The following is a 130,705-nucleotide window of genomic DNA, read 5'->3' on the forward strand; positions in this document are numbered from 1 at the left end:
CTAAATTGTCCCCAGTAGTGGCCGCCCATATACAGAGCCCCCAGTAGCAGGCACCCCCCCCCCCCATAAAGTGCCCCCAGTAGCGACCACCCCTTATTCAAGTGCCCCCCAGTAGTGGCCACCCCCCTATAATGCCCTCAGTAGTGGCCACCCCATAAATTGCCCCCAGTAGCGGCCACCCCCTATTTCAGTGCCCCCCCTACACACACACACACACACAAAAAAAACTTACCTGATCCTCGCTCCTGACGCGACCGCCGCTGTCCGCTCAGTCCCGCCCACTCTTCTCCTGCATGGGAGAGACGTCATGACGTCTCTCCCATCACATGCTGCAGAGGGAGTCGGAAGACGGAGCTCATTAGTGAGCTCCAGCCGGCTCCCTCCGCAGACAACGCAGCAGCTAATGAGTCAGGCATACTCATTAGCTGGCTGCTATTACAAACACACAGCCGCCGCTGGCGGCTGTCTGTTTGTAACCTGTGTAGGGCAGACCGCTCTCACTGCGGTCTGTAACTTGCGGAGCCGAGGGACTTGTCCACCCCTTGGCTACTGGTGGCACTGCCGGGTGGCGCCCCCCCTTTGGTCGGCGCCCCTGGCGAGTGCCATCCTGGCCAATAGGTAGATACGCCCCTGTTGGACAGTACTGCACAGCCGCTTCCCTGCAGCTGTGCAGTACAGTCCATATTGAAGTCAGTCCCACTGTTTGCAAAAGCACAGGTTAGGAGAACTGCTGCGCAACGGAAAAGAGTCAGTCCATCATAGCAACCAATCAGATGTTGTCTTAAATTATATAAATTGGACTAGGAGATTGGTAGCTGAAAGCTAACTAGTTGCTATGGATCTCAGAATTGTTCATGATGTGTACTAGCTTTTATAAATGCTGTTTAAATAGTGTGCAGACCCATTTTACGTTTGCATTCAGTTACTTGGGTTCAGTGCTACAGCAAGGTACTATGGTGTTTTATTATGGACAGTTGAGGTCCAGGACACATTGTCACGGCTGCATATGCATAAGGAAGTCATATGGTTATGCTAGATAGGGTATAGACCCCCACATATGTCCCCTTTGTGGTGACCTTTGGAAGCAGTGGTATATATCCTCTAAGAACACCCCTTCAATACCACTTGCACTTAGCACTGGTACATGCAGCATTGAAGTGACATCGCTCTCTGAGATGTCTCCCGACTGTCACCAGCTTGGGATAGATCTCAAATGTGGGACAGCAGAACTGTCTCTTTAATTGGGATTTTGCCACCTAAACTGGAACAATTGGGATGTATGGACAAAAACATAATACGCTACCATGTTCTTATACCTCCCCACCCCCTAACGCTGGTGTTTCCACATATAGCCTCTTTTCTCCCATTCTCCCCTCCCAATCAAACTTGCAGACGTCACGCCTAGGGGTCGAGGCTGCCCAGCTCTGCAGTAGCACTGCTGGGTGCCATAGCAATCACCCTCCAAGCCACATGAAGGTGCTGTGGGGAAGCAATGGTGGCTCCCCCAGGGCCCCTTGCAAAGGCACAGATCGCACACCCCTAGTTACAGCGCTGCAACTTCAACCCTTTCAGGCAACAAATAATCAATTTAATTTGTTTCAAACATTGTTTTGTTTTTTTTCCACTTCTATAGGGAAGAGTGTCAGGATACAGAAGCAAGAAGAAGTTGGATACACTGGCAAAGCAAACATAGGGCCTAATGCGTAATTGCATAAAAAAGTAGAAAATATGCTGCATTCAGCTTCTTGGGTGTTGTGGTAAGGTCAATTACATCTCTAACCAAAGTGTGCCCATAACAATATCAAGTATGAAATAGGAGTTGGTAGCCAGTGAGGAATAATCAACGTCAACAAGTATGTTGAAAAAGCAATATATTTTACTAAAGATGGTTAAGGGGTCTATGTACTAATAATCGTGGACCAGCCTCGATTATTATGTATCCGTATCGCTGAGGATATTTTCATCTTTAATGAAAATATCCCTGCTATGTAGAAAGGAGAACTCACAGGGACAGCGGTTGCGGTAATTGCTGTCCCTGCTAGTTTTATCCCTGGCATTTAGTAGAAGTCTTTCATAGAAGTGAAAGACTTCCCTGGGGGAAGCTGACACTGCGCACAGCATCCGGAGCCGATAGGGGCTGCGGGGGAGAGATTGAAAGATCACTCTCCTGCACCTGGAGCTCCAATAGGCATACAGTAGTTTACACCATCCTAAGATCATGTAAACTATCGTGGCTAAACTCCGAAAAGCTTCACTTTTTGGAGTTTAGTACATAGGGTTCAGTTCGTAGTCCCCTTTGATAATAATGGGGATTACAATCTGCAGTGCATATTAGCACTCTACCAGAGATTTCTGTGAAATCTCCTGCATTGTGCCATTAGTACATAGGAACAGCACAAAATTATGCAGAAACTGCAGTTCTTGCATAATTTTTTTTGTAAAACTCAGCTTGATACATAGGCCTCAAAATGTATAAAGCATAATATTAAAATGGCAAATGACAATCATGTGGTGCTCCATGAGAATCTGTCCAATGATCAGAAAATGGCACCTGCTGTGGATAACTATTAATAAATCTGTTAAGATAATTAAGGTGGTTGTCAGTTCTTAAACAGTTTGGTAGAGAATGTCACTTTTTCATGTATGCACAGTTCAATCCAAATGATGGGCAATGTCCCGTTATTGGCGTAGCCTGCTGGAACTTTGTGAATGAAGCTGTAGTAAAAGTAAATGTAAACAGTGGTGTCCTGCTTGTCTGCAATGATCTTAAATGTTTGTGCACTTTGGTCGTTTCTAAAACCTCCTTTGTTAATACTGTACCCAGGTTTTTCTTCTTGTGGCTTAGTGATTGGAGCTGGGCTGCAAGAGTGGAATAAGTACATTACTCAGTGTGTAAGTGGGCACAGTGTAATGTCTGTACACACAATGGGGCAAGCAGAGATAATAAAATGCATGGGGCACTGTAATACCACGTGGCAGAGGCAAAACTGGGGTATTATATGTATATAATGTCACTTGGGGTGACATTATATAGATATAATACCCCAGGTCAGTGGGAAGCAGCGGAGGAGTCAGGGCCGGTTCTACGCATACGCATGGTACGCAGCTGAGTAGGGCGCCACATAGTGGAGGGCGCCTCAGCTGCGAGCATGCGGTCTGCAGGCAGACTGTCTGTGACATAGCTGCACTACACAGTGACAAACCCACAGCCATCGGAGCCGGCAGCTGTGTGTTTGTTTTAATTAGCAGCCAATGAGCCATTGGCTGCTGCGCCCACTGCCGGAGCCCACTCATGAGCTCCATCTTCCGGCTCCCGCAGTGGGTAACGGGAGAGACGTCATGACGTCTCTCCCATAATGCAGAGCGGCCCGGGAGGACGGACGAAGGAGCGGATGGCGGCGGCGGGACCAGAAGCCAGTGCGGGGATTCAGGTAAGTGTTTTTCATAATTTGTATTACGTGTGTCTACTGTGGGGGGGCACTACAAGGGGGGACTACTACTATGGGCACAAGGGGGGGGCTACTACTGGGGGGGCACTGCATAGGGGGGAACGTCCACTGGTGGCACTACAAGGGGGGGGGGGGGGGACTACTATTAGGGGCACTACAAGGGGGTGGCTACTACGGGCACTACAAGGGGGGCTATATAAAGGGCAATACTGGGGGTACTGCATAGGGAGGGACAGCAACTGGGCCACTGATTAAATGGCACTGCATAAGGGGTATCACTGTTGGGGGCACAAGGGGCACTGCACAGGGGGGACCATTACTGGGGGCACTGCATAAGGGGACTACTAATGGGAGCACTATATAAGGGGCTTACTACTGGGGACACAAGGCGCACTGCACAGGGGGGACTACTACTGAGGGCACTGCTTGCATGGCTTAGGGGGGGATCACTCCTGGGTGCACTACTGGAGTCCTGCATAAGGGGGACCTCTACTGGGGCACCACTACAGGGGGGACTACTACTGGGGCACAAGGGGTACTGCACAGGGGGGACAATTACTGGAGGCAATGTATAAGAGGCACCACTTGGGGCCTGCATAAGAGGGACCACTACTGGGGAGCAATGCATACTGGGAGTAATGTATAAGGGGCACTACAGGGGGGACTGCATTAAAGTGCATATGGAATGGAAAGGACTGTTCCCAGAGTGACGAGAAAGGGGTATGTGTCATGGTTATGGCTTTTCCATGAGACCACGGCCCCTTAATTTGTTTGGGCAAGTGCAACAATATGCCTAGGGGCGCCAAAAAAAATATACTCGCTTACCAAACAATTTGGGCTAGGGCCGGCCCTGGGAGGAGTAGAGCTGGGAAACTATATATATTGTTGTGTTAAAGGGATTAATGCCTTTTTATACATGTATAATGTCAATGGGGGTAGACCAAAGTATATGTCAGAGGAAGTAGAGCCAAGGTAGTGTGTGTGTGTATAAATATATATTAAGTCTGAGAGCATGTGGCAGATAATGGCCATTTTAACCATATGGGATGGTGTGATGGCATGTGTCAGTGATCTGAGGGACATATGGGGATATCTCTGGGCATTTGGGGGGATTTGATGAGCATTTTAGGGGTATGTAAGATGATCCTGTGTCATGTGGGGTGATCTGAGGGACCTTAAAAGACGCATGGAGAGGTCTTGGTGTATTTTAGAGGCATGAGGTCTGATTGCTATTTAATAGATGAAATGACAATAATAATGGGGCCCAGAAACAATGATATAGGACCCCACATTTTTTAAATAATGGGTCCCTGGGACCCACATAATTTGGGTCTCAGCGCGATCATTATAGGCCATGGTCAGCACTTGCCATAGTGCTGGTGTAAGTTTCAATGCTTCGACCGATGGTGGCATATGAGGATGCACCAATTGGTATTGCAACGTGCACGGATGCTAAAAGTGGGTGTCTCAGTCCTTGCACATTCGGTCAAACACATGTACACAAAGGAGGGAGTTTGTAGCGGCATTTGCTTAAACGCACAAAGGAGGGACCGCCAAAAGTCGCTGCTGTGTCCGCTTTTGTGTGCGACTCAGAATCAGCCCCTTGATTTGAGGAAAAAGTCCAATGTGAGGAAATTGTAACAAAAGTTTTGTTGTGCCGCTTAGAACATATACAGAAATAATATCTATTTAAAAAAAAAAAGTGTTTATTCATTCAAATATGAATTAAACAGAAAGCCACAGGCCTTCAGTTTTGTTAACAAGCCTCAAGGCAAGAGCAGGAAGAGCAATCGTACATCAGAAAGACTTACACAAGATGAGGGAATCCGTGACCAAAAGAAAAAATTACCCACTCAGCCAGGTGCGTCAGGGTGGGTGCCTTGTGGACCTCGAAGAAAAAAAGAGTTATCAAGGCAAGTCTACCATAACTCAAACTTTCTTCTTCGGGGTCCATAGGGATCCACAGCAGTACCCCTAGGATGGGAGACGCTCCTGACCAGAAAGGAGAACTCGTTGCCCAAAGAAAGCATCCTGAAAAGCAAAAGTATCAAAGACATAGTATATAAGAAAAGTGTGGACAGAAGACCACGTGGCTGCCTTACACAACTGTTCAGCAGAGGCACCACGACTAAAAGCCCACGACAGCCCTACAGACTGAGTAGAATGTGCTGTTACCATGTTTGGGACAGGGAGATCAGCCTTTGTGTACACCTGAGATAGTCATGCGTAGCCATCTCGCCATAGTCTGCTTGTTAACTGGCCATCCTCGTTTGTGAAAACCATACCAAACAAAAAGCGCATCTGATTTTCCAACAGAGTTTGTACGGTCCACATAGACACGGAGAGCACAAACTACATCCAGGGAGGCTTCACCTACAGAAAGATCTGGAGCCTGAAAAGCTGGAACTGCAATTTCTTAATTTACATGAAAACGGGACACTACCTTAGGATAGTAACCCTCCCTTGTACGAAGAACAGCTCTATCCTGGTGATAAGAGAACGCTTCCAAATCAGAGACTGCGTGCAGAAGAGACAGCGAGGAGAAAAAGTGACAGAAGACAAATCCCACGGTGCTACCGGTGGGACAAATGAAGGCTGAACTCGCAGAACTCCTTGAAAGAAAATTCTCTGGTGAGAAGCACCCAATTTGGCATCCAAAATGGGTGCCCTTTGTTCAGATGGTCCTTTTTGCAGCTACCACAGGAGGGGGTGACGATCCTCAGGAGTGAGAAGGAACATCTGGGACCTTATTAGAGAATACTGTCTGTGCTACCTGGAGAGAATCAATCTTTGCAGAGGCCTGGAATGGAACAGAGCATAGCCCACCATGTCGAAGGTGGATACCATTTATCCCAGGACCTGCATCGCTAACAGAATGGATACCCTTCACTTGTGTAGCAGCTTGCGTATTCAGAATGATAGGGTCGCGATCTTGTCCTCTGGCAGAAACACTCTTTGTGCCCGCGAATCCAGAAGAGCTCCCAGGTGCACCATCTGCTGTGTTGGGGAAAGCAATGATTTCTTCCAGTTGATGATCCAGCCGTGCTTTTGGAGGCAGGCTATGGTCAGTTGAAGATGGTTTTGTAAAACAATAGGAGTCTGCGCCAATATCAGGTCTTCCAAATATGGTAGTATTCTGACGGCCTGACACCTGATATAGGCAGTCATTACCGCCATTATTTTGGTAAATACCCAGGAAGCCATAGGTAGCCCAAAGGGTAGTGCCTGAAATTGGTAATGTTGCTGAAGGACAGCAAACCGTAAAAATTGTTGGTGGAATGACATGATAGGAACATGCAGATGTGCATCCTGAATGTCCAGAGAAACCACATAATCCCCAGGCTCCATTGCCAAAATAATTGACCAGAGAGTTTGCATACGAAACTTGGGTACATGGATAAACCTGTTGAGGGTTTTTAGATTTAGAATAGGGCAATGAGCCCCATTCGGTTTCTGAACCAAGAATAGATTGTAATAATAACCCCTTCCTTGTTGCGACACAAGAACCGGGATTATTACCCCGCCTGCAGCAGGGAGTGAATGGCTTCCTGAAGGACCAAGGCCTTGACCGCATCTGATGGAGGATCTGTGCAAAAAAAACTTCTGGGGAGGATGCCTCCTGAAAGTGAGAGCATACCTCTGAGAGACCACTTCTTGGACCCAGGCATCTGTTGATGTCTGACGCCAGCAATCCACAAACTAAAGAGGTCGGCCTCCCACCCTGGGATCCCCCAGGAGGTGGCCCGCCCCATCAGACCGAGGATTTATCGTCCGGTTTAGAAGCTGGACGTCTTGCCCGCCCAGACCTTAGTCTGTCGTCTTATTGTCTTGCATAAACTAAATGGCTTAGAGGAAGACTGTTCCCTTGGTCGTCCATGAGGATGGAAGGACTGAAAATAAACCTGCCTAGACTTTATTGTAGCCGTAGATGGCAGACCTGCTGATTTTGAAGCTGCCAGAGTAGCTATTATTTTATCTAACCAAAGAGCCCTGCGTGCCACTATTGAAGCTGCTGATGCCTTAGAAGCTAGAATTCCAGCATCTACTGCAGCTCCTCCCAGATAGCAAGCCGCTTCTCATATATGGGAGATCTACATCATCTGTTCTCTGGTAGCATCTGGAAGAGATTCTAAACAATGCCCCCATACATTCTTCAACAGCTTTGGCTACCCAGGCTCCAGCCATAGCTGGACGAGTAACAGCTCCAGATTATGAAAATATTGCCTTAAGATATGCTTCAATTTTTCGATCTGTGGAATCCTTCAGAGAAGATGCTGACGGAATAGGCAATGTAGCATTTCGGATTAAGTGCGTCACATGAGCATTCACAGTAGGGGGTACCTCCCACTTAGTACATACAGAAGCTAGGAAAGAATACAACAATGTTATTCTTTTATTCACATAAAACTGCTTGTCAGGGTTACCCCATGCATCTTCCATAAGCTCAGTGAGCTGTTCAGATACAGGAAACTCCGTTTTGGCAACCTTCCAGTGGCGTTTAAACACTGGAGCCTTCTTATTAGGAGCTGGTTCATCATCCTGAATATCTAGGATTGATTTAACCACCCTCACCAAAGAAGGAACATCCACTGTGGACGGATGGTCCTCCTCCGCCGAACTAGACCCAGGAGAGGAACCCTACGCATCATCTGATTCCTCTGATGATGCGTATGAATCCATATGCTGAGCAGACTGTTAAAAAGATAACTTGCGCTTAGGCACCTTAGTAGCTACCAGTCGGCTTTTAACATTAGATGGACTAGAATGGCCATAAAAATCCTTTCTGGGAGGATGCATAGGAGGTGCACACATGGCATGCTGTGGACACTCCATCCAAGGAGGCAGTGTGGGAGCAGCCTTACGATCCGCAAACTGCTTCATTACATGGGACAAAGCGGATACCCAATATGGCTCTTGTCCAGGGACAGGTGAAGTGGCTCTTTATAACAGACAACACACAAACCATCCTTTATGTCCTGAGGGGACAAACAGCCCATACAGGCTTTACATGAAACCAGAACAGGGACCTCCACTTCCGGTTTACCTTTATCTTTTGACATTTTCAAAATAAAAGGCAATAAATGCAATGTTATGTGACAGCCTTCACAAAATCTTAATAAATGTGAAGTTCTAAAGAAAAAACCTCTACCCCAAGGGGATGGAGAGAAAAACACAGTGATAGTTATAATTGGCAGACAGAAATAAAAGAGTGTCAATACAGCAGCTAGCAAACAGTCACATAGAACGTATATGTAATATAATTACAATCAACTCTAAATTAACTACACAAAACACCAAGAATGGTAGGACATAGAACACTATATACCTTAACCAAGGGAGAGGTATACAGAGAGACTGACCCAAACCCTCCTGAGACCAACAGCTACAGCAGCGCACTGAGTGGACCGTGAGCATGTCATATACACATGGAGGGTAGGCGGAGCAACCCAGACACGCAAAACCCTTTGTAGTGACGGGGAAGGAGCTGCCGTGGGAGCGCCTACATCAACCAGCCACATCTGCTGCCGATTCCCGGTGTCAGACGATAAGGCCCCGTTGTCGAGTGAGGATGCGGACGCTCAGGGGCCCTGACTGCAGCGGCTTCCGGTGCATCTCCAGAGCCGGAAGCAAGAACTGTCGCGAGGAATTGCCTTGCCTGACATCTCCGTGCGTCCGGTTCCCACCATTGCTGCTCGCATGCTCAGTCGAGACCCGTCGGAATCAACAGCCCTGTTACTGGTGTTGCGGCCCGAAAGAGGAACATGGAGTTGCAGTATATGCCTTTTAATTCAGACGCCTAGTACTGCCAACCCAAAAACATACAAATAAAATAAAACATAAAAATAAAAGCTTAGGACTTCCTGAGCAGTCCTGTTACAAAGGTGCGTCTTAATCCTGCTGCACCAAATGAACAACTGAAGGCCTGTGGCTAGTGGTGGGGTATATATGGAGGAGGACCCAAGGCATTCCGGAAGCTGAAAGCTTTAACTGTTTGGTGCCTGGATCTCTCCAACCACATTATCCCCATAGTATTCCTGTGGATTCCTATGGACCCTGAAGATTCTCCTAACTGCAGATAAAGTTAGAATATTGATAATCCGTTAGCAGTGTCAGAGAGCTAAAAGAAATATATGTCCAGCAAGATAAAACAGCTGTGCCAGCAGTATATGAGCACACATTGTGGTTGGTGTATTAGCACCTCATTCCTTAGTGGTTTTATTCATTATACAGGATCCTCCGGTTTCAGCCTGCTTCTCGAAAAAGCGGTGACGTACGGTGTAATGCATTGAAGATACAGGTGTTTGCTGCTGATTTATGTCTGGGACTTTACTGCTGGTATTGCAATTCAAACAGCATCACAATTCCTGCACGCAGGACTACCGCGTCTATTGGGATCTTCATTGTCGGCGATCATCCAGTGCTCTCACTTACTGTGGCTGCTATTATTGGTACCATTTGCCAGCCTGCAGCAGCTTAGTCCATCTTCGCCGCCAGAACAGTTCTGCGGGTATTCCCCGTGTACAGTTAGTGAGGACCTGAACTCTCTGCTACATCCCATAAGGCTGATACAAGAGGATCCTGTATAGTGAGTAAAACCACTAAGGATGAGGTGCTAATACACCAACCACAATGTGGTTAAAGTCATGAAATAGTATACATATCACCAAGTTAAGGACCTGATTCAGAGACGGACGCAATGGTGATTTTTACGCAGATTGAGCGATTGTTTGCCATTGCACATGCATATAAGCTGCACTGCGCACACGCTGCAATTGTATTGTGATTCTGCATGCACAGAGAACCCATTCGCAAAGTGAGTGACTCAGCGTTTGAGGGAGGTAAAAGGGGGTTGGTCAGAAAAACAGGTGTTTTACAGTTTAAACGCTGTTACCTGGGCGAGCATAAATTAGCCATTACGATTACATACGCAGCATGAGAGCCCTCTGTGTGTGATCAGAGATTGTGTTTGCGACTGGTCAGACCTGTCGCAAACCCAAGATGGCTGCTCGATGTTACCAATATTTACGCAGGTAAGCTACATCATACAGAGATGAGAAGGCAGCGGTGGGAGTCATACTCTTGTTTGCTTGGGAACTATTAGCAGATTTTCGCAGCTGGATTCAGTGTGAAATTGCAGCTGCGATTGCATAAGCGTCTATGGGCCGTATTCAATTAGAGGCGAAAAACCGTAATCGGCGAAAAAGTTTTGCCTATTGCCACTTTTCGCTTGTTCTGAACTTATCTCCAAATTCAATTCCAGGACGATTTCGCCTAAGTGGAAACTCAATGCAATGTAATAGGCGAAAAAGTTTCTCCAAAGAATAGCATGTGAAAAGTAGTGCAAAATCTTTATTTTGGGGTGCAAATATGGGGAAATGACCCAGAACCCTTGTGACAGTCCCCCAAAGGACAAATCTGGCCAAAAACAAAAACCTAACACCCCAAAAAAGTACTTTCATTTTTGGGGTGAAAAAATAAAAAAGGGGGGGGGAGACAAGCATAAAAAATAGCAAAAGAGACTTCTTGGGGATCTGCAAAAATGGGTCAGATGATTTTAGGATTGCAGGTGCATGCCGCAGGTGCGTTTGACGTTTTTTTAAAAGTTCACTTTAGAGACAAAAATATGCTAGCACCCATTTTCAAGTACCCCAAATTTGACTGGAGTACTTGTTTTCACCAAAAATTAGTGCTTTATGCCATTCACCACTTATGCAAAGACGCTAATAAGAAGCAATTTAAACAACTTAGGGCTATTAGTACACATCTACATTGAATCCCTATATTAGTGCAGTTTTTTGGGGGTACAAACTGAATTACCCACTTCTGACAGTACTTTCCACCTGTTACGTGTTTAGGAATTTAATAGAGCAAAAAGCGGAGACGGCAATGAAAAGTTTTGGCCTCTGAAACAGGCGGAAAGTCAGACAGGCAAAAAATGGCACTTTGTCTCTAATTGAATACGGGCCTCTCTCTGAATCAGAACCTAATTATACAATGTTGTAAGAAATTATTTTACATGTTTTTCAAAGAAATACATTTTATGTAAAAAGATTACACAGACAGTGTTTAGATTTGTATTGCAGAGATGCAAACAGCTTTGTAACCTTTTTTGTTTTCTTTCCAGTTAGTGTTTACAGGTGGGTGCAGCAAACTTTTACAGCAACAGCAGATTGCACTTATATACAGTATACTGTGCTACAAAGGGGGGTGCTTTCTTTTGTATAATTCAAGCTAGAATCTTTGTGGAGGAATGGCATGGCTTTTCTTCAGCCACCAGAGAATAGGTGCTAGATTCCATATGGTATTACTGGGACGCAATATGCACTTTAGACAGTAGATGGCAATGTTACTTTAAGAATAATGCTACATGTAATCTTTGAACCATTAAGCTGCCCATCCACTACTAGATGCGGGGACGACAGCACGATTACGACATCATAATCATGCCGTCGTCCCCATAGGGGTGAAGTGCATACACTGAACGTTCAGTGTATGCAAATGAATCATCCCCGAGCATGGCAACCTGACGGCGGTCGTGAGGTTGACCATCATGTTCGGGCGATGATGGATGTTAAAAATGGCCAGCGGGCACGCGCATCGCTGGTCATTTTTAACATTTAACTGCCCGATTTGCAGGCGATTACCAAGCGATTGTGCGATAACAACGGTCGTAGGTTAGGTTAGGGGCTCCCGGGGGGGGACTTAGGGTTAGGCAGTGGGGAGGGGGATTAGGTTTAGGCACACCTAAGGGAGGGGAGGGGGGGGGGGGGAAGAGAGGGTTAGGGGTACTTACCTTTTTTTAGCGGTCGGGATCTTCACCCCTGCCATGCGGCCGGCGGTAAATCAGACCGATCTAAGTCGGTAAGGAAAAAACAAATAGTAAGGAAGCTACAGCAGTAACAGGATAGTGCATAATTCACACAAATTAAATCAACTACAGCCATCACAGGTGTAAACACAATCACCCACAGACTACAGCAAGACATATACACTTAGCCGACTAGGGAAAGACAGTACGATTACAACATCGTAATCGAATCGTCGTTCCCCATCCCCTGCAGTGCCTACACTGAATGATTAGTCATTCAGTGTAGGCACCCTCCATGTTCATCTCTGAACATGGCCAATCTGTCGTTATCGGCATGTTCGGGCGATGATTGATGTCGGAAACGACCAGCGAGAGCTATCGTTCATTAATATCGCCTAGTTGATATGCCCCTTAAGTACCTGAATCCAATAATTGGCTGGTAAGGTAAAACAATACAAGCTCCCTTAAAGCTACTGAGCCTAATCTGAAGCTGACCTCCAGAGTGCCTGCCAAGAAAGGCTGGGGAGGACCCTCCTACAATGCACCCCTGCAAGTGTCCCAAGGCACCCCAGGGTGCCACGGCGCACAGTTTGAGAACCACTGCCATACATTATATATTTTTGTGTTTAGTTATATGAAGGGTTTTCCATCTTCTGACAGCAGTCTTAGAGCACAGCGGCCACCCGTTAGACAAAGTAGATTAAATTGTATTAAATAAGTCTCCCAGCTGGGAACAGAAGGTAGCAGAGCAGGGGATCACATGGCAGTGAAAAGGACCTGTGGGCATGTCATATGACCACTGCACAACACAGGGAGATCAGTGCACATCATTACAGTGAGAGCCAGAGGAGGAAAGTGTGCTGTCCGACACCTCTCTCTCTCTCTCTGCATTGACCAGCAGCAAAATGTGAGATAGGAGGAGGAGTCTGATGGAATATAAGGGGCATGTGGTGGAGACTAATGGTATACATCCATCAGCCATAACACTAAAACCCGACAGGTGAAGTGAATAACATTGATCATCTCATTACAATGGCATATGTCAAAGGGTAGGAAAGTGAACAGTCAGTTCTTCAAGTTGATGTGTTGGAAGCTGGAAAAAATAAGTTATGGTAGACTTACCATTGATAACTCTTTTTCTTTGAAGTCCACAGGGATACCATCGTGACAATGTGGCTGAAGTGATCCGGGCACCAAACAGTTAAGCTTTCAGCACCCAGGATGCCACTGGTCCTCCTCCACATATACCCCGCCCCCGGTCACAGGCATTCAGTTCTGTAAACATGGGTTGCATGCGCTGTCGCCGTGTTTGGGACATTGTGTATACCTGAGAAATAGTCATACGTAACCATCGAGCCAGAGTCTGTTAGCTGCCCGTCCTCGTTTGTGAAAACCATATAGCACAAAAAGTGCATCTAATTTTCTAACAGAGTTTGTACCCTCCACATACATACGGCGAGCATGAACTACATCCAGGGAGGCTTCACCTACAGAAAAGGGCTGAAAACTGAAAAGCTGGAACCACAATCTCTTCACATGAAAACGGGACACCACCTTAGGAAAGTAGCCCTCCCTTATACGCTGGAACAGCTCTATCCTGGTGAAAAATAAAAAATGGGGAGAGACAAGACAGCGATGCCAAATCCGAGACTCTGCGTGCAGAAGAGATAGCGAGGAGAAAAAGTATCTACGCTGTCAACCATTTCAAATCTACAGAATCCAGAGGTTCAAATGGGGGAGCTTGTAGACCTTTGAGAACCAAAGACAAATCCCACAGTGCTACCGGTGGGACAAAGGGTGGCTAAACTCTGAGAACCCCCTGAAAAAGAAACATCTGGCAAATAAGCAATCCTCCTCTTTAACCAGACTGACAGAGCAGAAACCTGCACTCTCAGGGTGGCCAGGCGGAGACCAAGGTCTAACCCAGCCTGGAGAAAGCAAGTACCTGGGAAACCCTAATAACCATAGGGTCATACTATCTGTGGGAACACCATTTACCAAAAGACTGCCAAACTCTATAATAGATACGGGCAGGGGAAGGTTTTTGTGCTATAAGCATCGTTTGAATCAGAGCTGGAGAAACCTTTGGCTCTTAAGATGGAAGATTTAAGAGCCACGCCGTTAAAGACAGACAGGTTAAGTCCGCATGTAAGTAGGGACCCTGTGCTAACAGATCCGGCCATAGAGGAAGAGGAAATGGAATGTCTATGGATATATTCCTTATGTCAGTGAAACAATGACGTCTCGGCCAAGCAGGAGCCACTAGTATTACTGTTCCGCCTTGCTGCTTGAATTTTCTGAGGAGCCTTGGGAGAAGGAAATCGGAGGAAAGATAAGCCAGTTTGAAGTCCCATTTTACTGCCAGTGCGTCCTCTGAGGTGGCTGAGGGGTCTCTGGTCCTGGACCCATACCTGGGGACCTTGTGATTGTGACGTGATGGCATGAGGTCTATGTCTATGTTCACTAAGAGTTGAAAAATCCCCGGGTGGAGAGCCCACTCTCCGGCGTGTATGTCTTGACTACTTAGGAAGTCCGCTTCCCAATTGAGGACTCCCGGGACAAATATTGCAGATAGCCAGAAGATGATGTTCTCTCCAAATCAGAATGTTTGTCACTTCCCTCATGACTCCGCGTGCCTCCATGATGACCGAAATAGGCTACTGTGGTCGCGTTGTCAGACTGGATCCGGACCGGCCTGCCCTGGAGCAGGTCCTGTGCCATGATGAGTGCTTTGTATACAGCTCGAAGTTCCACTATGGTTATGGGCAGATGACTTTCCTGATTTGTCCATTTTCACTGAAAGGTGCAATGACCCTGTCACTACCCCCCATCCATGAAGACTGGCATCCGTGGTGAGAAGCACCCAATTTGGAATCCAGAATGGGTGACCTTTGTCTAGATGATCCTTTTGTAGCCACGAGAGAGTGTGACGAACCTCCGGAGTGAGAAGGATCCTCTGGGACCTTATTAGATGATACTGTCTGTTCCACCTTGGAGACAATCAATCATTGCAGAGGCCTGGAATGAAACTGAGCATACTCCACCATGTTGAAGGTGGATACCATTGACCCCAGGACCTGCATCGCTGATAGAATGGATACCCTTCGATTGCGTAGCATTTTGCGAATTCGCAATGATAGAGCCGCAATCTTGTCCCCAGATGCCATAAAATCCACATGTTCCATTGCCAGAATAATTGAACAAAAGAGTCTCCATACGGAGCTTGGGTACATGGATGAACTTGTTGAGGGTTTTCAGATTTAGAATACCCATTCGGCTTCTGCACCAAAAATAGATTGGAATAAATAACCCCTTCCTTGTTGACTCACAGGAACCGGGATTATCACCCCAGACCTCAGCAGGGAGCAAATGCCCTCCGGGAGGGCCAATGCCTTGATGGAATCTGATGGGAGAGTTGTGCAAACATTTTTTGGGGGAGGACGCCTCCGGAAAATGAGGGCATACTCGAGAGACCACTTCTCAGACCCAGGCATCTGTTTGATGCCAGTAGTCCGCAAACAGAAGTCGGCCCCCCACCCTGGGATCCCCCACAAGGAGGCCCGGCCCCATCAAGCAGAGTGTTTGACATCCGGCTTAGAAGCTGGACATCTGGCCAGCCCGGACCTCCTAGTTTGCTGCTTGGTTATCCTGCAAGAACTAGATGGCCTGGAGGAAGACTGTCCTTTGCTCGTCCCTGAGGACCGAAAAGAAGACTGCCTAGACTTCAACATAGCTGTTGATGGCAGACCTGCAGATTTTGAAGCTGCCAGAGTAGCTATAATCTTATCCACTTCTGCTCCAAAAAATATATGCCCAAAGGCAAGAATTCCAGAGCCTTTGACCCTGTATCTGCTTTCCAGGCCCTTAACCAAAAGGACTGTATAAGCCACAATTGAGGCTGCCGGATGCCTTAGAAGCTAGGACCCCAGTATCTATTGCCACTTCTCCCAAATAGGAAGCTGCTTCACGTATGTAGAAGATATAAGTCAGCTGTTCTCTAGTAGTATTTGGAGTCTCTCCCAATGCCCCTGTCCATTCTTCAACAGCCTTGGCTAGCCAAGCCCCAGCTAGTCAATTAACAGCTCCAGATGATGAACATACTGCTTTAAGACATGTTTTAATTTTGCTGACTGAATAGGCAACGTAGCATTCATGACTAAATGTGTCACATGAACATCCACAGTAGGAGGGATTTCCCACTTGTTACATTCAGAAGCTGGGAAAGGATACAACAATGCTAATCTTTTCGTCACAGGGAACTGTTTATTCCAGGTTACTCCATGCCTCTTCCATAAGCTTTGTGAGCTGCTCAGATTTAGGAAACTTATCTTTTACCACTCTGTTTTGGCAACCTTTCAGAGGTGTTTAAACACTGGAGCCTTCTTTCTAGGAGCTGGTTCATCAGCCTGTATATTTCGGATTGATTTGACCGCCCTCACTAAAGTAGTAACATCCACTGTAGAAGAATGGTCCTCCTCTCCCAAACTAGACCCTGGAGAAGAATCCGGCACATCATCTGATTCCTCGGATGATGCGTCTGAATCTACATGCTGAGCAGACTGATAAAAACATGACGTCAGTTTAGGCACCTTCGTGAATACCGGTCTGTCTGCAACAACCGACAGCCATACTCTGACTTGAGTGGGCATAGACATCCACCCAGGAAGGATGTATAGGTGGGGCAAACATAGCATGCTGTGGGTATGCCATTAAAGGAGGCAGTGTGGGAGTAGTCAAACAATCCACTAGCGGCATCATCACCTGAGACAAGGCCGACACCCAAGATGGCTCCTGTACAGGAGCTGGTAAACTGGACAGGTGGTTCTTTATAACAGACAGCACACAAACCATCCTTTATAAAGTCCTGAGATAACCTTGCCAAACAGTATTTACCTCCCCTAAGCTGCATCAACCGACCAGGTACGCTGGCCTCATGGCAGCAGAAGAGTCTTCTGCCGATCCCCAGCATCAGACGATAAGGACCCGGTGTTCTAGTGAGGGAGCGGACGCTTCAGGCCATCACTACAGCAGCTTCCGGTGCGTCTCCAGGGCCAAAAGCAAGGACTGCTGCGTGCGATTCCCGTAAGCGAGGAGTCAACTTACCCGACATCTCTGTGCTTCTGGTTGCATTCCGGGCCCCAGCATCGCTGCTAGGAAGCTCTGCCGTGAACCGCCGAAATCACCAGACACGTTACTGGTGTTGCGGCCCAGCGAATGTAGACTGAGTCGCTGTTTATGAGTCTTAATACAGACGCTCAGCACTGCTAACTCAAAAACAAAGAAATAAAAGAAAATAAAAGCTTAGGACAGCCTGAGCAGTCCCGTTACAAAGGTGCGTCTGAATCCTGCCACACCAAACGAACAACTGAATGCCTGTGGCTGGGCTATATGTGGAGGACCAGAGGCATCCTGGTAGCCGAAAGCTTAACTGTTTGGTGCCTTGATCACTCCAACCACATTATGCCCATGGTATCCCCGTGGATCCCTATGGACTCTGAAGAAATAGGCAAGTGTAAGGATCCGAGTGACTTTGACAAGGGTCAAATTGTGATGGCTAGATCACTGGGTGAGAGCATCTCCAACATGGCAGGTCTTGTGGTGTGTTCCCGGTATGCCACAGTTAGTACCTACCAAAAGTGATCCAAGGAAGGACAACCGGGTCAAAAGGCGCCTAATACTCATTGATGCCCTGATAGCTGGCCTGTCTGGTCCGAATCTACATAAGAGCTACCATAGCACAAATCGCTGAAAAAGTTAATGCTTGTTAATGATAGAAAGGTGTTAGAACACAAAATACATTGCAGCTTGCAGTGTATAGGCCTGTATAGCCACAAACCAATTAAGAGTGCCCATTCTGATCCCTGACCACCGCCGAAAGCTCCTATAATGGGTATGTGAAAGGCAATACTAGACCATGGGACAATGGAAGGAGGAGGACTTGTCTGATGAATCACGTTCTCTTATACATTATGTGGACAGCTGGGAGCATGTCCGTCATGTACCTGAGGAAGCACTATGGGAAGAAGAGTTGCTTATACTCTACATGAGTAACCATTAAAAATATTTAATCATGAGATGTCATTCATACACTTTGTATTCAAAAATATAGTTTACACTTTTTTTTTCAGTAAGACTAGCAAAACTAGTTGCGTCACGGTGTATATTGCAAAAATACTAAAGTACATACATTTTCTACAATGTGCACCTTATGAATATACTATTCTGTGTGGAGAAAGATTGCCACATTTTGCAGTTATTCAACACCATGTCAGCTCACTTAACACATGTACATTTTATATACAATTATACATAGTCTCTACACTTATGGGAGAGGAAATAAAAAATAAGAGTTATGGTATAACATACCTTTTGTTAACTCTTTCTTCAAGGTCCATGGGGTCCACGGCAAATACGATGGGGTATGTGGTTGGAGTGATCCAGGCACCAAACAGTTAAAACAAGCTCTCAGCTCCCAGGATGCACTGGGTCCTCCCCCATATACACCCCACCCCTGGCTACAGGCAGTCAGTTTGTTATCAAGCCCAAGCAGGAGAAGGCAAAACAAAGATAAAAGGAAAGACTCTTGTACTTCAGGAAATCTCTCTAAGAGGAGGGAATCATAGAAAATAAAAAAGACTACCCAATAACACCAAGTGCATTAGGGTGGGTGTCCTGTGGACCTCGAAGAAAAAGTTAACAAGAAGGTATGTTATACCATAACACTTTTCTTCTTCGTTGTCCATAGCAAATACGTTGGGGGTGTCACAAAGCAGTTCCCTTAAGGGCGGGGACGCTGCTGTGTTTCAGCAGAAAGGAGAATCCTGTGCCCGAAGGAAGCATCCTGAGAGGCAAAATGTGTCAAATGCTCCACGATGAACCGCCCGCAATGGTCCCACAGATTGAGTAGAAAGTGCTGTGACCGTGTTCGGCCCAACAAGATCAGCTTGTGTGTACACTTGAGAAATTGTCATACGCAACCATCTGGCCAAAGTCTGTTTGTTAGCTTACTTCTAATGGAGTTGGTGTGATCTACATAGATACATAATGCACAGACAACATCCAGTGATGCTTCACTAGCCAAAAGGCCTAAAGCTTGCGAAGCCGGAACCACAATTTCTTAATTTCACACGAAACCGGGATACCACCCTAGGGAGATACCCGGCCCTAGTACGAAGAACAGCTCTATCCTGATGAAATATCAACAAAAAGAGAAAAGACAGGGCTGCCAAATCAGGGACCCTACGGGCAGAAGTGATAGCCAGAAGAAAACTGTCTTCGCTCTCAACCACTTTAGGTCTACTGATTTCAGGGGTTCGAATGAAGGAGCCTGCAAAGTCCTGAGAACCAATGTCAAACCCCACGGGCTACCGGAGGGGGACAAAGGGAGGCTGAACCCTCAGAACACCCTGAAAAAATATTCTAACATCAGGCTGAACCAAACTGAAAAGTGCAGAAGCCTGAACTCTAAGGGTGGCCAGACGGAGACCCCAGTCTAAACCAGCCTGACAAAGAAAAAACACTCGAGAAACCCTAACCACCTTAGGGTCACATTTTCTCAGTTCACACCGCTGAAAATACGAGTGCAAAATTTTGTAATAAATGCTGCCAGAGGAAGGTTTCTGTGCATTACAGAATTGGAAAAAACCTTTTCCCTTTAAGACAGAGGTCTCAAGAGACACGCCATCAAAGACAGACGAGGAAGTTCTGGATACAGGCAGGGACCCTGTATTAACAGGTCCGGCCTTCGAGGAAGAGGCCACGGAGTGTCTATGGAGAGACTCTGTAGGTCGGTGAACCAATGGCGTCTGGGCCAAGCAGGGGCTATCACAGTATTACTGTTGCACTCTCCCGCTTGTATTTCCTGATAACCCTTGGAAGGGAAAACGGAAGAAACAAATATGCCAGTCTGAAGTTCCACTCTACTGCCAGAGCATCCACAAACTCAGCTGCAGGATCTCTGGTTCTGAACCCATACCTGGGGACCCTGTGGTTGTGACTCGAGGCCATGAGGTCTACCTCTGGAAGTCCCCATCTGTCCACAAGGCTCTGAAATACCTGTGGATGAAGAGCCCACTCTCTGGCGTGTATATCCTGCTGGCTTAAGAAGTGCGCTTCCAAATTGAGGACTCCGGGTATGAACACAGCTGATCTAACTGGAAAATGACATGTTTGATACCTGGCTCCACGTGCCTCCCTAATGGATGAGGTAGGCTACTGCGGCGGCATTGTTGGATTGTGCCTGGACAGGCCTGCCCCTTTAGTATTTCCTGAGCTTGAACAAGTGCTCTTGAATACTGCCCTTAGTTCCAGGACGTTTATGGACAGACAGCTTTCAGTTGTTGTCTATTTTCCTTGAAACGTGTCGACCTGTCACTGCTCCCCATCCGCGGAGGCTGGCATCATTCGTGAGGAGTACCCAATCTTGATCCAGAATGGGCGACCCTTGTTGAGACGATAAGTCTGCAACCACCATGACAGGGACAGTCGCACTTCTGGCGAGAGACAGATCGTCTGTGCCTTTTTTGGAAACCCAGGCCGTAACAATGGTTGGGCAAAGAACAGCTCCTGATAGAGAAAAGACTGCCTTGAGACAGGCTGCAAGTCTCTTATCAGTGGAACATTTAAAGGCGGATGCATATGGTACTGGAAAGGGATATAAGGCCACAACCTTTCTTGTAATATGGATTTTCCTGTCCGGATAACTCCATACTTCCTCCATAAATTCCGAATAGGTGCTCAGATTTGGGAAATTGAGCTTTCACAACTTTCTGGCATTTGAATACTGTAGCCTTTTATCATTTATGTTTAGCAGAGCTTTGATTGCTCTGATCGTGGAGGGGACATGTGCTGTTGGAAAATGGTTTTCTTCTCCTGAGAGTGACCCGTGTATCACAGTAATCACCAGAAGATGTACCAGAATCTGAGGGCTGGACGGCATGAGACCAACCGCCTTCTGGTTTTTGGCTGCACAGGCCTAGCTGCTTGCAGCGGTTGCTGGAAAGCTGCTGAGGACGCAGCCACATTCGGACCCGAGTGAGCATACATGTCCCTCCAGGACGGATGCATAGGGGGCATAAACATAGTAGGTATCAGGGTCGGCGTAGGAGCTGACAACCTGTCTGCAACCTGCGCCATGATCTGGGAAAAGGCAACCCAAGGAGGCTCCTGTCCCGAAGCTGGTAGATTTGACTGCTGTGGTGACTCCTTAAAACAGTGACCACATAATCCATCTTGTATTAAATCCTGTGAGGACAACCCCGCTTACAGGCCATACATGACACCAGCCCAGGGGCTTCATCCACCTGTCTTTCAGTTTCTTTGGACATAATATCTCTAAACTTATCCAAAGTCTGAGTATCAATGTGACAATCGTTTCACACCCAATATATCCCACACACCTGTCACAGAGGGTTAATGAGGAGAAACAGCAGTGATAGGTTATGACTGACAAGGAAGCATTACACGGCAGATTTCATAAGTCACATGCAATGCACAGATATACAATTTGAGATATATATATATATATACATACATACATACACACACACACACTAAGCTCTCTAGTCAACTACCAAACAGCAGGTAGGATATAGAGCTCTGTATGACCTGATCACCGCAGGGGAGGCATACAGAGACTGACCCGACCTCCTGAGCACACAGCCACCTAGAGCACCCTGGCCGACTCATATAGATGGAGTTTTTTTTCCCTTTCACATATATTTGCAATAAGTTCTTAGTCAACTACGAACAGCGCACAAGGCTAAGTAGGATATCGAGCTCTGTATAACCTGGCCATCCAAGGAGAGGTATACACGGAGATGAACCAAGCCTCCTGAGAAATATTTGCAAGTAACCTACAACAATTGTAGGGTTAATAATGCCAAGTGACCACCTTCATAGAAAAACATACATGTGAAGCACTCTCTAACCCCTTACACCGCAGTTTGGGGGTTAGGAAGAAAAAAGTAAAAACACTTTCAACAGTAGCATAAGTCACATAAAATCCTTGCCTAAACACATCAGTTTGGCAAGATCTACATGCATATATTTGCAAAAAAGGGCATATAATGCAAAATAGTTAAATAGGTACTGAATCACAAGCAACTAAAGTTGGTAGGATTCCAGTGTTATACACCTTCCTAGTAAAAAGGGGCATACTCAGGGATAGACCAACTCCCCCCCCCCCCCCCCCCCCCCCCAGTCGGTACTCAACTGCAGCTGAGCTTTCCTAATTAATTAGGAGAGAGGGGGATGGGTAGCCCAGTTGTCACCAGTATATGTGAATTGCAATTTAGCCCCTACAGCCTGCAGCTGGGGGCCATTGGGGCACTTCCTTTACAAAGGCAACAATGTAATGTGGTCACCTTCACAAATATGTAGCAAGTGTGAAGTACAGTTATAACTGACAGTCTTTCCAGAAAAAACAAAGGCAGCAAAACAATGCATTTAAGCAATATATCTGCCATAGGTTCTTAATCAACTACAAAAAGCACACCAGCTTAGTAGAATATTGAGCTCTGTATAACCTGGCCACCCAAGCAGAGGTATATTGGTCCATAATCTGGGAAAAGGAAACCCCATGGAGTCAATGTCCAGAAGCTGGTAGGTTTGACTGATGTGGTGACTCCTTAACACAGTGACCACCTCATCCATTTTGTAAGAAATCCTCTGGGGATAACCCCGCTTACAGGCCATACATGACACCAGCACAGGCGCTTCAGCCACATGTCTTTCAGATTCTTTGGACAGAACACGGATTTGTACAATTATGCAAAGTTCTGAGTACCCAATGTTTCACACCCAAATTTCCCAGACACCTGTAGTAGAGGGTTATGAGGAGAAACAGCAGTGGTATGTTTAAATAACTGTCAGTTATAACCTAAAAAGGCAGCACCACACAACAGATTTTCATAAGTCACATGCAATGCATAATATATTCCCTTTATATGAGTATATGCATTTTAAGCTCTTAGTCAATTACGAACAGCCTCAGGCCAAGTAGGATATAGAGCTCTGTATACAGGGAGACAGACCCAACCTCCTGAGTGCACAGCTACCAAGAGCACCTGAAAGTGGTCTCTGGCCGACTCATATAGAGGGAGGCTGAGAGGAGCAACCCAGACGCAGGAACCTTGAACTGGGCCGGTGTGAGGGTTGGGGGAGGGGCAGCTGGGGAGAGCGAAGCTCCCCTATGTTGTATGGATCCACCCGGTTCACTGACATGGCCGCCGCCATCTAGTCCCCAGCTGTCAGGAATCCCTCAAGTCCCAGTCTAGCGTGGGAGGCAGTTTACCTGGCTACTTTCACTACAGCGTTTCCCCGGCCATGTGGCTCCAGCATCAGCAGGCACCACCTTACCTGGATCCCCATGCTTCCCAGTTGCAGTCCAGGGCCCTATGCCCCTGCTGAAATCACTGGCTTCACACCAGTGTTGCGGCACCAGCTGGGGTAGATGGAGCAGCGACACGGGAGTCTAACCGGAGGATTAGTTGCTTCAGGTTTCCCCTCAGTCGGCACGCGCCGCTTGCCCAGGAAAGGAAGACAGACAATAAAAAAAACTTCTCGTTTTGGACTGCTCCCGCAGTCCCACTGTCAATAAGGTGCCTTCTCGCACCAAATAGAACAACTGACTGCCTGTAGCCCGGGGCAGGGTATATATGGGGGAGGACCCAGTGCATCCTAGGAGCTGAGAGCTTGTTTAACTGTTTGGTGCCTGGATCACTCCAACCACATACCCCAAATGTATTTGCTATGGACCCCGGAGAAGAAAGACCAAATTAAATAAACTTATAATTGTTCAACCCACTTAAATTACCTGAATGATGCTATTTTTGCACAATTTGGAAGGAATAAAACACAAAATGATAAACATGAGTGATTGGTAATAAATACAAGACCACGATTTCACTCTGAACTTTATTTACAATACTAACATTTAAAAAATAGGTTTGTGTTCTTACAAGTGCACAAAGAATTTGTTTACACAAATGTAAATATATTTACGATCACTTATTTATTCTTATTCTGTTAAGAATGATGCAGAACAAACTAGAAGACACTTCCGGAAGAAGCACAGATTTGCTTACTCTTTAACTGAAATTTAGAGAATAAGTGAAATCTAACAAGGGCCCAGTCAACAAATCCAAAAATGGATGAGCTATCATTATTAACAGCTAATAAAAATTTCCAAATGGGACACAGAAATTTATAGACACTGCTGACATTCCTCAAACTTTCGCTGAAAAGAGTCCATCAGCTCCTGGGTTTTGAATCTAGCCGCAAATTGTTCTATCTTGCCTTCACCATCTAAAAATTATAAAAACAAAATTAAAATGTTTATACTAGTCTATTTAGGCATCCAGTCTCTTTAATAAATACACTTATACACAAATTTTTTGATAGCAAAAAAAATAATCTAGTGTATGTGTGTGAGCATGTGATAGGGAACATAGACTGTAAGCTCCACTGGGGCAGGGACTGATGTGAGTGACTAAATACGCTTTAAAGCACCACGGAATGTGTGCGACTGTGCGATATAAATATCGTAAATCGGACTGAAAGTAAGGAGTTAAAATAATTACCAATTCGAATTATGAACAAGACAAGCAACCCTAAATACATTTCATATTTTGCATGGCTACATCTTAGAACAGTACTGTTAATCATGTTCGGTGTAATGCACCCTAAGTAATACATGGTATATGCTGTGCTACCAACAGATTTTCCTGCAAGGTTTTAAAGCAGTAGTCCATTTTGACAGGCACTTCCCTTATGTCCCTATCTGACAGATGCGATAGTCTATGTGCAGTTATTTCAATGACCATTCATCCTAAAAGGCTGAATACCTGGGATGGATTGAAGTCACCAGTGTGGACAGTTCGGTGTCCCCTGCATGGCTCAACATTTCGAATTGCTTAATAGGGATGTTCCAAATGAGGGGGGAAAGTAACAATTTACACTTTTGTCACCTGACACTTCTGTGAATAGTGTGTTTGTTTAGGGTTGTGTTTATAATGGTCATTAACAAAGCCAACACAACCCACTATACCCTGTCCAGCTTCATTGCATGATAAATACTGCCCTGGCCATGTTCCATACATATCATGTATTCTGCTTTTACACACTGTCTATCCTAACAACTCCGGTTCTTTAACATTTATATTAAAATCTATTAATATACAGCTGTGAAAATATTCATGATCCAAAACAGTTAAAGCAATTGGTACTTACCAGAAAAATCATTTGCTGTCCAAACCAGTGCATTGTTGGCGGTGTTTAACGGTGCCAGTTTCATGTCTTTTGATATAATGTGATTTATACACACTTTCAATATTTGATCCCGTCGCATTAATACACGGTAATATTTCTTTTCTTGATGGAAAAGGATTTTAATCTCCCCTACCCCCCTCTCCTTCCACTGATTGGCGTCTCTGTCCCATCGATACAGTTTTGCCCTTTCCTTAAAAAGAATCTCCTCATCTTCTTCTCCAGACTTAACCTCCACCTGAATAAACCAAATGACAGATGATGTACTGAGGTTAATGGCTGTTCAATAGAGCATACGTGTTGTAAATAGCTGTAACTGAGGATTGTGGTACATGTACTGTAACCCATACATTGCAGATGTTTTTTTTTTTTTTACAAAATAATCTGCAAAATGCAGCATTGCCCCAATTGATTGTGGATGAATGGGCCCAATAACAGTAACAGGGATGTGTTATTGTAAATCTTATGACCGTTACTATTAAAGTGACAAGCATTTCAAGATTGGCAAATCTGGGCTTTGCTGAAAACGATCTCCCAATCACTGAAAAATATCTGTAATGGGAGCAGATTGGTAGATTGGGGAATCTTTAATTTGGGGGAGTCACAGAATGTTAATTTTTTTTTGAGATTGCCGATGTATGGGTCCCTTTACTCTTATAGCAGCTGCTGGTATAACGAAGCGCACCTTTACAGAAAAATATAATCTATTTTAATTAGAAATAATATTAACCCTGCTGTTCTGCTCGGGTCTACTATACTCATGTACTGTTCGGGTCAATATGACCCGTATTATAAAATTACTGTTTTCACTAATATACAATGGATATTCTCTAAACTTTTATTAGAGTAAATAAACATTCAGATGAAGAAAGCAAACAAAAATTACGAGCGAACTGACACCAAAACAGATTTTGTTATGGGTCAAATAGACCTGAACAGTACAGTAGGGTTATTGTACTTGATACAAAAAGGTGAAAAAAATGACATAATCCAAATGTAAACCAATGAACTGTTACTGTATTCATATTTTTCAGAACTTTGATTGCTGAAGTAATGTGTTTTTCGAAACATTTACAGTCACTCACTAGTATAATATTCAAATCATGTCATTTTGACCAGAACAGTACATTAGTACTAACGACAGATAACTTGAAAAAAATATATATATTTTTTTTTGGATAACTATTTGCCAAAAAAATAAAATCCATAAAATATGGAAATCAGAATTACATAAATAACGAACTGAAACCGAAACGAATTTCGTTTTCGGGTCAAATAGACCCGAACAGAACAGCAGGGTTAACTGTAACTGGGGCCTTACCTCTGGCAAGGACACAATAGGCTCGAAGTGCACATCATCGTTGTGAACCAACTCTTCATCACTTTCACCCTCATTTTCTGTTGTCCGGTTCACGGAGCTGAACACAGCTGCCCCTGTGTTTGCCCACTGGAAGTTTGTACCTACAGATGTAATAAAACTATTAGCATTACAGGAAGTCTTCATCCAGCTCTATTCTAGCTTTGTAGTGCTCTTGCTTTACAGAAAACTAAAAACAAAATACATTGCACAATAAAACAGAGAACCTATATTGTTATTACTACCAATGCTATGCACCATTGATTGTTGCTGCAATCAGTGCTACAAGATCTTAAACTGGTTTGTAAACAATTAATGTGCCAGATTTCTTCCAATACATGGAGTAATTCAATAACTTCAAACATTATCAATTCATTACAAGATTAGACATCTTTAAATAAATATAAAATAAAACATTTTACAAAGCATGAAAGAAGTTACTTATTTTTAGTTCAGCCATTACATACTGTTTTGTAATCAGTAACTATTTTAAATTAACAGTTACATTGGGAACCACATTCACAATATTTACATCCTCCCACAATGACAAATTGATGGAGCACTTTACTGTAAAATACATTATCTGCAAAAGCAAGATCTAGATTCTGTCTACAAAGTTCATAACTTACCTTTGGAACCAAAGGCAAATTCCCCATTATTTGACGATAGGTCGGCAAATGTCAGGGCGGAGCCAGTGCTTAAGCCAAAGGAAAAGTTGGTAACTGAAAATTCAGCATACAGAAATATTAATGACAAAACTAAGATGATAATTTCAAATTCATTTAATTGATTATCAGTAATTAGAGGGACACTTCAGACTTGTATATACATTTATAATTTTATGTTTAAACAGGTCTTTAAAGACAACACAGTTTTTACCTTTTATTTGCAATAAGAGTTTATGTTTAAGGTATTGATTGAAAAAAACCAAAAAACAAAACAAGTGTCAGTACAGTTGAAAACTACTGTTGATGTGTCTTCAGCTCACCCCAAGCTCTCATTGGCTTGCCACTGTCCTCTGTATGACAAGCATAATAAGTCTACTAGCATAGCAACCAAAAACACCTTGGTCTATCAAGAAGTACCGTTCTAGTTTGAGACTGTACATCAGTGATTCCAAACCTCGGTCCTCAAGGCACACCAACAGTCCTGGTTTTAGTGATATCCATGATTGTGCACAGATGGTTAATTAGTACCTCAGTTATACAGGTTGAGTCTCCCGTACCCAAATATTCCGAAATACGGAATAATTTTGGCATGACAGATAAAACCTTTGATTTTTGATGGTTCAAGATACACAAATTTTGCCTAAGGCACAAATTATTAAAAATATGGTATAAAATTACCTTCAGGCTGTGTGTATAGGGCAGTGTTGGCTAACCTTGACACTCCAGCTGTTGTGGAACTATATATCCCAGCATGCCCTGCCACAGATTTAGCATGCCCTAATAGCAAAACTGTAGCACTGCATGCTGGGTTATGTAGTTCCATAACAGCTGGAGTGTCAAGGTTAGCAAACACTGGTATAGGGTGTAAATGAAACAAATGTATTTCATGTATGTACACAAACTTTGCTTGAGCCACAAAATTATTGAAAATATTGTATAAAATGAGCTGCAGGCTATGTGTACAAGGTGTATATAACACACAAATGCATTCTGTGTGTATATTGGGGTCCCATTCCCAAGATATTTAATTATGATATGCATTATTCTAAAATACGGAATATTCCGTTATCCAAAATACCCCTGGTCCCGAGCATTTTGGATATGGGAGACTCAACCTGTATTGATTTAAGTCACTTGTGCTCAAGTATGGCTCTCCCCAAAACCTGGACTGTTAGTGTGCCTTGAGGACTGTGATTGGGAACCCCTGCTGTACATAAACAAATAAAAAATAAACCTTAACATGACTAGTTCTAAGACCATATCTACAGACAGCACTTGCTGGGGTCAATATGCTGGTGTTTGAGATATAGTTTCAGGTCTCCACTGAGGAAATATAAGCCACCAAATTGGCTTCCACTCTTCTGAACACAACAAAATTATCTGATCCAAATCAAATAACTATTATCAGACTGTTGAATGTGCTTAACTGGTGGATGCAGTAAGCTACAAGTGTCCCTCAATAGCTAGGTTTGGTGACCAAGTTCCGAGGATTATCATCACACCACCTTCAGAATGTTTGTGCGGAATCTTCTTTGAAACTCTATACATTTTGGCATTGAAAGGATTACCGCCAAGATACTGTTCACCACCAGAATGCCTGCATTAGGATGCTGGAGTTCAGGGTTAACGGATTGATACCAAAGGAGAGATAACCCTACCTTTACAGTGGTCAGGAGAAGTGCAGATTAGGTTTATATGGCAAGTCACATTGATGGGCTACATCGAAAGTGGGAATTTATTAAAAGCAGTCAGTCCTGACTAGAGGTACAGTATAGCAAATCTTCTAATTTAAATATTAGACTCCTGTCACATTCCAAATAAGTTGTACTAAAGTCGGGTCTAGCAGAACTAGGTGAGTTCTGGAGTCTGATAGAATAGACCATAGCCGGAAATACAAATGAAACGTAAACGACAAGCAGCAGGTATGGGTGGGAACAATGCACAGATACATAGACCTAGGAGAAATAAATCCACTAGTGAGTAAAGCCTTGGTGGCAGTGCAGGACATTGATGTGTTTCAAAGCTGCAACAACCAACAAGGGAAGGAAATGAATTGCTGGAACAAATGCCACTGTGGAAGAGGAGTGAACATCGGTATTGCAGAACTTTGTAGATGTATGCAATAACAATCGCATAGACAGAAGCATAGTTACAGTAAGTCCACAATGGGATAGCGGCTCTTGTATAAAGTGCCAGCACTCAAGTTAGCTGAGAGGTTTTCATTTCGCAAGTGTGTTAATATGCAACCGTAAACCAACAGGAAGTTGAGCTCATGGCGGTTGCAGATAGAGACAAATATGTCCTGTTCTTTAAAATTTTGGGGAATATAGAAGGATGAAAAATTATATCTTGATTTATGTTGATTTTACCTTGAGAATAAAACTTAAATTATTAGAACAAGCTTTGGCCATTTGGAATTCCAGAAAGGTTTTATTTTTTTACCAGCAAATGCAGTGGGGGGCACAAGAGTGTACAGTAGTGTAGACTACTAATATTTACAGCCAGAAACATTTTCCATGAGCAATAAACTCCTTTTAGGAATATGACACCTGAGATGCTTGATGCTTGCCAATTTGATTCTTTACTTTCCATGCACTGATAGACCTGATACTTCAGTGGGTATTTTCAGATTTTTTGGGGTGAATCTCTGAAATTCAGCCAAAACCAATCACCATCTATATTTATAAAAGAGGTTTGATCTGTGTATATATTAGAATATGTAACCATACAACCATGTACAACATTAGAAGGTCCCGCATCATAGCTGAGCTAGGTCTAAGATGACAAGAGTTCTAGTCCTAGCAAGGAGACTCCAATGCACACCTGAAACAGACTGAAATGCCTCTGAATAAGGTTCCTCCACTTCAGTAAAGTTCTTAACAGGTCACTGATTCAGGAACACAACGCCTGTTACAACTGCAGCCACATAAATGTGGGAAAGTGCCGATTTAAAACATAATTTTGCAGTTAAACTAGGAACCACGGTCACCAGTTCGCCTTGGCTTCTAAGATCTCCAACCTGGTGACTGGATTTCCAGTACTGAAAGGAAACAGATCCTCAGCAGCCCCAGCGGAGACAGTGGTATTGCAACAGCAGTTAGTGTTCATGTTCACTTCCTTTAGAAGGTTTGTGCCGCATCGCCTCCTGTACTCTGGGGAGAGACAGAGGGGATGAATTTGGATGTCTCTGCCATCTACCTGCTGGCAAGAGCAGAGTGGCATTGCATGCATGTATGTCTTCCACAGCAATACTCATTTCTAGCAGGGTGGTAGAGATAGGTTATTGTGATGGAAGGAGAAAAGAAGGATGTTTGGCAGCTAATGTGGCTTCACCAGAAGGATCCTTACTGCAGAGAATGTTTTGTGTCTGTGCAGTATTACTACAGATGATCTGGGTGGGAAAGTATATGTACATACATTGCCATGGTATTTGAAGAGCTTGATATATGATCAGGAATATATACTGTATACATTTTCCTGTTGTGTCATTGTGTATTCAGTATTGTGGCGCTTCAAATGTGTATTTTTCAAATTTCCTGAAATAGTGGGGAGGCTGCGTTATAGCAGCACAGATTGCGCCGCTATAACTCTTCCATCTTCGCCTCTTTACCGAGGCGAAGCAGGAAGCAAAGCCAATGAGATGTATAAACATCTCATCTGCAGGAGTGGGGGGGGGGGTGAAAACTGCTCCCTCCGGCGATCCCTGTCTGAAGCACACAGTGCATAAACCTAGTGCAGATGCGCTGTCTCTCTTCACGGGCGGCTCTAATGGGTATGAGGGGAATCTTGCAAGCCTCGCAACATCTCACGTGCAGCCCCCGGTACCGGCCCGCTGGTATTAGGGCAACGACAGTTGCAGCTGTCGGAGCGGTCAGTGCCAGTGATTGTTCATACATAGCCCACCACAACGGTGCTGCCATCTTGTAAGCCGTCATTTACCACTGGACCCCTCAATAATACATAAGGGAGAAGTGGTGACAATGCACATAACGTGTGCAGATGCCCCTTCTTCCCCATATTGACAGATAAAACAACTACCCCACAGTTAGATATTACACTGAGAAATAAAGCTATATGGCATATTAGGACTCCTCTCACACCCCTACTGTGTGGCATGCTCTGAATTGGGGGATGTGAATAAAGCCATACATGATATTGCATACAGCTACCTCATACATGTTAAGTGATGGAAAGAATGAATGTGGAAAATAAAAAACTAATAGGTTTTGATAAAACAAAATTAAAATACCTTGGATGTCAGAATCTGGCTTCAGTGCTTCTGTTTTTGATGACAGGTCTACAGGTTCCTGGGAAGAGCTGTCTGGACCTTCTGTTCTTCCAGGGGATGAGTCTGCGGCTACAGCAGTCCCATTTCTTCTTTCTGTCTTCAGAGATTCCTGAACAGATAAAAAATAAAATCCTTCATGTATGACATAAGTGCTAGCAATGCTTCTTAGCACACACTAACAAATCTATACAAACACCTTCTTTGAACATGTCTCATTTATATTTCGACAAAAATTTTTTATATATATATATATATATATATATATATATATATATATATATATATATATATATATAAGTCTAGTAATTACCGATTTTCCAGTCCAAAAGAAATTCTATAAATATGGTAAATATAAAATGTAGAGAGCTTGAAAATAGTAAACTGTTTGTTCTAAAAAATATCTTCTTGGCTTTCATGGCATGCAGACAGAAATTAGAGTTAGCTGCATCTTAGTCCTATGCCCGACCTCTAACTTTTTCTTATTCTAATAAGTACAGTGAGTTCGGAAAGTCCTTCTGCAGTGACTGTGTGCTAAGTGTGTGACAGTCTGTCACACACAGTCACTGCCTGTGGGACTTTCTGCATTCACTGTATGTAGCATCAGCTATTTGTGGATACTGTTGATAAATGACACAGTAACACTGAGGATGACGTCGCACCACAACCAAGCCTGCTTTGGGATCTAATGAAATACCATCTCCATTCAGCTGCTCAGCCAACCGGGCTCAACTTTAATTGCCATTTCAATATCTGTTCAGTTGCCCATCTGCCCGCTGAGCCCAACTGTAATTGCTGCTGCCATCTCTGTTTGGCTGCAGTACCCACTGAGCCCAACTGTCAGCATTCAGGACCTCATGTCAAAGCTGCAGAGGCTGCCTACCATTAACCCCAGCCAGGGGGCGGTAAAGTACACTCCACCTCCTCCACTGGCGCACACAATTTGGATACAGGGTTCCTCCACAATCACTCATTACCTACCCATGGTAATCAGAATACATACGTCTTGTCTACATTCATAGGGCGGAATTCAATTGATTTCGCGGCCCGCATCTCCCGTCTAAAGTGACAGGAGATCGCGGGCCGCTATACAATTGTGCCAGAATTTCACGCTGATCGCGCCCATAGAGGTCAGGTTTAGCCGCGTAAAGCAGCTAAACCCGACCAAAGTGCTGGGCGCGATCGCGAAAAGTGATGTTTGGGCGCCCAAACGTCACTTTTCACACATTTCAGCTCTCATCCCCCAGGGGCTGCGAGCTGAAATGTAGCGCTGGCAGCTGATCGCGCCCGACAGGAGCAAGAATAGAATAGCTCCGTCGGGAGCGATAGGGTCTGGAGAGAATTGAATTCCGCCCTTAATGTCAGCAAGCAGTATGTGGACCTTTGCATCAGGTCACCGAAAGTGTGAAATGCTCTTTAAAGCATTTCACAGAAGCTGTAAGTACAAATGTGACCATGACGATTAATGCTTACAAAGGAGCATTTCACACTTGACGTCCTGGAGCTGCATTCTGGGGTCCACATACGGTTTGCCGCCATTATGTGTGTTGACAAGACCACTACATACCCTTACCCATGCATCTATTCAATTTACTTTCTCCTGCTGACGTTCACTACACATCTGTCCAAATGCCTTCTGTCTTCAGCATCCTTCGTCTTCTTAGCTGCTGAGACAGCTCACTGCTTTATCAAACACAAAGTCCTGCAGCCCAATTGGGGACAAACTGTGCTGCAAGCCAACACGCTCACTGACACATACCGGCTTCTACATCAACAGAGCCGACAGCTTACTGCTTTATCAAGCTTCCTACAAAGCCCTGCTGCTACATCCGAGACCAAAATGTGCTGAAAGCCGGCACACTACCTGGCGCTTACCGAGAGCTTGCTTCTACAACATCAGAGTCCAGCATTGCCGGGTCTAAACTCTATACAGCAGTTGTAGGCGGCGATCTTCACTACAGCGAGTGCAGGTGGAAGACTGCATTTCACAAGACTTGGGTTGAGTCTACCCCCAGAATAATATTCTGCAGTCTTACACTAATCAACAATTACAAGCTCACCCAGGATAATCTACCAAGTGGTATCCAATGCGGTCTTCTGTCCCGTGAGTATTACATTCTAACTTATACACAGAGAATTCTCTAATATATGAATGGAGTAACAAAACTAATTTGCAAACACTGGTATTTGTATACACTTGACTTGAGCAAAAGAATAATAATCAGAATTCATGAATGTATTAGTCGCGCTCATAATTATTTGAATGTATGTCCAACCGTAACTGTTCTTTGACCAATATATTGATGTTTTTATTTATTTGATTTTAGTTTGAGTATTTAATTTTATATGCTTGAGACTTGTAACAAAATCTTTTTGAGTGCGCAGGCATACTATCGTTGCCATCATTCCACAAAACAGATCATGAAAAAAATACTGCACACTACACCCACTTTCTCCTACAGTCCTCCTTGCAAATCGTCCGCAAATCTGGCAGTAAAATGTTAAAAACGACCAGCGATGCATGTGCCTGCTGGTCGTTTTTAACATCTATCATCGCCCGAACATGACAGTCAACCAGACAACCGCCGTGAGGTTGCCATGCTCGGGGATGATTGATCTGCATATACTGAACGTCTGAACGTTCAGCGTATGCACTTCACCCCTAGGGGGACAACGTCACGATTACGATGTTGTAAACGTGCCATCGTCCCCGCATCTAGTAGTGGATGGGCAGCTTAAGTTATGTCCAGTAATCAGATATGAAGCCTCTGCACTCAAACCATCTCACGATAAACCTTCCCCTTTGACACTGGTCCCCCCCAATTTATCTGATCCCTCTAACTCACTGCATGCTCATTTCTATACTAACCTCTTCAAAAAAATATCACATAGGGACTTGGTCAGGAAATGGACTTATGACTGATGCAGTAATGCTAACCACTACACCAACCATATTGCTCTAAACCTCCAACAATGTTAGAAGCTCCACTTTAGCTTCATTACAGTAGGTAAAGATGTGCAGCCGTTTTAAGAGACATAAAAGGACCACTATACTGATATAGGAAGACTAAATAAAAATTAAACAAAAAACAACAACTTAGTGGTCCTAGTAAACAGGTAATTTGTACACACCCACGTATCCTCCTTACCAATAACTGTAATGACCCAGGATGATAGCTTCTTGAGGACCTTGCACTTAAAAGGATGTAGGTTTTTTTTTTTTGGGAGGGCCACTTGTAATATAGTTCAAAAATTCACATTTAGTACAGTGAGAAGTCAGTAAAAGCATTGAAAGGACTAGACTTAGCCTGACGATACACCAGAAGGGTAACATGCATAGAGTTCAAAGTAACATTTTAGAAAAGTCATAATTAAGACTGGAATTAACGGAAGAACTATTACAGAGGTGGACAATTGTTAAACATTTGACATGGAAAATAGGTGGGTAGAAAACAAGATTCGGCAGAGTAAGAGGACAAAAGGTAAGAATAAAAAAACCTTTATTTATAGGTCAGAGACTTAACCATTGTTTTCACATTAACAACATAATCACAGAAAGCAATTTGGTTAGCAAAGAAAATGAAGAGCAGACTTTCCTACCACAAAACAAAAGAAACAATGTTGCTCTTTGTTTTGAGACATACAGGTATGGGATTTACTATCTGAAACGCATAGTTTTCTGTATTCTGGAACACCATGTAAGAAATCCACTACCTATTTACAATACCCGACCCCCCCCCATCATCCCCTCTTTATCAAATTAAACAGAGACCCTCATAGTAACAAAGACAACTAAAGGAAGAAACACTGACGACGTCAGTGTAAAATATAACAATCACTGAAACGCATCAGTAGCTTGATCATCTTCCTGCATTTTGTGTATGTGTCTGTATACGTGGTTGCCAAATAGACAATCCCATACCTGTTAAGCTATGCGCACACAAAGAAGGAGCTATTTAACACTTGGGTTGGTTAGTTAGTAAATCAACGAATGGAAAACGATTCAGACCCTTTTTGATATATGCAAGAAGGGTAACGTTAAGGAGCATAGAATCAAAATCTCAGACTCCTGGGAGAGCGAGGTCATCAGTTCACAATAACCATGGGGAAAATTGTGGCTACACTTTTTTTTTTTAGGACTCCTCCACTGACATAGGACTATTTTTCCACTGACATAGGCCTCCCAAACAAACCCCCATCAAATATATTAAAACTCCTCTGGTCTGTAAGGAGAAAAGTCATTCTACAGAACGTTACTCCAGGAATATTTTACACACTACTCTAGCACAATACTACCTGTACACAACATTTTTCAGATGTTACTGCTCAGTAAAGCTAGCAAGTATCCTGCCATTCATTTACTATAATGTGGCCACTTAGTCTAAATGGTATTAAATGGAAGCAAAGAATGTGGATATTTCACTCACAATGGAAAGTATATCTTCTCTTTCGCAATATAGCAGATCATACACACTTAGATCCCTGTGCAATTTTTTTTTACTATATACAGTATACACATTTTGTTTTAAAATAATTTTCTACTATGGGGTCTGCAGCTTCATAGTGTACTATGAGAAATACCAAGTCTCTCACAGAAACAAATATCTACAACACAACACTGTGGGAGGGCTGTGAGTTACAAATCACAAAGCATGTATTCATTGGACATAAAATGCTAAGTACTTAAGACAATGGCTTATTCATGTCAGCATGCAATAAAGTCACATTCTCAAAGAGGCATTACAGAATGTATGATTTACACTATATTCATGTAAAATAAAGTTATAAATATATAGCAAACATTTACAATACCAAACATACCGATTAGAAAACAATAATACTTCATATTTGCACTTCATCATATGGACATATCAGCGCAGCTCTTATATAGTAGTATTGTAGGATTGTGGAGGTTTTTGGAACTGCAGAGTTCCTATATAGAGCAGCTGCTGTATTATCATAAATGTCTCTAATCAGTAATTAAGCGCCTACTGGGTATTGTTTGTGTTGTTTCCAATTAGAAAACAGCCGATGAACGAAGCAAGACCTTCATGTAGAGCATAAGGCAGTATGAAAACCAAACGACAAACAAGGCAAGTATTTCATGTTCTATCATTTTAGAACGCAATTTAAAATAAAAAAAATAAAAACACATAGTAGCAAAAGCACAACTAGCAATTTAGTGTCAAATGTAAACATTAAATCAAAAAGTTGAGGAAACCACAAGCCATCTCTACAATGAAATGAGGGACTTTCAGTGTGTACCATGTAGATCTGATTTCTATTTTGTACCCACCTTAAACCAATCAGTTTTTTGCACACTTTGGCCAACAGTTTTAAAAGTTCTGAATGGGTTTAACCATGTATTCAACTATAATACCACCACCACATGCTATGTAGGTGCGTACACAGTCATTGCTTTTTTGTACGTTTTTAAATAAAGTTTAAAATGTGCTACAAGTGAGCCATGCTCACTTCTATAGGGAAAGCAAGCAAGTTTAGAATATCTCCTGAGAACTCCTTAAGCATGTTGCACAAAACCAACACACACAACCGTTTCACACGTGAGCGGAAATGCTCTCTGCCCCAAGGTCTGAGATAAGTGCCAAGAAGTGTTGTGCTTACATCTGACTCCACCTTCTTAACTGCAAATTCATAGTCGTCAGTGTTATCTTTATCCTCATCTGTGTCGCTGCTCAGCCCACAGAAAAAAGTTAGTGGCAACTTCAACGTTTCTGCTTTTGCCTTTTCTTCAGGGGTGGGCGTCTTCTCCCAGACAATCACACATTCCTTCTCAGACTCTGTGGCGTTTTGGCTGTGGCCTGAAAAATGCAGATCTGAAGTGAGCCAACAGGATACATATTACCTAGAAGCGAACTGTGCCAACAACCCCCAACTAGCACATGAAGACTTGGTAAAAATACCTTATATTCTAGCTTGATTGCAAGTGTGCTTTATAAGGAGGAATTGATTATGGGCATTTTACCTTTTGATTACAACATTTCTAATTAAATTAAAAGAAAAAAAAAAAAAAGGATGCTAGCTAGTTCACATTATGGGCCATGTTGAATTTGAAGCGAAAAGGGCGTTCTCGCCGATGACGTCATTTTCGCCTATTTTCATTATCCCCATATTCAATTTCAAAGACTTTTCGCCGGTGCGAAGAGTCTTTGAAAAAAAAAAAACGGGGATAACTTTTCACTACTGAAGAGGTGGCGGAAAAAAGTGCAGAATTGGGGTTCAGGGGTGCAGGCTTAAAAGCTAGCCTGCACCCCTGGGAGAGTCCCCTAAAACAGATCTGTGTCAAAAAAAAAAAAAAATCAGGACACCCCAAATAATAAAGTTTAAATTTGGGGTGAAAAAAGAAAATGGAACTAACTAAATTAATTCAGGGGGGGTTCCCAAGTATGCAGGTGTTTTCTTCATTTTAAAAATGCACCTTAGGGACTTAAAAATATGCTTGCACCCATTTTCATGTACCTCAAACTTGATGCACAGCGTTTTTTTTTTGTAAAAAAAAAAAAAAACGCTAAGTGCTCTTCTTCACCCCTTCTCCCCTGTTAGAAAAAAATACCTGCCGAGGCTATTTAAAAAGCATACTAACCTTCCGCAGGTGAAAATGGGGGTACCCGTAGTGATCCCGAAAATTGCAGAATTTTTCCAGATACTTGCCTTTCTGCCGGGTCCTGATTTCGCAGCTTTCAAATTGAATTCAGGGGATAAAACGGGCATGCGCCCGATACTTTATCTCTGTAAAAACTCCAAAGTAGAGCGAAAAGTCCAGCACGGACTTTTCGCTCCAATATTGAAGACCTCCTAAGTGGCACTATCCACAAAAGCTACTTGAATATGCATACTGAGAATCATCACAATGGCCACTCTCCCATCTGGCAATGCTCACTATACAGAAATCCTGTACTCTGAGAATGCACTTAATCCTATACATGGGAGAATTAGTCTGATAAAACTTTGGGAAATGTTTCTGGGCTTCCATTAAACACATAAAAGGTAATTTAGTGAAGAGTTGAGTAAATGTATTTTTCCTTATTTTCCATATATAAAGCACATAAATTTATCAAAAAGAGGCCCCATCTGTCATCCAATATATAATATACTAGTTAAGGAACCAGGCATATGCTGGGTCTCATCAGTCTGTCCCGCGCTGCCAGGTCCAGCTGACAACCCGTCCCATTCCTCAGCTCATACTTACCCAGTTTATGGTAGAGACAGTGTTCTCCTCCATTGGGGCACACACCCTGGCTCCCTTTGTGCATACGTTGGAGACGGGACACACCTTAGAGAATTATTATATAGATACATGCCTAAGTTTAAAGACATGCACTTACACAAACCCTGCTGGTCATTTAGAGTTTAAAGAAAAGCAATTTCTGCTTAATGAAAAACTCAAATGGCAAAAACAGGAAATATATCCTACATCATCTGGCTATACAGAGCTTCCATAAATACAGTCCTAGGACGAAAGGTGGCTTGCCATGCTATCTGTGCTTGACAGAAGGCACCCATTACCCATAACCAAAAGTTTGCTGAACAAGTTCAGGACCAAGAGTCATGTGTACCTGATGCAGAGGTTTGATTTTTCCTTTCATCTTCTTGGTAAAGTTGTCCATTTAACTTCTTGACCGCTGACTCAAAATCCTCATCTACTTAAAACATATTGAGGACATACTTTATATTTACAGTATTGTTTCATCACATAACACAATACATTGTATTTGCACATACAATAGATTCGATTTTTGAAGGGAAAGCATGTTACAAAAATAGTTGTTTTTGCCAATGGTGGCGTTATGGCAAGGTTTCATATATGACTCTTGAACAGTAAATGTATAACTTGCACATAAAGTAAATTTGTTAATTATTTAGGAATATAAACTAAAGCAACTTGCTTAGCACTATGTTACCAGGGCTGTGGTTCCGGTAGGCCTAACAGATTACTTCATGAATGGCAAATGTATATGAATTAGTAATAACAAATTTGCAGCTATTTTATCCTCGTTTTGAACAAAACTTTTCAGAGCAGAAAACACTCATTTTTTTTGTCTTGGTCAACAACACTTTATTGGCTTTCTACTTCTGCCATTTAGCGTTTCTTTTCTGCAAGATAATAGTCAGATAGGGAGATGGATATGGTGATATATATATTGAGCATTAAACAGAATAGATAGGAGATGCAAATGTTACCAGAATTAATACCATTTTGTTATCTACAGTAGAATCCTTTTTCCCTCCCCTTCCAAGCGGTTTCCTTGCAGGTCATTCAACTAAACCTGCACTTCCGGCATCCAGTATAATGTCCCTTGAAACATGCAGAAAGTATTCAAATACATGCACAGCTCGGCAGCACTCCAATGGCGCAGTATATGCACACTGCATGTCAAAGTGAGCATACAGGCTCATGCTTTACTTGCCGTAATAAAGTGTTGGTGGTGGCATGCCACTTACCGATCACTGAGGCTCACCCTTCACTCTGTCCCACTCTTTGGGGAGTGGTGTGCACTATTTCCTACTGCGCATGTCAATCCCAGGAACACTTTGGAGAATTATTATATAGATTTTAAGTCTATTTTAAAGTCAGTCTGTACATTTCTACCGACTCCACAGCCCTGTACATGACACTAGCCATCTTCCTTTTGTGCTCTTAGGGGGCAATTCAATCATTTTTTAAGGCATGCTAATTATTATTATAATTATACACTAAAATAATTATTAGGCACCCAATGTTTCCTTCCAATTGTTTATAGTGCTTGTCGCACGCAATTGGATCGGGTTTAGCTGCATAAAATGGCTAAACTCATCTAAAATCCTGGTTAGGGTACACAAACTAAACACTTTTCACACATTTCTGCTTGTCACCTCAGAAGGAGGCGAGCCGAAAATACCGATTCCGTCAAGCTCACAGCGCTGATAGCCGCAGACGCTAACAACTGAATTGCCCTCTTAGAATTACAATAGAGCAGCCAATAAAAAAAAAAAAAGGCTGAGCTTAGTATCAACTTGCAGGTAAATACTCCTGACTGCTAACCCTTCACATTCCTCTAAAGGAAATACATTAAGTCCAGGTCATTGAACGTGGACATGTTTTTTTTTTCTATACAGTTAAAGCAACAAAGTTACAGATTAGAACATCAGACTAAAAATACCTAAAGCTGAATTTTGTCAAGTAATCTCCTGAAGGGTTTCAAACAGAAAAGCATTTAATGAATGAGCCCAGAGAAGTAGCAATGAGAGCAAACCACTACGATATCCATATAAGGCACTTTTGGGGCTATATATATTAAGGAGTGTTTTGCATTTAACTATTGATCATTTAAATGCAGCAGCCAGAACTGCTAACAATTGGCGGATCTAAAAAGCTGCCACTTAGTAAAAGTACCATTTAGCGTTTAACAAACGTCAAATTCAAGAATTAGTTACCATCAATGTCATTCTCATCGCTGACATAGCCGGGCTTGTTCTTGTAGCAGAAGAAAGTTGTCGGGAGAAGTAGCTGTTCTGCCATTACTCTCTGCTCTGCTGTCGGAGTCAGCTCAAACACGATGACCACATCAGAAGAGCTGTCAGCTTGAAGATCACTACTACTCTTGACTGGAAATGGTAAAAACGAAAAATAGATAATGCTAGAAAAGAGAAGACCTCATGCAGACCAAGCAATGGCATCAACATTTAGTAGAAGGCAGCGGATAGGTTAAACACAGCAGGTAGTATGGTGTTACAGAAAAAACTACAATAGGTGAGGTAACAGATTAGTCTTAAAAGGCGGGATCTGGCACGCTAACGGCTGGAAACAAACTTATGAAATGTGTTGGCAACTAGGTTAAATCAGAAACAATGCAGTTAAAAATAAAAATTTTAAGCATGTCCATAAACATTTTCTATGGTCAATATACTGCTTTAACTATTAAATTATGTACTTCAGATCTGAAATAAATGTCTTTAAAGAGAAAAAAAAAATAGACTTGTGTTATTGGGGTAAGAATGGGAACACTGAAGACAAAAACGTGCAAAATGTTATGGCCAAAATGCCGTAAACAGGTTACAGCAGGTTTCAAAACACTGATGATCTACTCATTTAGTTTAGAATAATAATAATAATAATGAAAAATAATTTTTAAATCCAAAAACCGGAATTCTTATCGACATTAAATAACTATCCTTACTTAAATGTAAGCATATTATTAAATATAGATTACCTCTATAATAGGACACTGTCCTCAAATAATAGTTTCCAATTACATTATCCCTTTCCCAACAAAAACAACTGTAAACTGCACTAAATCAGTTTCACAACCTATGTTAAATAAACCCTCAGAGGGAATAACAGAGACAAGAAGTAGTGCACCTTATTGGCAACAAAGGTTACAAAAAAACAAACATTTACATAGTGATGGAGCCGCCTGTAATAACTTACATCAGATCACACCTGGATAAATGTTTACAATCATTTAGAATCAGTACTGAAAGAAGGAATTTGCAAGGAATATAGTAATGATTAGGTGTGGCTAGGCAAATTGTAGGTATATTCTATATTGCATAACATACTTATACCCCACAATGATTAAAATTGCTGTTCTACACGTGACTCAGCCACAGCGATGAGAATTTAATTTTAAGTAATGTAAAATTCCCAGATACTGTAGTATGATTCCATGAAAAACAAGAAAATGTTACTAAATTTCATGGCATTCTTTACAGATCTACAATTCACATAGCTACTTCAAATGTGCAAACCCCTCTCATAATGAGTGGTGTTTTTTCAATAACTCAACGTGGTTAGCCATAAGACATCTGAACTGTCATGAAATTAGGTAGCATAGCTGGGTTAGACACTAAGGGGGGAGAGTTAGGTCTAGGCACGAAGGGGGGAGGGTTAGGCTACAAGAAGTTAAGGTTGGTATCCCCCGTCGGGATACCAACCATCAGGATGCCGCTGTCGGTTGACAAGAGGCATCCCGACTACCCGCATTGCATACCGATTCCCCCTCAGACTGTTTAGACTAGTATTTTTTAGGTGGTTAATTAGATCTCATCAGTGTAATGAACATGCTACAACTTTTAAACAAGGTGCCGGTGTTGCGTCTTCCTGCTATGTAGATCAAAGGCTGTGATAAGGATTGTTCAATTGGTGGAACCTGCGCCAAAAGGAACTTTTTATAATTGGATTACCAAAATGAAGACTGGGATTGCTTTTCCCCTTTAAGGCAGCAAACACTACCAATTGGCTTATTTAGTCCTCTCAGTGTAAGGGCACATATCTCTCATCAACAAGTGGCACCTGGCATACAATGTAGTGAATTGAAAGGTTTTGGAACATTCATAGATTAAAACATATTCCCTCTTTTCTAGCCTTCATATCACATACCCAGTAGTCATGGGTACAGGGCACATAAGATATGGTGCCAAACTCAATTGATAAAAATATGAGTAAAGAAGCCATTAGAAGTATAGAGGATTTCTATATAATATGCATACCTGAGCAGAATCAGTAAGTTGCATGCTCCTGTTGAAGCAGCTCTGGGTACATCTAGGAATTACACTTGGTAAAACACACCTACTGTATATGGGCGCAAGCAAAAACTAAGCAAGGTTTTACTACTCTAACATCTGAGTGTGTCATTGTGTGTAGTAATCTCATCGCTAATTGAACTGGCAGCTAAGAGTTCTCATTGGCCAGGGAATTGTTTAATGTGTATACTACACCAGGGCCTGACAGTCAGAAAACTGGTCAGTTCTGTAAGTGACATTGGTCCAGTCTGAAAATAAACGTCACCTCAACAATTTGAAGTCCGTGTGATCGATTGAAACAAAGTAATTATTGTGTATGCTCTACATCTGGTGTTATCAAGATTATATTTGTCCGAATTTGTCTAGTCGTTGATAAATCTGTCAGGTGTGTATCTAGCTGTATAAAGTTTACAAAAAGTGGAGTTCTCTGCAATTGGTTTCTTCTGTCAGGGAGCTTAAAAACAAACAAATGTAACAAAGACTGGATTCATTTCAACACAATAATGAACACAATGAACTACGCAAAGTAGCTCTCCATGGTAACAGACATTTACAACAACTGTTCCGTGATGAAGACTGCATTTGCTCAGTTATGCTCTACATTGGAAAATTTTCAGAAACCTATATTAAAGCTTGTGTGCGCCATCTATAACGGGTAAATGAAACCCATTTTTATAAATTTGGGGATTAGTAGTCTTTCTTTTTTTTTTTTTAAAAGGGGATATCCACTTTAGACAATGCCTCTTAAATATATCCAGTTTCATATATATATAATCCCACACAAAATTTGGACAACATTTTAATGCAGGGGTAGCCAATCTCGATCCTGGAGAGCTACTAACAGTTCACGTTTTCCAGACCACCTAGCTGGCGCACAGGTGTATTAATTACTCACTAACACACTTGAAAAGATCCACAGGTGGAGCTAATTATTTCACTTGTGATTCTGTGAGATGATCTGGAAAACATGCACTGTTGGTAGCTCTCGAGGACCAGGGTTAGCTACATCTGCTTTAATGTAATATTTTGGAATGCTGCCCATTTAAAATGTATAGAATGAGCAAACCGATTAATAATGGCACTAATTTGGCAATTTCCTCTTAGAAACCTTTCCAAAATGAGATTCGGGTTTATCTCCAATTAGGAAAGGAATATCATGCCTAGTAGCACTAAAGATGAAAACTCCAGGTCTAGATAGACCTGTGCATTATACATTCTGCATAAAAATTATAATACACCTCTCTATTTTCTTAAGATCAGTAGCTGAGGGGATGGCTGAATGTCCAAAATGCGGTATAATTTTCCGGTAACTCCTATTGGAATGTACAATAGTGCAGATGTTCTCTCCTGTAGTGGTGGAGGGTATTCTTTATATACTGTAGGTATAGATGTCTATCATAAATTATGTCTTTTTGGAGTGTGTCTCTCTCATGTACTAGATAATCCCTCCGTTACAATAAGTGTATATTCTGCATGTTTTGGCCATGGTGTTCATATCCAGAACTTGGATGGCTTCTGAGAATCCTTGCTTTCATAAATGGATGCCATTGGTAAATGACCTGGATTGTCATGAGAGGTTTCCTCACACAAATAGATGATCTGTCTAAATTTTAAAACATTTGAACTCATTGAATATCCGCCCCCCCCCATATGCATTACAGTCCTTGAATGAGGATGGCTCTCTCAGTAGCCATTTGACCTTTGTCCCCACCATCCCAGACATGACTCAGAAGGTTATGGGCATTTAAGCAGTTCTGTACGCTATTATACTGTCTGTTGAACTTATTTTCTGTTCTTGTGTTGAATCTACCATGTCCTTACGCAACTAAGGGGCATATTAAATTAGGTGCGAAAAGTTCCGTACTTTTTGCACGCCAGACTTTGCCGACATAGCTTGTTTCCATGTGAAAAAGTATCGCACTCGTCCCCAATTATCCCCGTATTCAAATAGGAATCGGCGAAAACGAGACCCTGCGAATTCGGACTTGGCGAGAAGTGCTTTCAGGTTTGGGGAAATCCGCCTGACACCCCCCAAAAGATGCAGTGACATTGGGGATCACTATAGATACTCCCGAGTAGGCCTGCTGAAGGTAATTGGGGTACTTAAATGATCTCAATAGCTGCTAATTAGAGTATTTGCACAACTGGTGAATAGCATTATGCATATTTTTGGGGAGAAAATAAGTAGTCCCAGCAAATTTGGGGTACATGAAAATGGGTGCTAGCATATTTTAAAGTAGCAAAAGTGAAGTTTTAAAAATTTTTAAAAAGCCACCTTCCGCAAGCACCTGCAAACTTAAAAGCAACCGGGGCATACTTGGGGACTGCCCTGGAGTCTATTTCGCTAGTTTTTAAGTTTGTCCCACAACTTTGTACTTTCCCCCTTTTTCAAAGTCCTTTTGTTAAGTACTTATTTAATCTTTTTTTTTTTTTTTTACACAGTTTACCTTTGGGGGGAGTGACCCAAGGGTGCAGGGTGGTTCCCGCAAGTTGCACCCCAAAACCCCAATTCTGTACTTTTTTTTTTGACAGCTTTCATAGGCAAATTTTTTTCCCTTATTCCAATGCATTGACTTTCCACACCGGTAAAAAGTATTTTCCGCAGAAACGGGCTTTTAGCACCTAATTGAATATGGCCCTATGTCTCATTTATTGTACCAGTTTACAGTGCTGAGGGGTTCATTATCATTTGTGAGGTTTATTTTTTGTGAAATCAAAAAGATTAAATAAAAAATAAAAATAGTACTGTTCAAATAAATGTAAACTAGATCTGACCTTACAATAACATCACTACCAACAGATCATGCCATTGATTTTATCAGAAAATTATAGGTTGCTTTTAAATAAAAGCCTCTCATTTGTGTATACAGCTAAAATGAAAAAAAACCTCATGTAACAATATAAGTTACTACAGAAGAATGTCTGCAAAAAATTAACTAATGTTAATGATTACACCTTTAATGTAGCATAGTATTTAAGGACATGTCAACTCTGCTATATAATTCAGTCTGCAGATCCCAGCAATGCAGCATGCATGTTAACATTTCCAAATAAGTTTTTCCAGAACAGTTACAGCATACTGGTAGGGATGACTGCTCAATCAATGGTCAGCATTGCACATAGCATCCAAATACCTTCCATTTCAGGGTTTGAAGGCGTTGCATACGTCCAAAAGGCAGCAGGATCAGATTTAAAAAGGCTAAAATTAAATCCTACAAAACAACACAACAAAGAGACAACTGAAGAGGCCTGGAGTCAGTGTTGGAAAAGATTTTGGGAAATAGAATTGTATGTAGGAATACAGATGGAACACAAACTATTTTCATCTCAACTCAATATAATCTTGAAATTCCAATGCAACAAGCTCAGTACCCATACTTTTCTTCTAGATGGGAAAAATTCCATCTCTATACACATACCGAGTAGCTGCCTTACTGCAAATAGCCACAATAATATCACTACACAGAATAGTAACATATTCCTTCCCCTTAAGCTCACATGACTAAGGCTGGCTACGCACCTGGGCCACTTGTCCGACAAACCAGGGTTCTGCAGACAGAGTGGCCAATTGGTAAGCCAAAAAATACTTACCAATCTGCCGCTCGATGAGTCTGTGCTGACATCACAACTGGGCGGGTATTTAAATTTGCCCACCCAGTTGAGAGGTCAGTTACCAGCAGTCCCTGCAACAAGTGTACAGGCAGTCGGCAGGTCACCCATACACACAGCCAGTTTTATATCAGCATCGGCTGTGTTGCAGAGTAATAGGCGATATGCAAGAACTATACTTACAGACATTTTGTCTGTACACACTCACCAATGCACTACAGATATATCGCCATTTAAAGGAACAGGCACTATATCGGTCAGTGTGTACCCAGCATATGCAGATAAGTGCATGTAATTATGTTTACACATGTAACAATGTATTTGTATGCTGGTTACCATGTGATTTTGTTACCATGGGTGAAAATCCATATGCTCCCAAACCATTGATTTGGGCTGAATTAGTTGAAGATTTCCATGTACACACAAACATTTTCTAAAGATTGGGGACTACAATACATAAAGGGCACAAATGTAATTTCTAATAGAGACAAATGTGTTGTCAATCTGATTCCTAACAAGTTGTAACCATAGGGACTCACATGAGATTCTTATATTTATATAACATAAAACAACACAATGTATAGGACTGCTCTGAGGTGTACCTACACTGACACTTAGCCTATTAAAGAGCTATTAGTGGCAACCAGGAAAAGAAAATGAAGGTTTTATAGGAACTTTAAAACCTTAACCTATGATAAAGTCAGTTGAATTAAATGTGCAGGATGGTAATTAGCATGAGTTGAATTAAATTTAGGTTAAAAACGTATGCAACATTAAGATAAAACCAGATTTACAAAATATTTAAAGGAACACTAAGCCTTTTACAACAAAATATATTACATGTAATATTGCATTTTCATTCTAATTCCCTACTTTTTTCTTAAGGGTCTTCCACTATGGGGTCAATTCAATTAGACAAAAGGGGGATGAGTTGCTGTTACAATGGCCCTATGGGGCTGCAAACAAAAATCAGCGAGCTTAGAGGTACTGTAAGTGCAGCATACAGCCGCACATACTCACCTGGTCTTGCTGGGTGAATCTTATTGAATAAGACCTGTGTGTGTTAAATTCCACAATTTGACCACATGCATCAAACATAACTGTATATCGGCGCATTTAAGCTAAGGTCGCAAGATTAGAACGCTGCAAGTTTCTAATGTGTATCTTGTGTGCAGTTAGCTTGCCAGAGATGGAGCATGCTCTCCTGTACAGCCAAACCTGACAGCATGTTCCCATGCTAGCACCATTAACTTGCCCTCAATAGATGCAGCCTCATTGGAGCATCATTTCCTTATGGCAAATGCTTCTCTCTACCAAAGCTAGGAGAAGGAGAGCAGTAGCCATCAGTTGTATGGCAATAAGGAAAAGTAGAGGTGCTGCCCATGGCAAACAATCATTTTCTAGAATTCACTAGATAAACTATAGATCATTCCTGATTGGTTGCTATGAGCAACACCATCACTTTTCCTTTGTAGAAGCATTAGTAAATCTACTACCATGACTTTTAAATAAACCTCTGTCATTTTAACTTTGTGTTTTATTTATACTGTATGGCCCGTCAAAAACCAATAAAATTGGGACAGGAGAATGATAATAAAGGCCCTGAGTTCTGATGAATTTAAACAATTTTCCCTTGGAAAGATCCACAAAACAAGCCCCTGCCAAACTAGTAAATAAAGCAGTTGGATGCCATGCACAGCATACTGCTGTCTAAGTAAAATATATTGGTATGGATGATGTGCGTAAACCACCTCTTTCCTATAAATCTCACCTTGCTTTATGCAGTAGATGCTGACACATGCAAAGCTTCCTTTCTCTTCTCTGTGTGTAAATTGTGTTTTCACTGATAATTTTACATTATGTGTGGATATAAGATTAAGCTCCAGAAACTACAGACTGAACTGCAAGGCTATTAAAAATGAAGGAACCGTTCAATAAAATAAAGCAATTTTAACTGTGTTTCTTTCCAAAATTATTTTGGAGGCAGTGTTCCTTTAACTTGTAAATCCTTACATAAATGTATCCATTAGACGCATAAAAACAAAACATAGCAAGATATTTATACAGGAAGATCTCACCTTTAGCTGCAGTATGCTGTGGTGGCGTGGATGATGCTGTAGATGAGGACGTTACAGTGTCTTGATGCGATTGCTCTTTCAGACTGCTGGGAGATTTAAAGTCTAGTTGTGTTGGGGCAAGTTTTGGGAGCGGTTTCTGGTCTTCTTTATTAGAAGTATTTGAAGCATTGAAGCTGAAACCAAACATTGTCCCGGCTCCTGAAGTGTTCCCAAAGGAGAAGCCTTGTTTCTCTGTGCCAAAGATATTTTTCACTACTTCTGACCCAAACACAAATTTAGGAGGAGACACCACAGCCTTTGAGGCCTTATCTGAGGGACTTGCTGTATCAGAGTCTGCTTCTGAAACAGAGGTTGTAACACCAGATTCATTGGTTCTTTCTTTTGTCGTTTCCTCAAATATGGCCACAGCAGCCTTTCCACAGGGTGATGTTTTTGGAGTCGTGTTGCGTGAAGAAACCCTAGTGAGCAAACAGTCTTTATTTTGCGCAACTTTTGCTTCTTCAAAAGTATCTCTGAAGAGGTCTGCAACTTCCTGAAGTTTAAAACGTACAGCAAAGCATTCTATTCTCCCTTCACCTTCAGCAAAATCACATGCAGTCCATACCCATGCCCTTTCAGCTCCCTTCATGGGCTCTAGATGGGTGTCAGGTGTGATACGGTGATTAGCACAGAGTTTTAACACTTGATCTCTCCTCATCACTACACGAGCAGATTTGAGGTCATAGTTATGCAAGATCTTTAAGTCTCCTATCCCCCTCTCTTTCCATTGATTAGTATCTTTATCAAACCTATATAGCTTTGCTCTGTGGCAGAAGAGTGTCTGCTCATTTTCCTCTCCACTGCTGACTTCAACTAAATCAGGCAAAGGCACCACAGGTTCAAAGTACTGACCGTCCCGCTCTTCCTCCTGTGTCACATCAGACTCCTCATCGGTACCCACAGATGCTCTGCTCTGATTTAATTTGGTTGGAGACTTTGCTGGGCTTGGGCTTGGCTGAAAACTAAAATTAAAACCAGTGGTAGATTCCCCAAATCTAAAGAGATTTCTTTTCTCTGGGCTGCTGTTTAGGGGAGAGGCATAAACAGAGTCATCTAAACTTCTTTCAAGGGCCCCTTCCCTCATGTCATAGGTATCCCACTCATAAGTAGGCTCCGTGCAGTCAGGAGCTATCTTTGTGAGGTCCACAGAGCTACTTATATTTGCATCCTCCTCTCCAGGCTTTGTCTGGTCAGTTAAAAAGGTTTTCAGATCTTTAAGGCCACTTTTCATTTCCTCTGCTTTCTTTATCAAATGAGCAGTTCTTCCAGTATCTACAAGTTTATGTGGAGTCTGCAGCGGTATATCTAAGAGGAGACGCTGGCATTCTTCAAATTTGTTTTTGAATTCCTCCGCTTGTTCAGGAGTTTTAAACTTTGCTGCCAACCGCTCTAGTTTTGCATCCCCATCCGAAAAATCACTAGCCATCCACATCCAGGCACGGTCAGAGCCAGACAAAGGCTTCAGATTCATTGTGGTTGTAATCCAGTGGTTTGCGCACACTTTAAACACCTGTTCCCGTCGCATAAGCATTCTAAGTTTGCCGTTTACTTCATTCTTAAGAATTTTGAGCGTGCCAACACCACGTTCTTTCCACTGGCTGATTTCTGTGTCAAACCGGAATAATTTCACTCTCTGTGAGTAAAGTACCTTCTCATCTTCTTCCCCCGTTACAAGCTCCACTTTGTCAGGGAGCTGTATGATGGGCTCAAAATGGATGTCATCACGATCCTCTGTTCTGTACAGCTCATCCATAACCTCTTGCTCAGCAGCTGTATTTAATCTGTCATCTTTATCATTCCGGGAAACAAATAATTTTTCGCCTGCACGGAAAAAGCCTTTAAAATTAGGGTTTGTTTTACAAAATGCAAAACCTTCTGAAGTTTTGGCAAGTTCGGCAAAAGAAAAACTATTTGATGACTGACCTAGTGTTATCTCACTACTTGGTTTTTGCTGGCTATCTTCAGATTTCACCCCAGGATCAGCTACTACATCCTCCACCTCCTTACTCTCTCCCAATGTACCCTTCGTAATGGTAGAGGTTTCTATACCTTGCTCATCTTTCTTATCCAGTTCTGGAATGCCAAACTTAAAAGAACTAGCATTGAATGACATGGCAGAGCTGAACCCTCCTGACAGCTTGGTTTCTTCACTAGTACTTGGGGCTTTGAAAGAGAAGGGTGCTTTCTCATCAGTTGTGCCAAATTTAATATCTTTTCCAGCAAAATTACACTTAAACCCAGTAGATGGTGGTCCAAAGGGCTCAGAAGAACCTGCTGTAAAACCAAACGTAAAGGCTTGTTTTGTGTCTGTTGATGTTGGGCCACTTTTCACATTTGGATTAGTAGTCTGACAGGCAACACAAGCTATTGCTGTGCTTTCATTTCTAACAAGACACTCGCCGCAATCCCATTGTCCATCCTTCCGTGAAAACATGGTTTCCAAGCTACCATTTTGTGTTTTGTTAAAACTGAAACTAGATGATTGAACGGAAAACCCTTTGACATTGCTTGTTGGTGGTAGTTTGGGGCTTTCACATGATACACAGTTAGAAACATCATCTCCATTCCTTACTAGGCAAGTACTACAATCCCACTGTCCTTCCTTCCTTACAAACAGGCCCATAAAGTCCTTTTTTGTACTGCTCTCAGGAGCAACAAACTTGAAAGACGAAGCAGATGGCACAGTTGTCTGCAAACCGTTAGATTTATTTGGCGCTTGACATGCAGCACATTTTATTGCAGAGGACTCATTCCGTACCAGACAAGTATCACAATCCCACTGTCCCTCTTTTTTCACAAAGGCGGAGCCAAATGTACCTCCCTGTGCATCTGTGGCATTTTTAAAACCAGAGACCGGTTTTGGCATAGCATTGATCTCGTTTGAAGATCGACAGGTAATGCATTGCTTCTCTGCAGCATCATTCACTGTGGAACACTTACTACATATCCACTGTTCCTTGCTCTTTTTAAGGTGATCGCCAGTTGCAGATTTGCTAGTTATAGTGTCCTTACTAAATTTGAAAGCCGATGCGGGCATCTTTTGTGAAATTACCCCAATGTTCATGGGTTTAGTGTCATTTGTAGGAGGGATTTTTCTTGAACTACTATTTAAATTAGGTGTTTGACAACATACACAAGCAGCAGAGGTCTCTGCATTCTTTGCAAGACAGGTCCGACACTGCCATTCTCCTTGCTTCAAACCAAACTGCGAGCCAAAGGAAAGCCCTGGTGTGCTCTTTGTGTCCGTCTTTACTGTATCTTTATCAGGTTTCAGAGGAGCAGCATGGCTCTCTGTAGTTTGCAGCAGTTTTTGTGCCACTTCAAACTTGGTTTTGAAGAGTAAAGCCTCCTCTGCAGTCTTAAAGCGAATGGCAAAACGCTCTGGCTTCGGCATTTCATCAGCGTAGTCACAGGCATGCCAAACATAGGATTTGTCAGATGCAGCAAGTGGTTTTAGCTTCATATCCGTATTTATTAAATGGTTTGCACAAATCTTCAATATTTGCTCTCTCCTCATCAGCAGGCGTATCTTGCCAGAAACACGGTGCTTTAAAATTTTAACATTTCCTAAACCTCTCTCTTTCCACTCTTTAGTGTCTGCATCAAAGCGAAAAAGTTTTGCTCTGTTGCAGAACATCTCTTCCTCATCCTCCTCTCCAGTTTTCACCTCAATCTTTTCTGGTAATGGTACTACCGGCTCAAAATGTGGCCCATCCTCTTCAGCTACAGACTCACAGCTTTGGTTATGCTCTTCTTTTGTCTCTGTAACAAAGGCTGGAGGCACAAATGTTGCCTTTCCAGAGTTTTGGAAATTAAATGCATTGTCACTCTGTCCAAAAATCACATTGTTGTTATCCTGAGCCTGATTTGTGCCTTCACTAAAATTGCTTAAAAAACACTTCTCACCAAATCTGAACATGTTCCTCGAATCAGTGACGCTTTCAAAAGTAGATGATTTTTTCCCTGGCTCATGAGCAGGTTTATCAGATGTCAGCAGTCGTAAGAGACATTCACTACCAGCACTTGGCGTTGCTCCAGTCTGACTAGAAGAAAATGTGAAGTCTCCATCATTTGACTTGAAGTTTGAGTTAAATTTAAAAGTAGATCCTGTGGTAGACTGCAGCGGGGCTGTAAATTGAGAGGATTTTGGTCCTTCACTTTGTTCAACCAAAACAAAGTTATTTTTCCCAAACTCTATCTTTGACTCTTCTGGTCTGGATGGTTGAGCACCTAAAGCAGCTTTAGTAAAATAGCCTGGCTCAGGCAGTGCTGGATTTGCGGTGTTCTGAGGCAATGTGTAGTTATAATATTCATCAGCTTGAGGAGACAAAATATTAGTTGCAGGGGACTCAAAACGCAAAGCAGGTGGACAAATTGCTGTGTTTTGGACTGGTGGCGTATGCATGGCGTACATGTGCGGCTGAGTAGTCATTCTGCTGCTCACTGGGTACACAGGAGTCTGTGGGAGAAACAGAACAGGATCAATTATTCAATGGCAAATCATGTAAACAAGGAAAAAAGAGCTGAATATTTCACAACTTAAAGTGATTAAACTTATTAGGGTATTTTTTACATTGATATTAAAAAAATTAGAGTTATGGTAAACTTTCCTGTTAACTCTCTTTCTTCGAAGTCCATAGGGTCCACAGGGAGACCTTGGAGTGTAGGTGGTGGATCAAGAATCCGGGCACCACGCAGTTACAGCTTTCAGCTCCCAGGATGCACTGGGCACTCCCCCTATACCCTGCCCCCGAGGCACCTCAGTTTGCGACAAACCAAAGGTCGGAGGAGGATAAAAGAGAAGGAAGACTGGTACACACAAAAGAATCACACTCTCATAGAAAAGGAGACAGAAAAACGGTGACCAGAAACATAGCCCATATGAAACCAGGTGCGTCAGGGCGGGTGCTCTGTGTACCCTATGGACTTCGAAGAAAGAGTCAAAAGGTAAGTTCTTACCATAACTAAATTTTCTTCTTCAGGGTTCATAGGCTCCACAGGGAGACCTTGGGGATGTCCCAAAGAAATCCTTGAAGGGTGGGGACGCTCCTGCGCTGAGAGGAGAATCTTGCGCCCAAAGGAAGCATCCTGAGGCGAAAGATATGAAATGCACAGAACCTCAAATGTCTGGACTGAAGACCACATGGCCGCCTCACAAAGCTGAACCATCAAGGCGCCATGGCGAGCTGCCCACGAGGGACCCACAGACCGAGTAGAATGAGCAGTAACAGAAGCCGGAACAGGAAGGCCTGCCTGCGTGTAAGCTTGCCTGTGTAGAAAAACTGGTGGGGAAGCCGTCTGAGAAATGAGTGGGGGTACCCGTGAGAGACCACTTCTCTTCCCCAAGCATCTGTGGTGATTTGACACCAGCACTGGGTGAACTGAAGGAGGGATCCCCCAGAGGGAGGCCCGCCCCGTCAGGCTGAGGGTTTATCCTTGGGTTTTGAAGCAGGGCATCTGGTGTTCCATGGCCTGCTTGGTCCTGGGTTTGGCGGCCCTCGCGGAGGCAGACTGCCTAGGAAAGGAGTGGCCTTTAGGCTTTCCTTGAGGATGGAAAGGACATAAAATATGTAGTCCGAGGCCTTGTAGAAGTAGCTAAAGGCAGAAATGCCGTTATTGATGCTGCCAACGTGGTTACAACCTTGTCAAGGTCTGGACCAAAACAAGATCTCCCCATTATAGGGTAATCCTTCTAGGCCTTTCTTGGAACCCGCATCTGCCTTCCATGAGCGCTGCCACAGAGTACGGCGGGCAGAGACACCCGCGGCCGAAACTCTGAAGGTTAGGAGACCGGCATCCAATGTTGCTTCTCCAATATAGGAAACTGCACCTCGATTGTGAGCAACAAAAGACGTCTGATCCCTAGAAGCTTTGAGGGAAGAGAGTCTTCAAGTGCATCATGCCCAGTTCTCTATAGCTTTAGCCACCCATGCAATAGCCATGGCTGAACGGGCAATTGCCCCTGAAAAAGTATATAGATTTTAGGCAAGCTTCCACCTTCCTATCCGTAGGATCCTTCAAGGAAGTAACTGTAGGCAATATAGCGCTTTTGAATAAACACGTAACATGGGAATCCACCTAAGGGGGTGTTACCCATTTTGCACAATGAGCCACAGGAAAAAGGTAACATGAGGTCAGACGTTTTTGTGGTTGAAACCTCTTCTTACCAGGCGACTGCTGGGCTGCAGCCATGTGTTCAGCTAGTTGATACGATATAGGGAATTCTGCTGAAGCCACTTTGTCGTTTAAACAGAGGGTGCTTGGATTTAGGGGCTGGCTCTTCATCTTCTATTAATAAGATGGATCTGACAGTTCGCACCAAGGTAGGAATATTTTTTGACCGACACTCATTCTCCTCCAAAGGGGAGTCAGGGTTAGAGAGATCAGCATATTCTGCCTCCTCGGAAGACACCTCAGAATCTGAGAATTGCGTAAACTGTGATAACACAGGACGCTTAAAGGGCTAACTGGGTAGGGGCTTCTCACCTTGCAACATGCAAACTCTGCACTGAGTTAGAGAGTACGTCTACCCATGATGGGAGTAACAGGATGTACCTGTATTGCCCGAACCTGTTGTGGCAAGCCCAAAGGGGCATTACGGCCTGCTGCGATAACCCCATAAGGGGAATTACAGCCGGAACTGCTAGGCAGTCCGCAATAGTGGCCAGTACATGAGAAAATGAAGCCATGGGGGGCTCTTATACAGGCGCTGGGTTGTCTGGTGGACCCATCTTGTATCAAATCCTCCTCACTTAAGCCTGCAGCACATATACTGCCATCATGCAAGTTGGGAGCAGATGCCTGCTTGGTACTCTTGCCTTTGCTAGACATAGCTGCAGAGTAATATGGCACACAATATGGCACTGGGTATAATGCAACCACTGAGTATGTAGGATACTAGTTGGAATCCAATATACTGATCCTGTCTTATGCTTGGGAGCTGCAGGAGCACACAGCCCAAATATGGCACAGTGCAACGAACTGTATGTGACAAACCTCACAAACACTTAGTTCTATAGATGTGAGGCACAGGAAAACCCCTGAAGACACCTGTATGTTAGGACAATAGAAAGATAATAAATGGAAAGCTATATGCTGACAGTAGATGAGAGAGAATACGTCACTTACAATGCAGAAATAACCAATAACTGCAAAATGGCACTACAATCAACAACACAGACCCAGTCTGGTAGGCTATAGCTCTCCATATACGTTGACTGCAGGGAGAGAAAATGGTCGCCAGAGACATCAGAGGGGGCGAGGTCGGAGAAGTAGAACAGCTCAGGGAAGCTAGACCTCAGTTGAATGGCGCCCTGAGCTGAGGGGCCGCTTTAACTGGGAAGCTGACCTCCCCTAGCCGATTATTTACCCACAGGGACGCTGGTTCCCGCACCAAATGTACCCTGGTCGTCTAGTGGATCACGGTGGCTGGAGCCTGCGTCCACACGCAGCACCTCCGGTCTGTCCCCTGAGACTGGAGGTATGACTGCTAAAGCGCGGGTCACTGCAAGCGATGACCCCCGCCTTACCTGTCCACCAACGTCTGGCTTGAGGTCTGGGGCCGTCCACGGGGCCGGCTAACAAGGAACCCGGGATACCTGCCAAAATCCCCAGCCTGAACTGGCATTGCGGCGCATGGAGGGGTGACAGAGCGGCAGCGCAGACGTCCTATGGACAGACTGCTGCTGTGTGCTATTAGTAGAAAAAAAGGAAATTAAATCAGAATATAAAAAGCTTTTAGGGCTGCCTGAGCAGACTCCGGACAGGTACCAACGAAGCCGAGATGCCTCTGGCTCAGGGGCAGGGTAAAGGGAGAGTGGCCCAGGGCCCAGTGCATCCTGGAGCTGAAAGCTTTAACTGCGAGGTGCCCGGATTACTAATCCACTACCCAGTGCATCCTAGGAGCTGAAAGCTTTAACTGCGTGGTGCCCAGATTCCTGATCCACCAGCTACACCCCAATGTCTCCCTTTGGAGCCTATGGACCCTGAAGAAGAAAGTGAACAGTTTATGAAGGATAACAAAATTACACAAACAATCCACACAGTTTTGCAATAAACAGTTTTGCCATGTGAAGGAATCATTGACGGATGGGGAGCTCGTGTCTGTGCTAAGAGTTAAGGGGTCCATACACTAGCGGCGGATTGCCGCGATGTTGCAAGCCGGCATCTCAGGATCAGTGAAATCTAACATGTCGGAGTGCACAGATTTGCCGATCACAATGAAAAAATTATTGTGATTTACTAAATCGGTGAAATTTAACATGTATAATTTCCCCGATCCTCTGACGGATCAATGGCCGCTGGTTGGCATTTCCAACAGGCGGATCGAGCAATCCATCGACTAGTGTATGGGGGCTTGAAAGTACTATCACTTTGTCCAGGTGTGTATGAGACTGGAGGCAAATGTTTATTGTTGACCCCTCTGCAATTTACATTTAAACGAGATTCAGATAATTTAATTATTTGCATGTCCCTACAAACAAAATTGGTGTAGATTATATATTCTTTAACAAAAGATAAAACACAGCCAATGAATGGCAAAATTTAAAACTTTCATTCAAGAGGGAGCTGGATTCCAAATTAGGTGGATGTGTTACCAATAAGAGAACAAACGGGCAGGCAGCTGTGGAAAAACTGCTGTTGCCCCCTTAATTAGTGTTAACAGTGGACATATCCTATAGTCTTCTCCAAACATTCTAAAAAATAACATACCTTTGTTGGAGTAACATTGGTCACTGGTCTAAGAAGCTGCTGTGGATTGTATGCCGGTGACTGTGCATAGTAACCAGGATGTGCTGTTGTCGAAACTGAAAACAAAAGAAATACCTTTCAGAAGTATAATTTGGCAAAAAAGCAATATAGTAGTGGAAGGCATTTAACTGCCCTAGTAGTCAGTAGCCATAGTACAGGTTGCGTACTCACATTCTAATAGGGAAATAAGCATTCTAATAGGGAAATAAGAATGATAGTTAGAAATAAAGATACCTTTCAGCTAAGTGAACACATTTGAAATCACATCCACAGGACTACTAATACAGATGTGCTACTTTGTCCATTGGATTGTCTATCACAGACTTGCCACTAGGAAATGTCTCAGACAAAATTTGTTTGACAAAATTTTTTTTAAAAATCAGTTTTACAGTGACACACACTATTAGTCATAAAAATGTGTGCAGAGATTTCACATGTACAGCAAGCAAGGAGATGTGCTATTTTGTGCTGGTTACATATGAGCTTTGCAGTGGTTTAGTTTGGCAAGCTGTAAATTAGACTAAAGTAAATATATTACAGGGGAATTCAATTGTTTTATCATACCCAAAAGGCAATTTACAATTGTTTATGCTAATTGATGCAAGGGTCGCAGGCTCCCATTATTTATCGCTCATGTCACGGGGTTTAGGCACAAAATGGCTAAACCCATGCAATGGGAGCCTAAAAACCCGACTTTTCCTGTATTTCTGCTTGCCACCTCAGGAGGGTGCAAGTACAAATAACGGGCACCCGCAGAACTCGCATCCATTAGCATAAACAACTGAGTAGGTCACTTCAGACAGGAGCTGAGGGCAGCGTGATGCAATTGAACTCCCCCGAAAGAACCTACAAATTCTAGCTATACAATGTAGACTGCATCCTCGAGGCAGACATTTTTAGGTGCAAGTTGCAATTGCGAGTTCGTGTTCTGACTCGATGCTAATGCACTATATCTACATATATCTATATATCTCTCTCTATATATCTCTGTAGATATAAAGCAAGTGTTTTTCATCTAATTAAAGTGTTTCTAGCATTTTGTGGTAATAGAAAATGCTTGTACAGTGATTTTGCAGTGTACAAGTTTAAAAAAAAATGAGTTATGGTAAGAACATACCTTTGTTAACTCTTTCTTCGAAGTCTATAGGGTCCACAGGGAGACCTTGGGGTGTAGGTTGGATCTTTAACACGGGCACCACGTAGTTAAAGCTTTTGATCCCAGGATGCACCGGTCCATCCTTCCTATACCCCGCCCCTGAGCCAGTGGCACCTCAGTTGGTAAGTAGCCAAAGGCCGGCGGAGGATAAAAGAGAAGGAAAACTGGTACACACAAGAATCACACTCTCACAGAAGGAGATGGGAAACCGGTGACCAGAAATATAACCCATATGAAGCCAGGTGCATCAAGGCGGGTGCCCTGTATACCCTATGTACTTTTAAGAAAGAGTTAACAAAGGTAAGTTCTTAGCATAACTCATTTTCTTTTTCAGGGTCCATAGGCTCCACAGGGAGACCTTGGAGATGTCCCAAAGCAGTCCTTTTAAGGGTGGGGACACTCATGCGCTGAGAGGAGAATCCGGCGCCCAAAGGAAAAATCCTGAGACGCTAAGGTATCAAATGCATAGAACCTTTGAAAAAGTCTGAATGGAAGACCACGTGGCCACCTTAAAAAGCTGAACCACCGAGGCACCACGCAAGCTACCCATGAGGGGCCCACAGACCGAGTAGAATTAGCAGTGACAGAAGGAGGAACAGGCAGGCCTGCCTGTGTTTATTGGCTGGCCATCCCTTTTTGTGAAGTCCATAGATCACAAACAAGGAGTCCGATTTCCGAAGGTACAGTCCACAGAAATCCTGAGTGCGCGGACCACATCCAATGAGGCCTCACCAGCAGAGAGGTCTGGTGACTTAAAGGCCGGTACTATAATCTCCTGTTTATATGGAAATGAGAAACCACTTTAGGAATAAACTCAGGGCGAATGTGAAGCAGAACCCTGTCATGGTGAAATATCAGAAAAGGGGGGACGACAGGAGAGCACCCCCAATTCTGACACTCTCCTGGCAGATGCAATAGCCACAAGAAAGTCTTCATTGTGAACCACTTGAGTTCTACAGAATCCAGGGGTTCAAATTGAGGACCCTGGAGTGCACGAAGAACTACTGACAAATCCCACGGAGCCACTGGGGGGACAAAGGGAGGTTGAATCCGGAGGACACCATGGAGGAAGGTGTGGACATCCGGTAGTGGAGCAAGTCTACGCTGAAACCAAATGGATAGAGCAGAGACATGCACTCTCAGTGAAGCAAGGCGAAGTCCAAGGTCCAGTCCAGCTTGAAGGAAGGCCAGGACTCTGGAAATACTAAACACTTGAGGATAGTAGCTTCTGGTACGACGCCATTGGAAATATGTACGCCATACTCTGGTAGATCCGAGCAGAGGCTGGCTTACGCGCTCTGAGCATAGTGCAGACTACAGAGCTAGAAAATCCTTTTGACATCAGGAGGGATGTCTCAAGAACCACGCCATCAAAGACAGACAACTCAGGTCCGGGTAAAGGCAAGGACCTTGAGACAACAGGTCCGGACATTGAGACAGCAGGAGTGTCGTTGGAGAGACTCCGAATATCTGAGTACCATTGACGTCTGGGCCAAGCCCTTATTAAATCCTCCTCACTTAAGCCTGCAGTCCATAACTTGTCTGATAGCAGTATGGGGGCACATGCCTGTTAATACGCCTTTGCTAGACATAGCTTAGTCTTATGCCTGGGTAAGCTGCAGGAGCACACAGCCCAAATATGGCACAGTGCAACAAATGTATGTGACAAAACCTCACAAGTACTTAGTTCTATAAATGTGAGGCACAGAAAAACCCCCGAATACACCTGTATGTTAAGGTAATAGTCCGAGAAAAAAAAAAAAAACACTGGTCCTGACTGATAATTTAATGTACAACTTCCAAGATCATTGCAGCGGTGTAACTTCTTTAATATACCACATATACTCGAGTACAAGCCGAGTTTTTCAGCACATTTTTTGTGCTGAAAAAGCACCCCCTCGGTTTATACTCGAGTGATGCCGGTTCTTCCGCATGGTACGCAGCTGAGTAGCGTACCATGCGGGCCACGGTGCAGACTGTGTCTGTGTCACAACCGCACCGCGTGTTTAGCGCTGACCGGACGGAGTTCAGTCAGCACTACACACTGCCAAACACACAGCCGCCGGAGGCGGCAGCTGTGTGTTTGTTGTAATCAGCAGCCGAAGAGTCTGTCAGACTCTCATCGGCTGCTGCTGCTCCCACTGCGGGAGCCATCTTCCAGCTCCCGCAGTGGGCAATGGGAGAGACGTCATGACGACGTCTCTCCCATAATGCAAAGCGCCCGGAGGAGCGGATAGCAGTGGCGGGACCAGGAGCGGGGTTTCAGGTAAGTTTTTTTTTTTATTAGGACTACTGGGGGCACTACCAGGGGGGATTACTGCTGGGGGCACTACCAGCTGCTGCATTTCCTACCCTAGGCTTATACTCGAGTCAATAAGTTTTCCCAGATTTTTTGGGTAAAATTAGGTACCACGGCTTATATTCGGGTCCACTTATACTCGAGTATATACGGTAGGTCCTATTTACAGTAATGTTCATTACATTAACCAAAACCATTGTCTGACAATACACACCTACAGTACATAGCAGCATGCACCTTAAGTCCCATTATCTGTACATGGTTAACCTACGCAAGTTTAAAACTTAAAACAAATCCTTACGTTTCTATTTTGTTACTAGGTTAGAGTATTATGAGGCCAGTGCTACGCTGCTAGTGAAGGGAGCCAGGAAGTGATTAAGGGCAGTCTGTAAAACAGGATTCAAGTAAATTGCTTCTGCCCCATCTGCTAAAACTATAGTACGTACAGGGGTGTGTGGCATTATGACAACATGTGCCTCTGACATTGAAAAAAGTAAAGCTAAACAAGTTGCAAGTCTAATGCTGGCCACACACTAGACCAACTTTCATCCAACCATCCAACTAGTTGACTGGTTGGAATGAAAATCTGGTAATGTACAGGAGTAAATGATGATCAGCAATTTGCTCCTAAATGCCAGAAAACAGATTAAAATGGCCGTCACACAAGTTTGTTAAATGTTTGATCTAAACAATTTGTTCAAATAACACTTTCTGTCCATTTTCCACTGTTTGGGAGCAAATTGCTGATTGTCATTTGCTTTCATACCTTACCAGATTTTCATTCCAACCAATCGACTAGTTGGCTGGTTGGACAGATAATCTTTAGATGTGTGGCCAGCTTAAGTGAACTGTGGAAGCCAGTCAGAGTTCACTTAACTAGGCCAATGTGTGAACATGAAGCCAAGGTGATGCTGTTCTATTACTCAAAGACAAGCACAGGTGCTACCACTCTCAGTGCACCTCACATGACAACACAGAAGGGAGGAGGATGTGCAACATTTCCAAAGTGTGCACCTCTTCAGCCAGCAGAGCTAGAGACCAGTACTGCCAGGGCAGTAACCAAACCTCTCTCACTTGACCTCACCATGGCTGTCCTGGTATTTAACTAATGGTGCTGCATAAGGGGGTGGCATTGCAATAACCTGTAACCTACACTGGCAGGCACTGCTTTGTTGAGATCTTCTGGGACAATTCTAATCTTGGGAGCTCAATTCCCACCCCACAGATTGACACTGGCTGTAAACAAGGAGAAGCCTACTCTTCAGCAGTGCTGGCTTTACTGATTAGCTCAGGTGTGTGAACGTGAAACAGGAGTGTGAGAGATAAATCATATCAGTGTGGAGCTTTACTGAGAAGGAGAGACAGAGATTGCCACTGACGTGTCCCCTTTTCAGGCCCGGGCAATGAGCTGGACCCAATTTCTTAGCAGGCAATTTTCAGAACTTGGTAGACCACTATATGAGCTGGGTCCAGCACCCCCTAAGCCTCTGTGCCCCATAGCATTGGCACCCCTTGCACCCACAATAGGTATGCCCATGGTTGTGCTTAGGTTAGTGTGGTAACAAGAAAATGGTAATTACAATAGTGCTACAAGTAAAATATAATCTTTAATCCAAAGTAATGGATTTAACCCTGGGTCCATAAAGCTTGAAGATTGCATTTAACATTTAATAAACAGACTGCAATATTCAAAATAGATGCCACTACACATTTTAAAGTAATCGGTCTTAAATAAACAACTTATAAGCAGAATAAAGTCGTACTAGGCAGAGGCATGTAGACACCGTGAATATACTGAGAGGGAGGTATTTTCTACTATAAAAAAAAAAAAAAAAATTCCCAGTCATTACATGACACTTATGCATTTCAAAAGGCCGAGATGACCATTACTATACACGGTGATAGACAGATTCCACACTTAATCAAAACAACTTGTAAACGTAATCATTACATATGTTCATGAAGCCAGCCTCATTAATGGTTGTGGCCAATGACACTAGAACAGTGGTTCCCAAACTTTTCTGAATCACGGCAGCCTAGTGTATCAGCTTTGTTTTCACGGTACCCTTAGGTCTAAAGTGTGCTATTGAGAAATTCAGAAAAAAAGGATTAAGTAAATTATGCTTACCTGTCATCCTTAGGTTCAGTTATGTAGTGATGGACAGGGCTCTACTTTTGTTTGTCCATATATTTTATGTTTTTGACTCTTACATTAACCATAAATAATTTCTTTTGGTGCTGGACCACCAACCTGAGGCACCCCTGCAAGTGTCCTGAGGCACCCCAGGACACTGCACTAGCACTATTAAGTTGAGCGATTGAACTGTAGTTCATAAATAGTTTGCAAAAATGTCTAAAACGACCAGCGATGCGCGTGCCCGCTTGTCGTTTAGACATTTATCATCGATAACGTCAGGTTGAGCATGTTTGCAGATGATTGATGAGCCTGCACTGAACGACTGCTCGTTCAGTGCAGGCTCATCACAGACTGACAAATGACTGCACGATTACAATGTTGTAATCGTGCAGTCGTTTTCATGTCTGCTAATGGATGGGTAAGATCATGGCAAATTGATACATTTCTATATTATAGGAAATAATGAATTAACTTGATGTTACATTTGGTTAACTATCAGAAGTCCAAAATTGTTATATTTTTATAATCATTTTATCAACTTGTCAGCAAGCGCTGCTAATTCCTTAAAATACGCATATAATATGAGATATGGTAAAACCTACCTTTGTTATCTCTATTTCTACGAAGTCCATAGGGTATCCACAGGATACCTTGGGGTATAGGTGATGACATCAGGCATCGGACACCATAGAGTTAAGTTTTCAGCCTCCCAGGATGCACTAGGGTCCCCCTCCTATACTCCACCCCCGAGCCAAGGCATCTCAGTTACGTACCAAGCCATAGGCCGGAGGAGGAGAAGGAAGAGAGAGAAGAAAGATCTGGACACACACAAGAATCACATTCTCACCAGAGGGAGACTGAAAAAAACGGTGACCAGAGTAAAGCCCATCTGCAGCACAGGTGCGACAGGGCAGGAGTCCTGTGGAACCCTATGGACTTCGTAGATTTAGAGATAACAAAGGTAAGTTCTAACCATATCTCATATTTTCTACATCAGGGTCCATAGGGTATCCACAGGATACCTTGGGGATGTCCCAAAGCAGTATCCTTTAAGGGTGGAGACGCTCCTGTGCTGAAAGGAGAATCCGCCGCCCGAAGGAAGCATCCTGAGAGGCAAAGGTGTCACAAAGGTGTGGACAGAGGACCACGTGGCAGCCTTGCAGATCTGGACTGCAGAGGCACCGCGTTGAGCTGCCCACGAAGGCCCCACAGACCTAGTGGAATGAGCCCTCACAAGGATGGAGCCGGAAGTCCTTCATGAAGATAAGCTTCTGAAATTGCCATACGAATCCAACCTACAAAAGTTTGCTTTGAAGCAGGTCAACCCTTTTTACGGAAGCCATAGAGGACAAACAAGGCGTCCGACTTCCTAAACAAAGAAGTGCGGTCAACATAAATCCTTAAGGCCCGCACGACGTCCAAAGTGGCCTCACCCACTGAAAGATCAGGTTAGTTAAAAGCCAGCACAACGATTTCCTCGCAGCACCGCCCTGTTCCTATGAAAAATCAGGAAAGGGGGTCTACAGGAGAGAGCCCCTAAGTCAGAAACACGTCTGGCCGAAGCAATAGCCAAAAGAAATATTGTTTTAGCTGTTAGCCATTTAAGGTCCACTGAGCCCAGTGGTTCAAACGGCGGTCCTTGGAGAGCCCTCAGGACCACAGCTAAATCCCAAGGCGCCACCGGTGGAACAAACGGTGGCTGAATTCGAAGAACACCTTGCATAAAGGTGCGCACATCAGGAATCGCAGCAATCCTACGATGGGACCAGACTGACAGGGCAGACACCTGCACCTTCAGAGAAGCAAGGCGAAGCCCATGGTCTAGCCCCGCCTGTAGGAAAGCTAACACTCTAGACAGACGGACCTCCCGAGGGGCATAACCTCTCAGTCGACACCACTGGAAGAACGTATGCCACACACGATGGTATATCCTTGCAGAAGATGGTTTCCGAGCTCTTGGCATAGTTTGCACCACAGAGCTGGAAAACCCCCTGGACCTGGCGACAGCACCACGAGTGTTCACCAAGGTCATGGCGGCTTACCTGCAGCTGTGGGAAGTCAGCATGTTGCCGAACCTAGACGACCTTCTGTTGGTGGCAGGATCTCCAGAGCTCCTTCTACGCCACTTGGACCTGACGATTACAGTACTGCAACGTCACGGCTGGTTAATAAACTGGCAAAAGTCCACCCTGATCCCGTCTCAGAGGATTCTGCACCTCGGAGCCTTATTGGACTCCAGACAGCAGAGGATCTTTGTGACGGGGGAAAAGATCTCTGCCTTACAGTTGAGGGTGCGCAGTTGTCTGCAGAGTCGCCGAGTGTCCTCTACGGCTTCCGTAAAAAGGGTTGGTCTGCTTAAAAGCAAACTTTGGCAGGTTGGATTCGTATGGCAATTTCAGAAGCTTATCTTCATGAAGGCCTTCCGCTTATGTGGCCGCAACACAGACTCCCCTTGTAACACGTCCGACAAATGCTGTACCGAATTTGTCAGTGAATTAACCCACGCAGGCTCCTGTGAAACGTGGGGAGGGGAAATAGGGAGACTGTGGGGTACCATCAGTTGTCTCGGGAACCCCTGCATGGGTGACGACACCACTGACTGCTGGGAATAATCCTATCTGGGAAAACGCAGGTGGCGGAGCTAACTGGCCCACTAGGGTTGTAAGCACTTTAGCGAAACAAGCCCAGGGAGGTTCCCGTACCGGAGCCGTGACAGTAATTGGCCGCGCCAATAAATAACACTGCCGATATAGCCCCTCCGCGTTACCCTCCCCCTCCGCTATTGGTACATTGCACTTAGTACACATAAGCAGGAGAGGAAATTCACTCTCAGACATGACGGTAAGTATGTGACCCCTCTCACTGATACTCGTTAGTATAGTGGGAGAACCACCCTGCAATCACTGCACCGCAAGGGCTTTAGCAGAGGAAGAGCAGGGACAGTAAAATGGCTGACAGAAAGTGAAAGTACAGGCAGCAGACGCTACCAGAAGTCACATACAATGCAGAAGAAATCAATCCCTGCACTATCAGCGATGTTCCTCAACTACGCAGACAGAGCCTGGTAGGACACAGCGCAGCATACACAGACCTGTTTCAACGGAGGAGAGGTATGCCAGGGGACCCAGACCGCGATGCCACCGTCAGCAGCTCCAGCAGCGTTCACCATACCAAGATGGCCACCGAGGAGCAGAGAGGAGGCCGGCCTGGGGGAGGAGCGCTGCCACAGGGTCAATCGGCAGTGCAGAGAGGGCTGTGTGGAGCGCGGGAGGCGCCGGCTGTGTACAGGGAAGGTGCGCTACCCTGGCATGCAATTAACCCCTGGGACGCCGCAGCGCTTGCCGCTCAACTGCGGCCCGCTGTCCCAGGGAGCTAGTGGAAGCGCAGGTTAGTTACCTGGCTCCACGCTGAAGCCAGTCCCCAGGGAGCCCCCTGCCTGGTGACTGTGGACCATGTGCTCAGGGGGGACCCACCGTGGGACCCCCGCTGCTTACCTGCTGCCCCTTGAATCCAGCCATGATCCGAAACATCTGGGATCACCGCTAGCAGTGACCCCAGATGCTTACCAGCATCCCCGGATCAGTACCAGCGTTCTGGTACCGGCGGGGTGTAGAGGAGACAGCATGGACGTCAGTAGTGACTGTCCATGCTGTACTTCCAAATGTGCAGCCACAGCTGCTTTGAAGAAAACTTCAGGGGCTATCCTTAGCCCCCCTCTAAACAGATGCTCAGACTCCAAGCCGGGCACCAACGAAACTGAGATGCCTTGGCTCGGGGGCGGGGTATAGGAGGGTGACCCTAGTGCATCCTGGGAGGCTGAAAACTTAACTCTATGGTGCCCGATGCCTGACGTCATCACCTATACCCCAAGGTTTCCTGTGGATACCCTATGGACCCTGATGTAGAAATCTAGAGATTCTCAAAATAAAAATATCTTTACACATAAACAGCAAGCATTACCAGCTTAATTGGTCAAAAAAATTAGAATTGCATCCACACCTGTCAGTGGGACATCATAATAGCTCTGGGCTAAATGGTATCCATCTGTAGCGGTATCAGAACTAAATCCTTCAGCAGCCCAACGCTGTGATGTTACATTAGTGGCTGTACCATTCATTCTTAGCTCCTGGACTTCTTTCTGTAAAATTAAAAATTTGAGTGTTACATGCATTCTTTGTCTGCAAAGTATTCAGGATGGCTAGCCTTGTTTAAGATTACTTTATGTAGACAGTATACATTATAATTGTACATTGTACTTCAACAATGAGCCTATGGTGATCAAGTAGGACCAGTGGTCAGTAAAAGCCAGTTCTGTCACATTGAGAGTGTGTGGGGGGATGGAGTAAGCCTGAATGAGATGTGGGATGCATAAAGGCGGTGTTAAGAGTACTTGTTGGATTGAGGGTATGTGTGACACATTTGGGGAGTATCTTGTTGCAAATAAGGGGGGGTGTGGGTCAAAGGCACAAATTTCATAAGCCATGTGTTCCATTAACACGGGTTACACAAAGTAAAAAAAACAACCTTGGCCGTAAACTTTTCCGATTCAATTCGAATATAGCGCTGACTTAATTTGAGTCTCCAATCGGAGTTACCTTGGACTTTAGTTTGCAACTCTTGAGTAGGTGCAAAGTAGATGAAAACCCCTAATTTAAAATAAAAATATTGTTAAGACTTGGTTCAGAGCCTCTTGTACATCTCCGCCTCCCGAACTGTCCGCTTGCCCTGAAAAGTGTGACTTCCGGTGACTGCTCCCAAGCCACGGAGGCTGCAGTCTGGATAGAAGAGCCCAATCCTAGACCAGGAATGAGAGATCTTTGTTGAGGGGAGATAACTGGAGCCACAACGAAAGTGGCGGACCTGTCTGGACAGAGCCATCGTCTGGGATTTGAGATGGAGGGCTGAGCAGTTCCACCTTTGTAGAAGCTCCAATTGCTGCAGCCTGGACAGGAATTGTGCATATTCCACCATGTCGAAGGTGGAGACCAGTTTTTCCAGAACTCGTATACAGACGTGTATCGAGACCTTGCGCTGGTGGAGAAACAGTTTGATGAAGGACAGAAGGGATGTTAGCTTGTTCCTGGGAAGGAAAACCCTTTGCACTCTGGAGTTCAAGAAATTGCCCAAATAGAGCATTTCCTGAGAGAGTCAGGGTGGACTTGCACCAACTGATCCTGTGACTGCAGCAAGTCAAGGATGAGTCAGAGGTGTTCCTGAAGCGTGTCCAGAGACTGGACTAACAGGAGAAGGTCATCTAAGTACGTAATCCTGAACCTGGGAACCCTGAGAAACAGGTTGAGAGTCTTCAGGTTGAGGAAGGGACGAAAGGAACTATCTGGCTTCTGAACAAGGAACAGATTTGGGCAAAAACCTGTCCTCCTCAGGGGAAAAGAAACTGGGACTATCACATCGGAGGGCAAAAGGGTTTTGACGGAGGTCCGGAGGGCAGTTGCCTTGCTGACAGGCCGGTAATGCAGTGGAAAAAACTGAATTGGGTGGCATTCCTGAATGGTCATGGAGTACCCTAGGGATACAATGCCCCTTATCCAGGAAGCTGATGTTTCCAGCCATACATCGGCAAAGCACAGAAGACTGCTGCCCACCCTGGGAGGTCCCAGGTGGGGACCTGCCCCATCATGCCGCCAGTTTATCGCCTGATTTAGGAGCTTGGCAGCGACCTGACAAGGTCTGACTGCTTCTGGGCTTTTGGGGGAGGCACTCTGAACTCTGCTAGTATCCACTATGGAGGGGATCCAAAAACAAAAAAAATATGATTTCCCGAGCCTCAGGTGGGGTATGGAGGAGGAGGAGGAGCCTGTGCTGCTCCCAAAGTAGTTAACTCTTTGGTGCCCAGAATCCTGCTGCTCCACCTATACCCAACAAGTCCCAGTGTCCTCCAGTAGATGATAGAAAGAATTAGACAGGATAACCAACTTCAACACTATTACAACCAAAGAGATTTTCATTTGTCAACAGCAAAAGTCATTAGTGGATAATGAATAGTCAGTCATTACAGACACAAATTGAGCAGGAAATCCTGAAAAGTTGTTATACGTATCTTGACAGAGGAAAGCCATAAGATGAACAGATAAACCTATTAGTTGATTCCTCATACAGAGACCCATCTCCAGAACCAGTTGCATACTCAGCTGGAGCAGAGACACACTGTTCACATTCTATCCCTCAAGAAAAAAAGTAAAAAAAAAAAAAAAAGACAGATCCAGGAGGAGCCAGACAATTTTGGCACTTGATTGGCTCCACTTAACAGTGCAGAGGTGTCCAACATGATTCGGGGAGAGGGAAAGTATATATTTACTCTGTCTTATTCACAACATTGTTACATGAAAGAACCAGTCAAAAACTGCAAACTGAAAAAGCAGAATCATAAACGGAAATAATTTATTGCAGGACGAGTACGCAGAGCAGCAGTAGGTCCTTATGGCAACAGTAACTTGCCTGCTCTAAACACACAGGTGACTCACAAACTAACATGTGTGAATAATAACCACATAAATATGAACTTATCTTTTAATACGCACATACCTTCAAGGCTTCAACTTGTTGAACAAGTTGTTCAATTAACAATTTCTGATCTTCAGCCCAGGGTGGTGGTGTCTTTGATGAAAACTAAGAAAACACAAGAAAAATTAGAAGTTTCTTCACCAACCTACTTCACAATTGGAGTGCTCATGTTAATTCCACTGTTATATTACAGTTTGGCAGTATGGCTGAGATTGCCCAGATCTCTCTCTATTATGCATCGATTTATCAAAGTGTTAGCCTTTCCAAAGGTGAAAACCATGGGATCACTGCAGTTTCACAGGCTAAAGCGTACCTTTGGAGTTTTGCCAGGCGATATAGAGAACTTTGATAGAGAGGGAGTAGAGTGTTTTATAGCAGATGATGACATGAAGGATTGTACATCTCTGACATGTGGGCTATGCTCTTCACAAACTTCACCAAGAGTTTGCCTCACATCATCCAGCATCTCTTCGACAGATTCAACAGGCACAGGCAGCTGCAATTAAACAATAGTTCTGTGATGATGACTAAATGAACCACAGTGTTCTTCATAACATCTTAAAAATACAAAAGGAAAAAAGGAAATATTCATGTTGATCTCATTTGGGGGACACTGCTAACTTTGTATTTGCTCCAACAGTCCATATGGCAAATGGCTATAGCTCCCAATTCCCCATCCTGATACATGTGGTAACAGTGCACAGAGACAGAATGTAGACATCTAGGGGTCAATCCTATTCGGTGCAAATTGCGGGATGCGAGGTGCGATTTTCACTTCGAATTCGCATAGTGAATTAATTTTGCAATCCAATTAGCAACTCGCACAGGTCAGACTGAATTCGCAACTTTCCACTCGCACCTCCCTGAGGGTGAGAGATGGAAAGGAAAATCTTTATTTTAAGGTTAAAATGTGGGACACTGTGCTGAATCACTTGAACATCTCCCCTAATGACCAATTAGGCAATTGGAAGTTTCTAATTAGCTTATTTAGTCCAATAATTACATGTCATTTTTTTCAGGTTAAACAGAAAAAAAAAAAATCCTCAAATTACCCCAAAATCAACTTTTTCGTTAGTTTAGGCACCCCAAAGTTAATTACAATAATTTTTTAGTTGAAAAATTATTGTTTTTATAATTTTTTTTTAATTTTTCAAGGTGCCCTTAAAGTACCCCAAAATCACCCTTTTTCCTACTTTTAATGCATTTTTCGTTTAATTCGTTTGAGATTAAACGAAAAGTTTTTTAGATTTTTCTTGCATAAAAAAAAAAAAAAAAAAAAAAAAAAAAAAGCGCACAAATCAGCCATTTGACACCATTTAAAAACCTACAGTAACTTCCTAATGGCCACAGCCTTCTATACAGTCCTGCTAACGAAATTATCCATTTTGGGGGTTCCAGGATGGTCTCCCCACATTTTCATGCATTTCTCGCAAATCTCATTTGGCAGTCAATTCGTACCCCTCCGCTGCGAGTAGTACGAATAGGCATTTTTTATTGGATTGGAGAATTCTTGGGAGTGCGCTTTGCGGCGATGTGTGCGAGTTTAAAGAAACAAACTCGCTACTTGCAATTTGCACCTAATTGGATCGAGCCCCTAGTTTAAAGATGCCCATACACGGGACGATTTTTTACACGATATGGCCAGTTACGACAGGTTGGACAGACCAATCTTGTGAAAATAGGTATATTTTGTGTGTTCTGCGACCCCGATGCGCGTCCCCGCCGTCTAGTTGGATCGCAGGTCAGATGGTTTTGCAGAGAGATCCCAACCGTTCGTGTACGATGTGACACACTTCTATGCATCTTATCCTATCATCGGAACGATCAATCTTACTCCATTTGACCACATCTTATGAAAAATTTCAAGGGAAGACTTCCAAGGGCAATCGTACAACTCATCTTACCAACTTTGAATCTTACCGTGTATGGGGGCCTTAAGTGTTATCACAAAAGAAAGTGCACTTTGCCTCTTTAGATAATCTGCCTACTGGTAATTCAGACAGCTATATGACAGCAACTCAGGTAAATATTTGAGGTTAAAAAGCAAAATGCCTTTAACAGACTAAAAAATACAGTAAACTAAAACACAAATCATGTTACCTTTTCTGCCATTGAAGGATCTGCTGAGACTTCGCCAAGAATCTTAACCAGATAGGATTTACATTTCTGAATACAGTTTTGAAATTCCTCCTGCTCTTCTGAGGATAGAATATCATTCTCAATATCTTCTCCTTTCTGCCGGTATACCTATGGATAGTTACATACCAATAGTGATGTATTTTAAAACGTATGTATAAATTGAGCTAATGATGTTTTGTGCTGAAGAGAAAACCTTATTTAGCATCTATAAAGCTGGGGTAGATCATCTAATTCTCCCCACCCCAACATTGAGACCTGGCCAGACACATTAGTACAAATCTATAGTAGTAGGCTACAGCATTTTAGTTTACAAAATTACACACTACCAATCATAAGATATGCAGGGGAAGGAGACGACTTACTGTAAGGTGGATTTATACTTTAAATTTAAAAAGGGGCAAAAACTTAGGCAATAACGTACACCACCGAGTACAAAGCGCAAATATAATTACTTATTCACTATACAGGTAATACTATCTTGAACCACCTCTGAGACCTCCTATATCACTCTGTATGGTATCAGCAAGAATCATGCAACTCATGTTTAAAACTTGCTATCATATGTACTTCTTTCATTGGGGGTTTCGTGCTCACTCAATGCAGCAATCACAAAATAAAAAAATTTTGTGCTGGGGAAAATGTTATGTTTTTCTTCCCTGTTATGATGGAAAGAAAGACTTAAACATACATAGGAGAAACACTTGCCTGTTCTAATGACAACATAGTGGTGTCAGCAATGCATTGAAACCTGCATTTCCATTGCTGAATGTGGAAGAAACGCTGCGCGGGGACAAGACCTGCTGGCCAAAACTTGCATGTCTGTGCCTCACAATCTAAGTGTGAATCCCTACAAGTCAAAGAAAACACCCTAAAAAGGCTCTGATCACAAGCAAGTTTCAACATCTCCTACTGTTTGCCTGAAGTGAACATTGATTCTCTGACTTTAGCCAGGCAGTGGGAGAATTAAAAAATACGGTTCAAGGGGTAATAGCGAGTTAAAGTGGAGCACAACTTGTGCAGTATATTTAACAAGTAGTACGTAAATAACCACACACCACAGCAAGACTCCAATAGGAAGCAACACTCTTAATGGCTTCCAGAGCTAGAATGGCATCATCTGTTTTTCCTTCAATGAGATCCATTTTTGCAAATGCAATTCCAGCCTCATCTTCCAAGTCTCTTACTTCAGATAACTAGGGAAAAATAAAAAACACCTGTTAACATGTAACTGTGGGTCATTTAATATTATACCACTCTGTATTACTATATTTGCCCCTTCAACTTTACATGGAAGCCTTTTTTTTTTTTATACTACCTATAATCTACAGCACCAGGTGTATGCAGCTCAGGATCAGTGAGTTACAATCCCAAACTTAAGCTGCTGTAAAACTACACAGCATTTTCTGACAGTTGCTGTTATTGCACACTAAAACTGTGACTGAGCATGCTCAATGGGTACTTCCACTGAGCTCTGGACGTTGCCCACACCTGCTCTAAATCAAGTCACGTAGGATGACAAAAAAATAAAAATAAACTTCTTGCAATAACAAGCAGCAGCCAGCAAAGGCTAAATGGCTGAACTGTAGTGAAAGTTGCTTAGGAGAGGAATAATTCAGCCATGCGCAAAGTTACAGAAAAAGGGAATTTTTGTCCTTACCTCTAAAATCCTTTTCTTGGTCTCCATGGTGATCACGGGAATCACACTAGGTATAGGGTGCTGAGGAGGACCGAGAAGATGAACCGGTAACTATGCAGGAAAACCTTGTCATGGAAGGTGCCCTGTCCCACATGGGAGTCAGAGAAAAGGATTTTACAGGTAAGGACAAAAATCCCCTCCTTTTTTTTGCATCATGGGGGACACTGGTATCACTTTGGGACATCCCAAAGCTGTCCCCTTAAGGGCGGGGGACCCTCCTGTGTTGCGTGAAGAAGCCTACATCCGAAGTGGCGAAGGTGTCAAAAGCATAGAACTTAATAAAAAGGTATGGGCAGAAGACCATGTGGCCACCTTACAAAGCTCTTCAGCAGAGGCACCACATCGAGCTGCCCAAGAATTACTAACAGCTCTGGTGGAATAGCTTGCACTGAAGTCAGTGGAATAAGATACGCTAAAGTGTAGGCCTCGCAGACAGTCAACCAAAGCCAAAAAAAGTTGGTTTGCAAGCTGGTGAGCCCCGCTTATAAAAGTCATACAAAAAGGGAATTGGAACTGCACAAATCCTTCGTTCTGTCAACATAAATATGGTGGGCCCTCATTGCAAAAAATTAGGCCTGTTCCCCCATAGAATCCTATGCACAAAAGGCAGGAACCACAATTTCTTGTTTATGTGAAAAAGAGATACGACCTTAGGAAGGTAACGAAGGCGTGTGCGAAGGACTGCCCGATCCTGATGGAAAATCAGGAAGGGAGAGCGGCAGGTCAAAAATCAAAAACACGGGCCACTGCAATGACTAGGAGGAAAATTGTCTTCCACGTAAGCCACAGAAAGATCTACCGAACCCAAGGGCTCAAAGGGGCATCCTGGAGGGCCCGGAGCACCAAGGATAAGTCACAAGGAGCCATAGGATGAACAAACGGAGGCTGGAGATTTAACACACCCTGGATAAAAAAAATTTGTACATCCGGCGACAACGCCACATTACATTGAAAGAGGACCGAAAGGGATGAAATCTGAACTTGAGTGATGAAAGATGAAGGCCTGTTAGAATGAGGACTTTCGACAAGCGGAGAGAGCGTGGATTAAATCCCAGAGCCGAGCACCAGACAAAGTAAGTCTTCTGGACTATAACTGATGCGAGCAGAGGAAGGTTTCCTGGCGCTAAGCAGGGTCTTTATGAAGGCAGAGGAAAAAACCATAGCTCTTAAGATCGAAGTCTCAAGAGCCAGCCTGTCAAAGCCAGAAGAGTTGGATCTGGGTGGAAGCACGGACGCTGAGACAGAAAGTTGAGTCAGAGAAGAAGCACTCATGGAGTGTTGATGGACAGATCGAGAAAGGCAGCGTACAAAGCTCTGCATAGCCAATCTGGAGCTATGAGAATCGCTGTGCCACCCTACAACTTCTATTTCCAAAGAACCCACGCAATCACGGAAATTGGAAGAAATATGTAAATGAGAGGCAATGACCACCTGACTGTGAAAGCATCCACCAGAAAGGCTCCCAGTCCCCTGGTCTGGGAACAGTACTTTGGCAGCTTGTGGTTGTGACGGGAGGCCATCATCTTGACATCCGGTCGGCCCCAGTGACGTAACAATGTTTGGAAGACCTCAGGATGGAGAGCATGCTCGCCGGCGTGAACGTCCTTGCGGCTGAGAAGATCTACATCCCAATTTTGGACTCCTGGAATGTACAGCACCGACAGAGCCGGAAAGCAACACACTACCCACTGAAAAATCTGTTGCACCTCCTTCGTGACACTCTGACTGCGGGTGCCACCTTGACGGCTTATGTATGTGACCGTGGTAGTGTTGTCAATTGCACCTTGACAGGCTTGTGCAGGAGAAGGAGCCTTGCCTGACAAAGCCTTGTAGACTGCCCAAATCTTCAAGTTATTGATGGCAAGAAGGCTTTCCTGATCCGTCCACCGCCCCTGAAAGGTTTGATTACAAGGCATCGCATCCCAGCCACAAAGACTAGCATCAGTGGTGAAGAGGACCCAGTCCTGAATCCAGAAAGAGCGGCCTTTGTCCAAATGAGAGCGGTGACGTACCTCCTCTGATAGAATTATCCTTGGGAGATCGGAGGTGTAGACGTGACTTGTTCCATCTGGCTAGAATCTCCAACTGCAGAGAGCGGGAGGGAAACAGAGCATATTTCACCATTTCAAAAGTGGAGACTAGAGTGCCCAGGACGTGACGCTCAACAGCTGCTACTGCTATAGGAGGGCCCGAACTTTGGCTTGCAAGGTCAAGAGTTTGTCGAATGGGATAAATATTCTACGAACCAAGGTATTCATTAAGGCACAATCCTCTGCAATTGAGTCAGAGGGTTTCCGGTGATTGCTGAGCCATCCATGAGTTTGGAGAATATTCACAGCAAGACAAAGGTGGCCCTGAACTTCCGGGGTTTGAGCCAGAATAAGCAAGTCGTCCAGACAGGGTAGTATGCAAACTCCCTTGCGTCTGATGCTGCCATGACCTTTGTGAAAACACGAGGAGCTGTTGAAAGCACAATAGGCAAAGTCTGAAATTGGAAATGTTGCTCCCTTACCGCGAACCTGAGAAAGCTTTGTATGTGTAAGTACGTGTGCTGAATGTTAAATTACGCCATGAAGTCTCCTAGTTCCAAGGCAAGAATTACAGAATGTAAAGATTCCATATGGAACCGGAGAACATGGAGACCTGTTCAGCGATTCAGGCTGAGTATGGGACAAAACGATCAATACAACTTCAGGACCAGGAAACTTTTGGCATAAAACCCGGCACCTCTCTGGGACGGAGGATCGGGACCAATCACCTAGGACGCCAGAAGGGAGCTGATGGACATCTGTAGCGCTTCTGCTTTATCCACTGTCAGACCTGTGGAGAAAAATTGGACTGGAGGATATTCCCTGAAAGTGATGGCATAACCCTGGGACACTACTCCTCTTACCCAGGCTTCAGATGTCGTCGCCATCCAGAAATCTGAGAAAAGCAAAGGACGGACTCCCACACTGAGAGCCCCCAGGTGGAGGCCTGCCCAGTCATGCAGCAGGTTTGGCTACTGGCTTGGGAGGGTGGTAGTTTGGGCCAGGCTTACTTACCTCTGGACTTGGAGGTCTTTACAGTTGAACCCTGAGGTCTAGCTAACCTTTGGTCTTATCCTGTGGACGAAAGGAACAAAAATTAGAGGCCCAAGACCTGGCAGCCACAGAAGGAAGGAAATCAGACTTAGATGCTGCAACCGTAGCAAAAATCTTGTTGAGCTCTGGCCCAAACAGCATGTCCCCTGAGAAGGGAAGAGCTTCCAGAGTCTGGAGAACTCATCTGCTCGCCAACTGCGGAGCCAGAGGGCTCTCAGAGATGCTACAGCCGATGCCAATATCTTAGAAGCAAGGATACTTGAGTCAACGGGCAGCCTCACCAAAATAAGTACTGGCCTTTTTGACATTGATAGCAACTCCCTTCTTTGAACCTCCGACAGAAGACCATCCTCCAAGGAATCCACCCAGCATCCCAAGTGCTTGGCAACCCAAGCAGAGACCGGGCCTGGACGGACAATTGTGCCCACATTTGAGTAGATGGGAAGCTAGAAAATTTTCTTAAAATGTAAGGATCCTTGAGGGAGGCTGTATTTGGGATAGGAAGGGTAGAATTTATGACCAAAATGAGCCATGTGTGTATCCACTGGGGGAAGAGATTTCCACTTAACCCTGTAAGCCGCTGGGAGGGGAAAAAAAGTGGAAATGCGTTTAGAAATCAAGAAGCGCTTACAGGGGTGAGCCCAATCCTCTGTTAGGACGTCCTCTGAGAAGAGAAAGGAAACTGACCTGCTTATTTCTTTTGGTGCTTAAATACAAGGGAATTGAACTTAGAAATTTGGTCTGTGTCCTTAATCAAAACTGCAGTTTTCACTGCCTTTATGAGGGCTTCAACATCCACCTGCGGTTAAGTTCTCCTGCATAGAGGAGGTCTCCATATCTGAATTAACATGAACTTTATCCTCCAGGTCTGAGGAAATCGGAGTCCAAGTCATAGTTGGAAGGGGGGTCCTTGTCTAGTATCTGTTGAAAAGAAGCAGACACCTGCACCAGGCCCTGAACAGACTGAGAAATGGTCTGAACCCTCGGCAGTTCGGTGTTAGCTGGCGGAACATTGGTAACTTGATCCACTCCTGTAGCAAAACTAGTAAGGAGTGCAGGTCTAGGGGTTGCAAGCAGATTAACCAGCTGGAAAATTACCTGTGACAGTGTAGTAGCCCATGCCAGCTCCTGGGCGGAAATAGCAGGTGTTGGATCATCAGGCTGAGATCCAGAGAAACATTGGGTACATAAACCATCATTGTGAGGAGAGAGAACTACAGAACAGTTCCTGCAAGTGCGCACACACAGCAGCGCCCCTGTCCCTTGGCACCATAATTGCATGACCCTTGGAAGACATGGCAATGTATTCCAGGTGTCTTCCCACACAAGTTTTTAGTGTGAACAGTTGTGTAATAAGGGGTAGAGCACTAAATGCTAATGCACCACAGATAAAATAATAAGTAGTGCTAAGAATGTCATCACTTGTATAGTGGACACAAAAAAATACATGTGCACCAAGAGTTGTAAGTTCAAACAGAATGTTTACAGAAATATAAATCTAAAGAGCAGAGTACAGAAAATCCCCTGCAAAAAAAGAGTATTAGAAACAGAAAGTAGTCACAAAGTACTCCTACACTTCGCAACAAAGTTGCATACAGAACATTCAATTTAAATAAGAATGGGCAATGCTGCTCAACAACCAAGCCCGAACAGGTGAGGAAGGAGCTTTATATAACCTGACTGCTCAAGTGAGGTAGAAGAGGAGGCAGCCCTGTCTCTCTCTCTCTGAGAAGCTGAAGGCAGGCAATGACATAAAATGGCCGCCCAGCATTGTAGGGAGGTAGGAGAAAGGGAAAGAGAATATACAATGGCGTTTATCCTGCAGGAAGGGACGCGTCAAAGGTTGGAGGAGACGCCAATAGAAAGGGCTACCCTCCCCTGTCTGACAAATCCACCAAGGACATGGCCACCATTAATAGTGCCCAATAGCCAACATTTGCCCTGGTGGTCTAGGGGGGGGGGTGCAGAGATGACCTGTCCACCACTGGTGGTATCAGCTACTGAGTATGCGGCTCCCTGCAAGCAGAGAACCGCCTTACCTGTTCCCAGAGCATCCAGTTGCAGCTTGCCGTCAGTGTGCTGGAGTTGGGCCGGGGTCACTGACCTCTGGCAGCCGACGCAGGGGTTTGGTGGAGCGGCAGTGTGGGCATTCCTGAGACGCTGACTCACTGCCTGCTCAGTAAATAAAAATAAAAGAACAAATTGAGACTGCATAATAGCAGCCCCTTAAAAAATGGTGCCCACTCTGTGGAAACAAAACGAGAACTGGTCCCCTTAAGTGTTGGAGTATAGGGGAGAGGTAGCCTGTGCTGCTGGGTAAAAATGTAACCATTTGGTGTCCAGACTCCTCCTCGGCACACTATATCGAGCGTGATCACTGTCCCCCCATGGGGGAAAGAGAAATCATTAAGGACGTGAAGTTAAGGAACATGGTGCAATTTCTTTAAAAGTTTTAGTGACTTGTGAAGCATTTGGTTTTATTTTTTCATTTAAATGGTTAATTTAGTAGTAAAAAAAAAAATATCTGTACAATAGCAAACACTTATCAAGACTTTGAATTCATTAATTTGGGATTTCACTGGGTCAGATAGGGTTTATTACACTTTACAGAATCAATAGGAAATTAAACAAAAATAAGAAGTTTACAAGGTTGAATATGAATGGTAGCTTCTGCAGGCTGGGGGCAGTGTATAGGGGAGAAGGACCCTGTGCTGCCTGTGAAAATAGTTAACTATTTGGTGGCCAGAACTCCTCTGGCTCCATTATAACCCATGGTTCCAGTGTCCCCCATGGATGACTGAGAAATAATGTTTTTCTTCTAAATCGTGAACAAAATCGCTTATGTCTGTAGGTAAACCTAAAGTAATAGATATCATGACATCTCAATGTGGTTACCTTAATATCTTTGCTATGAAAATGTTTGAATAGAGGATCAACGGGTTCAGGAATGCTCCGCTTTTGCTTGACCAGGTCCAAGAGCGGCAGGACTTTCTTCCAGTAGTGGATGCAGCGGACCATGTAATCCCTTTGGTCATAAAAGGAATTCAGGCTGTTACCCTGAAGTGACAAACAAATGTTAATACATTATGCAAGCCATTAATGACCTTTCAGTTGTATCACAACACACATGAAGATCTACATTAGTTCCAATCTTCAGTGTGCATAGATATCTGCATTACAATTATGGTGTGACCATACACTTACTATATTGAAAAGACTTCTTGCCCAGTGTATGAGAAGGGCAGGTTGCAGACCATGCTTTTCCAAGGCCCGCAGGGTGTTAAGTTCACGTTGGATCACAAGACGAAGCTTTGCTGATGTACCAGGCCTAGAAGTAAAGGGGACACACACAGATTGTCGTACTCAGTTAAGTGTAAAGCAGAGGTTCCCAAACTCAGTCATCAAGGCACCCTAACAGTCCAGGTTTTAAGGAAATCTATGCTTGACCACAGGTGAGTTAATTAGTACCTCAGTTAGTTTGATTTAACCACCCGTACTCAACTGTGGATATCTCTAAAACCTGCCTTGAGAACCACATTTTGGAACCTCTGGTCTAAAACATATTAACACACAGCCTCAGTAGATGGATACAATTGTTACTTACTGAGCTGTCTTATGAATAAGGCTGTAGACTGATTCCCACCATGAACTCTGCTTGTCTGTAAATAGCCGCTTGCAGATTGTCAAAGGTAGGCAACGTGGTCGATGGAGGTCATTTGATGTATTATAATTACCTTGCAGCTGGAGATGACTTGTGTACACAACTGCTAGCAAGAACACCTGTGACAAACAAAGAAAATTGAAAAAGAGGAATATGACCTTGGCCAGATGCATACAGGAATTGGAGTGAGCATTAATATGGCCTATACATTGCAAGATCAAACTCACCAGCAGACAGACAGACCAATTATCGGATGTTGCTATACAAAGTCAAATAATTGGTCTGTTTGATGGTGTGTATATCAACTGTCAGATCCGAGCAGCAATTACTCCATTGGTCGGGCATGCTGGAAGATTTCGCATTCCTGACAGAGCAGCAATTGCTGATCAGCTGCCGACACACTGTGCAATTATCAGCGCGGTCAGCCAATAACTGGCTAATCGGGGAAATAACTGCATAGTATATGGCTGCCTTCAAACATTCATTAACAATCAGCTTGTTCCACTAATGGCATGTTACTGATCACACTATTCATAATGTGGGGTTGGAAATTCATGTAAAAATTTTAACACTTACAATTAACATCTGAAGTTGGGATGTAGTTGGCATCCCGGCGTGCGGGATGCCAACAGTCTTAATGCCGGCACCGAACTCCTGACAGGTCAGGACCCTTGCACCAATATCCTGACCGCCGGCATCCCAAAGTATTGGGGTGTTAGGGGTAGGTAGTGGGGTTAGGCATCAAGGAGGTAGTGTTAGGTTTAGGGTGCGGGGAGGAGGGAGGTTAGGTTTAGGCACCGGGGAGGGAGTGTTCAGTTTAGGCATCGAGGATGGAGGGTTAGGGTAGGGGTTAGAAAAATACTCAACGCTGTTCTCTAGGAGTGTCGGGATTGTGGCTGTCGGGATGTTGCTGTTGGTATTCTAACCAGTGGCATCCCGACAGCCAGGATTTCATACCCAATCCCTGAAGATGACCGCTTTAAAACACATACTACATCACTGTTCCTATGCACCTGTATATGTACATGCATAAGAGGTTAATCCACTATTTCACATTAATAAAAGGAAAAAAGACTGTTCTGGTATGTGATAAAATGCATGAAATAACTTTATAAGGCACTAAATCTATCCACCATGCTCACTCATTTTTCTGCAGAAGCTTGCCACGAGGAGAAGCAAATGGTCCTCAGAAATGAGTGACAGCGTTGATGTAATGTACAGTGTGGATTAGGTGATTCAGACACGGTGATGTTAAGGGAACAGAAAAGCCTGCATAATCAGCTAACTGACTGGTATGAGACCCCATCGGGACACTTAATATAATGAATTAGTTTCAGCTGTATAGTGGAGTGGGGAGAAAATAAGTTTTAAAACCGCTGCATTGGAATGTCGGGTAATATAGGACTTTAGTTTATATTCATGATTACTATGTGAACACGTCAATCTTGGAGCTCAGTATTCCATTGATAAAACATCATTGATCAATATTCACAAAATGCAGCTTTTGTTTAATGATTATTATGATCAATGGGTAGATATTATCTACAAAACAGTCGACTTTTTAAAATCAGTGCTTATAACAAGCATTTAGTGACTTAAATAAATATCTCCAGTGCCTGAAAATACCAATGCTGTATATTATATTGTAAAATTATTTTTATTGTTACAATAAATTATAGTGTGTCAATTGGTGGCTGCATCTATCCAGCGCACTTTTTTTTTCCCTTTTAATGTAAACTTATAACAAGCATTGCAACCCCTGGAAAACCACTAGAGGAGGATGTAGTAGCTACCAAACACCATAAAATGGAATCTCACAGTTCAAATGGATAGAATATTAAGCTAAAGATTGATACTAATTACAAAATATATTAATTACCTTTGAATGCAGATATCAAAGACTAAGTTCACCTGTTCCATAACTTAGTGGATTCACATTATCCAAAATTGATCTGCCACATTTCTTACTTCTATACTACTCTGAATCAATGGCAGAGCTCATGAAACCATGAGCTATTGTGCATGAACACACTTGCGCCACTCCTTTATGCATCTGTGAACCATCAGTTTCCTGCTAATCATGAATAGTCACATGTTCCAACAAACATTTAAATGGAAAAATTGGATTTTGTACTTTCTTGAAATCTTTTTCTCAGACTTGATTGTGAGAGACTGCATAACCATGGGGTACAGAGGGCTCAGACAAGGAGTACTTTAAATCTGCAAGATGCGCTCCTCCTCTATGCAGAGACCAATGTCACTAGACTTCATCAAAGGAAGAGAGAAGTCAATCTTGAATCCAACAGACTGTCCATAACTGAAAACAAGTCTACATCGCCTGTGTGAAGAATACAGTACAGAAAGCAGCATCACGAATGTAGGAAATTGGTGATGCCAGACTACTTGCTCATAAAAAAAAAAAAAAGTTTAAAAATGTTTCCTAATAGAGTTAGGAACAAGACTGGTTCCAGGCTAGACCTAGAGTTCACAAGGAAAAAGATGATCACCGCAGTGGACCTCAGAATGGCAGACCTGACTGACCAGAGGCTAACTAATCTCACAATGTGGTTTGAACTTTTGAGGAGGAAACACAAATGAACAGGGAATACTGTACCACAATCAAAAACAAACATGATCTCAGGTTGAGAACCAGTAGGTAAACGTTCCGATATATTTTGACACCTTGGGGGTTTACTTACTAAACAGAGGATTTTTAAAGTCGCAGATTTTTGCTGCTTTCACTGCTGAATTTAAAATGTCAATAGTAATGGATGCTAAAACAGGCTTGCTTTGAAAACCTGCTGCTCAATAAATATAACCACTGGACTCGTTTTGATTAAAATTAAGACTGGTTCAAGTGGATAGCTTCCACTGATAACCCCAGAGTGTTCAGGGCCCTGAAGTACATCCATGCTGCAATTACCCACCAGGTTCAAGGACAAAATGGAGGACTGGAGAAGAACCCTGCTGCTTTGAACTTTACAGGTACTGGGAAATCTGGTCCTTAAGAACTACGGAATAGATTGCATACCCCAGAGTCTGGTGTGTTGCATGGCCTCAGAGAGAACCAGTTGCAAAAGCAATTGAATAGAAATCCAAACATAATAGGGTGGTCCTAATCCATAAATGCTCAGACCAGATGATGAAACGCCAACAGACAAACACTAAATACCCCCACAGTCTCCTCAGGTGGTTTGCCCTCCAGACACACCAAGGAATGTGAGGCATCCTGACTGGCCACACAGTACATCTGTTTAACAGCAAAGTGGACCTACAAAGGGGGAGGACTGAACTTTCAATATCTGACTCACAAGGAATATAGACTAGCTGACAAACTTAAAAAAAAAAAAAAAGTGTATTTAAAAAAAAAGAAAGAAAAAAAAAGTGCCTCATGTGGGTCTCACGCTGCTAAACAAGACAGCACAGAGGACCCTGAGAGCAGCACAGTTGTCAGTTCTGCCTAGAGCCAGCATCCATAACCATAGTGTCAAAACATGCAGACTCCTCTTAAACGCATGCTACAATTCAGGCTTTCCTGAATTCCAACATACGAGGACAGAACTGACCACTATCTCCAAATCTAGCTGTCCCAAACCAAAGCTAAGATGGTTCAGAGAGGCAGACTAAATATGGATACAACCATTCAGTCATTGCCATCCACTGTCCTCTGTAATAAGAAACAGAATAATATGTGCTCAAGATAGGAGTGCCATATGGAAAGAAACCCTAAAGAGGAGTGTCCTACAAAGCAGTAACTGCACAGAATAAAATAAGGCATGCAAACAGCGGGCAACCTGTAAACTACAAGGACAAAAAAAAAAAAACACACATCCAAGGAAAGAATTAAAGGAATGAACTTTGCAACTTTTTTACGCTAAGCAGCATAGTGTCAGGAACTCCTAACACCACACCTTGCTGTATATTTAGTGTCCTACTCCATCACATGCACAGGTAAATTGGCTGAACCACCATAGGGAAACAAAGAAGAAGCTAGGAATCCTTAGAGAAGTAGTCGCTGTGCTGACAAAGCCAAGCAATGTACCCAGGCTGGAAAGTCCATAGGCAGCACGACAGGACCAGAAAAATCATAGTTATGGTAAACTTATCTTTGTTGACTCTTTTTATTTGAGGTACATAGGATCCACGGAGATGACCATGGGGTGTAGGTGGGCACCAAAAACAGTAAAAAGTTTTAGCTCCCAAGATGCACCGGTCCTCCTCCACGTAGACCCCACCCCCAGCCAAAGGCAGACAGTCTTGTGAACAAGCCGAAGGCAGGAGCAGGAAAGAGAAGAATGAAGAACAGTACACACTAGAAACACTCTCACAGAAGATTAGGGATTCAGTGACCAAGAGGAAAATATCCAATGAAGTCATCTGAATCAAGGTGGGCACCCTGTGGATCCTATGGACCTACCAAAATGCTTATTTTCTTCTTCAGTGTCCATAGGGATCCACAGGGATAACCATGGGGATGTCCTAAAGCAGTTTCCAGCTAAGGGTGGGGACGCTCCTGAGCAGAAAGGAGAATCCACCGCCGAAAATGAAGCATCCTGACAGGAAAAGGTGTCAAAGGCGTAGAACCTGAGGAAGGTGTGGACTGAAGACCATGTGGCCGATCAGCACAATTTTCAGCAGAAGCGCCACAGCCAAATGCCCACGAAGGTCCCACAGACCGAGGAGAATGTGCTGTAACCGTGTTTGGAACAGCAAAACCAGCTTGCGTGTAAGCTTGAGAGATTGTCATGCGGAGCCATCGGGCCAGAGTCTGTTTATTAGCTGGCCAGCCCCGTTTGTGAAAGCCGTACAACACAAATGGATAATACGACTTCCTAAATGAGTTGGTACTACCCACGTAGATCCGAATAGCAGGAACGACATCCAGGGAGACTTCACCTGCATAGGAGGTTCGAGGACTGGAAGGCCGGAACCACAATCTCTTCACTTAAATGGAATCGGGATACCACTTTAGGAGGGTAACCAGACCAGGTACGGAGGACAGCTCTATCCGGATGAAAAAATAATAAAATAATAAAATAAATAAATAATAAAAAAAAAGGATTTGCAACAAAGTATTAAAAAGTGAAAGTTATATTTAGGATTGTTTAGTTTGTCCCATTACTTTTGGCCCCTTAAAAAGTGGGAGGCACATATAGAAACAGTTATAATTCCTACACCGTTCACCTGATTTGGATGTAATTACCCTCAAATTAAATCTGATAGTCTGCAGTTAAAGCACATCTTGTTTGTTTCATTTCAAAGCCATTGTGGTGGTGAATAGAGGCCAAAATATGAAAATTCTGTCAATGTCCCAATATTTATGCATGTGTGTGTGTGTGTGTGTGTGTGTGTATACACACACACACACACACACACACATCCATACACACAGATATAAATAATGCCAATGCAAAGGATCTGCCCCAACCAAGCGCTACTACTAGCCTACATAATCAAGAGCTAACCCCCCCCCAGTATAAAGCACAAGTGTCCGCTGCATGGACAGATCCATTAGGGCCAGGTGCAGGCTATGCAGTTTAGAAACAACCACAATCTGACCCACATCCTGGACTGAAGACACTGCATAACACATGCTTAACTCAAAAGTGGTCCCCTCCCACTGTCCTCCAGCAGCATCCAAAGGTTCAGCTTACTACCAGGGATTACAGTTACTAACTCTCCCCTTGAGGGGGTCCACATCTGTACTCCTGTCAAGGCCCAAAATAGTCTGCAGTGTCAGCAGCTTTGTTACAGCAGGCCTATAACCAAATTATGCTAGTAGGCTGTCATGAGGCAGTCCTCGAGTCTGGGGCTGGCACCTCCCTGGACCCAAACACTAAATTATGGCCACTAAGAGAATGACATCCATCTGCACCTAGTGAAGCAGAATTGAGACATTGAAACCTGACCAGATATTCACACCTGCGACTTCCTGCACTGATAAACTCAACGTACAGCCACTCCTCCAGCGGTGCTGTACCCGATGATGTATGCAGCACAGGGGGGTACTGCTCTATACCTGAAGCAACAGTGAGTGATACATCCCCAAAGGAAGGCCCACGATGGGAGAGGGTGATGGCTGTACTCAACAGTATCCGTACTGCCCGCTCCTGGCATCCCGATCAAAACTCCAAAAATTGCTCGTCGGACAATTAAAAAAAGGCATAGAAGAACATGCAGATTTAAGGTGACAAACTCCTTGTGTCAGAGCTTTATACACCATGGTTATGCAGTGTTTCCAAATTGAGAAAATTAGAAAAAAATAAATAAATAATTAAGTAGATCTACTAATGCCATATTAAAATGTATATTAAAATGAATTACAAATTAAAAATACTGAGGACGACACAAAAACAAAAATAATTTCATTAAGCCTGCAATTCAAAATTTATCATAATGTGGGTACTAAAATAATTAAGATACCTCAAGATCAAGAATGCAAATGGATTCTGGTGTGTTTGATTCTAGTCTAGAAGTTTCCTGAGGTAGTTGAGGGAAAACCTGCTTAAGCCACTTGTGTAGGTTAGGCAAAGATGACATGAAGTGCCACTGTAGTCCAAGCCAGGTTAAATGCTGCAAATTACCATTGCGCATACGAACTGCACCTGTAAGAAAAACAAAATGTAATTCAGAAAAGTGAGATTTATGTGATTACCTGTTAAATCCTTTTTTCGATTCCACAGGGGGACACAGGCTCTAAGCCTGGGTATAGGTTGGTGGTGTTGGAGTCTAGGCACCAAATAGTTAAATTTGTTCACCACAGCCCAGGTTCCCCCCTCCCCCTATACCCCACCATATCCATTACGTTAGCAAGCCTAAGGCAAGGAGCAAGAAGGAGAAGGAATACCGAAACACATTCAGGTCAAAACACACAGGAGATGAGAACAGGAGAACCGGAAGCAGAGCAAAGCCCCGCAAGCCAGGTGAGTCAGGGTGGGCACTATGTCCCCTATGGAATCGAAGAAAAGGATTTAACAGGTAAGCACATACATTTCCTTTTCTTCTTCCTTCATAGGGGACACAGGCTCTACGCTGGGACATCCCAAAGCTACTCCCCTAAGGGAGGGGACGCTCCTGGGCTGCACTGAGAACTCTTCGCCCAAAAGACACATTAGGGGAGGCGAAGGGGTCAAAGGAATATAACTTCAGAAACGTATTGGCAGAGGACAACGTGGTCGGCTTACACAGCTTCGCAGAAGCACCACATTGCACTGTCCATGAAGTTCCCACCAGCCGGGTAGAATAAGCAGTCACCACGGATGGGGCTGGAAGATCCGCCGCTGCATAACCGTGGTGAATAGTATAAAGGATCTATCTGGCCAGTGACTGCTTAGTAGCAGAGACAACATCATGTCGATGTCCGCAAGCCCCAGTGTAGAACCAGCAGTTGAAAGACATCCAGATGTACTGCCCATTAGTCCGAATGATGGTTCTGGCGGTTTAGGGAGTCAGCTTCCCAATTTTGCACTCTGGGAAGGAAAATTGCCGACCGAGACGGAAGATGCCTTTCCGCCTACAGGAGAATGCGACTGACTTCTCTCATTGCAACGCAACTGCCGCCTTGGCGGTATATGTATGCGATAGCTGTCGCGTTGTCGGACTGTACCTGGACTGGGCGACTCCGCAGGAGGAGGGGCAAAGACAGACAAAAGATCTGTAAACCGCTCTGATTTCCAGAATATTGATCGGCCGACCACCGACCCTAAAATGTCTGCTGACAGGACACCACCCACCCCCGAAGACTTGCGGCGGTGGTGTGAGAGATAACAATCATTTCAGACCTGAGTTGTACATGGGATTTGTTCCACCAGGCTAGAATCTCCAACTGGTGAAGGCCGGGAATGAAACTGGGCATACTCCACCATGTTGAAGGTGGAGACCAGAGAGAGTCCAGAATCTTCATGCAAGTGTGAATTGACACCCAGCGATGATACAGAAAAAAAATTAATCTTGGACTACAAGTCCCGAACCTTGTCTGCCGGTAGGAACACCTAATGAGCCTTGGGCAAGGCTCCCAAATGCACCATTTTCTGAGGGGGAGTCAGAGAGCATTTCTTCCAATTGATGACCCATCCGTGAGCCTGGAGAAGATCCATCGTGACCCCAACGTGCTCCTTGAGAAACTCCAGAGACTGGGCAAGAAGAAGCAAGTTGTCCAGATAGGGAAATATTCAGATTACCCTGCTCCAAAGATGAGCCGCCATGATCTTTGTGAAGACACAAAGAGCCGTGGAACGTCCAAATGGCAAAGCCCAAAACTGGAAATGATCCTCCTGGACTGCAAACATGAGGAATCGCTGGTGACAGACGGATGGGAACATGCAAATAGGCATCCTGGATCATCCCCCGGCTCCATGACTAGAATACTGGAGCAAAGTGATTCCATTCCATTCAAGTACCTGTTGAGAAACTTGAGCTTGAGAGTCGGTCGGAAAGATCCGTTTGGCTTCCGGACCAGAAACACACTGACACAGAAGCCCGTGCCCCAATGAGATGCGGGAATCGGAACAATGACCCTGGGAGTAGAGAGCGAATGGACTCCCTCACGGCTCCTGGTTTCTCCTGATCCAAAAGGAAGACCTGTGGAAAAAACCTGGGTCAGAGGATGCTCCCAAAAGATCAACACGTAACCCTGGGAGACAACCCCTCTTACTCAGGCATACTCCATGGTCGCCTATCAAATTTCGGAAAAAAGAAGCAGCCGGCCTCCCACGCTGGTGTCCCCCAGGTGGAGGTCCGCCCCTACATGCAGCAGGCTTGTCGGCTGACTTAGCAGCCGGGCGTCTGGTTAGACTAGGGTTTCTTACCCGCTGGTTTAGAACCTTTAGCAGAGGATCCATGAGACCTAGAGAACGACAAGTCTTTGGCTTTACCCTGCGGTCGAAAGGAGCTAAAATTCGCCGCTCACGACCTAGGGACTGCCCCGGAAGGGAGAAAAGCAGTTTTAGATGCCACTATTTTGTCCAATTCCGAACCAAAGAGAACATCCCCCGAAAAGGGGAGAGCTTCAAGGGCTTTCTTAGAGTCAGTATCTGCCCTCCTAGAACGAAGCCAGAGGGCTCTTCTAGCGGACACTGAAGAGGCCGAAACCTTGGAAGTTAGGTATACAAGATGAGACGCTGCCTCACAGATATGCTCTATGAGAGACATCCTCCAGTGAGGCCATCCTCCAGGGCGTCAGCCCAGCAACCCAGGCTGTTGCAAGGCCCGGACAACCTACTGCACCTACATTAGAGTAAATAGACTTAAGAAAAGTTTCCAACTTCCTATCTGTCGGATCCTTAAGGGATGCTGTGTTACGAAGTGGTGTTTTTGACTAGGCGGGCAACATGTGCATCCAACAGGGAAGGAGACTACCATGTAGTCTGATCAGCAGCCGACAGAGGATAAAAGGAAGTAATGTGCTTAGAGATCTGGAAGCGCATATTAGGATGGGACCATGTCTCCGCCAAAATGTCCTTAAGCTGCGTCGAAGAAGGGAACTCTGGAACTGCCTTCTTTTGACATTTAAACAATGGAGCATTGGATATAGCGTCCGGTTTCGCATCCTTGATCAGCAGCACCAATTTAACTGCTTTGATCAAAGAAACTACGTCTACCTGAGGTTGGGAATCCTCCGGAATAGAAGAGGACTCAACATAAGAGGCTACAGAAAAGTTTTCCTCATGGTCTAAGGATACTTCAGAGTCTGAATCAATATTGACAGGGGTGTAGAGCTGTCCCTTTTCGAAGGTTTACGTTTAGAAGCGCACTCCCTGTACAGCATCTGTTTGAAAGGTTTGACACCTGCGCCAAACCCTGAACTAACTGCATAAAGGTCTGCATCCAAGAAAGCTCCACAGCAGAAGGAAGCAAAGGGGATGGCATCACACTGGAGGACTGGGCCATGCCTGAAGGAACACCAGCGGGGTGAGAGGACCCCGAGGATAAGACCCTATCAACTACCTGCAACATTACCTGGGACAGCGAGGAAACCTAAGCTGGTTCCAGGCTGGCAGGTAAAGTTGAAAGAATCTCCTGCTGTGGGGTTGTAAAACAGCAAACACAGAGACCATCATGGTTCAGAACCTGTGAAGAAAACACAGCAGCACAAGATGTACAATTACGCAGCACAAAAGTACCCCTGGAAGCTTTACTCCTGGAAGACATAGTACTGAAATCCAATGAAGTCCCCACACACCAGAGCCAGGAAGTGTTATGTGCCAATAATGGTAGAGCAATGAATGTAAATGCACCACAAATAGAAAAATAACTGGGGCTATACAGAAAGACTATGCAAAGTACATTAAACCGTTATACACAGAAACATTCAATGCACAGTAAAAAAAAAAAAAAAGGCAATAAGCAAAACCTGACCGCTGAGGGCGAGGAACACAGGGAGACCAGGAGCCTGCACTCCCCGGAGATAAGCTGCACTAGCAAGCATTGTAGAAATGGCTGCCCAGCGTCTGTGAAGGAGGGGAGAGAGGAGGAGTGACCCTGGAATGGAATGCCTCTTAAAGGATAGCACCCAGGGAAAGGGAGTAGCTAATGGGGAGAGCCTACCTCACCCTTCTGGCATGTAGCCCAGGGCAAATGGCCAACTACACCTCGACGCCCCGTTGCCCTGAGGCCCTGGTGGTCTAATGGGGATGTGGAGAGGACCTAGGTCCCCACTGCCAGCACCGCCGAAGTCTCCCTGACCGGCGGTAAGAAACCACGACAACTGCAAGCAGGTAGCCACCTTACTTGTCCCCTGGTGCGCTGACTGCGGCTTGCGGCTCTCTGCTGTGTCAGGAGCTCCGGCCAAAGACACTGACCCACTCGCCAGTGCTGCAACCGCCGGCACTGGGGTGATGGAGTAACGGCGCGCGCTACCCACTCAGTAAAAATGAAAAGTTTTTAAAAAATAATAAAATTTAAAAAAAGCTGTTTGCACAGCTTACTCAGTGTGCCGCTGCTGCAGGCACCAACCAAAAAACTGATGTGCCTGTGGCTAGGGACAAGGTATAGGGGAGCCTGGGCTGTGGTGAACAAGTTTAACTATGTGGTGCCCAGACTTCATCCCACCAACCTATATCCAGCAGAGAGCATGTGGAAGAGGAAAATGGTCTTTTTGTTTAAATGCAGGCACGTCTTCTATTTACTGATAGCTTGTAACATCTGCTTTACCATTGTTCTGATCTTGCTGGATTCAACTGCACCAACATTCTATATGATTTTATCCATCATTAGTGCTCACAAATAATTGCATGTTAACCAGAACTAAACACTTCTAAACTGGATTTGTACAGAATTGCATGCTTATGCATGTCAGCGGCCACTTTCAACGAATTCAGCTCAACAAATAATTTATAAATCCCATTAACAGAACGGGAATGCAAGCTTCAGGGCAGTATAAAAAAGCATGAGGGTATCCAGTGTAAATGAATTTCCGAGACACAAAGCCAATCTGTTGGCTATTGGCTCTTTAGTATCTAACACTGCTGCAGGCAGAGGTGTCTTACCATGGTCATATCGACGTAGCTCATTTAGATCTGGTATTTGACAACTTATATCTCGTATGTCATCAGTGCCCAGAAAAGATGAATCCATTGACATATGGTTTTCAAACACCAACTTCAGCAAATTAGTTTGACCACTTAGGTTAGCAAATGTTTCTGTGACATCTCTCAGGAAATCATCTTTGCCATGGCTCAGAGTCAGTAGCAAGTGTCCTGTTAAGGAAACAAAACAAATTAGTGTGATTGATGTAACTTTTACAAAACAGTGCCAATTCCTCAGACCATAGACAAAGACACATGCAACCTGTGTTCAGACTGTTTTATAGAAACAAAGAATTTGATGGCATAATAGGAACCTACAGGTGAATCTAGTCTACCCTTTTGTCCGCTTTGTTTTTTTTCTTGGAGAAGCGGCTTAAGGTGCCCACACACATAGCGATGTGCTCACGATCCGACATCGTGTATGATTTCCCTTGAACTCTCCTCCGGCAGGTCCTACACACGATTTGGAGTAAAAAGCATCCAATCTGACTTAAGATCTATCTTGCTTCTTAACTTTGTTTTTTTTTTTGTTTGTTAGTTTTTTCAGTGCATTGTGTCCCAGATTGTCAGATCTGCCCTACTGAATGGCAGATCTGACGATGCGATGTGCGACCAGCGGGGAAGCGCATCGCATCGTGATAGTGAGTGGGGACTAATGATTTACTCTCAATTTGGCCATATTTTGCACGATCTGTCGTTCCAATGTATCAGAATCGGCCAGATCGGGTAAAATATCGCTATGTGGGTGGCCAGCTTTAGTTTTTCTTACATTTTAACAAGAACAAACTCAAAAACAATGTATGAAAACTTTAATGTCATTTGTGATTTCATTTTCAGTAGACAACCACAAACGCTTATTTTCAGAAATAGTATTTACAAAAAAATAAAACCTATTATGTCAATTCGCCTTTAAGCAACCATTTTACCAAACCAAAATTTAGCTCCATTTACAAACCAGTGAAAAAAAAAAAAAGCTATTTAAACAGCGCTATAAAGTAAAATGTAAAAATGCATATGTAAAATGGAATGGATTTAATAATTGAAATTCTTTTTTATTTTAATACTTTTTAACAGTCATATAGCCATGTGTGTCATGAAAAATAACACCATACGCATAAATTGATAAAAACAATAAGCAGCATATGGGACAATAAACATGTGTCGTGAGAGACGCCTGATCTGACCATGTGTATGCACCATAAGAGGCTATAATAGGAACAGGTAACAATAACGTTATCTGATCGTCCTGCTTGTGCTGGATGATCGATATCGATCGTCCAGCACAGCACCAACCCCCAAACGACTAGCGATCAACGATCGCGGGTCCCTATAGTAACCTGGTCAATATCGACCAAGTTGGACTGCATGCACGGGCGATGGTCGTTATAGTTATCGACCATACGTTCCGGCGCATCGTCCGTCGTTTGGGGGTTGGAAGGGGACAAAAAAAATGGCCGATATTAACGATAAACATTATCGTTTATATCATCCTACAAAATCTGACCATGTGTATGCACCATTAGAATGCTGGAGTTGGTTGTAGCAATTATGTCAAGCAGTCTCATTATAGTTAACACTATGATCCAGGTATGGAGGGGTCTTTAGCAGAAATTATCGTGCATGGTGGTGGACCCTTCGAGCAGATGGACCTTTGTAGATTAAGTGGAGTGCGTGGTTTGTGACAAAAAAAATGCTTTATTGAATCCAGTTAGTAGCAAGAAATCCGGGGTTTGGTTAGGGTGTTCAAGAACGTAAATATAGTCCCAGTTCAAATCAGAGTCCAGTACAAATACTCCTGACACCTTTCCCTGTGTGTCCCACAGCTATTTCAAAAGGAACTCTGACTACAATGGGAGCCATTCATTGGTTGAGAGAGGCGGGGCCTGACCTCTCAGCCAATGAATGGTCAGACAAGGCACCACAAAAGGGTAATGCCGCGTCTGAGCTCTTCATTCGGGAGGTATCAACCATCGTGGTTGGTACCTAGGTCATGCCGGACAGCACTTAGCGCTAAAGGGACAGCTTCAGAGTAGTGCACGGAAGGCAGCCCCGCACCCTGGACAGGCAGTCCCGCAGGGAAGTTGACCCAAGCAGCATAGAAGGCTGGCAGACCCGGCACCTGGCGTGAAGGCAGCTCTGGAGCCAAGTATTTAATTAGCGGGTGGTGGGCGGAGGTTTCTTTTGGTGCGAGTTCAGCTAATGCTGCAAACAGGGTGGGGGCTGGGGGCGTCACGAAGGTTCAAGGCCCCCATACACGGTGAGATTCAAAGTTGGTAGGATCAGTTTGTACGATTTCCCTAGAAATTCTTCATAAGATGTGGTCAAATGGAGTACGATTGATCATTAAGATCATAAGATAAGATGCATAGAAGTGTATCACATCGTACATAATCAGTTGAGATCTCTCTGCAAAGCCATCTGATCTGCGATCCAACTAGACGATGGCGGGGACGCGCATCGGGGTCGCAGAAGACTCAAAATACAACTATTTGCAAACGATTGGTCTGTCCAACTTGTAGAAACTGCCAGAATCGTGTTAAAAATCGTCCCGTGTATGGCCAACTTCACACTGCAATCAATATGGCAGGCACGCAGGGGGTCCGGAAGGTAGTCCCACAGGACTGTCACTTAGTGTTCATAATCTTATCTCCTTCCTACCCCCAGCACAACACTGCAACCATAACAGTCAGCGTTGCAAGCTGCACATAAGGCACTAATACCTGACTGTCCATTGGGCATCTTTGAGTAACACTTTATAAATGCATAAAAGGTCTCTGAGGATATGTATCTATGAAAATTTTGTATGTGACGTTTTGAATACTGTAATCAATGTAGGATTCTCATTTACGATGTCTCAATAAAAAGATTAAATGAAAAAAAAAAAAAAAAAGGGAGGGCTCCGAGGAATACTCTACAGTTCTGGGCCTGGAATAACCACCTTTATGAGACATGACAAGCCAAAAGGATAAAGGGGATTTTTGTCTTACCTGTAAAATCCTTTTTTCTGAGTCCATGGGGGACACTGGGACTGTGGGTGAAGGGTGAGATGCAGGAGCCTGGGCACCAAGGAGTTAACTTCTTTTGCAGCAGCAGCACAGGCTCCTTCTCCCCTACACCCCGCATGAAGCCAGTTATTCTTAACAAGCCCAAAAAACAGGAATGGAGAAGAGAAGTCGGCATACACAAAGGATCAGGCACACCAGCTGTCTAGGACCAGGTGCCGGAAGCATAAAAACCTCCAGCCAGCCAGGTGCGAGAGGATGGGCGCCTAGTGTCCCTGATGGACTCAGAAAAAAAGATTTTACAGGTAAGACAAAAATCCCCTTTTTTCATTCATCCAATGAGAGACACTGGGACGTCCCAAAGCTGTCCATTTAAGGGAGGAAACACTCCTGTGCTGCACTAAGAACCCGACGCCCAAAAGCCGCATCAGCAGAGGCGAAGGTGTCAAAGCTGTGAAGTTTTATTAAAAAGTGTTGGTAGAGGACCAACTGGCAGGGAAAATTTGACGATCTCGTGGTAAATATAGAAGAGTGATTCTACCTTTGGGAGATAGTCCAGACATGAGCAGAGAACTGGCCGGTCAGGATGGAACACCGGGAAAGGTGCACGGTGAGACAATGCACCCAAGTCCGAAACCCTGCGGGTTGACGCAATAGCCAGAAGGGAAATAGTTTTTCAAGTCAGCCAATGCAGATCAAGTGAATCCAACGGTTCACATGTTTTTTTTTTTGTAGAACTCTTAAAACCAAAGAAAGATCCCACAAAGTTACCGGGTGAACGAAAGGTGGCCAGTGTGAAGAACCCCTTGTAGAAACGTCTGAACAGCTGGCAGACAAGCTATTCTGTGCTGAAATAATAGAGAGAGCAAACACCTGAACCTTCAAGGAAGCAAGGCGAAGGCCCAGATCCAAATTTGTCTGCTGTACCGCAATTGCATCCATCAAGAAAGCTAGCAGCTCCCTGGATCGGGATCCGTTGCGTGGTAGCTTCTTGTTGTTTCCCGGGAAGCCATAAAGTCTGTCTGGATGACCACAGCGATGGATCAGCATCTGGAAAACAGCTGGAAGGAGAGACCACTCACCGGAGTAAACATCCTGTCTGCTGAGGAAGTCCGCTTCCCAATTTTGGACTCCCAGAATGTAGACCACAGAGGAGCTGGAAGGTAGCGTTCATCCCACGAAGGACAAGACTGACTTCTTTCATTGCTCCTCGACTTTTGGTACCGCCTTGATGGTTTATGTAGGTGACCGCCATCGCGTTTTCTGACTGCACCTTCACAGCTGTGTTGAAGGAAGGGTTTCGCTTGACAAAGTGCGCTGTATAACGCTCAAAGCTCCAAGATATTGATTGGTAGGTTGGTCACCTGTACGGTTCCTCACCTGCCCTGAAAAGAATGACTGCCAGTGACAGCTCCCCAGCCGCGAAGGCTGGCGTCTGTGCTTAGAAGGACTCAATCCTAAATCAGGAACGGAAAACCCATCGAGATGTGACGACTGCAGAGAATGACAGAACTCTCTGGACAGAACTAATGTCTGGGATTTGAGATGCTAGTGGAATCGATTCCACCGCTGCAGAATTTCTCATAGAAGTGAACGGGAATGGAATTGTGCATACTCCACCATAATCGAAGGTGGAGACCAGTTTGCCCAGAACTCGCATGTAGAAATGTATAGAGACTCTTCGCTGTTGACGGAAGAGTCTGATTCGGGACTTAAGGGACGTAATTTTGTCCCTGGGTAGGAAAACGCTCTGAACTTTGGAGTCCATGAGAGCACCCAGATGGATCATTTCCTTAAACGGAGTCAGGCTGGATTTCCGCCAATTTATCAGCCAGCCGTGTGACTGCAATAAGTCCAGGGTGACTTGGAAGTGTTCCTGAAGAATGTCCGGAGACCTGGCTAGCAGAAGAAGGTAGTCAAGGTATGATAAGAAGCGGACTCCTCGGCGGCGAAGGGCGGCCGCCATTACCACCATAACTTTTGTGAAAACTTGAGGCGCGGTTGATAGGCCAAAAGGCAAAGCTCGAAATTGGAAGTGGTCCCTCAGAATGGCGTACCGGAGAAAAAAAAAAAAAAAAAAACTCTGATTATCCTCCCGGATGGGTACATGTAAGTATGTGTCCTGAATGTTCAAGGAGGTAATCACCTGGCTCCATGGCCTGCCTGATAGAGCGAAGTGACTCCATTCTGAACCTGGGAACCCTGAGAAACAGGTTGAGTGTTTTCAGGTTGAGGATAGGCCTGAAGGAGCCATCTGGTTTGGGGACAAGGAACAAATTTGAATAGAAACCCGTCCTCCTCTGGTGAAAAAGGGACTGGAACTATCACATTGGCGACTAAGAGTCTTGATGGAAGCCCGAAGGGCGGTTGCCTTGCCGACAGACAGGAAACCAGGTGGAAAAGAATTGAACTGGAGGGCGTTCCTGAAAAGTCAAAAGAATAACCCCGAGAAACGAGGTTCCTTACCCAGGTGTCTGAGGTTGTTTCCAGCCAGGCGTCGGCGAACTGTAGGAGAAAGCAGCCCACACTGGAAATTTCCAGATGGTGACCAACCCAGTCATGCCGCAGGCATATATGCTGGTTTAGGGGCCTGACTGCCTCTGGATTTGGTATTTTAGTTGGGAGGATCCCTGAGCTCTGGAAGAAGCTTGACCTCTTGCCTTTCCCTGTGGGCTAAAGGATTGAAAGGAGAATCCTTTGGACCTTGGGAGTTGCGGAAGGCAGACAAGCAGTCTTGGATGCCGCTACTGTGGCCACAATTTTATCCAGTTCGGGGCCAAAGAGAAACTCATCGGACAGCCTAAAAAACCTTTTTGGACTCGTCGTCAGCTCTCCAAGAACGAAGCCATAGTGCGTGTTTAGCAGCCATGGAGGAAGCAGACACCTTTGAAGATAGATTCCTGAATCAATGGTGGCCTCGTCCAAATAAGATCCAGCCTCACTGATATTAGCCACTAAAGAGAAGAGGTCTGATCGATGAGATCCAGATTGGAGACCTTCCTCCAGGGAATCTGCCCAGCGACCAAGGGCTTTTGCATCAGACGCTGAGGCAAGAAGCTGGGCATAAAGCTGCCCCAGAATTCATAAAAATGGATCTAAAGGAAATTTTCTAATTTCCTGTCTGTGAGGTCCTTGAGAGAGGCCACATTGGGGATGGGAAGTGTGGCTGACTTCACCAACCTAGTAATATGGGCTTCCACCGGGGGAGGAGATTCCCACTTTTTCCACTCTTCAGGCAGGAAGGGATAAAAAAAAGATGATTATTTTTGAAATTAAGAACTTTGTATTAGGATGCGATCAGGCCTTTGCCAAAATACCCTCCAGCTAAGAAGAGGGGGGAGGGGAACCATTGGCTCCTCTTACGTTGGAAGATGGGCATTTCCGAAGTCGGCGAAGCTCATCATGAGCTGAAACAGAATCCACGTCCGATGTCTGCGATAACTTGCCCTCTTCTGAGAAGTTGTCATACTGGGAATCGTACCCTGAAAGGAGAGGCATAGAACTAGCTCTTTGGAGTGGCTTGCGTTTAGCCGGAGGCTCCAGCATGTGTTGCAGGAAGCTGGAGACCTGCACCTAACCCTGGACTGATCGGGACAGACCCTGAACCCACAATGGTTCTGAGAGGGGTGGTTGCTGGTCCCCAAAGACTGGGTGAGACGATGGTAGCAGGGGTCCACCGGAAGATACAGTTGAAGGCAGATCCGTTCGGGAAGATGCAAGCTGTCGCCGACTCCCTCATGAAAAGCAACAAAGGGGCTGCCCACCTCAGAGACAGACCCGTCCAGTTCCTCTGCAGAACAGCGGTCACAAACTCCTGAGTCAAGCATGAACAATTATCTTTGCAGTGTGTGTGTGTAACTGACAGACCACAAATAAAGGGATAAGTGGTCTAGTGGAAAAAACTACTGTAGGCCCCAATTACAGTACAGTCACTACAAATAGACAAATAAGTAGGCAGTGTGAGAAAAACAATAAATGGCTATACTGACTATCCAGACAGACAGCAGCGTGTACTCTAAATTAACAATAAAAGTTTGACCTGGGCTATTAATGGTAAATGTACCTTACCTAACATTAACAGTGCTGCCATTACCGTATATACTCGAATATAAGCAGAGTTTTTCAGCACATTTTTTGTGCTGAAAAAGTACCCCCTCGGCTTATACTCAAGTGAAGTGTAGCGCTGACCGGACGGAGTTCAGTCAGCGCTACACAGCACAAACACACAGCCGCCGGAGCCGGCAGCTGTGTGTTTGCTGTAATCAGCAGCCGCTGAGAGTGTCAGAGGGGGCGATGGAGCTGTCAGCTACAGCGTGTGAACGCTAACCGCTGCCAGCCCGGAATAGTGGAGGGGGCGGCCGGCAACACTGACTCCACAGTCAGCGCGTCGGCCAGCGTGCCTGTCGGAATTAAAAAAATAGAAAACTATATTCCCTGCAGGATGGGGAAAAGGAAGGGATAGAGACTATTATAAAGTAATTTTTAGAGTGCCAATGTACCAGGAGCCTCTATACCACAAAGTGTAGTGTCCCCCTAACGATGAATGAGAAATCATGCGTTTATATGAAAGTGTTAACAAAAATAGATTATAAACCTTTAATACCAAAAGCACGACATCTGCCGCCCGAAAGACTTACTGGAGCGAGTTCCAGGGACTCCCTTTCCGCCAGCAGCCAAACATCAAGTGTCTGAATTTGCTTGTGAATGATGGCAAAGGGGAGTCCTAAGGATCATGCAATGGCAGATGCCTTAATTTTCATGGGGTGCTCTTTTTTTCCTTACACCAACAAATGATTTGAAATGAGTATTCATTTAAAATGCATTTTTTATTTTTTAAATTGCATATACTTTTTTTCCTCCTTCTTTGGTACAATACCCAGACATATTTTGTGATTGGTGTGCATTATACTGGTCCCACTTGTTTATCAGCCCAGCAGCGTTTAATGTCCCAGTGTGTATAAGTGCAGGGTTGGTAGGTACATTTTAGAGGACAAAAAACGAATTCCATTATACATCAAATAAGAGGAAAAAAGGTCCTCGCTATTACAGGACAAAAAAAGGACTATTATCATAAGAAATGTGTAAACTATAGGCAACCAATAGCCATTTTGATAGCATCTTTAATTACCAAAGAATATTCTATATTACCTGACTGACTCTGTCGATCACAAGCTAATCCTTCAAGAATATTTAGCAAATTTTCATCTCCATTTATTGGTTTATTCCATGGAATCTAATCAAAGAAAAAGGAAAAAAAAAAAAAAGAAAAAAAAGTGATCAGTTTGGTCAACACAAACTGCCGGGTGAACCTTGTGACTGTGCTCTGGAGTATTGCTTCCAATAACTTACCTGGAATGCAAGAAGATAACACAGAGCAGCAGGTTCTAACAAAGCCTTCCATTGGTCCTCACGATGCTGAGCCATTTTTAGTAACTGGCTTCCAACATGCATGTAGTAATGACCTCGCGTTTCAGAAAATGTAGCAGCCAGATCATCTGTGCCATTGGCATGGGGTTTCACTGATAGAAGTGCATGATCAAAACTATGAGGGATAAAACACAGTGTATAAGTTTTCATGCATATTACACTCAAGAAAACAGGATTTTGGTACTTACCGATAAATCCCTTTCTCCGATTCCACAGGGGACACTGGAGTTCAAGACAGTGGGGTATAGACGGTGGTAGAGTAGAGCCTGGCACTTTAAATAATTTAGAAGTGTGACTGGCTCCTCCCCCTCTATGCCCCATCAGCCCCAGTTTAAGAACTGAGCCCGAGAGGAGACGGAGGACAACAGGAAAACGAGGAGAAGGAGAAGACCACAGAACGGAACAATACCGACTGAAGGAAAACAGAGGAAACCACTGCAGGGAACACATGCAGTCACACAACTATATAAAGACCCACAACAGGCAGGTACGCCGCGCCGGGCGTCCAGTGTCCCCTGTGGAATCGGAGAAAGGGATTTATCGGTAAGTACCAAAATCCTGTTTTCTCCTTCATCTACTAGGGGACACTGGAGTTCAAGACAGTGGGGACGTCCCAAAGCCAACCTCCCGGGTGGGAAGCGCGGAGAACATGCCGACCCTTCGGCCAACCGAACAGGGACCGCATAGAACCGGAGGTTCAACGGAAGGCAAGAGCTGAGAATCAAGTGTCGTGAGCCAGGAGACAAACAGAACTCCGTGCGGAACAGACACAGAATACCACAACGTACAGTAGTCGAATGGAATAAGCGGCTAGCGAGAAAACACCCTCAGATGAGAAGCATCAGAACACTGTAAACTCAGCTGAAAACAGACCAAGCCATACTGTTGGGAGAAGAGAACTCCTACCCGAATCCATAGGAGAAGGGCAGTAACCCGAGAAGAAACCTCGAGGACACCGTACCAGAGTCGGAAACAGGAAGCTGCCACATTTTGCAGATAGCAGAATACCAGCACTGCTGGACATAACTCATATAGATAGAAGTATAACGATACCAATCTACAAAAACAGAGAGTCCACAGACTCCTCACAAAGAGTATACAGGGAGGTAAAAGTCAAGGCCGCACAGTCGCCCTGAACCCTTCTGGAAGTCCAAGTACTACAAAGTTGTTAACCAGCGGAAGGATGAGACTATAGAAATCTCCAAAGAGTGGAGATCACCCTGGCCATGAGGCGGCTTCGAGAGGATTGAGATTACAATACCTTTCAGAGGGTCAGACCGCATGTCAACCCATGCTGAGAACAGGAATAAACCAGCAACTGAAACCCTGACGCTAAAGAGAAACAACGGACAACTTCCAACATGATGGAAGTGCATAGGCAGTAGTAACTGCTGGCCTGAACATAGCATGAGAAAAACCAGGAAGATACCAGTCAGGTACCTGTCAGTATGATAAAAATATCAACAGCTACTGAACAGGAAACCCACCAGGCCCCCTGAGTGGAACATAGTGACTGTCACACTTCTATGTAAAGATGTGCAGTAGCCCAGAGATGTGCTTTGGTCCATAACGCCAACAGATTCTAGTAGAATTGGTTCTCAATGTTGTAACTATGCACCCACACTCCAGGAAAATTCTAAAGTGTAGAGCCAACTGATTAAAAGAGCGGATGGCTGCTAGGAGGCAGTAAGGGAGAAGAACTCTATGTATGTCAGTTTACATGAAATAGGAGCCTCTACCGAGGCATTAGTGGGTAAGCTCTCACCTGTGAGCGACCAGAAGCCCTCTGGCCGAAATGTAGAATGTCACTGACCTGTTCTATCGCAAAGCAACCCGCCACATTAGGAATAGAGAGTAGCTTCAGTGGGCTAAGACCAATGGTCTACAGCACATACTTCAGTCTGGAGATGTGCAGTAGAAAATACTGTGGAAACTAGCAAAATGTTAGTGGAGACAAGAAGGTCGTAAAACAGGACTCTATACCTGAGCCGGTTCCATTAGAGACGTGTATCTGTAGATTATACTTATACCCCAAAAACGGTCTGCTAGTTTAAGTATCCTTACACCAATATTTACAATGTGTATTATGCCCACCAATCTAATATAACCCAGGTCTGTCCCTGCCTAAATCGGTAGGTGGCCCTAGGCCTTCAAGATATGAATTGTACCTAAGGGCCCTTTAGACTCATTCTATTGAGATATGCGACAATAATATGGAGTACCGGAATCGATACTGAGAAGGGTACCTGTACTTAGACATAGAACTCGTTAGTTATCCCAAGCAAAGAAGGGAGATAGCAGTAGTGATAACCCCAGTAGGGTTAAACAGAAAACAGGTTTTTGTTTCCCAATTATTAGGAAATATACATACAAAGAATGGGCGTCTTACAAGCTTGCTACCAAGTGCATCACTGTAATGATAATAGGTCCCCCGAAACGGGGCGCCATAGATATAGACTGACATGAACCGAGCTATATAAGTATATATCCTTATATACATGTGACATGTCTAGGGTCCATGCTAGAAGCAATGCCTTAGGGAATTGTGACTATCACTATGTAAGCTGCAGCACATGACTTTAGATTATAGAGCCACCATATAATATGTATGGATATAGCCTACAGCTTCTGGTAATCCCAGGCGGCTTCCCATGCGTGGTATTATAGGTAACCTAATGCTTGTGGAAGTATAGGCCTCCTACACATATACATGTATATACACACACAACCCAATCCCCCGGGAGAGATCGTGTTAAGCGGAGTTATTGTACCAACTACCGCATCAGGAGTCCAGCCTCCAATCGCAGCCTTCTATCAATATGCTAGGTATCAGACATAAAACTGATAAGAACAGATCCTAACCCTGCTCTTATGGGAAAGATAAGAAGCGATATCCATATAGGCATACGCATACCTACATACAAATTTAGTAGGTGACGATAATATTGTAAAACTAGAACATGAGCAAAAATTAAAGCCATGGAAGGAACTCCAAGGACAAATTTCACTCTAGCATGTATATGTTTCTACTGCAGGGCTAGTATAAAATACAATATACATTATATATATATATATATATATATATACATATACATATACACACACACACACATATATACATACCATACCCGTGGCTTACCCCCCCCCCCCGCAGGGGGACTGCTCATGTACCGCGTGTGGCCGTCACTCAGCTACTGTTCAGGGGCAGGATATGGTAGCTGCGTGCTGTCCCAGACTGGTTTCGATCCTGGGACCCTTATGTTACAGGTGTACTCGCCTTAGCAGGTGAGCCCTTTTAGCACCAGATTAACCCATTTTTCGAAGTGGGAATCAAAAAGACTACCTCAGTGCTGTGAGGCAGTAATGCCAACAACTACACTAGCCGCACGTTACTAACCTCTTCCTGTATGTGCTGCCGAAGGGAACACATGAGATATAAATAGATGCACATATGCATACCTTCTAAGGTAAGCACAGAAAACTGGTGAAAGGTTTTAAGACCAGCCTATAATGTAGTATATGTGCTGCCACATATATGCATGGGAAGTCTCTTTAAGGCGAGCCCATGTGAGGCATAAGCCTGGGGATGGGACGCCAAAGTGTGCTAACCCTGGGTGAAGGGTATGCTATAACCATAAGTTCTGGCAGCAGCACCAGAACAGTAGAGCTAGTACACCATGAGGCTATGATACTTCACAGGCTGAGATATCAAGCCATTAGATTAAGCTAGGCGCCCTTTGTTAAAGAACGAAGGGAAGCCTGCCAAGCGGCGCTGCATTGGCGGGACTGTCTCGCCAACCCCTCGCTTCTAGCTGTGATGCATCGATTGAACTGGCCTCTTTCAGAACCGCCTAACGTGGTGTTATGTGCAAAAGGGAATTGGGCTAGTGCCCATACAGCTAGCAACCAGCTATCCACTGTAGCTAGCACTAAACTCCTATTATACAAGGACAGGGCCTCCCTACCTTTTGCGCTGAAGCACTCCCAGTGTGGTAGGCGTAAGAGACCCACGCTAAAGCACTCCCTGCTGCAGGTAGTGCACTGAGCTATACTGCTTGTGTGCAGGCAGTAACTACAGTCCTTAAAAGGGAAGCAGGGGGGCTGTTTGTTCATGAATACCGCGCTGTGCGTGTGCAAACTGCTACACTCCAGTTAGCACAGCGCTGCTAGCCCCCTTAATAGTATAAAGCGGTGATGCTGTCCTGCTGTGACAGGAGTGTGATGGTCATACAGCGCTGCATCGGGGAGCCGCATTGTGCTGGTATAACGTAAGGCTATTAGCCCTATGTTATAGCTAACAGGGAAGCCTGCTCAGCCCAGCCAGGAGCTGCGGGACGCGGCATCTCCTCCTGAGATTTAGATGAGGAGCGTTGCTAATTGTTAAGATGAGCCTAAGCAAAAACAGTGCTGCCTGCACCGGGAGAACATACAAACTCCACACAGCAAGAGCCGTGGAGAGATCCGAGCCCTGCGCTGATACTTATTTGTAGCTAGCACTATAAAAGCACTCCCTCCTACTTCTACTTTTGTGCTAGCAGCACTCCCAGCGTGGGAGGGGGAGGGAGTCGCATTAATTAACCCTGTTGCAGGAGTTAGGAGGCAGCCGCGCTCATTCAGGCACTGGTCTGCACTGCACTGCATCTTTAACCAGCGGTAGGCAGTGGTGGCTGCCCCGCTGGTTGGGCTGTTGCGTGCCCGCAATTAGGGCCGCGAAGGGGGCGTGGCTTTGCCCCGAGTGCGGCCGCCATTTTAATACTGGGGGGCTACTGCTGCCTGCTTTAGACGCGGCAGGATGCCCTCCCAGGTACCTCTGAGGTCCCTTCACGGGGGGACTAATGCCGAGTATGTCTGCGCAGCCGCGCTAACGGACCGGCAGACCGCGCTGCTCTCAGATGAGGGCCTAGAGCACGAGCCCGACTACAGATGGCGCGGCTATTATGTATGACGCCCTATCAGTGTGTGCGCGCGCGTGCACTGTAAGGCTCGCCTCTGCCCACTTACTAGGAAAAAGTGGGCTGGGCGTAATGTAGGGAAGACATCCTTCCTCCCGGCCCTTCTGAGCGGGGTACGGGAGCATCAGCAGACACATCTATAAGGCTGGGCCCTTGTCTCAATAAGGGAAGCCTCTATACGCGGGTACTCCTACACCAAGGATCGTGCTGCTTGTCAGCGCTGCCTCATGTAGAGGGACTCGTCTGGTCTCCTGAAGCCCGCCATTACACTACCAATGGCAGGACCTCCCCTGTGCTACACTATTTAGTGAGCAGCGGTGCGGCGTCTGTCATTTGTGTGATCTTACTCACACCGCCCAGCGTTTCTACTCCCATATAGAGAAGGGAGGAACAGGCGTCTCAGTGACAGTCACGGAATCACTGCCGCTTAACACGCACTTGCAGGGGCCCGCGCTCCATCCCCTCGTTAATAGGAGGGGGATGGCTAGGTATAAGCCAGAGACCCGGACGCTGACTGTCGAGTGCAGCGGCAGGTCTCGTCAGCAGCTCCGACACTACCACTTTCACTGGCAGGGGGAAGGAGCCGTGTGTGACAGCCATGCAGTGTGTGCTGTCCCTGAGCCCAGCGTTTTGGCCCACCACTCCAGCTAGTCAGGAGTAGTGGGATACACTTACGGACTGCTGCGGCCGGGTTGCTGGGCAGGGGGGCAAATGAGGAAACCCGGACACGAACCGGTTTCAGTTGTGGCGGGTCCTCATGGAGTCCGATGACTCTGTTTAAAGTCCCCCCTCAGGGTCACCGGACACAGACTGCAGTAGCCGTGTGGTGCCCTCCCGGCGGCTCCCACATAGCAGGCAGACTGCCACAGTAAGCAGCCTGCCTGTCCTCAGCTTGTTAAATAAAAATAAAAAATAAAAATTATATGAGAAAGGCTGGAGACAGCCTCATGTGCGACCGGCTCTCTCGGGCACATTCTAAAAACTGGGGCTGATGGGGCATAGAGGGGGAGGAGCCAGTCACACTTCTAAATTATTTAAAGTGCCAGGCTCTACTCTACCACCGTCTATACCCCACTGTCTTGAACTCCAGTGTCCCCTAGTGGATGAAGGAGAAAAGAGCGAATATTAGAAAGCTGAGTCGCACGGGACATGGCAGGTAACCCGCACTAGGCGTCGCACGCTGCATGGCGTATTGAGGCCAGGTGTATGAGGACACATCTGTATAACTGACTACACAAGGACACGAGAGACACACCACATTATGCAGCAGTCACACTCCGTCAGAGCTTCCACACAGTCCGCAAGATACCTTTTCAAAAAGATTGCTTTTACTAATTTTCAGACACTAATTAAAAGACTATTTTTTTTTTAATTTATGAACAAAAACGGATGGCTCCTACAACTATCACCACAATTAATAAAGGGGTTTTTACCTTTCAAGTGCCTGCTTGCTTTCCTGCACACCTCTAGTAGAAAGTGTCAGAAGAACAACATCTGCATAAGCAAGTAACAGCTCTCTGTTAATAGTTCTCCAATTGTTTTTCTCTGAAGCTGGTTGAGAAGATAGATACTCCTGGAAAACAAACGAGGAAGGATTACTAGTGATATTAAGTTTGCTTAGCGATTATGAATGTTGAGGGAAGATGAAACAAAATGATCTCCACTAAAATGATCTTTCAAGAGCATTGTTAAATATTGGAGAGCAATCATACAGATTTCTTACACTAAGAGGGGTATTCAATATGAAACGTAAACGTCGCTGTCGAAGTTTACGTTTCATATCGGAGCTTTTACCTGCGTTAAAGTATCGGGCGTGCGCCCGCTTATCCCCGTATTCAATATGAAATTGACGAAAACGGGAGCCTGCGAAGATGGATTTGCGTAAAGTTACTAATTTTTCCTTAAAATTGTAGGACCCCCCTAAAGTTGTAAAAACATGGGGGATCACTATGGGTACCCCCGTTTTAGCCTTTAAATGAAAGTCGGGGATTTAAATAGCCGCAGCAGGTGTTTTTTCCCGACATTGAAGTGTTGCAGAAGAGCACTTAGGTTATTTTTTTTCGTTTTCTTAAGTGGTCCCATCAAATTTGGGGTACATGAAAATGGGTACTAGCATATTTTGATGTCCCTAAAGTAAGTTTTTAAAAATTCTGCAATTGTGCACCTGCCGCTAGAATTCTATTCTAGAAAACATCTGCCGCATACTTGCAGAATAGCCCTGAACCTATTTCCCTATTGTTAAACACTTTTTTCCAATTTTTTTTTGGGGTGTCCCTTTTTTTTTTTTTTTTACTTTTTTTGACAGTTCTTTTTTAAATGTCATTCCCAGGGGTGCAGGCTATTTTTTAAGTCTGCACCCCTAAACCCCAATTATGCACTTTTTTTTCGACACCTATTCAATGGTGAAAAGTTATCCCCGTTTTTTATCAAAGACTTTTCGAACCTGCGAAAAGTCTTTGAAATTGAATACGGTGTAAAACTAAAACCTGCGATAATGACGTCATAGGTGCGATATTAACGCAAAAACAATGTTTTCGCTCCCCTATTTATCTTTAAGTTAGTATGGTCACAGCTTACAGGTATGAAACTCATTCCTGATCCACTACAGATTCATGTTTCTAATACTATTTGATTAGTTATAGAACTTTATATATAACCATGGAAAAAAAAAAAAAAAAAGACTATTGCCTCTGCTAGTGACAATCACAAAATCATTTAAAGCAAGGATAGTCTACCAACTTTATGGTTATCAAATAAAATGACTAAAGTGAAACCAGGAGCATTTGGTTTTCTGAAGATTAGAAGTGGTAGGAATTCACGGTATACCTTTAAGACTTGTACAACACATGTGCACCATTCTAAGTCAGTGCGTAAAGCTCTTCTCTCTGGTTTGAGACAGTGGACTACGGCTTCTTCTAGCCTTTTATTTGTCCGAAATAACTCTACAAGTCTGATATTCACATATACGTCATTAGGTCGGGCGAACAGCTCAGATTGGATCAAATCAAACAAGCGATTCCAGCCAGCTTCACCTTGAGTGTTTAGCATCTGCTCCTGGAGGGATTTGGGGAGAAAAAAAAAATTGGTCAGAGTGCCGAACACAATACAAAAAAATGCTTCCGTAATCTAGGTGATTAGTATAAACTTCAGTAATGCACAGCGGCTTTCACATTGCAGAAAATACATTTATACTGCTAAACTTTACATTTAAATATACATTTTAGCATTAAATCCATTAGCGAAACAAACTTGAGATAAATGTAAATGTAGCTTACTTTCAGCCTGTAAATAACAGGATAGCCTGGAAACAGCTTGGATGCTCTTTCTATCCAGTATTCCGCTCTGCCATCTGTGACGTTGATAGTGCATATTAACTCTGCTATCTTAAGGACAAGATCCTTCTGAGTCGGATTTAATTCCAATGAACGCTGATATGGAAAGAAAATTCATATTTTTAGATCCTCTAAAATAACTTGACCCAAGAACAAGCAAAATGGGAATGATTCACTTTACAAAGATTTCTGCTTGCACAAGAAAGTGTAAGCAGACATCAATAATAAGTACAGCCTCGGGGCTGGATGCCCAAAACAACTGAATAGCTTCCTGGGCTCTTTAGGAAGGAGCTACAATACACAATATTGAATATGCCCCCAAGAGCCTTAGTACTTTACAGCTCAGTGTAATGTATATAGGTGACAACTTTACCTTGTAGCAGCCAACAGCTTTTTCCACATTCCCTTCAATCTCAAAAAGATGTCCAAGAAACCGATGAGCCTTTGGATCCCTTTCTTGAACGTTAATGTAAGAGGATACATTTCTGAAAAAAATATTTTTAAATTATATGGAAACATGGTAATGACCTAAAGATTAGCGTGAGATGAAGCCAACTTTAGTGAAACAAAGCCCTAATTTACATAGGAAAACTCATACGTGTTATGGAGATTATCATTTTTGAAGGACAATATTGAAAATAATTTGATTTTATGTAATGCTCTCTCTTTAATAGAGGTAGGTATAAATTAAGAAGCCCTCAGTCACCACTCCTTCTGCAGGTCACAAGATAAAAACTACCTAGCAAATGTTATCATATTAGACATATGTGGTCACTCTTCATACAGGTGAGCAGGAGATTAAGTGGACAGGGTAAAACAGCATGTAGTCCACCGTTTCCCAATTCCACTCCTCAAGGACTCCTAATGGGGCATACACACTAGACCAGGCCTGGCCAACCTGTGGCTCTCCAGCTGTTGGGAAACTACAAGCCCCAGCATGCCTTGTCAGAGTTTTGCTATTAGGGAATGCTAAAACTCTGACAAGGCATGCTGGGGCTTGTAGTTTCACAACAGCTGGAGAGCCACAGGTTGGCCAGGCCTGCACTAGACGATAAAACTGAACGATAACGTTCAATGATATATTGTTTACATTGTCTAGTAGGTATGGTCCGAACGACCAACTATGCGCACTCCCGCGGGTCGTTAACAACACCCCCAGTCGGCTATACATGCAGCCCAATCTAGGGATATCGTGAGCTACCCCTTCGCTGTCGCTGGTCGCTGATGCCAGCACCTGCGCCGGGCCCGCCGCTGACTATATCGCCGTATACACGCATCATCTAGTGTGTAAGCGGCTTAACAGTGCTTGTTTTACAGATCTCCTAAGTATCACCTTGTGTCAGCCATTAATGAATACACTTGTGCACTAATTAGGTGATCCGTAAAAGATACCAATGGAAAAAGGTTACTAAATTGCTAAACTGATTGGAGACAAGTAATATGTTTTCTCTAGAGTAGAAACAAGATGACAGGAATGCAAGAGGTGTGGGTGGTAAGGTGGTCTGGATTGTGGCGATATATCACTCGCTAGAAGTGGAACGAGAAAGGTAGTAAGACTTAGGGGAATATTTATCAAGGTGGCTTTTCATAAAATTATGCAGAAACTAGTTTCTGCATAAATGTACAAATAGCCTAATGCAGGAGATTTAACAGAAAATGCTAACAATCGGTGCAGATCGCAGTACCAATCATCATCAATGGGGACTACGAACTGAACTCTACATACCAAACTCCAAAAAGAGAAGCTTTTCGGATTTTGTCCCCGTTGGCTTACATCATCCTCACATTGGAGTAAGACGCTTTATTCCTATGGAGGCACGATACCCCCTCCAGCAGTCTTTTTCCAATGGCAGAAACGGACACTGTGCACATGAGCATGGTCATATTCCCCGGAGATGTCTTTGAAAAATGTGACTCCTCAGATATGCTGCTAGCAGGGACAGCGGTTACCGCTACCACTGTCTCTGCGAGTTAACTGTTAGTACATAGCAGTTATATTTTCATTCAAATTTAAAAAATCTGTTACGATATAGATTTAATAATTGCGGCAGTTCCATATTATTAATACATAGGCCCCTTAAAATACGTTTCCTATTTGGAAATATTACAGTGGGAGTAGAGTAAAGAAGAGGCAACATGGATAAGGTATGTTATGCAAAAGAAAGATGTGTTAAAATAAGTTATAGTTGTAAGGATAAGGCCATGGAAACATTGTAACAAGAACAATGTGTTAAACACTCTGGGGTATGAGATTAGGGACAGGAGACTAAGGGGGAGATTTAATACAGCTTGTAGAGATAAAATTGGAGATAAATAGCACCAACCAATCAGCTCCTAACTGTCATTTTTTAAACAGTCTGTAAAGTGACAGTTAGGAGCTGATTGGTTGGTGCTATTTATCTCCAAACTTTATTAAATCTCCCCCTTAGGCAATAAAAAAAAAAAAAAAAAGTATAAACAGGAGGGAGATTAAGTAACATTGTCCAGGGTAGTGAGATGAGCACAATAGTTTGTGGAGGCAGCAGATAGTTGAACCGTATCTGAGGACCTCCATCAATTATGGTAAATTATTTATAAATAAAGTGAAGGAAAATCAGGTAAAGGAGGAAGTGAATGCATCCCAACTAGACAGATATAGCGAGAGAGATTACAAAACAATACATATGTTAACAGAACAATGAATTGATCCAAGTGACAACTGTTTAATCTAGCTAAGAATTGTACTGGTAAACAGTCAACATTTCTATCACTGTTCAACAGTTTAAGACACCTAATAATAGTCAATGCCAAATTTCAATTACATACAGTAATTGCATGCAATCAGATGAGAATCATTACAAAAGAGAAGTTAATAACCAAAGTAATGCAAACTGAAATCAAATTTAATCATGACCAAACACTAGCTATTTCATGCCCCCCATCACAAGCTTTCCAATCAATCAATACCACAACCCATAAATAATCATTACGCTAAATGACCAAATCATCATATGCTTCTAAAGTTATCACATAACCTATAAACAGGTTCTTCCTTCTAACAATAATACATTCCCTACCCCATACCACTGCATTTGTTAATTCTATTTACACTATTCTTAATTTCAATCTTTTCTGGGGGGTTTTGCCCTCCATAAAAAGCGATTTAACTTTTTTGGCAAACATAGAGAAGAAGTGGATTAACCGTTTACAGTCAAACACATGAAATGTAGAGATCACAGTACCAAAATTCAGCATTTGTGAACATATAAAGTCAAGCAAAGATGACCAGCTCCTATTATAAGGTGTGTCCATTTACTTGTAACGTGATTATATTGTACTTGTAACAGACCCAAGTTATTCTTGTGTTAACTTATTGTCTGAAAGGGATTGTAGGAGGGGTGTACATATTGCTCTGTAGGTCCAGCATTTTGCCCCTTAAGGCACACATTCACTAGACGATTAAATTGAGCGATTGAACGATAACGTAATAGTTTGCAAATAGTTTAGAAAAATTTCTAAAACGACCAGCGATGTGTGCTCCCGCTGGCCATTTAGACATCTATCATCAGGCAAACATGCTGGACAACCTGACGATAATGTCAGGTTCAGCATGTTAGGAGATGACTGTTTGTGCCTACACTGAATGACTGCTCGTTCACTGTAGGTTCATCACAGACTGACAAACGACTGCACGATTACAATGTCGTAATCGTGCAGTTGTTATGAGGTCTGCAAGTGGATGTGCGCCTTTACTTTACCTGGGAGGTTAATGACAGTAATAAGAACATAACAGGAGAAAGGCAGGCACCAAGAAAAGATTGTACAGTATCTAAATATTGAAGCTACTCCATACCGCTTCCATAAGACTCAATAGATGGATTAATGCCTTGCCATCTTATATATAAAATTCATTGGTCTATTTCAGTGGTTCTCAAACTCAGTCCTCAGGACCCCACACAGTTCACGTTTTGCAGGTTACCCAGCAGGTGCACAGGTGTAATCATTACTCAATGACATTTTAAAAGGTCCACAGGTGGATCTAATTATTTCACTTGATTAAGTGTGGAGACCTGGAAAACATGCATTGTTTGGGGTCCTGAGGACAGAGTTTGAGAACCTGTGGTCTATTTGTTTGTCTGGTTATGCATTCGGACACCCCTGCACTGTTTGGGATGAAACCAACACGAGGTGGTCCAGTTGGATCCTAGCCAGGATTAAGGGGGGTTAGGGTCCCGGTGGAGCCCCCATTAGTGTACGCTGGGCAGAACTTTGACCCAGGTAGCCTGTTCTGGGCATTCGATGGATTTGGATGACCATCACATAATTTGGACAAAAACTTTAGAGTGGTACCATTGGATCCCAGAAGACATAGGTGGTTGAAGACCCGGTCATACCTCCTGTTTGTGTACAGTATGCTGGGCAGAACTTTTACCCGGGGAGCCTGTTCTGGGCCTTTCACTGAATGGATTTGGACATCACATAAAACATAATAACTTGTATATTTAATCCTGGGCATCGCAGGGTAGTTCAGCTAATTCACTATAAATAAGGTATAGGAATCATGGCTTGTTCAATAATTATCTATATTAGAACACTTCATATCAAGATAATAAATGCACATCTACCTCAAGGATAAAAGGGATTATGATCTGGCAAGTCAAAGTGAAGTGTTCAGCTGAATATGCTATTTTAGTAATTTGTGTGTGAGAACACAGTAAGTGATGGCAACAAGACTGTTGGTGCATACTCGGTCACATTTGTCAAATCATCATTATCGTTGAACGCTTATTAATCACATGGAAATCAAGCAGAAAAATGTCGCCAACGACAAGCGATGTGCGTTCCCACTGGTCGTTGTCGGCATCGCTGATCGCCCGAACAATACGGTGAACTTGACTATATCGTCAGGTTGAGCATGTTCGGGGGATGAGGGAGAGTGCCTGCACTGAACTGCATATCGTTCAGTGTGGGCACTGCACAGTACAATGAATGACTGAACGATTACGATATCGTAATTGTTCAGTCCATCGACGGCAAGTGGATACACACCTTTAGGTAAGTTTCACTCAAGTGAAAATCTAAAACAGAAACAAGAAGTCATCATCTGAGAGCCAATATGTTATGTACAGCAATAGTTTTGTATAGTGGCACCGAGTAGTTATTGGACATTACCTCTTAGCAAGTTCATAATCTTTAGCTTCATAGTACAGCTTGGCAAAGAGGAATCCCTTCATGGATTTCTGAAAAATAGAGGAAGTTGTTTATATATAGGGTACATGGACCATTGTTGCCAGCCAAACTAAAAAGAATGAGGAAGCAGCAGCTCAAATATAGAGCACATTCATGATGTGTGTAGTTGGGTCATCACCAGTCACCGGCAATGGCAGCTGCACTGCATACCGGCTACAGCCGGCACATTGAGAGCACTACTCCCCCTGTATGCGGCTATATAATCTACTAGTACAGCACATCACAGGTCGGCCATAGTGATGACAGAAAGCCCAGGGTGACCCGCAGGGGGAGCAGCATCTGATCTACAGCTTAGGGTGCCGGCGATCCGGCGGTGCATGTGACAGGCAGCCGGCTCCTTACCTCCCGGGGAGAGGCCGCGCTGCCCTGGACACTCTCGATATATTTATGTAGCTCCGCTTTGCTGCGCCTCATCGTGACCCTGCGGCCCCAGCCAGCCAGCCAGACACGGCAGCGAAGAGAATACTTAGCTCCCGAATGGCGCTCGCTCAGGACTGACGGCCTAACGGAAGTGACGTCACGTAGTCGGAAGACGCGCCTCCAGTTTCAATCCTAAAGGGGACCCTATTGGGTGACGGGAAATGGCAGTGCGGGAGCGCCGTAACGTCACGGGATGCCCGGGGTCGAGTCCTGTGCGTGCGTGCATTGTCATACTATGGTAACCCCCGATGAAATAACAGCTAGATCCCCTTCCGTAGATTGACCATGACGTCATCAGCCAGTGTCTAACGTAATTCCTACTATCCAAGTGGGCATAGAGGGGGAATATAACCATGTGGCGAGGGGTTAACTTTCTTTTTTTGGCTAACTGTGTGGGCAGAAAACTACACTTCCGCCCTCAGTGCACGTCACTTCCAGGTACAAAATCTGAAGTGGAAATAGTCTCTACCATGAATAGATCCCCCTACGGCTGATATACTTGGTACATTTCCTATGTGAAATACTGTAGCACTCTGTCTATACGCCAGCTAGTTCCCCATCTGTGATTTTACATTTTTGCCCCTGCTGGTCAGATAAGGAACTGGAAGGGAATTTGATTTTGGCCAGGTCAAAGGAAAATGACAGCTAATGTACCTGGTGCATTACTGCATGGTAAATAGCATACTGTTGTAGCCAGTATGAAAATACTTTTATGTCCCTGATGGAAAGAGAATGAATTGGAACAGGGTTTGTGGGTATATTTTAAAAAATTTGCTATGTGTCTCAGTAAAGTAACATTTGTTACCGCCACATATCACAGCAATAAGGGGTATTTCATTTCCTGGGTATTTTTGAATGTTCAGTCACCGGAATTTGGGCTCCTATAACGGATGTTAGTGTGAGTAAGTAAAGTTCGGACCTGACCACGCAATAGCACATGTGCAGCAATCTGACCTCGCATGTGCAGAGCATAAAAGTTGAAATGGACATCACCGTCACTTTAGCCCACCAGAGAGTGATCACAAAAAAAACTCATAAGGAACAGCTCTGTTAGCTACCACAGAAAAGTTCCAAAAGCTAAGCTTTTCCAAGCTTGTTAAATAGTTACAGTGACGTCACTAGGGGATGCGGGCCGCACCTGGTGACACCATCTGAGGGGGTGACACAAATTAGCAGAGCTGCTCTGCTTCTATGGTGTCACCCCCTTGGATTGTGTCACCAAATGGCGAGCAGCGGTGATGAATCATGTTTACATTCGCACATGAATTTTGGGAGAGAGGCAGATGGCTGCCCAGGGGCCCCCTGGAGCACCGGACAAGACCCCAGCATGCTGAGAACGGGTGTGACACTCGGTCACGCTCCCCAATATGTTATGCATCAGGGGTGTATCTTCGTGAAAGAGGTATCTTCGGCACAAGATCATACCTCTTTCATGAGCGCACACGCGTCTGTGGTGCACACAGAGGACTATAGGAGGGAAGACAGGGTGAGTACAGCGCACTGGGTGTCACCAACCCCAGTGATGCCACTGAATAGTTGTCACCATATAAAACTATGGGGACGGATACTGCAAGCCCTGTTGTTTGCAAAGCAGGAGATATATCCTACTTTACTTAAATGTAAATTAGTGTTAAACTTAATTATGCCAGTTGATGTACCTGGTACGTTTACTGCATGTGAATAGGTGGACAACATACAGGACCTCAATTACTCTGAAATTACACTTGTCAGGGTTTAACTGCATGTTGATTTCACAGATTCTTTGGAGAACCTTGCAGAGGCTCATGTCATGTTCTTCAATGGTGCGGCCCTAAACTAGGATGTCATCCACAATGATCTCACAAGGGTATCCCTTGAAGAGATGCTCCATGCAATGTTGGAATACTTCACTGCCCGTGCATATGCCGTTGGGCATTAGGAGGAAGACTACCTGCCCACAGGTGTAATGAACATGGTGAGCATAGATGATTCCTTGTCCAATGTGGTCTGCCAGAATACGCATTTGGCATCCGGTGTGGTAAATATCTTTGCATTTGATATATCAGCTATTACTTGCTCCACAGTTTTGAGGGGGTGATGCAGCTTCAGCAGAGCTTTGTTCAAATGCAAAGGGTCACTGCAGTTGCATACTGAACCGTTCTTTTCTACTGCAGCATCCATAGCAGAAACCCACAGGGTGGCTTCTACCACTGGACCAATGGCCCTAATGGTGTCATGCGATTTAACTCCACTATCACTTTGTCTTTCATGTCAAGAGGCATACATCTGGGAGCACGCATTGTTGGAGAACAGCCTCGTCTAAATGCATTTGATAGATGACTGGAAGATTCCCAATGTTATTGCAGTTGAACAGATCAGCAAAGTCTTTTAACTCTGGAATGTCCTGTTGAATAACTTGCACATCAGCACTTAAAGTTATTCACCCCAATTTTATGCTGGGAGCTGTTTCACATTACTGTCCACTATATAAAACTGCAGCAGGAAGTGTGTGGATTACAGTTTGGCCACTCCCATGATATTGATTACCTGTAAGCAATTAGATTCACAATGTGAGAACAGTCATTAGGTGATTTGGGGTTTGTACACTGACATGACATTGCACTTGGTGCCAGAGTAAATTTTTATTTTGATGGCATTATTGGTTTCCTTATCTTTTATTGTGGTAAATATTTCATTTTGGCCATGAGGTCAATACTCTCACAGTGGAAACCCGTGCCTGGGGCATACTTGTCTACTCACCCAGAATGTCCAGGAGGCTCCTGAAAATCAGGTGGCACTCCCAGACTCTTGAAAAAGCAGCCTAGTGTGGGGAAATGCGTCGAGGATATGGGATCTGTGGCAGAGCTCATTTGTGAAACTCAGTTGCACTTGCTGGCACCCCCACGTGATACGCTAAGACCTGCGGCTTTCAATTTGCAGGACTCCGGTCAGAGGGTCCTGTGGAGAGGAGCACCGTTCCATTGCATTGGGAGGAATATTCACACTCCTGGATGACTAACTGTGTACCTGTTAGTTGAGCCGAGTATAAGCTCACACCGGTTGCCTGGACACTGTGAGTAGAGTGGAGAGCTGGGGCTGCCGGCAGCTCATTGTGATCTGCTCTAAGCCGTAACATATTGCTACATACTTGTTATTGAGATTCCACTATTGGAGACCAGTGATACTAAGCTACTGACCTGGACTATGTAGATATCTATTAACAACAAGGATCGGTGTATAAGTTTATCATTGCAATAGAAGCCTCTATGGGACAGTGAGATCCTATTCATACTAATAGTCTTAATCATTTTATGCCTGCCAACAGCCAATCATTATATATGTTCCATTTAATTTTTTTTATGTGCTCTTACCTATTCAATATATATCGATTTTATTCATGTATCTGTGACCCCACTCCCAGGAGTTTTACATTGTTTGTTACTGCTAAAGAGACGTTTTACTTGTATTAACAAATTGCTGAATTATGATCCACTGTTGTGTGTGATAAGCGCCACCTACTATTTTCTCTTTTGGCGCTCCCAGCCGCCTCGAAGAGTAGTCAAGTCTCCTGGATCTGGCTGCAGAATATTTTTTTTATTATCAGGGTGTATGGATCCTACTGATCTTCCTCCTCCGAATAGACAAATTAGTCTGCTTTGTCAACAGCCTCAATTTCTAGTAGGTTGACCAGGGTATATGCCGGTACCTGTTTTGAGTTGTCTAAGAGCCCGGCACAGCAGTATATGCGCCAGTCCTTCTTGAACTTGAGTCATGCATCCATAATGGCGTCGTCGAAAATCAGCGGATCTATGCGTCGGACACCTTGTGCCATCACAGCCAGACTTCTGACACCATATAAAATGGTCTGTGTGCGAATCACAGGACTCTGGAGAGCTGCAGAAGTGTCTCGCGCTAAACAATGGCTGCAGAGGCACTTCCTGAATAACAAGTGGAAGGCAGTGATGCAACTTCCGCCATGCATATTAAAGCATACATCTACAATGGCTTTAGCCATCTTAAAAGGATGATTAATTGCCTTTCAGGTAAAATACTGTCCCACTGTACAATTTCTGCATGTGAAATAGCTCTGTTTTAGTAAGCCAGCCAGATCCCCACCTTTGAAGAGACCGCTTTGCAAGGGTATTTAGCCAACTCACATTTATTCCTGTGGTGGCACTGAGAGGGGCTTGGGAGAGCAGGGGAGGCATAACCACTCCCCCTCTCTGTGCGGTGCTGCACATCATTGATCTAACCACAGCCCCAGTACCCAGACTCAACCAATGTATTTGTGGCCCTGCTAGTGGCATGTAGTCTAAATCGGGATTTTTGTACTTACTGTGAAATCTTTTTCTCCAATCCCATAGGTGACACTAGACACTGGGGTATAGTTAGTGATTTGAGGAGCCTGGCACTTGCAAACTGAAACTGTTTAAAACCTGCCTCCTCCTTCTCTCCAGCTGCCTAGAAGGCTCAGTTACATTATTACTAACAAATTCCCATAAGGAGCACAGGAAGAGAGAGAGGAAGCACCGTCCATACTAAAACAACCAGATGAAAATACAAGAACAAAGAAAAAAATAAGAGAAGTGTGGGGGTATCCAGTCAGTGTTCCACATGGAATCGAAGAAAAGTATTTTACAGTAAGTACAAAAAATCCTGCTCCTCACAGTGAGGGACACATGAACACTGGGGATGTCCCAAAGCTGTCCTCAAGGAAGTGAGTGATCTGTGGCAGTACCTAACACCTTGCGTCCAAAACTGGCATGACTGGATACAAAGGTGTCAAACTTATAAAATGTGTCAAAAATGTGCACGGATGACAAGGTGGCTGCTCTGCACAACTGCTCAGTGAAGGCGCAATGTCTCACCATCTATGAAGCGTCTATAGATCTAGTGGAGTAAGCCATTACCTTGTCAAGAACTGTTCTACCCTTACAAATGTAAGCCTGTTGAATGTTCGACATGCGCTAATGGGCAATGGCCTACTAAGTGTCACGTCCCTGTGGCTTTGTAGATTTGGATCGGGACCCTTAGGATTAGCTTTTTTAATAGGAGAATGGATGAAGCTTGGGTTTATGATAAAGCTTCTACTCATGAACCTAGGCTACCAAATATGAACGAATATGGAAGCCTGGATACCTGAGAAGAGTTAGAGCACTGGAATAGCCTGTGGATAAACTTGAAAAAATGACTGGAAGCACAATAGAACAGTCTATAGGAACAGCTGGTCTCAGAATTGCAATACAGCAGAGACAGGCTGCAGGTGGACTATGAATGTAATACTTGTAGCAGGGGCGTATTTATAATGGGTGCAGGGTGTGCGGTTCACACGGGCCCCTGGGGAAGAAAGGAACTCTTACCCCAGTGCCAAGCACTATGATTTTAAGCAGCTCTTGACCAAATGCTTAGAGTCTGAAAGTGCCTGCCAGCTGACACAGACACCTGAGCACTACCACGCCCACATCAATAGCCATTTCCCTTAGGTAGATAGCAAACTCTCAGATATTTTCCACTATAGGGATTAGTTCAGCCTGAGGATTTCCTGAACAAATTCCTCTATTAACTGATCCACCCATCTTTCAACGGCCTTGTTTAATCAAGATACAAGGATAGGCCTAAGAGAAGTATCTGCAGCTCTCAAAGATGATTTCAATAATTACATTCTGTGCTGTCTTTAGGAGAAGCTAACCCTGGCATAAGAGTTGTTGATTTTCTGAAAGACAAACTATTGGAGATTCCCATTTAGTCCTGTACAAGAAAGAGGATACCAAGTCAGCAGTCTGCGAGAAATCTGAAACTTTCTATCAGGAAGTTCACTTACAAGATCCTCTAACTGAGAAGAGTCTGTTTCTTATTCTACCTAAATAGCATAGCATCAGGTATCTCTGGCTCTTCTGAATCCAGGATATACAGTAACTGTTTGACAGCAAGGATCAGAGCCTCAACACTCTGAACATTACATGTGAAGAAAATTCCAGATTAGAATAATTTTGAAGTTCCTCATTCATCTGAGAAGAGTGTTCCAAGGCTGAATCCTCCCAGAACTGTAGGATCACAGGCAACTGGCACCTTTTCGCCCTAGGAGCCACAGCTGTGCCCAAAATCTTCTCAAGCAAAGAGACCTGTACCAAGCCCTGGACAGAACAAACAAAACCATGAGTTTTAGGGTGGCTCCATGTGAGGCACCCGTGTGAGAGACCTGACCTGACCTAGCCTGCATGATAGTGAAGGCAGATAATTGTCTAGATAGTTATGTCCTAGCCTCCACTAAGATAGTAACACAAGCCAGGGTTTGACAACAGGGACTCTCCCATGTGAGTACAGATACTGCCCCTCTGTCTCACATATTAAGTAAAATGTGGGTTGCCATTTCAGGATCTCCCATCTACCCAGCCTACCTCCTAAAGGGGGAGTGACCACATATTTAATAAAATAGCTGTAGAGGGTCCCCTTGGAAACAGTCCCTTGCTTAAAATAGACCCCTGAAGCAAGGGAACTCCGCCACACATATAAAGATATCTTTATACAGCGCCCTATGGGGATGACGTACCACATTTACAATAACAAATATGGTTTGAAGCATATAAAGGTATCTTTTAAGCCAGAACACGCCTACCCAGACTCACACTTTAGGTCGCAGGTACAAGCACATAAAGGTTTCTTTTCTATTTGGTTCTTCATATAGATAGTAATCCGATCACGAATTATTACTTGGATGAATTTCTCAGAGGTAAGTTTTATTGATAATGCTATCCTTAAAATATTCGGTACAATGCGGGCATGAAAATATTCATAAAAATTGATCATAAAAAGTTCATTAAAAATTTCAAAAGGCTAGAATCTGTTATATGCACAGTCCAACGATTAAAAAGATGTAAAAAAAAAACCCCTGATTTCCACCGAAGAGTCCAGATTTCAAAAAGGTTTAGTCAGTCAAAGTGCTGTGTATATGAGGGTTTCTGTGTGGAAATAGCCAACGCATTTCAAGCAATACTTGCTCTTTATCAAGGCTTTGCTGCTATATTAATATGAAAGCAATCTCCAGTCAGTGACTTAGGGCTTGATTCAGACCCGGATGCTAAGAAGCGTTCACTCGTAACTGCCGATGGTTCGCATTGTGCTCATGTGTCGGGAAGCGGTCGCTCGCCCAGCATAGACAGCCCAGCTGAATGAGTGACAGTCCAAGCCGTTTATAGGCGGTAACGGGCAGGCCACTAGAAACGGGGGAGTGGAGGTGCGAAAGCAGGTGTGTCTGAGCGTCCTAACGCCGTTTCAGAGGCGTGCATAATTAACAGGCAGCGTCATAGTACACGTCACCTGGCTGGTTTTGACACTGAAGTGCTCGCAGTGCTTGAGGTAGGATAAAGTCAACCTCAAGCGATGCGAATGCTTCCCATGGTACCTGATGTACCGATGGTTGCATACACTTCATGGAGATGACATGCGCAATTGGGCGTCTTAAGACAGGCTGGGGGCGTCTGCATACACAAAGTGAACGCACGCCAAGACATAGTGGGCGTGCTTATGCCTTGCTGTGCGATCGCCTGCCTTGCTGGGTGTGTTACGAATTTGCATACACTGAGAACGAGCATGCGCATCTAGCGCATCTAGCGACCGGGTCTGAATCAGGCCCTTAGATCAATAAAGTTACTCTGCAGTTTTCACCTACAACTCTGATTTACTACAGTACTTGTTTACAGATTACAGTAAAAGCATCATAGTTTACGAGCTGTTTTCCTTTTAAATATTTGGTGTCTGAAAATAAGGTGACATTTATTTCCATTTTTCAATTTGTGGACAATTACTCTTCTGGAAAAAAATCACCCATTTTGTAGGCTTGCCGAGGTCAGAGTCTGCATCTTCCGACGCAGATTAGCTGGCCCAGCTGTGAAGTTCCGGCATTCTGTCTGAATAAGCTTACTCAGATGGTTGATGGCTCATACCTGCAATGCCGGCAAGAGGCGTCTTTTGTCCGTAGACATGGGATGTAGTTATGATCCCGGTGGTCGGGATGCAGGTGCTCAGAATGCTGGCGCCGGAATTCCAACACCAGTCAGAATCTCGGCACCAGCATCCTGACTGTTGACATCTTGACGGTAAGTATTGGAGTTAGGGTTAGGGGCTAGGGTAAGGCACTAGGGGGAAGGATAGGTTAGGCTGGGGGGGGAGGGTTAGGGGCAGAGTCAGCCTACTTACTGGTAGGTGTTGGCATTGTAGCCCAGTCAGGATGCTGGCATCGGGATCCTGAGCACCGGCAACCCGTACCCAACCCTTTAGACACCTACTGCGACCAGGGCCAGATTTCCTGCTAGGCATCCTAGGCGCTCTCCTAGGGACCCAAGGGGCCCGTGGACGGGCCCCTTTACCCGGATAAATCACCCAATTACATCGCTCCCAGAAGAGCACTGCGCGAGTACCGCGTGACGTCATGACATCACACGGTCCCTCCTCCATTCCCAGAGACTCCCACACCGCTGCCTGCACGGTGCTCTTTCGGGCAGACTGTATACGCGGCCGCCTGTGCATGACTGAAGGAAGAGGGGTTGCGTATGTGCACAGAGTGACTCATCGGGTCCACGGACCGCCGTCCTGTCCCTCCTAGCTGATCCTTCATCCAACTAGCCCCGGCGCCGTCCTTCCCAGCAACCACTCTGCCAGCCTTCCAGGCCTGCCGCCGCCCACCAGCAGCAAACAGCAGCAGTGCTGCACCCAGCAAGGACAGCAGGTAGGGACTGGTATTAATTACCCTGATGAGCTGCCTGCACAATAAACTATATATATATATATATATATATATATATATATATACACACACCATATATAAATATACCATATACACACTACAAATATATATATATATCTTTCGGGCTGAGATTGTATTTGCTGTACTTCAGAATGTTATTGTGACACGCTGCTGGCTTGATAAAGGTCTGGATGTGACCAAAACGTTGCCGCTGTTACCACTGCTATGCTGTTATAACCCACTGCACAGATGCTGCTTTAAATATGGAATAAACATAGAACTGCTATGTCTTCCTGGTGAGTGCCTCTTTTCTTGGAATTTTATGCTATTGCCTGCCGTCTATGGAGAAGGACTGGATTGGCTGGAATGCACCCCGATGTTGAATCTAATTGGATGTGAGTGCGGGACAAATTGTATAAAATATATATATATATATATATATTGTGACACAGTTAGGTTAGGGGGTCCCTCTCCTGGGTAGAGGACTCCTTCCTTACACACACACACACAGCAGCAGGGAAGCAGCACACCAGTCTGGATGCAAGTACAAGCTGGTCGGCGCCAGTCTTTATTGTACAATGTCAGAAATAACATAAAGAAAACATAAACATAAATCCTAGCCCTGTCGGGGCACTAACTTCACAGGTAGTTCCCTCACTACCAGAACCTGGCAGGGCCTAATGCCCTCGCCAGCAACAAAGCACAGCACAGTACTCACAGATAGGTTTTCCAAGTGTCTCTGAGCAAACTCCCTGTCTGCTCTCCCAGGTGAGACAATCAGCCCTAAACACACTAGGCTTATATTGGCCACTCTCAGGTGGAAAACTAACAAGCCTGTTACCAGGCTGCGGGAACCAAAACCTGGAGTGGCCGTGGGTGGAGCCCTCCCTCTCCTCTCACCCACAACCCCCAGGTCCCAAACCGGCTTTTTCAAAAAGCCGAAATTCAAGCCTGCTACACTGCAGACTTTCTCCTGGGGATTTTAAACACATAGGACAGGAATCTGGGATAAATGTCCCTGTCACAGACCACTTTACCAGTGATCCTATCACATATCCCCCCCCTTTGTTTCGACCTATGGGGCGGAACAACTGAAGCCCCCAAACAATGAACGCGTGACAACGCGTCTGCTTTAAACAACAGGCCCCCTGGCCTGTGTTCCACCAAAAATTTAAAAGTTTGTAACGCCCACTTTATGGCCAACGCCTCCTTCTCCACTGTGGCACCGGGTAGGCATCAAATTCTGAAACACTGTTCAACCTTCGTAAGTCATTGCAGAAACGCACACTCCCGTCGGGCTTTGGAATCAACACAATGGGACTTGACCATTCACTTTGTGATACTTCAATAACCCCTGACTCTAGCATATTTTTAATTTCTTTCGACACCGATGCTCTTGGTGCTTCTGGTAACCTATAGGGCTTTAGATTAACTTTAACCCCTGGGTCAGTGATGATGTCATGTTTAACGACCGAGGTTTTCCCAGGTATGTCAGAGAACAGCACCCTATTTCTGACCAGAAACTCCTTGACCTCTCGTTGTTGAATTGCCGACAGGGTTGTTGCCACTGTCACTTCGGGAACTAAGGGCCCGGGATTTACTGGAGGGACTCTGACGGCCGACAGTACCGTTCTATCTTTCCAGGGCTTTAACAGATTTATATGGTATATCTGTTCCGGCTTTCTTTTCCCCGGCTGGTAAACTTTGTAATTGACCTGTCCCACTCTTTCTAAGATTTCAAAGGGCCCTTGCCATTTAGCCAAAAGTTTATTTTCCACAGTGGGAACCAACACTAACACTCTGTCCCCAGGAGCAAAGCTGCGTAACCGAGTATTACGGTTGTATACCCTCTGCTGTGCCTGTTGAGCCTGTTTGAGGTGCTCTCTCACGATCGGCACCTCTATAATAGGCATTGGAACTATTAGTTGTTCCACAACATCTTCCCCCTTCTTAGTCACCTGATATAACAAATCCTGACACATTACCATGTGGGGATAGGACAAAGGACTATCAGGGTCTATGGGTTTACCATCAACTACTTTTACATTCTCCCTGGCTTTTACCAAAGTAGAGTCATTCAACTGCTCCACGGCAAAGACCTCTCTTCTGACCTCTAAGTCAGGCAGACGATCAACTGGCCCAACAACACTTCCCACCTCAATGGGAGGCACATCAGTTGGCGGGCCACCGTCACGCTCCGCATTCTCTAGTTCGCCAATCATAGTAGAAAAAGGGAATAACTCTGACTCAGAAGAAACTCCCTCCTCCACTATATCGACAACCTTCTCAAGTGGACCGGGGTTGTTCACTTCTGGAACAAAACGGCTTTCCCACAATTTACAGAAGTGAGCAAAGTCTCTCCCCAATATTGCATCGTACATCAGACCAGGCACCAAACCCACAGAAACTAAAGCAGAGCCACATGGTGTCTCGATGTTCACCTCGGCAGTAACATAATATCGATTATCCCCATGTATGCAGGTCACATCAACAGTTTTCCCCTTATGCCTCAAGGGGTTCACCAGCTCAGCTTTTATAAGTGTCACCAAGCTACCAGAGTCTAACAGTGCCTCTACTCGGTTGCCATCTACAATGAGTACACACGTGCTTATCAGTCTCAGCCTGCCAGTCAGCCGTACAGGCTGTCTGTGCAAAGAAAGACCCCCTGCGGTAGACATGAGCAGTATCACATTGCATAGGTTCAGTTGTAAGTGAACAATTAGCGGAAATATGGCCGAAGTCACCACACCGGAAACACTGAATCATATTAATGTCTAGTCGTTTACGGGGCAAGAACCTTCCTGGCCTGGCAGGCCTGTCTCCAGGTTCTACACCCTCAGTCTTAGGTACATCCCACCGCCCAGCACCCTTCTCCCCTGGAACAGTCTTACCAGTGTCTGTGGGAGTTCGCCGGTGCGCCATCGGGGCTTGGTGGGGCATACTCCTCAGCTCCTCAGCCGCCACGTACCTCTCCACCAGCTCGACCAACTGGTCCACGGACTTAGGGTCTGCATGGCTCACCCACTTGCGCAGGGTCGCGGGTAATGATCGCAGGTACCGGTCCATCACGACCCTTTCCACGATCTGTGGTCCCGTCAGCGTCTCGGGCTGTAGCCATTTTGAGGACAGATGGACGAGGTCATGCATTTGTGAACGTGGAGGCTTGTCCATATGGAACTCCCAGCGGTGGACCCGTTGGGCACGAACAAAGGTGGTGACTCCCAAGCGAGTTAGGATCTCCTGTTTTAGTTTTTTATAGTCCTTGGCATCAGCCAGGCATAAGTCGAAATATGCTTTTTGTGGCTCCCCAGACAAAAAAGGTGCCACCAGACTTGCCCACTGCTCCTGGGGCCAACTCTCCCTTTCGGCCGTTTTTTCAAATGCGGCGAGATAGGCCTCCACATCATCGCCCGAAGTCATCATTTGGAGGAAGTGACTGGCTCGTACGGAGTGAGTGGGGGTGGGAGGACCAGTATTAACATCGCTGGGTCGGGCGACCAGGTGCTGTATCACCTCTTTTATGGCCTGGCTGTTTTCCTCAATGGAGACCTGTTGAAGTCTGTTAGTCTCCTGCTGAGCCCTGGTAGCTTCCTGCTGAGCTGCTGTAGCTTGGAGCAAGGCCTTAATAATTTCCTCCATTTTGTCCTGGGGTGTAGATTGGAAGCTGAACCTTGCCTCTCTGAGCATTGGCTGATGCCTCCTCTATGGGACTCCAAGCACACAGTGTTATTTCCACACTCACAAATTGGGTGTCTGTCCCTTTAATTTTTAAATGGAAAGTTTTCTTCTCGCTGCAACTTCAGTGTGTGTGGATGCCCGCATTCTCCACCATATTGTGACACAGTTAGGTTAGGGGGTCCCTCTCCTGGGTAGAGGACTCCTTCCTTACACACACACACAGCAGCAGGGAAGCAGCACACCAGTCTGGATGCAAGTACAAGCTGGTCGGCGCCAGTCTTTATTGTACAATGTCAGAAATAACATGAAGAAAACATAAACATAAATCCTAGCCCTGTCGGGGCACTAACTTCACAGGTAGTTCCCTCACTACCAGAACCTGGCAGGGTCTAATGCCCTCGCCAGCAACAAAGCACAGCACAGTACTCACAGATAGGTTTTCCAAGTGTCTCTGAGCAAACTCCCTGTCTGCTCTCCCAGGTGAGACAATCAGCCCTAAACACACTAGGCTTATATTGGCCACTCTCAGGTGGAAAACTAACAAGCCTGTTACCAGGCTGCGAGAACCAAAACCTGGAGTGGCCGTGGGTGGAGTCCTCCCTCTCCTCTCACCCACAACCCCCAGGTCCCAAACCGGCTTTTCAAAAAGCAGAAACTCAAGCCTGCTACACTGCAGACTTTCTTCTGGGGATTTTAAACACATAGGACAGGAATCTGTGATAAATGTCCCTGTCACAGACCACTTTACCAGTGATCCTATCACAATATATATATATATATATATATATATGTTCTTGCCGAGTCTATCTCTGGCCCTGATTCAGAGCCGGACGCTCTGACAGAGCGCTCGCTCTGAATCGGGGCTGTCCCTGCTCCTTTTTGGAGCGGCCTCCTGGCCGCTCGCATAGCTATGGGTGACCACCCACAGCTATAGTGAGCGGGCAAAATGATGGTTGCAATGGTCAAGACCATCGGGTTTGCGACGAGACCCTGCGGTAGGGTCTCGCTGCCGCAAGCCCAGGAGCACTCCCACTGACAGCACTAGTGATGTCAGTGGGGCCGGACCCAGACGGTAGGCGTTCCCATGGGAACGCCTCTGTCAGGGCAGCCACGCCCCTGGCACGCCCACCAAAGGGAGCGTGCTGTCAATCACCATCGACAGCACGCCCCCTTTGGTGCGAGATCCTTGGGGTCTCGCACCAATGCGCACGACGGAGGCGCCTCCGTCATGCGCATGCGCACTTGGGCACCATCGACCCGCTTGCGAGCGGGTCTGAATCAGGCCCTCTGTTCGTTCCCCTTTCCTACTGTCTTACCATGTTCTTCCCCTTTGCCTCCCATCCCCCTTTCCTCCCGTCGCCCTCTGTTTCTCCCCCTTTCATCCCGTCTCCTTCAGTTTGTCCCCCTTTCCTCCTGTCTCACCCTGGGCGGAATGTACTAAAGGAAAAAAGTGGTAAAAACTTTGTTTTCGGGGTTTTTACCGCATTTCCATATGTACTAAGCCCCGGCCACCTTTTTATCGGTGCGGAGGGTAACGGCAGAAAAACCTGGCGTTACCCTATAGAAGCCTATGGGCTTCTTACCGCACCCCGCACCCGCCGCTTCGCCGTCCCACCGTCACCCAGCATTGGCTCCCACTCACCTGCTCTCCATGGTTGCCGTCCCGTGCTCCTGCTGGGTCCTCTGCCTCCTAATCTTCTTCCAGGTGCAGGGAGGAGGAGGAACCCAGGGCTTCCTGCACAGGTCACCAGCAGGAAGCTCCCGGGACTCGGAGGGGGCGGGGTCCCATGGAGACCCCCTCACCCGGCGTCGACTTTTTCACAAAGGTCAACTCTTATCGCAAGAGCTGTTCTTTGTGATACTAATCGCATAGGTTAGTACATATGCGATTAGTAATGTTGCGGTGACTGGCGGAACGGTCACCGCAACTTTAGTACATCCCGCCCCCTATCTTTCCTCCCGTCTCACTCTGTTCATCTACCTTTTTTTCCTGTCTACCACTGTTCGTCCCCATTTCCTCCTGTGTCACCCTATCTTCTCCTCCTTTTCTCCTACATCCCTCTGTTCTTTCCCCTGTTTTTACCTGTGACATTTCAAGTGTGGTCCAGAGACACCTGCTGTAATTATATACACAGGATTGTTTGAGGGAGGGGACCCCAAACCGGTATCTGCCTAGGGCCCCATGAGGTCTAAATCCGGTTCTGACTGCGATATTCGCATATTAGCCGTATGGTATGGTACAGCTGCTGCATAGAGAACCAGCGGCTGTGCAATACCGCACAGCTGTGAATCAGGCCCCGTGTGCTTAATACACATCATTACATCCTGTACAGTACAGTATGTCTATATTTTTATCATCTGCTTTACCTGGACAAAAACAAACATGAATTATTAGCAATTAATTCATAGCGTTATTTCCATGATGAAAACGTTCTGAAAACCGGTCTTTTTGGGTACTTCAATTTACAGATCTCAATAAAGGATAAAAAAACAGCAAAGAATAAGTATATGGATTGTTCACACCGCACATTATATATTAATTGGCCCTTGCTATTGCATTCCCCTACTTGCTTCTTTGAGAAATTAGCTTTATCATTCTTAAAATGGATCAGTTTATCTCCTTAAGCTTAGAGATAAGGTGTTAATCACACCTAAACAAATATATTAATCAATTTGAGTGAAAGCGTGGCATTCTTTATTGAATTTAGGAATCAAAAATTTCACATGGGCACAGTCAAAATGATAGATTCAATTAGAACCCTATCAGTATGGATATTGTATGTTCTCCCCAGATTTGTGTGGGTATCCTTTGGGTGCTCCAGTTCCCTCCCGCAATCCAAAAACATACTGAAATGTTAATTGGCTATCAACTCTTGTGTGTATCTCTCTGTGTTAGGGAATTTAGGTTGTAAGCTTCAATGGAACAAGACTGATATGTATGCTCTGACATCACTGAGTAATATATTGATACTGCATAAATAAATTATGATAAATATGAGAGCGCTGATGGTGAGAAATCAATTAGCTTATGTCAGTGGAGTCACTGGGATCGATGTTACTCAGAGCGCCAAATACACCCGAAATTATGGCGGCTAATTAAATACGGTCCTTATATTTCACAAAGATAAGGAAAACTGTATTTCCACAATAAGTAGCTACTTTCTGATCGGCTATGGAGGCTAGCAAGCAGTGGCAGCGTACTAGGAGTCTGACTTATTATGAAGCCGCCGGCTGCGGGTTTCTGCATAGCGGCGGGCTCTGGAGCAATGCATCAGTTGCAACGCCAGTAGTTCCGCCCCTGCGTGCACTTCCCAGCATATAAAAAGCTTCCCTTGATACACACAGCACCCGCACTGCACATCACAACGGCTTGCCATCTGACTTAGTGTCAACTGTACACACTTAAGCTGACCATCCACTAGGCGATTATACCTAGCGATGGAGCGATAACAACGGTCGTTATCGCTCCATCGCTTGGTAATCGCCCGCAAATCGGGCAGTAAAAGGTTCAAAACGAGCAGCTTTGCGCGCGCCCGCTGGTCGTTTTTAACATCAATCATCGCCTGAACATGACGGTCAACCTGACGACCACCGTCAGGTTGCCATATTCGGGGATGATTGATCTGCATACACTGAACGTTCAGTATATGCAGTTCACCCCGCGGGAGACGACGGCGTCGTAATCGTGCCATCGTCCCCCGCATCATTAAATGGATGGGCAGCATTAGTTCGTTGACACTTACATCAGTGGGGCAGCTCAGTTGTGGAGGAAGAATGTCACCAAGGGGATAATTCAGCTTAGGACGAAATTGCACAATATACAGGTGTCACTTATCAAATTAATCAGCACATTCTCCAGGTGCATTCTAGTCACATCACATTGCAGCTTAG

The 130,705-nt window shown here is 44.4% G+C and overlaps 1 protein-coding gene across 4 annotated transcripts; it reads right to left on the reverse strand.

Annotated features, from left to right (window-relative positions):
* Window positions 1-24,160: 24,160 nt before the first annotated feature.
* Window positions 24,161-114,533, reverse strand: LOC148507581 (E3 SUMO-protein ligase RanBP2-like). Of its 4 annotated transcripts, none has more exons than XM_088445970.1 (29): window positions 114,337-114,533; window positions 113,917-113,984; window positions 109,139-109,250; window positions 108,709-108,861; window positions 108,260-108,487; window positions 106,867-107,006; window positions 100,404-100,596; window positions 100,203-100,287; window positions 92,014-92,223; window positions 86,951-87,132; window positions 80,471-80,646; window positions 80,071-80,194; window positions 79,762-79,923; window positions 73,143-73,280; window positions 72,049-72,195; window positions 70,262-70,444; window positions 69,970-70,053; window positions 67,426-67,564; window positions 57,796-57,890; window positions 49,045-53,542; window positions 46,492-46,569; window positions 41,270-41,440; window positions 39,412-39,495; window positions 37,460-37,656; window positions 31,799-31,946; window positions 27,511-27,603; window positions 26,846-26,985; window positions 25,489-25,762; window positions 24,161-24,564 (listed from the first exon to the last, which is right to left on the reverse strand). In XM_088445970.1, the coding sequence occupies exons 1-29, from the start codon at window positions 114,406-114,408 to the stop codon at window positions 24,464-24,466; spliced, it is 8,475 nt and encodes a 2,824-aa protein (XP_088302096.1). In that variant the 5' UTR covers window positions 114,409-114,533; the 3' UTR covers window positions 24,161-24,463. The 4 variants fall into 4 exon arrangements, with proteins under 4 accessions (XP_088302096.1, XP_088302094.1, XP_088302098.1 ...); XM_088445968.1 differs by having other exon boundaries at window positions 39,412-39,498; XM_088445972.1 differs by lacking the exon at window positions 46,492-46,569.
* Between the last annotated feature and the right edge of the window lie 16,172 nt (window positions 114,534-130,705).

The sequence above is a fragment of the Taudactylus pleione genome, unplaced genomic scaffold (assembly GCF_031769625.1).
Source record: "Taudactylus pleione unplaced genomic scaffold, aTauple2 ptg000391l, whole genome shotgun sequence".
Classification (NCBI taxonomy): domain Eukaryota; kingdom Metazoa; phylum Chordata; class Amphibia; order Anura; family Myobatrachidae; genus Taudactylus; species Taudactylus pleione.

Bases quoted from the DNA above. Each gene is read 5' to 3' on its own strand.
- LOC148507581 (XM_088445968.1), bottom strand. From the start codon at position 114,408: ATGAGGCGCAGCAAAGCGGAGCTACATAAATATATCGAGAGTGTCCAG. The intron at 80,195-80,470 runs GTAAGTAACAAT...CTTTACTTCTAG, and splicing joins CTTATTCATAAGACAGCTCA to GCCTGGTACATCAGCAAAGC. The intron at 41,441-46,491 runs GTATTTGGATGC...TACCATTTCCAG, and splicing joins TTCAAACCCTGAAATGGAAG to TCAAGAGTAGTAGTGATCTT.